Below are 144,179 nucleotides of genomic sequence, written 5' to 3' on the forward strand. Positions count from 1 at the left end.
GTTGGCAGGGTTAGGAAAAGGTGACAAAGAATATTGAAGTGCCCAGAGCTAGGACTGGGTAGCAGTTACTACCACTGGCTGTGAAGGAGTCATTCCTGAAACCTGCAGAAGAGAAGGTCTGCTCATGCTCATCAGTGACCTGTTGGGGAGAAATCCAGTCACTGCCAAACGATGTGCTGTGAGGATGACAGCCAAGGGGGGATGTATACTCAGCTATCTGTTCTCATAGTCAAATTTCCCTCAGGTGTCTCCTTTTGGCCAAACCCTGAGGGAGTTAGAGATTTGGGGAGAATCACCCACTGAAGAATCTTCTATCAATCAGTTTCCTGTGACATAAGAGAACAGTTTTCCTCCTCCACAAGACAACCAGCGCAGTCAGGTACCATTTCTTTTTTTCATTTTTAAAATTACTTATAGTTCACGTATAAGTGATTTCAAATACATTATCACCTTTAATAATTACATCACTCCAATAAGCAACAAAGATCTTTTCAACTTGAGCCATTTTTATAGAAGTGGGTTAAAACTAAAAATTTTGGACTTCTTAACAAATAAACTGCTTATTGATAACAAGTAATGGTCATTCCACAAAGTCTTGTCTTACCTGATCTCTGCTTCATAAAGTTGTTGCATTTCTTTAAAAAGTGCTTCCCGGGCAGGGCCTGTGGCTCAAAGGAGTGGGGCGCTGGCCCCATATGCCAGAGGTGGCGGGTTCAAACCCAGCCCCAGCCAAAAAAAAAAAAAAACTCTTCAGTGACTATTAGGGCGGCGCCTGTGGCTCAAAGGGGTAGAGCGTGCCGGTCCCATATGCCGGAGGTGGCGGATTCAAACCCAGCCCCGGCCAAAAACTGTGCAAAAAAAAAAAAAGAAATGCTTCCCAAGTGAAACTTTTCATCTTCTGATAGAAATTACTCATCAAAACCCAGACATTTTAGGACAAAATTCAAATTGGTGATCAGCCTCAGTTATCTCTTTAAGGAGCAAAATATAATGAGTGGATAAACTTAGGACATCAGTGAAGCATTGTTCCTAACATAAGAGAACAGTGTCCTGCCAGAAGCTGATAAATTCTTTAGGCCACGCCATGCAGGGAAACAAGAAATGGTAATATTTTAAAAGACTGCATTAAGAGAACTTGGCCCGCAAATAAAGCACAGGTGGAAAATCAAAGCATACTAGTCATAGTTTGGGCAAATCTCTGCCTCTGCCTCTACTTCCTCCAGCCCCAACCCAAGGTCTCTACTTCAGTGAATTATTTTGTTCAGTCTGCATTTCACTTTCCCTGACAGCATGATTAGATATTTTTTTAAATGTTTGCAGGCTTAGAGTAATGTACATATTCTCACCACGTAATTTGTAACTCTGTGTACTATGTAAATAGAGACAATATTTGGTAAGGGACTTGGAACAGAGTACAAGTTCAATGGAATTTTAAACTGACTCTTAAAAATATAACAGTGTTTTCAAAAAAAATGGTCATTAATTTTCTGCTCTGAGCTATGTTCTCACAACAGAATGTAAGGTGGGGCGGGGTGGGGATTCAATTGCTATTTTAGTGTGTTAGTCATACTAAAGCTAATCCCAGCCGCACTCCTGAATTATGTTTTTAAAAATACCATCTCTGCTTTCTTTCTTTTTGTGAAACTTTGAACTTTTAAATTACCTTTCAATTATTTGCATATCAAACGATACTGTATTTATTTGCATGCATTATTACCTACAGAATGGTATATTAGCCTTAAGCTGTCCTTGTTAATATTGTCCAAAATATTAATGGCTGGTTGCATTTGTCCTTTGAAAGAAACCAACAGCAAAGAATATCTATTGAGGGAGAGAGAGGGATATTGATTGTTCATCCTAATTTCAGAACTAACTTCTATGGTTTTAAAGAAAGTTAGGACATTGTTTTAGGATGTATGAGCAAAGCTTAGAGTGAAGAAATGGTTACCAAAAATAGCATCAGCACTGATACTCGTGGACTGTGTGACATCAGGCAAGCCACAGAATCCACCCAAATCGGAAAGGGTCTAGTTACCGGTAATGGAGGTACCATCAGCTAATAGTTAAGAGTGAAAACTCTGGCCTACGTGGTCATTGTCTTAAATCCTGGCTCCATCTCTCCTAACTGTGGTGAAGTTGCTGTGAAGAACAAGAGATGATGTAGAGACCCCATTAAGCCAGCACCTGGTCCATAGCAAACATTCAAAGGAGAGGAGAATTACAAACTTACTGTAAAGAATAAAGTGTAATAACACATGTGATGGCAATCTGAGGTAAAGTAAAAGTGCTGTATTAATGTAAGAGAGTGTTATCATTACTATTGTCTGTATCCTCTGGGAGAGTCCACATAAATAATGGGATAAGAGCTGGATTCTCAGAAATGTCACCTGAAGAATAAGAGAATGTTGGAACTAGCACAATACTGTCTGGATAGTCCCTAAATCATTGATTTTTTTTTTTTTTGTGTGTGTGTGTGTGTGTGTGAAGCCTGCATCCTGACGGCCAGTTTTCACCCAATCAATCCTTTTATTGTGAAGCCTCCACCCTAACAGTTAGTTTTTGCCTAATCAGTCCAAATGCTTCCTTTATTTATCCTATTTCAAGGATACTAAAACATGTTTTTCTAAAAGGAAAATCCACATATTCCCTGCTCCCTCAACAGGTTTTTGAATCACCTCTGCCTATCCCTTTCTACCATATGGACAATCTCTTTATTCTGTTCTACTCTTAACACTGATCAGGTCTCTTTGGAGTTGTTTTTCTCCATTAAATAACAGATACCTATCTTTTCCTGTAATCTTAAAACAGTGTTTTGAGAAACTTTAAACTTATAAAAGTAAATTCTGACTACTGACATGTTGTCTTGACCTCTTTTATTTTAAGACATTTTTTACCTACCATCCCTACATTTCTCCATGGCTAACACTGATTTTTAATAGTCTCAAAACTGAAGCCCAAAGTGTAATGAGGGATTTACTCTCCATAGACAATTCAAGGTCCATTGAAACATGTAAAATGGGATTGTCCTGTGTATTCCTCTCAGGCATTATAAAAGGCAGCAGCTTGTATTTGAATCTTGGATACTTATAAGACATGAAGGTGTGTTAAATCATTTGAACATTGCTGCGAGATTACCCTGAACATTGCTCTGTCTTTTTAAAAATCTCAATGAGATTTAAGTGTGGTATAAAATTGGGCACAGAATCAATGGAACAGACAAGAACCAAACCAGAAGGAATGATAGGCAAGGTAGGAAAAGAAATGGAAGATAATACAATCTCAATTTCAAGGTCTGTCTGAAAAGCTTAACTAGGACTAATAATATTTTACATGTGCTAAATGATCTGATGTTCTCCATCTGTTACTAGGCCCTGGAGACTGACTGGCCATTAAACACAGAATGATGACTGGCGTAGCAGGTGCAGTGAAGTGGGAAGTTGTGGAGCAAATAAAACAAGTCCATGGCATCTATAAGAAATTTTGACCCCCAGGAAATTTTAAAAGCTTCATGTGCTGTGGTATTCATGACGTATGTGTGAGGGATGATGGCAAATGCATTTCTCATGAAAGTACTTCAATTACTTGCATATTGTTATTTCTTTAGAATTCCCAGGTCTAATGGTATACAATTACTTAATGCTCAAAGAGAACTATGATTTGCTTTGACAAATTTCCCCTTAATGCAATTAAATGGCCCAAGTCAATGGGAATGTTGCCTGAGCTACGCCCTTTGCTAAAATAATTTTCTAAACATATTGCTGTGAGTCAACAGAGAATTCTTGCTGTAAGTCTTCCTTGAGATTCTTGAACATCTGTATTAAATTGAAGCTTCTTATTAGCACTTTTTAGGATTTCCGCATTCCTCTCCATGCTTCTCTTTCTTACACTTTCACATGCACTTCTGCTCATTCTTTGTGCTCTTGTTGCAGTTTGTTCTCTTTTCTATATTTTCCTGCCGCCCCTTCATCTTTCCATTTGTTGTAACCACTTCTGTTGGTGAGTCCAATAAGGTCTCTCTTTTTGTGGATGCAATTCCTCCTTCATAGGATTTTTAACGATCTCTCGATGACTAGTGAGAGACTTACAAAGGACAACTTTCTAAAGAACTGTTGGTGTTCTACTGAAGGGAATTCTGTCTCTATATGTTAAATACAAGGGCACTGTACAGAAAACATATATTTTTAAACTTTTCTTATTAATTATGTCTCTTCCTGTGTTCCCAATTCTCATGCTAGTCTAATGAGATTCCCTCTTCTATTGCAATTTCATTCAGTCCAACAGCAAATCTACTCAGCTGTACTGCCATCATATTTGAAATCCACCCACTTCTCCTGACCTCTGCCTTATCTCACAAATCCAAGCCAATGGCAGTTTTTATCAGAATGTGCTATAGTCTGTTCTGCACACAGCAGCCTGGATGATCCCTCAGAAACATAAATTAACTCATGTTACTCCCCTGCTCCAAAGCTTCCACCAGTTCCATGTCTCTTTCAAGACAAAAATGAGGGTCAGTAAGTTTCTACACTGTCTGATCTAGTCCACTTTAGCCCTGGGTCCTCTCTCTCTCCACTCACCCATCCTAGTCTCATCTTTCCCTGGCACGTGTTTGCCTTGCTCTTTCCTGCCTGTGTCAGTTTCTCCAGACCTTTTCATTGCCAACCATTCACTTCAGTTAGGTTTCTGCTCTTCTTTCATCTTCCCTAAGAGATCTTCCCTGACTAACAATGGGAAGGAACACTAAATGTCTCCCTCCGTTCCTTTGCGCTGCCTCGGTTGTTTCCATTAGTGCTCATTTCTGTCTCCTGTAGGATTGATGTCTTTGCTATTTAGGTTTTGGCTTCTTAGTTGTTACTATAAAAATAACTGGAATGTTAAAAGGAGAGCATGGGCTTTATAGGTTTGGCTCTCTACTTCTATGTACTGTGCTTACCAAGTGGCCCTGCACATAGTGGATACTTGGTGGCTGTGTTGAGTGGAGGAATGTAAGTTTTGAGGAGCTAGGAGTGCAGCCTTCGTTGACATGTCAGAAGTATCAGTAGCAATTTTAGTTGAGTAGATGCGTTTCTGCAACTAGAAAAAATAGAGCTGAAGGAGTAAATCATTCTACGGTGTGAAGCAGTGGCAGCTACAGCTGTGGCATGGTCCTACGGAGATCACATCAGAATCTATTCTCAGTTAAGCACTGGTGATGCTTTGACCATTCCAGATACATAAGAAAGAAGGCCTCAAGAGGCTAACACCATGCCAAATTTCTACCCTCGACCAGTTTTATATAAAGGCAGAAATGCTTCAAATGCCACTCATTCTCTAAAAGGAGACAGAATGTGGAGATGGATACTCCTCCCCCACCATATGGTAAAATATAGTGTCGTATCTAATTTTTAGATAGCACATGTTTCCCACGTAAGGTTAAGTTACAGGCCATGGGCTCCAGACACCTGGTTTGGATTGGTTAAAATTTCTAGCCAAGCAAAAGCAAAAAATTTTCTCCATTTTTTTTTTCTTGGCTTACATTCCATTCATCTCTGGTTTGGTTTTTGGCTCACTAAGTCCTACATGTATTAACTGTACTTTACTTAAAATATTTTCTCTAAGAAATAGAAAGTGGCTTTTTTATCTTTTCCAAATGGGATGGCATCTTTGGCTTAATCTTGGATGTCCTAATAATTCATTGGACTTTGTTATAAGTGAGCTGTATCAGAAATTATAGTCAAACTAATAAACTTCGGAGGTCCTATCACGCCACCAGTCATTCCAGTGAGAAACCGTGCAGACCCTCGGTGCTGCTGGAGTCCCAGCTCACCCAGGCATTAAGAACCTCTCTGACTGAGACAGAAGAGGATATGGAAATAAGGGAGAAAAGTTTTAGCCATTAACTTGAGGATTTTGAACTTTGATTTTTCCCCATATGCCTATCATAGAACACTTTACTTAGAAAATATAAATGTTCTCTCTGTTTGAGGTAATGGATAACTGTTTAATAATACCCTTAAGTGTATTAAAAAGAGATTAAAGTGATTAAAAGAGAAAAAGTGATTAAAAAGATGTGGAAATTATTTCATCTGTGTTTGAGGTAGTCTTAACTCTGGTCTCTAGTTATGGGACATTTTTAGCTTCATTAAGCTGCCATAGCCATACATAATCCATTCTATAAAACTATGTGATAGAATGTTTATTTCTATATTTCCAGCTAATACAACATGAGATCTTAAAACCATCCCTAGTTTTATAATTGGTAAGTACTCTTTATCAGACGTTCCTGGCATCTCTGGGTTCAAGAAGCAGAGGAGAGAACCACTTCCCAGGAAGTGGATTTGAGTTTACTCAGAGCCACGTAACTGTGCTCATCTGCAAATGCAGATAAAGCCATCTGTGGCTTCTTAATGAATTATGAAAATGAACCGATACCCTAAGCATGTTGCTACTTTTATTTTAGAACATTTTAGCTTAGAGAAAAGATTATGGGAAATATGGTACCTGCATCTGAGGACTGGGAAGAAGTTTGTGGTGAGTCTTTGAAAAGAGCTTTCCATAAACAAGCTACCTTCAGTAACAGTAAACCTCTTTAATCATCTCCTGGTGATATTGTCTAAGGGATTTCCACTCCGTCTGCGAAATCAGACCAAGTCCAGTTAAACTCTGAGTATTTATGAGTCTATGAAAGTTCTTCCCATAGCAAAATGTAAGAAACTCTGAATTCAAATTTTGAAAGACAAAAATTTAATATATTTTATCTTATTATACATTTTCCCTAAATTACAAAGTCAATAGCTGCAAATATATTCTGCTACAAAGCTTTCTGTAAGAAATATCTCTATATGAAAATACATCTCATTAACATTTCCTGTAAATAAATTACTTTGAATAATAACTTTTGAAAGGGCAAACATAAGGGAAATGATGTAGAAATTGGATTTTAAATGTAACTGCTACATAGGAAATGTTTGACTGAAATGTTCCGTTTTCATGTCACCAAGCTTACAGCAACCTGTTTATACAAACTTTAGCTCTTGGATAATTTAGCTTATAATTTTTGTTTTTGCAGGAAACATAAATCTTAATCATCCTAGTAAATGTGTGTGGGAAGCTAAAATTCTTTAATACAGTTACAGACTCAAATTCAGTTACTACTGGGAGAACTTAAATTGGAGACTGCAGATGGAGTTTAAAAGAAAATTAAGGGGTGACTTGTGATCTCTAAAAGTTTAAAGTAACAACTATAAGGTAAAGTTTTTTTTTTTCTTCAATGCTCTCGACATGATATTTAGAACTAAGATAAGTAAAAAAGCAGTAAATTGGTTTCAAAGAATTTAGGAACTGTGGTTTCTAAAGATTAGCGATATGTAGGTTTTACAAGTTATTCTATTTATATTTCTTAACCTCAATGTCTGAAGAAAACAGAAACTATGTCTTTGGCAATAAAACAGCTGTTGCAGAAAGAGTTTGGGATAAAAAGCTCATATGGTGCCATTGTTAGTCAGGAGCTTCTGGAATCAATGGAACCTCCCTACGCTGTCTACCTGGAGTGTCCATTTCATGAGAACTCTGTACACTAAAATTATTTTAGGACCTCAAAAGTATAAAATAAATATTTTGAGGATGGTAAGGCCAAGTGACCTCATACTGAATTCATCTGTGTGGTAAATATTATGATAAAAAATCCCATGGAGATCTTTCGTTTGTGTTGTAAAGCCTCTGGTTTCAAAGATGAAAAGTCAGCCCATGCTTCAGACATATGGTCTTTGTGTTGCAAAACCTGGTTAATTGACAAAGTTTTCCCCATTTTCCTGCTGTGCTTCAATGTAGAACATTATAGCTCAAGTCTCTTTACTGCTGAGTATGTAAAACTAATTATATTTACCAGTCTAATTTTATGAAAACATAGGCCATGGCAAAGTTTAAAAAAAAATGGCAATCTCTTCATTAGCTTTGTTTCCAACACTTACTGGGCATCTTTAATACATTGTCATTCATTTAGAATCTGAAGGTACTCTTTTTGTCTTATACCAGTTCTAATTAATTGATAGGCAAAATTAAACTTTTGAAAAATGTCAATAGCAGTTCATGGAAAAGCAAAGTTGTCTTGGTTGTGTTTCTTTCTTTCTTCTTTTCCAAAATCCTTGATAAAACACCTTTCATGATTTTGAAATTATTAAAAAAAAATGACTTTGACTACTTTTTTCTTATTTACCAAAGCCTTTAATTAGAATTAAGATTCCAAATTTAAAGATTATTTTGTACTGCAAATTGTGTTGTGTTTTTATGTCCTATTTAACAAATCAAATTATTTTAGTGCCTATTGTATGCCCAAGTATATAGGAAGCATTTTAACCATAACTTTGAATAGAAATATGGCTTTAGGTTATTTTTATAGGCAGTCACCAATCTGAAGGAAACTTTTCCTCTAGCACAACCTAAACTCTTGGAAAGTCCCGTGGTACTCATCAGTCATTTCCACTGTGTGCTTATTTTTAATAATTGTGTTTTCACAAATGTGTACATTATTTACATAAACAAGTTGCATAATGGAAACACAGTGGCTGTGTTGCCTTTGTCACCCCATGTAATCTACTCCGTTCTCTTTTTCTTTCTCTCTTGTTGTGATCTCCATTCTATCCCATTTCTTATATTAACCATCCTTTTGCATTCCAAGCCTCATTTTCCACCATGCTATAATGCATTAAATACACAAATTCACAGTCTGCTGTTGATGATTTTCCTCAGTGGTGATCAAATTTTCTGACACACATGGAGTCTGGCTTTGGAGGAATACGTTGCATCTTTCCATACTTTGCAAGACAGGCCCTTTGCACAGTCACATCGCTGGAAAATTTCCAGCCCGTGAGAGCCCTTCTTGCGCTGTTTAGTACAGACTTCTCCCTGATGAAGCACTGGTTTGCAGATTTTGGTCCAGAAGTGACGAGCACAACAAAATCCTTCCATGCAGTCTGATGATCGTAGGCAGGGGTCTCCTTCATGCCCTACAGAGAGGACGGTTGAAAGATATTAAAATGACACTGTAGGGGAAAACGTCTACTTTGTAAACAGAAGCACGTAAAATATTTTTACTTTTACTATCTTCTATGATGTTACTGTTTATAATGAAAAGTCTTAGATTCATACCAATTGGTTCTCCTTCTAATCTTATAAATCCACTACTGTCTATTTTCATTATTTGCCATCTGAGTAGGAAGTTTAATAAATAGCCAGGACTTTGCTTTATCTTTTCTTTACTTTGTGACCATATGCTTTTTGAATATTTCCCTGACTGTTATTTTTTTTGTTGTTGTTCCTACTATATGAGTGGGGGAAAAAAGTAAAAAGATTGCCTTCAAATTAATTCAGTACCTTCTTGGAAGGTCTAAACAAACATCTGATTCAAGAAGAAGGCTGAAATTGTCAGGCATTCCAAAGACCATGTATCATTAGAGTCTGACCAGGAAAACAGAAACTTTGAGTGTTCAGAACAGAAGATATTTAATACAGAGAATTGGTCACACAGGGGAAGGTGAGACAGCATAGAGATTAGTGGCCTTAAAATGCGTGTCCACACTTAGGGGGGAGGACCCAAGGGAGCAGGTGTCAGAATCTGGGGCTGGAATCACTAGCCTGCAACCCTAGCAGGCCTACAAGGCGGGAGCTAAAGCTGCAAGGAGACGTGGTGGTGGAAGTAAGAGAACATGTTGGCTTTTTCCTTCCTCTCCCACTTAATCTCTGGGAGACAACAGAGTCAGGAAGGGGCAATCAACCCATCTGAAGGCAGACAGCCTCAGGGGCAACCAAGAACTCATAGAAAATAGGGAAGCACAAATCTGAGTGTTTTATTCAAAACCCATTAAGCTAGCACATAACCTCCACATATCATGGTGGGTTGATATGTAATTTATATAGAGAAAAGGTTAGTAAATTTCTCTGTAAAGTGCCAGGTTTAAATACAGTAGAAACTCTGCAAATTGACAACCCAAGAAACTGTAACAAACTGGTCAACATAAGGAGCTAGACCTACTGCACTTATACACACATGTGGTACATGCTCCATCTATGAAAATTAGGTCAATTTAAAGAGGTGGTCAATGTAGGGAGGTGGTCACCTATGGTGTTTCTATTGTGTGTTAGGCTTTTGAGGCCCTACGATCTATGCCAAAATCCTCACCTGTTGTATTGCAAAAACAACTCTAGACAATGCCCAAATGAATGGGCAAGTCTGTGTTCCAAAAAAACATTGTTCACAAAAATGGGTGGCAGGACAAATTGGGCTCACCGATTATAGTGTGCCAACCTCTGGTCTAAAGGGTTCCTTATACCCCAGATGTAACAGCTCACTATGTAATCTGGACACAACTCACTAGCCATGCAGAATTCGATTTCTTTCTATCTGCCATCAGAAAATTGAATAGCCAGGTAAATAAAAATAATTAGCAAATTTGGAATTATCCTGTAACATAGTATCTGTTGGAATAAAGGAGGATACTTATGTAACAATAAATGCATGTGAATTTAGTGGAATAGAAATAGGAGATATGGGAAGGAATTTAGGACTTCAGAGAGGATAGAAAAAAGATAATTGAAGAGGAACTATATGTCAATCTCTTTAGCACTATCCATGTGACCATAAGTATTCTAGGCTAGACGAATAGGTCAGATAGTCTATGAAATCCTACCTCTTGTAAAATGTGAAAATGTGGAGAAATGGTGGTTTTGTGGTCAAACAAGCTGTGGAAATACAGTGTTTTAAAAAGGTAACCAGTTTTCCTTATTGCTAGACTTCTTAGCACCTCTAGGATGCCAATGTTCATTTTAAATTTGTAAAAATGGAGATATGCATTATTACAAAACTCTTGAACATAGGGTATTTTTGTTCACATACCATCTTGAAATAGTAGCACTCCAAAGAATGCAACTGGGAAATGCCTCCTTCAAAAATGAAGGTGTTTAGTGCATTGAAAATTTCACTACTAGTATTTAGGTTTCAATAGAATAATCTTATGCTGCCACATTTTATTATTAGTGTTTAGACTTCTCAAATACTTTGATACAAGGAAAGAGATTATATGGCAATACGTAACGCCATAATAAACCGATTCTTTTGGGAGATTAGTTTATGAACTGCATGTCATCTTCTTGTTTACTGAAATAAAGTTTCTAAATTTGAGAAGGTGAGAAAATGAGCCAAAGCTAATGATTTAATCGTGTCAGCAAACATTTTCTCATCTATGTTTTGGAATGCATTATCCTTTGATATCTGTGTCTGTATAGGAGGTTTCTTCTATTAATTAACTGCGTGTACAAAGGAAAGCCTGTTTAAAAAATGGCATGACTGATGAAAGTCATTCTCCAAGGAAGGTCATGACTGCAATTCTTACAATCTACTGCAGGACAATTTAAGATCTGCATGAAATTTCTAGAATCCTCAAAATAATAAAGTCTGTTAAAATGTTCTACTAAAATACCTTCCTTGTAATTTTTTTCTAAAACCAACAGAATTAATTACCTATAGTTTTCTGTTACCTCTTTATAAAACAAGAAACATACATAGAACTACAGATAGCCCCACCTTTTATATGTGCCATCTTGGTGTGTGGTCTTCCCAGATTCTGCCATCCCAAGTCCTGGTTGGAGTAGTGACCGTGGTTTCGATCTCTGTGCCGAGTGCCATCCAGAGCTGGGATGTGAGGAGTTAAAATGCTCTCAGTGACCGGGATGCAGATGCCTGGAGATGGTCATGTAAGCTGTTAGTCTTATGCAATTCTGTCAAGTGTAGAACTTATCCATGTAGTTTCCTGATGTGAAGTATGAGGCCATCTTCCCATCTGTCTGTTTATCTATCTTTAACTCATTATTTACTTATTTATTGAGACTGAGTATGGCACACTTTAGCCCTGAAGCCAGGCTTCCTTGAATTGAATCTTATTTCTCTCAAGATCAAATGACCTTGAGCAAAAATAGGAATAAAAATGGAATTAATTTCATTGCGTTATTATAAGTATATGAGAAATGCTTAGAATAATGACATAGTAAGGAATTAAATTTACGTTAGCTATCAGTACTTTAAAATCATGTAACCAGACATGTATCTTCTGGATCCAAGTTTCTTTTCTAATTAATAATATACTCCTAGTCTGCACCACAAACTTCTTTAATGATGTGAGGTCTCCTTTCCTTCACCTCATGGCTTTGGTTCGCATAGTAGATTTACGCTCAGAGGTCAGGACCAGTGTGGGGATATAAGCCTGATTATGTTGTTTTATATGACTAAGCATATATTTCTAATTACCCTCTGCAGTTATTTAATTTTTTATCATATGTTGTCTGCGATCCTTCATTTCATCAGTAATGTTGAATTGTCTGCCTATAAATTCATAGAGATTGGGTGAATCCAGGCTGGGAGATAGAATCCTGTGTTTTCATCTGGAGGAGCCAATCCCTCCACCCTGAGTGAGCTATAGAGCATCTTGGTATGAAACTGGAAGGGATATACTGCGTTACTAAATTGAATCAGGTTCCTTTCTTTGGTTCTTTTGCATGTATTCACTAATGTGTTTATCCAAATAGAACATCTAGCTGCTTATATGTAACATGTCAGCATGGCAATATCCTAGATCAGTCTGGAGAATCAGTCAAGAGAAAGTGATCAGAGTCCAGGAAAGCTAAAACTTGGGAGGTAATCCAGGGAACCTTACACCACCTAAACCAATCCTCAGGAGTGTGACTTCCAAGATAGCCTTCCTACATAAGAAAAGAACAGGCCCATGAATGCGTACTGAGCTTTTTTACCGTTATTGCAGCGGGTACCGGGGCAGCACATGCCGTCTCGGTGGCAGCGCTTCTTTTTCCTCCGGCACACCATGCAGGCTGAGGACCCTTGGTGGGGACTGTGGCAGTATCTCCCAACTTCACACTCCTTATCGCTACTGCAAGGGTAGGCCTGTCATCAAGTGAAACAACAGCAAAAGCAAAATGTTAATTAAACCCTGTTGCAGTTATGAGGATTCCTGGAGCGAGTCAAGATAAAAATTAATCACCATACGACCATCATGAACACTCTGAGCATAAACCTTCCATGTGACACTTATCCAGAGACTTGTATTGATTGTTGATGATCACAAAGATAAAATTGATGCTATTCATATATTTTCACTGACACAACTTGAAAGTTAGGATTTTGACTTTTTGTTGATTAGTAGAACCATCTCAGTGTCATTGGGGTCTTTTTAAAAAATTACTTATATATATATTTTTTCCCGAGACAGAGTCTCACTCTGTTGTCCTAGGCTAGAGTGTCATGGCATCATAGCTCTCAGCAACCTCAAACTCTTGGGTTCATGTGATCCTCTTCTCTCAGCCTCCTGAGTAGCTGGGACGACAGGTGCCCACCATGATGCTGGCTGGTTTTCTGTTTTTAGTAGAGATGGGGGCCTCACCCTTGCTCAGGCTGGCTTTGAACTCCTGAACTCAAGTAATCCATCCACCTGGACCTCCTAGATGCTAGCACTACAAGCATGAGCCACTGAACCCAGCCTTATTTTGCAGTCTTGGGCGAAGTTACAATCCTTATACTGCTGCTAATTTAAGCTCCATAGGCGATATTCATCCTACTCCATTTTTCGTCTCCTTTAAAGGCAGATGAGAAGAAGGTTAAATAAAACAACAAGGGCTGTGATAGAAGCCAAAACATATCTCTTGCCTAATTACGTCACAACTATTTTGAGAGTGACACCTTACAATTCCTGTCTGTAAACAGCCAGGAATAGAAACACTACCAGAATATTTGAGACAATTAACTGTTTGGGACTAATAGACCAAAGAGCAAGTTCTTTGTCCCAAACATGGTGACAAGTAGCAGTAGAGTTCTGAGTAGCCAGGAAGATCCAGCTACAACACTATGTTCTCAGGAAGCAAAAAAGCAGGCTCCTTATGTGCCAAAATAGCCCCACAGGGTACTGTGCCTTCAGCTTAGCCAGAAAGGACTTCTGTTCATACATTTCTCTACCAAGCAGTATGTTCAGAAGGCTACTTGGACACTGTCATATGTTCTTTCATGATATATATATGGCCCGCAGGCGGTATTCATCCTGAATATAGTGAAAGAATATATATGTGTATGTATATATATGTATATATATAAAAAATATGTTTTTGTTGTTTTTGTTTATGTACTCTTTGCTTCTTACAAGTTTTTAGAACTTTTAAAATGTTCCAGTTTCTCAACTGAGAGTTGAGAGGAAGATGTCACACCACGCATTAAACATAACTCATATTTGGGGGATATTTTTTTCTTCTGGGGATATTTTTCCCTCTGATTATCAGAGAAACACATGTTTTTTTAAATTGAGAAATGCAGCATATAAAAAGATTCTATGTACTCACTATTTAGTATGTAAGTGATATGAATATAAAAGTATGGGGTAAAACTTTGGTGACTGTCAAATAATTAGTGTACTTTGGGTGATTTTAGTATGAAATCAGGTTTGGTGGCCTAACTCTGCGTGCCTTCCTCACTCTTCCCTTCTTGCTCTTTCTCTCACTCTCTTTCACTCTCTTTTTCTTCCAGCATCTCTTCTCCCTCGGCCCAGCTTGTGCATATGTGTACACACATTCAGTCCTCATGTGGTTTCCATTTGAATCTGACATCTTCAGTTAGAAAAAGGAAATATGAAGTTTATGCATGAGTGTGAGGGGAAAATATACATATATATTTTAGCATTATTACAACTTCTTGTTTACCCTTAAAAGGTGATATCCTTAAAAGAAATACATAAAAAATCACCAACTTCAAATTGAAAGTGATTTTGAGGGATTACATAGTGGCAATATTTGATGTATACATTATAATTAGAGCCAGAATAAAGCCATAACATGAATTTGCATATTATTTTCCCACTCTGTAACTCCATCATTAGGCATAAAAGAATCTGCATGAGGTTGAATTACAAGAATTAGGCGCTTTCTCAAGAATCCAAGACTGATGAAAACAAAACAAATGTCACTTCCTGCCTTACCACACTCTTTCCCCCAAGCACTTTACCCCCTTCATATTTAAGCCCATTAATTTTAATTGAAATACGATTCACATGTTTCTGATTCATTTACATTTATTTCATCAAATTGTTTTGCAAGAAACATTTGATGTCTTACAAGTTTCTTTCCTTCAAAAATAGGACATTTTCTTTCAACGGAAATAAACAAGTCCCACATATACACATCTTGTGCTATTTACAACTCAAACAACAAATGCTCAAGAGATTCTGAATATAGAGTGATGGTTTTATCTCTAAAAAACAGTCTACGTGGTAGACTATGTTATTTATTAGTTGTTATTAATAGTTACTAATTTATAGTTTTTTGCTAAAAGTAGCAATTCACATATGGAGAAAATTGTGAAAAGTGCCTCCTCATCTCCCCATTCTCAGCTAATGAGAAATGGAAAATATTAAAATGACATATATTTGGAGCAGATGATATTAGAAAAAAAGTGGAATGCACAGTAGTCCTTTATTTAAGTCAGATCACAATAAAATTCTCATAATTCTTTTTTTTTTTTTTTGAGAGAGAGAGAGAGAGTCTCACTATGTCACCCTCAGTGGAGTGCTATGGCATCACAGCTCACAGCAACCTCAAACTCTTGGGCTCAAGCGATTCTCTTGCCTCAGCCTCCCAAGTAGCTGGGACTATAGGCACCCTCCACAACACCTGGCTATTTTTTTATTTCAGTTGTCATTGTTGTTTAGCTGACCTGGGCTGGGTTCGAACCTGCCAGCCTGGTGCCGTAACCACTGTGCTACAGCACTGAGCCTCCTAATTCACTTTTTAAAGAGGGATCCTTACTTTGTCCAGGACAGAATATGTATTAGAGATATGTAGTTTTATTATTAATATGTCACAATATACCTTTTAATGAACTTTTATTTAAAAAATGACACAGGCAGAGAAAATATACTTAAATAACTTTTTAAAGTATAGAAGCTTATGGATATGATCTTGCACTTGAAATAGAATCCTAAAACATAAATACTAAGATGCTTTCTTTGGAAATTAAAAAAAAAAATTTTAATAACTGAAATGCAAGGTTTTTTATTACACGGATTCTGGTATGCTCATCAAAGTCTTGGACCCAATAAGTAACCTTTATGTATGGATAAAATCAAGAAGAGGGGAAATAAATTGATTAAAGCAGGTTTTAGAGAAAGCAAGTGATATTTGGGAGCAACCCTTGCCTTCTGACATCAATGTGCCCCAGCTCCGAACTATTCAGAAATAAAGCCTCCCTTGGGATAACTGTTAGCAAGGAAACTTGGAACATGAGACAGTATGCATCTAACCCATTAATAATAATTCTCATATTTTAATAACCATAATGCATTATTTTTCAGTAAATACTTTTAAACAAAGCATTTTAACTCACGTATGAGGCCTCCACAGCTTGCCATTGAGTTTTTTTCCTACATTAACCCCTTTAAAGTGTCTTAGAATGATATGTAGGTCATTATAAAAGTTTTGAGATACACAAAAAGCAAGAAATGTAAGGTACATGCAGATAGAAACAAATGAAGCTCCTCCCAACAACACCAATAAGCTGAGAAGTTGGAATTTGCATAGGTGAGTCAAAAAAGACACTGTTGACTTTAATCTTAGAAGTGAAATAATGAACCATAACGCAGTTGGTCTCAAAACTTTTGTAGTAACCCATGTATCATAGGGAAAAGAGATGGAAACAAAAAGGAGAGACATGGTCAACAGCAGTTAGGTAGGACCATGAGGATGTGATGACTTTGGAAATGAAAGGGAATTCTATGCATTAACAAATGTGCTATTCAGAAACTTTCACATGGGAAATCTTTATTTTAAATTTAGTATGGCCCTCAAATGCTGTTGCATAGACCTCTCTGATGAGGCTTTTGTGACAAACAAAACGTAAGCTTAAGTACCTTAGTCTAAGTATCCATTTAGCAAAATCAATAATATACTTAACAGGTACTTATTTTAGAGGTGAATAAAAAGGCTAATTTTTATTTAACTTGATGTTGAAATTTTTAATAGTTTTGTTTAGGGGTCTTTATTTACTTGGACTTTAGATGAACAGACTAAATAACTTTTCTGGGTTTTTTGTCTGGTTTTTTGGAGCTATAGTAGTCTGTATGGAAAGACAGGAAATCCAGTGAATGAATTAGGGAGAGACCTTAGCATGCCTTTCCCATACTAAAAGGTCCCATAGTTGAATCAGAAATTCTGCTCTCTGAGCATCCATATATCCTTAGCTTTCACGTAGAATCATTCATTACTCAGCCTCAGTCACAATTAGGAGATGAATTAACTTGGGACACCTAATAATAGCAGATGATTGGCCATAAACTAAGTATGTGTGAGAACTAGCCATGATCAGGCCAAGAAAAAAAGATGTTTTGGCAAATCCCCTTTCTGGGCTAAAACCGGAGTGGTTTTCACTAATGGCAGTAATGGTTATCACTACAACCATGATGCAAACTAAACTAAACTAAAAAGAGTAATACATTGGCTTGACAATAAAGTCTATCAGAAATTAGCATTTCTTTTTAGTATAAACTGTTTTTAAAGTCCATTGTCTTTGTGATAATTCATAAAATTTTCACAATGTAGGGAAGGAAGGTTATGTAACTGCTGGAAATAAGTAATGCGTACTTAGTAGCAGAGGACCTATAGGTAATTGAGTTGGGCCTTGGCTTTCAGGCCTCACTGTAAGGTGTCAGGTCGAAGGGCATTTAATAGGGTGTAATGCACACTTAGTGACCTATGTGCTGCATTTGGAGTTCAGAAAAATAAACTTAGTCATGTCTCTTTCAAGAAATACCAACAGCATGTCCCGTGGCCTCTGTTAGTAAATACTAGAGGAAAACATTGACAACACTTCCTCATTTTATTTCTTGACAGCAGTCTTATGTTCATTTAACCTCAGTGTAAATCACAGTGATAAGCAAAAGGCCATTGTGAAAATAATGACAATTAAATAATATTCTAATGAAAAAAGAAAAATGTAATATAGTTATTCTATCTTATTTGAACTAATTAAGCCTTCTCCCCCAAATTAATCTCAAAACCGTGTGTGAAAAGGCCTATTAATTCTTCAAGACTTATATTTAGGGTAGAATTTATTCTTTTTTAAAAATAACTGTCCCTCTGTTAGGACATGCAAATGCAATAAGGAAGTAATCAGATCCCTAAGAATAATGAAATGAGAGAGACTGTTTTAGGTAGCTGGGCAGCTCTGGCTGTTGAAAAGACCTTTAGCCCCAAGTAAAACCTTAGTGTAACTCCCAGGTTTTCAAAATAATGATATTGTTCCTGTTTAATGATGAGAAGGAAGAAGGGAGAAGCATCACAAAGTGTTCATGTGGGACGGCCACCCATCCGGATTCATGCAAGACCGTCCTAGTTTTCTTGTTGTTGTTGTTTTAATCGGGACAGTCCTTTGTTTCCGCAAGCACTGTTTGTAACAATCTCAGATTGGAGCCAGAAATAAGTCATCAGTTGGGAAGGCAGGAGAAAGCCTGCAGGGGACAACCCAGCTGTGGAAATGAAAAACATTTCAGGCCAAGTGGATAGAGGGAGGTGCCAGCCCAGAGCTGGGGATAGGGACATTTCTGGGGTCTCTGAGAGTACAACAGAAAGTTGACAATTATATTTGGGAAACCAGATCAAACTGACTTGCTCTAAGTCCTTAGAGAGAAGATTAATTTCCTTTGTTACAACATTCTACAGAATAGATCTGTATTTCCAAAAACATTCAAGGTATGCTACCCTTAAGGTGGTCATGTCAAAATCATGCACTAAACTGGCAACTGCAGGAACTTCGGGGTCCTGTAACGCAATCTGGCTCTGTGCAGTCATACACTGTCCACCAAAGACTGTGCCATCTCATTTTTTTCTTTGTCTACTGTTACCTCTAGGGGAGAGGATGCATCTTCGAAGATTCCTGAACATAAGAAGAGGATTGAACTATATTAAATTTGAGGGGACGCGTCCAGCTATTTCATGATGTTCTCCATGAAGGCAGAGCTTCACTAAGACAAGTGGTTGAGTATTTATTTATTCCATATTCAATAAATATTTATTTAGCCTTTACTTATTGAATACCAACTGTCATCCAGACACAACTAATTCAGTGATCTGCAAATGTTTTGTCTGTTACCCCTAAAATAATTTTGAAAAACATATAACCTTTCACACATTTGACATTTAGAATTTTTCAGCATCTGTTTAAGATTATTTTATTAACATGATATATAATGTTAAATGTTTTATATGCTGTATATATCATATAGACAATGCCTGGTGTCTGTAAGATGTGGACCTAATATGATCTCCAGATAGACATGGGGCTGACCGGGAAACTGGTTCTCTGACAACAGTGTGACTCTAAGTAAAAAATTCACTGACAACAGCAATTATTTCCAGGAAGGTTACTCCTAGGACTTAAACACTGGGCTTAGGGGTGGGCTTGAGAATTTCTAAAACTATATAAAAAATAAAATAACACATAACAAACAGACCAGTGCACTTTGGGAGGAACACAGAGCCGGACTCAGAGCTGTCAACACACCCAGGATGGCTGGATTGTTTCATAGCCTCATGTGGTGTACACCTGTGTCTTGTTGGCAATGCATAACTTTGCGGAGTTTTTTTATATCTTGTATCCTGTGGATTTTTACAAAATGAATACTCTTCTTCCCCATATCAAGCATGATAAATAGATAAATGTGTGTTTTTATTATTCTCTTTTTTTGTATAGCATTAATGTCTTCTTTTTCAATGAAAATTACATTTTAAATTCAAAAATGCTGGTAACACTTTCAAATTGCTGATTAGAAAAAGACCTTTATGATTATAGTATTGGTTAAGATTGGTGAATATGTCTGTGCCCAAAATGCAAACACTCTGGAGTTTTCTTTTCGTATGAGTTTAAGTGACTATTGTTAACTTATAACATCATGGGTTTAGAAATGAGGGCATGAGATTCTTGTGAATATGGATTTGTATAAATATGTATATATCCATATACACATACAGACACTACGATATGTGTGTGTGTGTGTGTGTGTGTGTGTGTAAAATTATCTCAGGCTTTCTCAGGAAATATATCCAACATAGGTGTAACACAGTTTACCCACAGGAAGGTAGACAGGGTTATTGAGAACAGAGGAAAGAAGAATATTAATTTACATGTAAACCCTTTAAAGCACTTAATAATTTTCACTAGATGCATATATTCTCTACTAAAATTAATACACTGTAAAGAAGAACTACTTTATAAGATCAAAGTGAAATTTCTTACTTCTTGCTAATTTATGCCTTATGATACCATATTAAGAAAGCTTAGAAGAAAATTATTTTCCTAAAGTCTGGCCTTCTTCCAAGAGTATCAGGCATCCAGACTAGAGTTTCTCACGTAATTCAGGTAATGGATACATTAAAAGCCCAGACTTCCCCACTACACGATATATCAATGTAACAATATTGCACTTACATCCTTTAAATTTAAAATGAAATAAAATAAGAATAAAATTGTATTAATCTTAAAATGTAATAAGAATAAACGTTTTTTTGTTTTATATATTTTATACTCTATTAGAAAAATCAGACTACCAATGCAACATAGATATATACATTTTATATACATACGTGCGCGCGCACACACACACACACACACACACACAGAGTATGCCAAAAAATGTATACCTATTTTCTTTTTCTTTTCTTTTTTTTTTTGTAGTTTTTGGCCAGGGCTGGGTTTGAACCTGCCACCTTCAGCATATGGGGCCAGCGCCCTACTCCCTTGAGCCATAGGTGCTGCCCAAAATGTATACCTATTTTAAGAAAGGAAAGAACCTTATTAAAATTGTAATACTCAAGTCACATTTGACTTCTGCGATTATAAGAGATCTCAGGTACAAGATAATAAATGCCACTGGTATATACCGAGTATTACAATTTTAATGCAGTTTGTTCCTTTCTTTAAATGCATATACCTTTTTTGGCATCCTCTATACACATGTACAGATACGCACACATGCACATACAATGCATTGTTCCAACAGTTATTTAATTGGCTGATATTTATTGCCTTGGCTGATTTCATTTATTATAGAACTTTCAATCTGTAACTCTTCTCTAATCTTGTTTAATTCTTTTTCATTTCCACTAGGAATTAGGCCAGACAAGCAGTCAAATTGCCTCTGGCCACATTCTATTCTGAGGAAACAGCTGAGGAAAGCAGATAAAATTTTAAAGATTATATTTATGGTTGGGAATATAGATGAAAGCACAGCAAAACATAATCCTCAATATTTGTTCTACAGTGAAAGGACTTCCAATTTCTGTTTGAGAGAAGATATTTTAAGTCCCATGTAAATATTGCTTGAAAATTATTAAATGTTTCCAGTTGAGTTTAGAGTATGTAAACAAAAAGGCAAGAAGTGTTTTATTCCTCTGGGTGCGGAGAGGCAATGACTTGAGAGAAAGGTGGTCCAAACTGATTACCTATAGGGCTGAAGAAAGAAGTCTCCTCAGTAGCCGTCACCATGAAGATTAACTAAGAAACCTTTTCATTACAAAAGTAGGACAAGGAAGTGGTTCACGGTTCTACCGTAGACTTTGCCTAAGTAACTCATCTATTTCTGCCCCTGCCATTTGGAAGAAAATAAACAGTAGGTCTGGGAAGATTCTTGGACCAGAATGTTTGTGAAATGTCTACCTGAGATGTGGAAGGACTTAGATGCCAGGTATAGATGAAAGACTAACTCCTCGAACAAGCCGGCTGCTCTGCTAGTGAGAGAGAGGAATGGAAGTTCTCCCATAGGATCAGTTATTTCACCCTCCTGATTCTTCCCCTTCCCCACTAAAGTCCCTCTCTAGGTATCTCAACCCCGTATTTATATATGCTGTAAACTGGGTAAGGATCTGTGTCCCACGCTGGTGTTTCATTTTCATTTATTTGGAATGTTCCGTGGATAAGGCAGTTCTGACATATCAGTTTAGGTAAGGAAAACTCCCACTACACGTACATTGTCAATCTAATCATTTCTGGGTTTTAAAAATCAAAACAGATTACATTTGAAAGAGTCTGAATCAGTCTCAGTCTCAACTTAATGACAGGGTTAAAGCATCCTGGTAGAAGAGTTGCTTGAGTTCCTGACAGATGAAGTTTTACAATAGCCGACGCTACTCTTTTATTTCAGACATTTTCCAGACAATGGAGTCGAAAAGCCCAAGCTTAGGGTGTGTTCTTACTTTTTGTGTCTGATAATAATAAGATGACCACATGTTGTTTATTAAAATACTTTTCAAAATAATAATCAGCATCTCCATACACACATGGACTTGGTTCTCATCCTCCTGCCTCCACGAACCAGTTTAAATTCTTACTGTGTGGAAGAAAGAGGAGAGGGTCAACCCACGAGGGCAAAGGAAATTCATGTCTAGCGAACAACATCATAGAAAGACATCACTTATTGGCCTACCATCTACTTCGATCAAAATATTCTATTTAAATCCTTTGCTAGAAGATTGGAAGTGGAGGAAATTGTGAGCCAGATGATAGATACTTTGGTTTGTGCGACCCTGGTGTTTAAATCTCAGCCTCAGAAATGTGGTAGATCTTGTGATGACATACTCAATGTGTTAGTAATCCCCCAAAGAACACACTGAATATGCTGGTTCCCCACACCACCCACATCCAAGTACATCTGCTTTGGTGTGGTGACCAGCACATTCTCAGTAGTGCAAGAGAGGTCAGAAGATTTGTTACCAGATAAAAAAATGAAATCCTGTCTCTAGGTTTAAGTCATGTTTCCTCCATCTCATTGGTTCTTCTAGCCTGTGCAAAGAGTATGCTCCTCTGTATTTCTCCTGCATATTTTCTTTGCCCTTGTTGTGATTCAGTATCCCCAGATGTACTGGCACTGGACTTTTTTAACACCTCCATGTCTGGCCTCACAGTCAAGCTTTCTTTGCAGCTAACTTTAAAATATGAGATGAGGAAGGGAGAGTGGGAAAGAGAAGTGAGTGCAGCTAAGAAAGCCAGGATTCTCACAGGGATTAGGATAGCTCTGTCCTCTCTCAGCACAATTTGAGTGGTATTATGCTTAGCTGAAAAGCTGGGAAAAATTCATGAGCCAACTGGTTAGTGGAGTTATCATGTAAGTTTGTTAGAGTCAGTATGTAATTTTATATTTTTATTCAAAGTTTTAATCTCTTCATATGGGACAGTGAAATGAATCCAGAACTATTTGCTGAATGCTGTACATGTACAAAATCTGATCTGGTTTTGTTCCTTTGTTTGTTTGTTTTAACCAATAAAAAGGAAGCTATGTTACAAATAGGATGACCACAAAACATGTTTGTTTTACCATGGCATGTCCTTGCCCCCCCTTACCTTGTGTCCTACACTCCAGCTGCGCAGGGCTACTGCACAGACCTTAGCCACACTCCTTCGTGACTCCCTATTTGCAAACATTTTCCCTCTACATGAACACCCTACCTCCATTCACTTCATCATGAGAGTGACTCTAACTCATCATTCTGAGATCATGTCAACTAGCTTCCCCTTGGAGAAACCCTTTGGGCTGGCATCCCATCCCCAGCTAAGTTGGATGTCTAATTTAGCCTACACCCTGCTGACACCTCCTTCTTAACTGTACCATCGTGTACATCATCCTTTGCTGAATTCTTCCTTTGTCTTCTTTATACTGTTTGAGTAAGGGGACTGTCTTTCCTGTTTCCCCAGTGGCCACGTAATGCCTGGAATAATACAGCATTCCATGAGTTGCCTACTCGTGAATGAATGAGAAGACTTTGTTGCAACAGTGGTTGGACATTTGTAGCATTTCAATGACAAAAATGCTCCCAAAAGAACTCATCTACAAAGAGTAAAAAGAAAAAGATTTGAAAATTAGGAGATTTTGTAGATATTTTGATACCGATTTTTAAAAATCAGCTAAGTCCTAAATAAGTCATTTATAACCCACAATTACATATGGAAGAGCAACATATGTATTCAAGAAGAAAGGAAGTTGGCCATTGAGTAATTTTCTGGCCAGTAACGTGGCTGCAAGTATTGCATGTTGAACCATAATTTTCACATGTTAAGTGTTCTCATTTGTTTATATTTCTATAGCTGATCTTATTATTTATGTATAAGTCATCTAAAGTGAAAAGTAGGCTCTTGCATTTCTGAGTATATAGATGATCTCTGCCATGGCAATAATGATTCCTTGATAACTATTCAGAGCAGTAGCTATATTTGACCTCTTTATTAATCATCCTCTTGAAACAATCTATTAACAGGTGGGAGCTATGACAATAAGTTCTTCAGAAGATCATATGGTTCTGGTGACACTCTTTCTTAAATTTATTTCTAACTTGTCTTTGACATCTCTAAATATTTTTCTTGGTGGTGGATTATACCTGATATTGTTCCTAGTTAACCTCTAACACTATGATTTATACAAAGAAGCAAGACGGATAACTCATGATAGCCTTCTTTAAATATTTTGGTGAAACTAAGGGCATCAATTTCTTGGTACACCTTAGTCACAACAATATATCAACTGGCATATAACAACTGAAGTACATTTTTTAAATGCTCGCCTCATGGAATGCCACCACGAAGACATTTATCTGGTGTCTAACTTGTTTATGATCCTAACCAAGTGGAGTAACTCAAGGTTTTCACCAACCAGTTAAATTAGATTTTGCTGTCATGCCAATTTTCACCAAAAATGTGGACAATATTTCAATATTTCTAGGCCTGGAACCAAATTCATTCCAAGTAATCTCTACAATTCTTGTACGCAACTCTTCAACTTTCCTTATTATAGCCACACTTCTGGAATTTTAGAAAATTGACCTCATCCCAAGTTTAAGAACTTACAGAAATTTTTAAAAAGACTTCATTCCGCTTAAGCTGGGCTTATATTTGATATTTGTAGGAAGATGATATGAAACTATTACTTGGACAAAGAGGCAAGAAATAAGAGCTCTGTCTTCTATGTTACATTTCCTAAATTATATGTTTGCCACATATTTTGAGTCCAGGCTGAGATGTCACTGTGTATTTGCAAAGGTTAAGTCCTTATAGGACTCCTGTGTGATCTCTGTGGCCAGTCCAGAGACTATAGTAATTGGACTCCCTTGTTCTATACAGAAGAGGACAGACACAGCACACCTGGGCACAGCAGGTATCAGATAGGATGGATTACCATCTGACTATAACATTTCCTGGATTTAAATGAGACCCCCAGAACCTCATTCACACTAGCAATTCAGGTTGTTTCCATATTTATATTGAATGGGGTCACTTTTAGGACAAAACCCAGCACTGGACAGGCTCCTGTCTTAGGGCAGATCAAAACCATAAGGATCTGGTCATGTGCTGCTTTTCATATTCCCTCATGGAGAACAGCACTGTCTAATAGACGCTGATCAAATTCTGCCTTGATTTTAAGTAGGATGGTTTGAAAAAGCCAAGAACGGGCCTTTGGAATGTGACTGCTTATCCCATAATAATGAGAATTGGAGCTGTACTTTTATAAAGTGGTACATTGGAAACCATTTACAACTTGCAAATGATGCTTCCAAGAAACATTAGAATGCCTTTCTTATATAGAAACAATAAATACCAGCAAATTTGCTAAAAAATCCAGTCCTGTATTCTGGGAACCTCCTAGCAAGAAATCACAGAGCTTTAAAACATAGTTTCACAGAATGAACCAGTTAGAGGGGTCATCAGCCAGTTATTTATTATATAATAATAATTAATATTAATTTTTAACAGCAACTGTACATAGAGCCTTTTGTCTTCAAAGTAGTGAACTCCTTAAGTAGTAACAAATTACTTCTATCTGTGACAAACTGTCAACACATGTTTGGAGATCTCCAGACAAGAGCTTTATTTAATATCCATGTGTTTCATCCTGTTCATGTCTGCAGTGAGATCCTTCCATGGTTAGATAAATGTGTTTAGATGTACAGAGCTGGGGTAAGATTACAACACAAGCATGTCCTGATGTCTGTCTGGTTTGTTGCTGAGTCTTCAACCAATACCCAATCAAAGACCCCCCCAAAATGTGTTTTTAGTGATAGTGCAGTATGGTTTTTATGGAGGACAAGATTGGCCGAAAATAATACAAAAATTGTCTGGGAATTTGGGTGCATAACCTGGGTGTGGTGAGGATAAACATTTCATATTTCTCACTAGAGTTCAGTAACTCTACACATAAGCTCAGCCCAGCCGTGGATCCTTAAATTCACTGTCCCACCAGCCAAAAAGATTCCTCCTGTTAACAGATGCCACAGTTGCTAGAGCTTCTCTACAAACTGCACATATTTTCATGAGACCCTGAAAATAAGAGGCTCCTGGAAACTACAAATATTTTGCAGATGTACTTTTTTATAAAATGATTTCACATGTGCCTCGGCACTTTCTGTGTCATCTTACATGTGACTAAAAGCCAACCATTGTTCTTTATTACAAATTACAAATTTTAATTGTAGTCACGTATCCTTGGTAATTTCCAAAATTGCAAAAATTCAAAATTACATCTGTTGGATATTTAATAATATTAAGTGGTTATTCATTTTTAGTTTTTAAAATAGTATTGGAGCTGTTTTTAAAACTTCTTTTCTCTTAAAGAAACATCTAAAATATTTATAGGTAAAATAATACAACTTTTAGGCTTTTTAAAATTTACTCCCTGGGAAGAGGGGGTGAGTGGGAGATTGTGGATGAAACAAGATTATCCATAAATTAAAAATTATTAACATGTAGGTCAGGTGTGAAGGTTAGCTTTCAACTTTTGTATATGTTTGACATTTCCATTAAAAAACAAAACAGAACACTAAAGAATCGCTACAACATAGAACTTCAAAACTAAGCCTTCATAAGTAGTCCGTTCTAGACATAATCTCAGATCATCTGTCTACCCATAGAGGATAGGCGGCATCCTGGCGATATGGATTAGAAATTCCCTCTTCCTGATTCCATCACTACTCAGAAACTCTAAAAGGGCAACTTCTGTATCAGGCTGATAAGGCCTCTGATAGTGTAAGTAAACTTCTGAGCTTCCACAACATGGATTGCTCACACAAGCTGGATTATTCACAAACTACCGTATAGGGGTAGCTGTGAGTCAACCAGCCTTATGAATTGGTGGTCTAGCTTCTGCTCTTTAAATCCTTAGAGGGCCAATTACCCCAAAATCCAACAGGAAAAAATATCCATTCTAAGCTATTGCTATCCATTGACTATTTACCAAAGGCCTACTAATACAGGCTTTGTAGTGGGGGTAAAGGTGTTTAAGACATGGTCACTGCCCTCTAGAGACTTGGATAATATAGGGCAGAAACAAGCCATTTGCTTTTGTGGATAGTGAGAGCCCGGTGGTGACAGAACTCTCAGCCTGTCATTTAAGGAAGCAGAGAAGAATTCCATTATCTTGGAGGGGGCAAAAAAGGGGGAAGGAGAATTGATATGATCAGACGGAGTGAACATTTTTTAGATACATGAAATATCTTGACAGTTATACATTGATTGATTGATTGATCTTAGAATAACTGGAGTGTATATATGACCTGGAGGGGCAGCACCCGAAGGGAGTGTCCCTGGATACCAGCAACACAAACCACTTCTGCTGCAACCAGTGTTCCCCACTCTCCCCCAACCCTCCCAACTTCTCCCTGAGACAGCCACTTGAAAAGTATTGTGACGATAAAGTGTTTTCATTAAAATGCCACATTGTTTGGCAACATTTGCTAAGTGTCTGTCTAATGGAAATGATAGAGCTGTCTGTTTCTCAAAAAAAAAAAAAAAAAAAACTAATAAAAATAAATACATAAATAAAATAAAAGTCCCTGAAGATAGTTCCTCTCAGAACAGCCTTCCAATGAACTTACATCTGTACAGCACTTGCGGTTGGCAGAAAGCTTCAAATATTTTCTAACATCAGATTAGGAAGGTGAGGAGGGTAGGCATTTTTAAAAATGTATTGATGTCAAATTCACACAACATAAAATTAATCATTTCAAAGTGAACTCTTCAGTGGCATTTCACATATTCACAACGTTGTGTAACCACTGCCTCTAATTCAGTTCCAAAACATTCTCATTGCTCCCAAATTAAACTCCATACCCAGTACCCATTTCAGGTAGGCATTATTAACTTCTGTGTTACGGTCGCTGTTGGTGAATGTGAGAGCTGGAAACAGAACTTGGGTTTTCTAACTCTAAATTCTTTACCAAACTAGAGGGGTTCACACATTAGCTTGCATCAGTCACCTGGGGCACGTGTTAAACCACAAATTGCAGCATTACACCCTCAAAGTCTCTGAGTCGGTAGGTCTTTAGTGGGGCCTCAGAATCTGAATTTTTAATAAATTCTCAAGTGATGCTTATGGTGCTGATCATACCTTTGAGACCATCACTATTTATACTTTGTAAATAGCTGTGCTATGTTGAATTGCCCATTCCCCTTTGTGATTATAAGTTCTGCTCACTCAGTCAGAGATGGTTATATATTTAAGCAAAGTAGGCTTATAAGAGGTGCTTGCTTTTTCTGCCTTATCAGTTTCTTATATTAAATCACCATCAAAATGAAAAAAAGCAGGTGAAGGCATTTAATTTAAAAATTGCCATGTAGATTTGAATCATATTCCTTGCTGAGTATCAATCTTTTTATATGACTAGGCTAAGCTTCTTGTCCCTTCTAGCACATCTGAGCAAATGGCTAAATTTACAAGTTTGCAGATCAGAACTGGGAGTGTTTCCTACCATGGGTCTGACACAGTGCCTGGAATACATTGATCATTAACTGGTTGTTTAATGAATTAGTTTACTTAACATCAAAGGTAAGAGGGCCTTTTTGACATTTTTGGAGCACTCCAAGAATATAGAATCTATATGATTTATTGACCTATGACAGCTTTATTCATAGGTTGATCCTTAGCCAGGTCAGGGTTCATGCCAGTGTCCTAGTCCAATGGCACTAAAATATCTTCTTAACTCACTGACTGCAACGCCTGAGGCGTCCCCTCCTCTCTTGGATCTCTGCTTAAGTTCAGGCCAATGGTTTAGCATCAAGCCTGAACCATTTTCTTTACCATCCCGTTATGTGTGTGCATGTGTACAGATGATGGTCTGTGAAATAGCCAACACATATTCCAACATCTGCCCACCAGATCTGTGTGCACCCCCTTGGTCACTTAGCTTGAGGTTGGGTAAGGTGGAACAAGGCAGGAGAGTCAACGGTCGAGCTGTCAATGTCTTATTTCTAAAGTGCTAGGATCCTTTAATCTTATTTCTTCCTTTGATGTCGGAGATTTCCTTCTTTATGCAGTGACACTGGGACCAAATGCAACACCAGGAAACCATTTTCCAGTAAAGAGTGTGTGTTACAACACCTGTGGAGCCAGGTGACTTGAATTACTCACAGATTTCTGGATCTTGGCTCTGTGGGTGGGTGGCTATTTTTGCTCTTTTTTTTTTAAACCTTCAGATAAAAGATGATAGTTCTGGTCACACTGCTGTGATGTTTATTTATTTTCTCTTCATACATCAAATGAAAGCACAAAATCAGGGAGGGAAAATCCTCTCCTGTATATATAAGCAGGTGCTTGCATACTCATAGAATCTTCGTGCAAATGGCATTTGCATTCAAACAAGGCAAGGAACATTTTGTGGTCAACATTGCTGTCGACTGGGAGGCAGAATTTTGGGTTCAAGTCCTGACTCTCATCAATCAGCATGTAGATTTTGCACACTTAATATTTGCGGGTTTCTGATATCTCATACATAGAACGAAGGAAAATAGCTTTAAAAAGTAAGTTTTTGTTTTATTTTTAATAAGCTATCTCTTGCAATTAATGAAAAACTTACCATAGTCTCAGGAGCTGTTTGTCTTTTACATTGCAGAAATAGTGTATGATTTCCTTTTTTTTTTTATATTAGAACAAACTAGACAGCTAGACAGAACATTTGATAAATAAGGAAATAGCATCAGCATTGTTAACAGAGCCCAACTTTACAAAAAAATTCTAATAATAATTCCTGTTATTTGTTGCCTGGGTGCCATGCTCTGTGTTAAGTGCTTTATAAGCAATGACTCTTGGGTGAAGGCTCCTGGATAGGGTAAAACATATCATGTAATTCATAGCCTTCACTATTCAGTTACAAATCGGAATGTCAAAAAAGTCCCAGTAGATGCGCATGTTTTGCAAAAATCCTTATAGGAAGGAATGATCCTTTGGAGATCTTCAAAAATACCATTTTATTTCTTTTTCACAGCAGTCTTCCCATCTCTGTAAATGGAAAGTAGCTCTCACCCAAAACCTTAATGTCGTCCTGGATTCCTCTCCTTCATTCCTAACTTCAAGTATGTTATAAACCCAATCAGTTCTATCTTCCGAGTGTTTCTAGAATGCAGCCTTTTCCCATCATGTGCACTGCCCCCACTCTGCTCCAACACCTCCACCCTTGTGCATTCCCAGCATTCTCCTACCATTTAATTCTAAACATGTCAGCCCTTGTGGGCCTATTGAAATGGGAATCCTATTAGTCAATTCACTTGCTAAAAACTGTCCCTTGGCTTTGCATTTCACTCAGCAGGAACAGGAGTGGAGGTGGCCCATGGATTCTTTCTTACTGCTCAACTCTGACTCACCCTGTTCCAGCGGCACCTGCCCCTGGCTATTTCTTACTCCTATACCCCATCATCCTCACACAGAGGCTGAGACCAGCTGTTCTCCAACCCGTAAGGCTGCTCCCCAGAGAGCCACATGGGCACTCCTTCTCCCCCTCAAGTCTTTGTTCAAATGTCACCTTATTATTGAGGCCTCCTTGATAGCCCACTCTACCACTCCCTGGAGTCCTTGCCCATTTTATTTTTCATTATTTACAGCACTTCTTACCATCTGACATGCTATCTGTTTTAATTATTTGTTTGCTGTCTAACTCTGATCACTGAAGTATAAATACCATGTAGGTAAGAATTTTTTATTATTTGTGATTTTGTTTTATTTGTGACTGTATCTCCAATATCTAGAACTTGTCCAGCACATTGAAGATGCTTAGTAAGTGAATGAATGGATATATGTATTTCATAAACTTAGTTTTTCATATTCAGCATTAAAGACGTCCTTTTTCCTTCTGCTCTCTTCTAGAGTCCATGGCTTCTTGGTCTTTCAATTTTTTTTTCTCCTTTCTCTTATAAATGTTTGCCCCACTAACAGAATTAATTGTTTTCCTGACATTGGCTCATGAGAGTTTAGTTAGAAAGAGATACGTTCTGTTCATCTACTAGCAACTTTTCTTTCCCTTGCAAAAATTCCTTTCTGGAAAAAAAAAAACAAAAAAGAAAACTAACTGTCCTTATTATCTCTTTCATTGGTAAATTTCTTGAAACAGTAGTTTACACACATAGCCTCTTTTTCTGGCCACTAGTTTATTCCTTAATTTACCATTTAATGTGAAATCTTATTCTACCACTGTACAGAAGAAATTCATTACTCATCTCTGGTTGTATTTAATCTTCTAATAGCTAAATTGAAAGGGTTATTGAATTTATCATTCTATAAATTGACTGAGTATCATTCTCTACTCTATAGGAATTACCTTTACAGACAGCTCTTCCCCTTATCTGCTGTTGCACATCATCTTGGTTCTTAGCCTTGTTTTTTTTTTTGAAACAGCCTCAAGCTGTCACCCTTGGTGGAGTACCGTGGCATCACAGCTCATAGCAACCTCAAACTTTTGGGCTTAAGCGATTTTCTTGCATTAGCCTCCCAAGTAGCTGGGACTACTGGCACCCACCACAACACCCAGCTAATTTTTTGTTGCAATTGTCGTTGTTGTTTTAGCTCACCTCAGTGTATGTGGCTGGAGCTCTACCCACTGAGCTACGGGCACTACCAGTTTCTTACGCCTTTTCTAAATGAGTCTTTATCATTTTCTCCCCTTTCTAGAACAGTAATTATGAACAATTCTGGCCTCAGATTTCTTATTTTCCTATAGAATCTTTTTCTTCAGAATCCTATTTACTCATATAACTTTGAATATTTGGGCAGATGGCATTGTAAACAATAATGACTAAAACTTGTCCCTTGAGACTCCAGACATTTCCCAATTACTGCTGATGTTTTCTGGATCTCTCCTAATGTGTGACTATTCCTCAGGATCTTTCCTAACCACCTGGTCCTCAGAACTTTCCTATTGCTCTCTAAACATCCTCTGCAAAGCTGAAAATTTGGGATTTGAAAGGTTTTAAAGGAGACTTAAAAATCTTGTGGCTAAAGGAATAGGGGACAGTTGGTGTGGCATTGACTAAACAACAAACCAAAGGAATTTTAGATTTGAATGTGAGATTGGTAGTTAACGTGAAGTTTTACTCAACAGCTTTGAGATATGGCCTCACTTGGCTTCAGGGAGGAAATCATGACTTCCAGGGGCTGTCCATTTCTTTGAAAATCAATTGCTAAGCTGTTTTTCCCTATAAAAAGGAAAAGTCTAATTCCCTCTCCATTCCTGTCCAGTTTTTCTGGTTCTTAAATCTTCTCATAATGAGTCTTATGCTCTTATTAGTATAGAGGTCTCATTCAACTCTCTGTGTGTATATCTTCAACTACGAAAGTTCATCCTCTCCACTTTAGTTAATTCCCTCAAAAAAGGTTTTTGTCAGCCATTCTGTTATCACATAATATGAAAATAGGTGTGGAAGGACTTTTTTTAAACCATAAGAATTAGCAACTTAATAAACTGTTCAACTTAAAAGAAAGGAGTGTTAAGAACCTTCATTAGTTCTATTTACAACTTTCCATAAATAATCAGATTGTGTACCCTTCAAAATGACACGTGACAGCGATGACAAAATTTCTTACTTACATTAAAGTAATGTTATGATTTAAAATGAGTGCCACCTCAATGTCAATATGTATTCAATGCGTTCATGAATTCAAAACAACCTTCTCAAAGGTAAAAATAGACTCAAAGCCTTAAAATATAATGACAATATGTTAGATCTTATAAATAGAAATAAGAAATTAAAAGTTATTGGTCACCCACTTCTAGGGAAGTCTTGAGCATTTTCTAATCTTCAAACCCCTTACCATCAATGATCATGAGATTTAACTGAACCAGTAATCACATATGCCACTCTGGGAGGATTTGAAGAGATTTCAAAAGGGCTGTTTTTGTTAGTCTAAATTCTCCCAAATTTAATCTTTCCCTTATCTCAACACACGTTGGTCAATTTACTCATTTTTTAAATAATGCAAAACTTAAACACAGAGTCTTCATTTTATATTTTAGGATTTTTAAAGGAATCTTTTAAATATCTGATCTATTTCTCTGTCTTTTGCCAGTTACATCTAATTTCCTGCTTTAGCTTAGTTATTTCTTGGTGTTCCTCCTAGGTAACCACTTTTATTTTGTGGTATTCCCATTTGTGTTTCAACTCCTTGTTCATTTTTTTTTTCTGTAGACAACCAGCTGTTAAGCTTAAGAACACCAGATGTTAGTGTAAGATTTGAGATGTTGTTACCAGGGCAATCAGCACTGACTGCCAGCCCACCCCATCACTGTATGTAGCCACTACTCAAAAGGAGAGATTGGACTTCACCTTTCTCTATGGAAATAAAACAGAAAAAAAAATCATTTATACACAAACTCTGTTCATAAAGAGAGTGGGTTCTGTTTTACATAAAACAGAACCAGTGGTTCTTCCCAGTGGTTCTGTTTTACATAAAAAAGAAAGTGTTTCCTGGCCGCACCTGTGGCTCAAAGGAGTAGGGCACTGGCCCCATATACCAGAGGTGGCAAGTTCAAACCCAAGCCCAGCCAAAAAAAAAAAAAAAAAAAGGAAGTGTTTCACTTTAAAAAGAATAAAGAAGAAGAAGAAGGAGCAGAGAGGCAGAAAAGACTTTAACCAGTACCACTTGGAGGGTCAATTGCATTTTGACAGTTTTCAGAGTTATAGATCAGTCATTTCGCTCTGGAGATGAAAAGGGGAAAAGCTTTGAGGCATCCTAACTCTTTCTACCCTCCCTGAGAAGCTCAGAGGCTACTGAGCTATTTTTTTTTTTTCCTCTGTCCATGTGAGGCAATCTGTGAGATAGAGGCTGTTCCCCAAAGGAAATGGAACATGTCAGGCTCTCTCTGATATTCCAGAATCACAGTATCATAGCGTATAGAGCTTATGGTAATATAGCAGGACTCTTAACACTTTCAGGTAACAGAATCATATATTTTCATCTTCAAATCTCTCCTCATTTACTTTATGCTTCCAGTTTATTCACCTCAGGCTCTTGACCTCTAGTTTCTTATGGTACGAAAGTCCAGCCATGCAGCGTGGTGAGGAAAATCCAGGTCTTGAATGGAGTATGAGTGGAAGCTTTTGCCAATTACTGGTCCAGCCTCAGTGGCACTGTTTCTACAGGTGCATAAGTATAATAACAACTTCTATCCACTACACCATTGACCGGTCAAATGAGATAATATGTTATTTAAAATGCCTTGTAAAGTGTTATCATTTTCACTGATTTATGTGAAAAAACCAGAATAGAAAATAACCTAAATGATGGAACGTGGTCTCCTCTTCCGGATGTGACCATAATTAACCACTGTCCCAGCTAAAATTTCACAGGCAAAAGATTTAAAAGGAACACTATTATCTCAAAGTCCTAGGACTGCTATATGAATTTCAAAATTTTGAGTTATTGCTTTTTATTATTTATTGATTCATTAATAATATTATTACTATCTCTCCGTTTTCCATTTAAACTGTTAAAAAATCTATTTTATCTTAGAAAATAAAAGAGGAAAATGAAACGCCTATTGTAATTGCATTTTAATCAAGACCCAATATATTCTTTCATAAATCACTCCATTATTTCAAATGACAGCCTAATGAGATGTGAGAAATGTCTGTAGTTATGTGACAGAGAAAAGCAGGTCTCTGGAAGGTCATACAGAAACCACCACCAATGGTAAAAAATAAAAAAGACCATGTCTATAGGGACTGGAATGGAAACATTTCTGGACAATGTGGAGGGGTTTCCTCATTGTGGACCATGACCTCACAAGTTCATAATTAATAACACTCCTTTGCTTCAATTGCAGAACCTTGGGAAATTGTGCAATGAGGAAACTTCATATGTCTTCTCAATGGAAATTTATTTTATTCATAAATCAAATAATAATGAAAAAGACAGTGTGCTGGATAGATAGTGATAGTGATAGATATGAAAAAGATAGTGACAGATAATGAAAAAGATAGTGTGCTGGATTTTCATGTTAATTATCTTAAAAATAACAACTTACTGGAAATATAATGGGCTTTTATTTTCTCTTTTAATGTTAAACTTATACCCTCCCAAAAGCTAAAAGCTAAGTGCCCTTTTTCCTTACTCATGTTTTCCTATCTTTTAGAAGTTAGAAAGATACAGTATTTCTACAGCTTAAACTCTCTGAAAATAATGTAAGGTGAAGACCGTGTTTAAACAGACTCATCTGCTGGCTCCATTTAACCAGGCCAAAGCATCACATGAGGTTGGGGAATTACAGGACTGGCAAAAGAACCACCACCCACAGTTTGTCTGTTGGGTGGTTACTCTCATGTCTGTGGAATTACACCCAACACCCATCATGGCATACGTGAATCCCCACGGCCTGTCTTTCACATCTAACAATACAAAGGAAGAATCAGTTATTCCTCTTTCCCAACAAGGGCCAACAGATATGTGATATGCCATAAAAATCTTTAGCAAAATTTCTGCTAAACCTAGATACACAAAACGATTTTATTTGCTGTAATCTGAAATATAAAGAGAGCAAATGTAAACCATTTCTCAGTGGTAAGATATTTTATCAGAATATTGATAGAAAGTAAAATCCTATATTTAAGTTATGACATAGCCCATGGAAGATGTAAGGGAATCTTTCCCTTCTGTGGGGCCGGCTCTTCCATGCCCTCCTCCTGTACCCCAGCTCCAGAAATAGAGCACCATTCTTGCTCCCATGAATTCCTTTACATTTATTTATTAGAGCATTGATCACATTTTATTAGAGTTGTTTAAAATTTTCCTAAAGGCAACTAACATGTTTAGGTCATTTCCAGGTTTGGCCCATGTAAGAGGATTAGTAAATCATTATTGAACACATACAAGAATTCTGAACTATAAAGATAATTTAATCTAAGAATTAATAGATTATATTCCATATTTGTTGATGCGATACTCTACATAGCATCTTTTTAAAAAAGCAAGAATTCTTTAGAGAAATTTACCTTACCATGCTCATGGAAGTAAAAGAATTGAGAATTTATTCAGAAATGCTTGCATTGCAAAACTTTTTTTGCACCTATGATATAAATAATGATAACATATATTTAAAAAGTATATTAAATGCATAGATAATATTACAAGGTCTTGGAATAGACTGTTTTACTATCTTCATCTTTGTTGAGAGAATTACTAACAGGACACTGTTCCAAACTCAAGTATAAATACTTGTCACATTCATTTCTAAAAGGCTCAATCAAAAATAGATGCAAACCTGAAATCTATAAGAATATCCCTGAATTACACATTCCAAATAATTTACAAGATTTGCACCTGCATTCAGAAAAGGTTTAGTCTTCATTCATGAAGTCTCCCCCACCTTCACACATAAGAAGTAAATAATAATAATCCTACTGCCTGAATATATGGTAGATACTTTGAAGTAAGGCTAGAAGTGAGTTTAAATTCATGGTCACATGCCTAGCAATATATTCAAAGGATATGGTTGATCAAATCTTAATTAACCAAGAAGGGCAAAAATTATGCACTTGGGCACAGCTGCTTATGATTACCGGTACCCAGTTCAAACCAACTGCCCTCACTACTTGTAGTTTCAGTTTTTCTAGTATTCTCCTTATCCACCCCCCAAAAAATGATAAGAAAGGTTAATATAAGTATTTAAAAAACAAAAAGACATTAAGTAAAGACATATGTTTAAATCACTTTTTGGGATCATAACAAGCAGACAATATTCTGGAAAACAAAAAATATATGTTCGATTACTGTATTTAATTTTCTCAAATTACAAGGTATCTAAAAAAAGATTTTATTTGCCCATATGAGAAAATATTACAAACATACGAAAAGGTTTTTTTGGTGGATTAGAATTGAAATATTCCATGTCTTCATGACACAAAAGTTGATTTTAGTATGCCATTTTATGAAGGCCTGATTGCCTCCCATAACTTTATTTCCTGATTGATCTTATTCTTAGAAAATTATTCTTTCATGCCATTAAGAAATAGTTGGCATATTGTGCTCAATTCAAGGAAACTACTCCTTTCCCTTTCATGTAAATCTTTTCATTTATCTGTGATGTCCACTCAATTTTTTATGTCTATTATTTCAAATATTTTCTAAGACGATATAGACATCAAGTTGGACCCAGACTCCTCATTTGTAAAGTTCCCCTAAGTAACTTCATTTCTAGAACAGAATGATCGGACTTTAACGGGAATTTCAAAACTTTTAATTTTTTAAATATAGGATATAGGTGGAAAGGAATGAAATGAAAATCCAAAATACAAGCAAATTCATACTAATGGAAGTTTGCAAATGGGAAAGACATTGAGAAAAGTTAAGGTTGGCAAAAGTTGACTCCTCGTTTATTTACTTACTTATTCATTGATGTATTCATTAACGCGTTTATTAACCAAATACTTTTTGTCCTTTGTGAAACTTACCTGCCCTTTCTCCCATAGAATGTGTAAGGTACTCAATTAAAACTATCACAATAAAGCTTAAGTAACTTTTAAAATGTTCCTGCGTTTGTTCAGCATGTCTTCAATTTTTGAAACAGTTTGCTCACTGATATGAAAGCTAAACTGTAAGTGCAAACTTAGAAAAAAATGGATAAAACTAGTTATAAAGAAAGAAAAACTTGAATAAATAGATATCCATTTCAGACTAGTTATCTAAATATCCATTTTATAATCAATGATTTATGTCTCACTAAATAAATGGTCAAAATTGTCTGAAACTTTAGGATACCTCAGTTACATTCATATTGTTATAAAATGTGTAAACTTTCTTTTGCACTAGTTATAATTTATAATTAGAGGAAATGTGTATAATTAATTTAACACATTTGTTTTTTCCACGAAGTCAGTCTTAACAATAGTGAATAATTAAATTATAAAAGAACAATGAAGTGGCCTGATTTATATTCGTCCTATTTTCTTCTTTTCTACTAGTTTGTTCATTCCATTGTCATAACCCTACTCTATTTGAGGAAAATAATGTAATGATATGGTCACTATGTATTTATTATCATTATCATTATATATATTTAGAACAATCTAAGAACTTGATTTTTCTTTTCTCTTTTTTTCTGAATAATTTTTAACAAGTTGAAATAGGCTGATTTCTTTTAAATATTCATCTATTTATTAAAGGTTTAACCAATATTTTGGTAGAGTGTATATATTAAGTACTACTTTTGGCTCGACACTCTACGTAAATACTTTTGCCATCTTACTTTCCCTTTCTTTGGAAAATCAAAAACTGGCTAAATTTTCACGTGTTCTAAAATGGTAATCCCCAATTTATTAAATATTTTAGAAAAAAAGTGTTTTGGCCCTATTGTAAAGTTGGTACATTTCAACTTTTGTCTCTTTTACAAAGCTTTTAGAGTTGAAAAATATTCAATATTTAATTATAGTAGCCATGTCTTAACATTATGTTAGTTTTCCTAAATTTTTAATCTGGTTAAAACTTCTAAGACCTTGACATTTTCATAACAAAGCGATTATAGAATTGCAACAGAGTCAAACAATCATATAACAATAAATTTTAAAGTGTTTTGATCTTATGAAGAATTTAAACCCTTAAGTTCACAGCCACCAATAGCCTATACTGAATTAATGAAAAAAAAGTCTGGTAATAGTTTTTTGCAAGCATGATTTTATGGATTTTCTCTTTCTTGTACTTCTGGCATTAACAATTTAGTCACGATCATTTGTAAGTTAAATAGACAGTAATAAATACTTTATGCATATATGTGTATATTTGAAGTATGTTTCATAACTTTTTATCCTAAATTTTTTTCTCACATAATCCTGACCTTTCAAAAGTTAATTATATGGTTAAAAAATCTTACACTATCTAATTCCTAGCTCCACCACTTGTGAAACTGTGTGACTTTGGGCAAATTACTGCGCCTCTCTGTGCATGTGTAAAATCTTTGTAGAGCTTTTCTAAGAATGATGTAATATGACATATGTAAAGCACTGAGAACAATGTCTGTGCTTAATAACTTCTGTGTCCACCACTGCTATTCTTGTGCCTGTCATCAGCACAACACTTGAGAAAATAAATCTACAGATAATCCTTAAGTCTTAGCTTGTCAAACTACCATTTTTTTCCTCACCAAACACTGAGGTCTTGGAACTTGGCTAGGAAAACATGACATCTTTATTTTCACTAAACTCTAACTACATGTCCTTCAATTGTGAATGGACACAATGGATCACAGTAGTATTAGTAAAGATCTGTGAGGTTTGTCAACAATAGAAGTTATAGATATGTCCACATTACTTTGCAGTATTGCTAGATTTCAAAATATTGTTTTCATTCCCCACCATTTTAAAACTTATGATAGTTATTGGTGACATTTTTTCGGGTATATAAAAAAAAAATCCTTAAATTTATCTTAGACCACAAGAGACTCAAAAATGGCCAAAGCCATGCTGAGAAAAAAGAAAAAAATCAGAAATTATTACATTACTAATTTCAAATTGTACTACAAAGCTATAGTAACCAAAACAGCATGGTACTGCCATAAAAACAGAGATGTAGACCAATGGAAGAAAACAAAGAACCCAGAAATAAATCAACATTTCTAGCCAACTCATTTTCCAGAAAAGTATCAAGAACATACATTGGGGAAAGGACAGTGTCTTCAATAAATGGTACTGGGAAAACCAGATATCTAGATGCAAAATAATGAAACTAGGCTCCTACATCTCACATATGCAAAAATCATATCAAAATAGAATTAAGACTTAAATATAAGGCCTGACACTGTGAAACTACTAGAAGAAACATTAGGGAGATACTCTAGGACAGGTCAAGAGTTCTGAATAAAACCTAAACACAGGCAAAAATAGTAAAAATGAACAAATAGGATCACATCAAGGTAAATGGCTTCTTCGCAGCAATGGAAACAATCAACAAAGTGAAAAGAAAGCCACAAAATGGGAAAAAATACTATAGATGGTTAGTGGATACACTAAACTACAGTTAGTGCTTGATAGTACAAAAGGGAGGCTATAATTAATTAAATGTATAATTCAAAATAACCAAAAGAGTAGAATTGGAATGTTCCTAACACAAAGATAGGATAAAAACTTAAGGTTATAAATATCCCAATTATCTTGATTTGACCATTACATGTTGTATCATGTTGCCTGTGTCATAATATCACCTGTACCCCATAAGCAGAACTAGTATGTATCCACAATAATTAAAATTAAAAAAAATAAAATTGTGGTAGTTATTAAACCTACAACTAGACTTTGCTATTTAATATATAAATAAACTCATATATTGCTGTATTACAAATTTGGTTAATTGTACCTCAATATAAATGTTGTTCCTTTTAGTTCTATTATTATTATTTTCCTTTTGGCCTGGGCTGGGTTTGAACCTGCCACCCTCAGCATATAGGGCCAGCACCCTACTCCTTGAGCCACAGGCACTGCTCTAGTTCTATTATTTTATTTAAACTTTAATATGAGTAGGCAGAGGGATTCCTAAGCTTCACTGAGCCACCAAAGGGTATTATGTACTTGATCTTCTGTTCAAGTTCACAGATGCGTGAAGTGAGCTTTATTTACTCTCTTCTCTTTCTGACTCTCAGATGAATGAAACTATCTCTATGAAGCAAAGTGACTAAAAGGTAAGGAACGAGAAGAAGAAAAAATATAAATCTTTAAATAATTATGAAAAGATAAAATTACAAATTTTTATACATTATATAAGATTTAATTATCACAAGTATCAGAGTATTCTATACTGCTTAATTTAAATTAAGAATATGAATTGAATTGCCAACACATGACAAATAATTAAGAAAGTTGGAGACTAATGAACAATGAGGTATTTGTTTTTATGTGTCAACTTTATTAGACCAAAGTACTCCATTTTTTAATCAAATATTAATCTAGGTGTTGTGTGAAGGTTTTTTTTTTTTAGATGAGGTTATTATCTATAATCAGTTGACTTTAAGTGAGGACAACTACCCTGGATAATGGGAATTGGCCTTATCTAATTTGTTAGAAGGCCTTAAGGACAAAACCTGAAGTGAAACACTAACTCATTTTGAATTTCTAATCTAAGGACTTTGGACTTGCAAGCCTTTCCGTCATGTCAGCCAATTTCTTAAATAAAAAAAAAAAATATATATATATATATATATATATATATATACACATATAAATGTGTGTGTATACACATATATATGATATATACACACATCTTGACTCTGTCTCTCTGAAAATCGTGACTGATACAGTATTCATTATAACTCAACCTTTTTGATTCCAAATAAAATAAAGATAAAAGAAGAAATATATTTATCTATGTCCTTCCACATTTTTTGTACTCCTACATTATTCACACTTTGTCTCGTAAATTTTGTTTGTCAATATTTAAATACCATCTAAGATAGCAGTTCTGAAGACATAGAATTATGCTTTGCCTTATTTTGTTAGTATTCAGATAAGTAATACTTTATATTTGTCAAAATAGCTAAAATCAGTCATTGTGTTTAAACTATGACAACATAACCTTCTATGAGTCTAATGAGCAATTTCGAAAAATTTGTCTTGAATAGGTTTCCCCAAGAATTTCAAAGCCAAGGGTTCTGCAGGTCTTCTTATTTAGAAAACAATAAAAACCAAAGCATCCCTTCAAAAATAAGATTCAACACATGCACCTTACTTCACTTGTTTTTAATCTTTTATGTAATTCTTTCTGCTTTTATGCAAAGAGTATTAATTCCTCTAAGAAGTTATTGGTTTTATTTGAAGGTCAGTGAAAATCTAGTGAGACCTATAGTAAAAATAATTTAAGACAATGTAAAGGATTTTAAGGATGTGGTTTCAAATGAACTTAGGTTTGGATGTTCATACTAAGTCATGGTTAGTTCATTTATACTCATGTGGTGACTGGAATCATAAGTATGCTAGTCCCACACAATTGAGTACATGGTAACAAAAAGTTAGCAATTTAACACAATAATTTGCTGGCCAGTAGCTAATATACTACTCTGTTGATAAGTTGGCTTTCGTGATGTAATATTCCTTCACTGAAGCATAGTAAGAAACGTTTCTGACTTTAGGATCAGACTCCAAGAAAAGCTGGCCGTCCATTGATCCTTTCATATACCCTTCCACACAATGGAATTTGCGTGAGCATATGCATTATGGGCTGAAACTTGTAGCACACACTCTAAACTCCAGACATAATAGCTGCAACAGAGTATCAACATAGTCAACTTACTGAGGGTTTTCTTGTTCGTAGTCAGCTCTCCATCCCTCCTAAATTTTCAACCATTCTAGTTTTTCCAAGAACCTACCTGTATTTTTTACTTAAATTTCATCTGTTAAGACCTAAACAGAGTGTCTTGACCATTGTTCATTGCATAGTCATGTTTGAGACTGTATGGTAAGCCTCTGGGTCCTTGCCGTCTTTAAATAATATGCATGTTAATGAAGAGCCTGGAAGTTGTAATTCTCTGGATGCTGCCTCAGAGCCACCAGGCTTTTCAGCTGGAGGTTTCTGGTTAATAATACAGTACAAGTAAAAGGAAGGTCACCACAGGGAACTCTCTCCAAAGAATTATCTTCATTATAGTCCATTGTGTTGTGCAGGAGCCACATTTTTTTTTAAGTTTAAAGGAGAAACTACTTTATTTAAATTTTTACAATTAGTAACAGGAAAAAGAATGGGTAACAGTGAAGTTCCTGGGTGGATTCATTCTTTCTTTTAATGATTCATTCATTCATTCAACTAAGAAATATTGAGCACTCATCACAGGCTAGCCATTGCATTAGGCACTGGCTGCACAGTGGTGGGAGGAGACAAACACAGTGTTTGGTGGGATAGATAAAAATTAATACAATAAATACGACAAGGTAAATGTGGGTAAATGTGGCACAGTGCTGTGGAAGCCCATAGCAAAAGATCCTGATCTACATTTAGGGTCGGAGAAAGTTTTTCCCAAAGTGTCATGGAAGCTGAGATCTGAAGAATGCCTAGGCATTACCGAAGTAAATGGAGAGCCAAGCTGAGGAAAAATGCTGGAAAGTGTACAAGGGGCGTATCAAGTCCCTGCGGCTGGAAATCACGTGGTGAAGAAGAAGGCAGAGGACCAGAGAAAGGAGAGCAAGGTGGGGACGGTTGTGACAAGAGGCTGCTCAGCCACCATCCAGAGGTGTGTCTTTGTCCTGGAAGAAATGGGAAGTTACAGAAGAATTTTTAGGAATTATTAGGTGACATCCTAATAGCCATAGATGTGTCTTCCCAACTGAGGATTTTGTTAAACCTGGCACCTAGCGTACAATGGCTGGCACTTAATAGAGTTGATAGTATTTGTTAAAAGAAAGGAAGAAGAAAGGAAGGAGGAAGGAAGGAAGGAACGAAGGGAAGAAAATAGGGGAGGGAGATGGAAAGAAGGAGGGGAGGGGAGCTCAGGGAGTGAGACAGAGTAGAGGTGGAAGATTTGGGGGTGTCTAAGTCAAATAAGGCCACCTTCTACCACGGTGGCTCATCACACTTTCTCTAAGGCTTCCCACGTATCTCATTTTGGCTGTTGCCATTATTTTTGTAGATGGGGATAATAAACCCAGGATAATTAGGCAACTTTCTTAAGGTGTTACCAGTTCTCACACCATCCTGTCTCTAGTTTATTAGCATATGTGTGCATGTGCTTACACACACACATGCACACACCTCACACACAAACATGTATGTAAAAATATACTTACGTATGTGTTTTTTTTTTCTCTCCACTAGGAAGGTCTTAATTGTGATTAGATTTCAAGTAAAGGCAAAATAATGGGACCATGTTGTATTTAGTCTTCAAATTATTGCACATATTACGTTCACTTTGCATCAAAGTTACTGTAAAACAATGCTCCAAACAGATAGTAGAGATCTGACTTAGCCGTAAAATGAAATACAGCAGGAAGTAATTGATTCTTCATTTTACATGTGGCTTTCTGGGCAGTGTGGGTGTGAATGTGTTGGCAAGATTCCTGAGCGGCTGTCACACAGGGGGCTTTATAGACACTGGAAGAGCTTGCTCTGCTGGTAGTTTTTTCAGGTCAAAGGGAAAGGAGCTAATATTACTGACTCTTCACTAAAGAGAAGGCAAAAAGACACTCCCTACAGAGTCTGTTCTTCCTCCCTTCCCCACCCTGCCAATTTGGATCCCACATAAGCGCAACTGTTCAATTTAGAGACTCTCCCAGAGCAAAACAAAAGTACTGAAGAAGAAATTTTAGCATTTGGCCTAAAATAAACTCCAATTCTTTCTGGAATTAAGATAAATGCCAGGTTCCTGGTGGATGGAGCTGATTTTGTTCTTCTTTCCATTTTTACTTTAAATTTTGAGGAGCAGCTTCTTAGTCTTTGCTCAGAACTGAAGTGGGGCTTCGCTAGCTCTGCTGCTGCTCAGACTATCAGGCTCCAGTCAGGGGCCTCTCTCGCCTCACTCGGCTCTCATAGCTCCGGCTCGCTCCGGCTAACCTCTTCTCATTCATGACCATTTTCCTGCTCCCTTAGTCTGCTGAGCCTACTCTCTCAGCAGCACTAAGGCCTCTGTATCTAGATCTGTCACTTCCCATCGTTTCAGAGTCCTCTCTGAATCTACTCCCTAAGATTCTGAAACTTAAAAAACAATGTCTAAAACCAAAAAAGAAATCCAGCCCCATGCCAACTCCAGAATTGCAGAATTGCCCAAAAATGTTTTACTAAAAAAATCAATAATCGACTTGCACCAACTGTAGAATTTAAATGGAAATGGGGACAAGGATAGCGTCTTAAATAAAAAGAAAGGAGCAGAAATATGCTTTCCCCTTTGATGTGTTTACGCTCCTCTCTCTCTCCCTTTAGTACTTGGCTATATAAATTTGAAAGCTTTTGATATTTGCTTTCAGTGATTTCTTCAGGTCTGCTTTTTAAACTAATGAAATCAGAGAGGAAAAAAAATAGGATCGAGTGATGGCAGCAAAGGAAAGGGGTTGACAAAAGGAAGACCCACACCCCTCAAGAGAACAGAAATATCCCTGGGAGGTTAAATTGGTCAGAACTCCCCATTACCTTCATAATTCCAGTTTCTTCTCAGCTCAAGTCTGTGGGACCCCTGCCCCCAGGGGCAGAAGACCTGGAGAACTATGGAACTGGTTGGGAACTACAGGAGAGAGACTTCTAACATACAGTTTCAGGGATAGTATGGGTTGTATAAAACTTTATGAAAACCCAACCACTGTCACTGCTTTCTATCAGAACATGTATTCCGAGTTTGAATCAAACGTCAGTACACTCTAGCCAGGTAGCTTGGGTGTAAACCCCAGTTCTACGACTTATGAGATGCATGACCTTTAAAATTTATTTAACCTCAGTTATCACATTTATAAAATAGGACCAATGTTGCTATCTATTTCACAAGGCTATTGTGAAGATTGAAAGTATCAATTAATGTTAAGAAATAACATTTTCTGGCATTGTCTGGGATTGTTTATGTAAAAAGATATATAATAAACAAACATTTTAGAAACTTTCAGAATACATATATAATTGCAACCCAGCAATAATACATGCAATGGATCTAAAAGAGAGTAATGGTTACCTGTTTTTGCCATTATCACACTAAAGATTTAGTTGAGGATGTATGTGGAAATCTTAGCAAAATTCTTGATACTGCATGTACTAAACAATAGAAATTATTATTAATATTATCAATATTATTATCGTTACACAAACAACTTCTGTTCCTAGGACATGTCAATCAAGAGCATCTCTATTGGCAGTATTTATTGCTGTTACGGAACATCTCAAATGGTTGCCCCAATAAGTGCTTACCGTTTAAGGCAAAATTCAAACTTATTTCCCCTGCTGTGGTCTGGTTTGTGACCTGCTATAACTGTACAGTGCCTACTGAACTCACCAGATGTTAGCACTGTGACAAAACTGGCCTTGCCAACCATTGGAAAACTCTTCAATCCACACACTGCAGGTCAAGACATAAAACCCATATAGTGGCTACCTTGAACCTTGAGAAGGAGTAACTGGCAGCCACAATTAACATTTAACAGGTTTTTTTTTTTTTTTTTTAAAGAAATCTTGCAATTAAACTCAATCACTTTCTTAAGAAGGATCAGAAAGGGGAAGTCTCTAAAATGTCAGCACAACTATTTGAAAACACCAAAAAGGAATCAAATAACTTCTCTTGTTATGTTTTAAACTTTTAAAATACCCGATCAGGCTTTGTTTGATTTTTTTTTGTATTTGTTTTACTGAAGTAAACATTTGTTTGGGTGGCCGTCTTAGAATCTATTCCAGCACTGACATTGGTTGCGGTGTGCAAATGTTTCCTTGCTTGTGTTCTTCCTGGTTAAAGACATAGAAGCTGTGATTAATCACATGCACTTTGTCATTGGACTACTTTGGCTATGTGATTAGTCTGAGAGATATTGAATCCATGAGTCAGGATAAACCCAGACATTCACTTCCCAAGTGATACTGAGCTACTTCCTCCAGACATGCATTTTCTTTGTATTATGGATTTTTCCCTCCTATAAGAAAACCACGTTATTTTCCTCTTCATGCCTTTCATATTATTAAAATAATAGTAGCTACATAATTCAATTTAATGTATTTCAAAACTAATTATCAAACAGCTTATAGCTTCGCTCTGCTTAGTGCTGGTGGAGGAAAGAGCTACAGCTTCATGGCACTCTGATGGGACAGGGCAGAGAATTCCCTGCCTCCAAAATCATCAAAACCAAAGACATATACACAACTACCTTTAATGCAGGCCAGACCACATAAATGCTAAGCAAATGCTTTAAAGTCTTCTGGAAAATAATGTCTTCACTAAACAAAGTCACCCTACATCCAGAGCATGAATGATGCTGCTATTACTTATTCCTACTGTCTTCCATCTATTTTATAGTGTTCTTTGATCCAACCCTGCATTCCTCTTGTCTGAAAGTAATATTCTTGATATGTTTAATAATGAAACCCCTCCTTTGTTCCTAGATGCCTTGGCTGCTGATCAACAAAAGCCACTGAAAGACTTAATCCTCTAAGCTTGGCACCACATCAGTCTGGAAGTAGTTTACATGCAAAGTCCTTTGGAGTAAATACTCATTAGAGGTTCCGTTGGCTCATTTGGTCACCCACGTTTTGCAGTGGGTGGCCCAGTTGGCATCCTCATTATTTTATTTTCCACCCCTGAAAATAATCCAGATGTGGCAACCTGACACTACTTTCTTTGGTACTGTCAGGCAGTTGTGATGGAGCGTATGTTTAGTTGTGATGTGTGTTAATGAGTCCAGGTAAATAAGGGCCGCGGGCTGGTGATGTTATGATAACTTTTGTGCTAATTTTTCAGTGCACCTAATTGAAATACAATCTAATCACTTTAAGAATAATTTATTAGTAATTTCTTGTGCCTGAAACTTAGAGAATTGTGTCCTGGCCTCCCTTTCTCTCCACCCCCATCCTTTCCTCCACTCTTTCCCACCCACATCTTTATGCAAATGAACAAATCAATTGATAGAAGAAATTTTATTATGGTTATTCACAAATCCCAAAGCAAAATTCTTGTTTCTTCTAGAGAAATGTTTACTACCTAGCTTCTTGATTAGTACTTGAATCAAAGAAGCAGAGAGTATCTAGGCTGTTATCATTTTTCTGCATATAACAATGAAATTTTCAAGAAAAAAATCAACTAATATTTCATGCCTACTTATTAGTACAGAGTATTGTCAAAATAAAGGGACTGTGTCTTATTTTTACAGAACTTACATTCTTTTGATAAACTTAAAGAACTTACATTCTTTTGATAAATTTAATATAAGTAAGTTGTTACTTTTCTCCTCATCATTATTATGATAATTATATGTAAGATGTTTATAATAAATATCTAACAGATAGAATATTCGTTAGTATAAGTATGAAAATTATAACATATACAAATTTCCTAGCTGGCTTTTCCCCACAGATACCAATATGTGAGAAGCTACTGCATTCTTGTCATATGAATTACCCTTAATCTTCAGTAAGAAAACGCGCCAAGTTTTTTTCTAATTATAGAATTTATAAAACTCTGAAAATCTCTTGTTAATTGCTTGATGGGTGACAAGGGATGGAGAAGAAATGTGGCGCTGGAGGATGAGAGAATGTGGTTGTCTAACAGCTGCTGGATATTATATTGCTATATTTACATCTATTATTTCATTTACTACTCACAATAATCACGCAAGGTACACATGGCTTTGTCTGTGGGGCAAAAAACTAAATACAGGCTAGCTAACCAAGTTGAAATAAAGATACAGGTTTCAAAGCAAGTTCATCAGACTCAAAACACAGGCTTTTTAGGCACATTGTTTCCATTCCCTGACTTCTAATCAGACTACTTAATATCATTTTTTTTCGAAGACAGGAAGAGTGTAGGAAGCATCCTGTCATCTTGTGCAAAGTCATATTGAATCTTGGATTTTAAATGCCATTAAGATTTAATACCTGTGGGGAACAAACCCAGCAAGGTATCCTCCTGTGTACCATAAATAGGCCACTCCAGGGTAATTACACAGTCATGACTTGTCCTAGAAAGAGCCCCACAGTCACTGTTGGACAGCCGTGCTAACCATGCAGGCTTACACATGTTCTGGATCGCTCTGCTAAGTGTGGGACACACATGCGGATGCTGGGCTATTCCCAGCCTTCCTACCGACTTACTCAAACTCACTGTCCTCAGGCACAGATGCGGTTTCTGTCTTTATTCCTACATCATCATACCCAGGTGTGTGTTGGTTGGTTCAGCCATGATACTGAACCACATATGACTTTTATAAGTGGTCAAGTAGATTCATAAGGGAGTAATTCATAAAACCAGTCACTTAAATACTACTGCAAGTCTTAAATTACTCATCCACAAACCTGCACAGAAAACTTCATTTCGGGTGTATTTACAGTTTCTGCTACACCAATCACTCTATAGTCCAGAGAGCTTCCCCCCAGATATTCTATAAATAAAGTTTTAACTTTAAAAGGAGCTGTATAGCTAGATGTGTTTATTTTGTTCCACCATGTTTTTTTCTTTATCAATGTGGTAGTACATTCTGAGGCACTAGTATAACTAATTTCAACAATTACTAATTCTAGTCAATATGTGGTTATAGATCTATGCTGTATATGTATTTATGTATTTACATGTATTCAAATATACCTATAGGTGTGTATACATATATGCACACATATATACATATGAATATCCAAGTATAAATTTATGTCTTTTAAACTTAAACTCCCTAACATTTTTGCATGTTATATATTAACTCTGATATCCTGTGTACTATGTTTGCTTAAACAAATGGAACCCGATAGAAGACACATAATTTGACTTATTCCAGCATCACATTAGATGTCTTTTCTCTAAAGCATAACAAGGAATTCTGTGAGGATTTCTGTTTGATTGTATATTTATTAGTTGGTTTTTTGGTTTTTTGGGGGGGTTTTTTTTTGCAGTTTTTTTGGCTGGCGCTGGGTTTGAACCCGCCACCTCCAGCATATGGGGCTGGTGCCCTACTCCTTTGAGCCACAGGTGCTGCCCATGTATATTTATTAGTTTTACACACACACACATAATACAACTTTTCTATTCTGGATAACTTACTATCATTAAATAACATAAGACATGCTGACTTATTTGTAAGCTAGAGTTTATAGAACATGATTTTTTTTCATCATCAGGAAACTTATTAGGCAGGTTTTACCTGTCAAGGAATATGCAGGTACTGTGATACTCTTGCTACTTTCAGTAATGCTATCAATAATAACTAGGTGCTATATGACAGCACTTGGAAAATTCAAAGACCCATAAAGGATAACCCTAGCCATCATCAAGTCTATTATCTAACAATATTAGATTTGATCTCTACTAATTTTTTTTTTAAACTACCCGTGGTCTCATCCTTCCATCAGCAATATGAAATATGCATTGTCATTGTCTCCCCCACTCAAAGAGAGCAAGCCACATGAGCCAGGTTTCACTCTAGAGCAGGACTCAAACTTTTGAACATATTGCTCAAATGTAAAAAGCAAATGAGTGGAAAGAATTTGCTTATAATTTTGTCCATGTAGCATATCAAAGAATCCTTTTAAAACCCATTTAAAGTTGATTGACTCTGCTATTTAATGATCAGGGTTCACCCAATATTGGAAAAAAGGATGGACTCAGAGTAAAGCAAATTGTGTCTTAGGGATACTTAATGAAGTTGTCTAAATTGAAAAAAAAAAAACGAATTAAAAATAAAATCATTATGCAAATAAGTATTTCTAACTTTTAATGGGGAAAATAGGCATTTTATTATGAAATATTACATTTTATCCATTCTTCAGTTTAGCATCGTAAAAAGCAGCTACACAAATGAAAACATTCTCCCTTACTAGTTCAAACCTATACCTTTTTTTGAATTCCTTTGGAAGCTGTTGTGAGTATAAAGTCTACGTATAAATAGGCATCTCCCAAATAATATTCAGAAAGTGTTACTGTGTGCTTTGTCTCTTTGTATTTTGTTTTTTTTTTTAATTTTTTAAATTTTATTTCAGATTATTAGGGGGTACACATGTTTCAATTATATACTTTGTTTTTGTATTGATTAAGTCAGACTTATACACATAAGTGTGCCCTTCTAACTGATATAACTTGGACTCAATCTGTATTTTGAATCATTTTCTTCTTAGCTATAAAGTCAAACTGGTGTTTCTGTCATTCCCTGAAACAAAGCAGCTTCCTTATCTTTCCATGCTGAAGCTTCCTTAGGTGAGCCCTCTTCTCTTATTTCATTTTTCCACCCTTTGTCTCCTCTGTGCTCTTTGAGAGCCTCCCTAACTTTTTTTTTTTTTAATTAAATCATAGCTGTCTACATTAATGTGATCATGGGGCACCATACACTAGTTTCATAGACCGTTTGACACATTTTCATCCTAACTTTTAAGATTTACTGCAAAGTCCACTTCTCTCATGCTTTCCAAGGATGCATTCTATAATCAATCCAGAGAAAAGGGATTTTTCCTCTTCACTGAATCATTTTTTGATTTACTTTTATGTAAGATTCATCCTATTTATATATAACACTTATTAAATGTATTTATGTGTTAAAACATAATTTTATCAACTCTGCTAAATTATAAGTTCTTGGAAATCAGAAATTATGCAATTTTTTTCTTTGAGGATACAGCAGTGACGGTAATGCTTTAAGTGTTCATGCACTCTATAAATACTGGTGAATCAGTAAAATATTGTCAATGAATTTAACAATAATATCCCCAAATGACGTATTTTATAAATGTAATATTGCAATTGACATAATATTCCAAGATTTGAAGTTTTCAGTGTAGGACAATGATAAATCACATTTATTCCAATCTGTGAATATTTCACTTATTTACTTACTTTCTTTGTCTTTCACTAGACTAGAACTTCCAGAAAAGCAAAGACCTGTCCACTCTGTACTCCACTTTATTCTCAAGTACCCACTAAATATTTGTAGAGCTAAGGAAGGAAGGAGAGAGGAAAAAAGGAAAGAAGGGAGGAAAAGAGAGAAGACTGCAGGGAGGGAGCAAAGGAAGGAAGAAGAAAGGGAAGCAAGAGAAAAAGGGCAAGCTCTGTGTGCCTCTTAGTGCTCTCATTACCACTTCCACGAGGTGCCCTATTCCCTAGCTTCTGTCGCTACTAATACAGCAGAACAGAAATAGATTCAAATGAATCAGGGCTGCTGACCCTGGGGACATTTTATAACAGAGGACTGAAAACATTTTGCCTATCTTAATCTCTCTTTTGCTTGTTGATTATTGTGACAAATCATGAAAGTACATAACTTGACCAGTGAAATGCCAGTTTAGGTGTTTCATAAATGTATAATATATAAGATAATGTATTTATAATCTTATAAATATATAAGAAAATGTCAATGCACGTCTTCCATACTCATATTAGGCATCAAATCTCATAGCATAAAAGTGATGAATCTAAAGTTATAGAAAGACACTTCAATTTGCAGTGAGGATACTGTAGAATATGGTAAGCAGTGGCTTAAATGGGGGAGCAATGGAGCAGGGAGAGAGGGAGGGAGATACAGGTATCTTGAAGAAGGAAGAAGAAAAGGCATCATTTTAGGGAAATTAAAAAACTCAATGGAGGAAGCATAGTCTTTTTAATGAATGGTGCAGGCGCAGTTGGATGTACATAGACAAAACAAACAAACAAACAAACAAACAAACAAAAAAAACAGAAGGAAGGAAGGAAGGAGAAAGAAAAGAAAAGAAACTTGGCCTAAATCAAGCCTCACATCTAATGTAAAAATTAACTCAAAATGAATAAATGAATCACAGAGTTCAATGTCAGCATAAAACTATAAATCTTTTAGAAAAAATAGGAAAAGACTTTGGGATCTAGGTAAAGAGTTCTTTGACTTGACACCCACAGGACAATCCAAACAAAGAAAAAATGATAAATTTGACATTATTAAAAGTGAAAACTTTGCTTTGTTAAAGACCCTGTACAAAAAAAATTAAGAGCCATGTGACAGAGTGAGGGAAAATGTTTGCAAACCACAATCTGATAAAGGTCTAATAACTAATATATAAAATATTTAGTAAAAAGACAATCAAATTAGAAAGGCAAAAGGCGTGGAGGGACATTTCATCTCAGAAAATATATGGATGGAAACATGTGCCTGCAGAGAGAATCAGCATTATTAGTTATTAGGGAAATGCAAATTAAAACCACGTAAGGGTTCGGCGCTTGTGGCTCAAGTGGCTAAGGCGCCAGCCACATACACCTGAGCTGGCAGGTAGAATCCAGCCTGGGCCAACCAAACAACAATGATGGCTGCAATCAAAAAATAGCCGGGCGTTGTGGCAGGTGCCTGTAGTCCCAGCTACTTTGGAGGCGGAGGCAGGAGAATTGCTTGAGCCTAGGAGTTGGAGGTTGCTGTGAGCTGTGATGCCGCAGCACCCTACCCAGGGCAACAGCTTGAGGCTCTGCCTCAAAAATAAATAAATAAATAACAATAAAACCACATTGAGGCAGAAGTACACACCTATCAGAATGGCTAAATCAAAAAACAAAACAAACAGGTCCCAAATGCTAGGGAGCTGTTAACAGAATCGCTCACACCCTGCTGGGGAAAGGTAAAATGGCACTGGCACGCGCAGATTCACTTTAATACCTACGGTGCACTGCACACAGTGAATTATAAAATGGCATCACTTTTCATTTGCATTGACTCGTATTTATTTTCAGAAATCCCTGAGAAGTGCTGGCAGGCAGTATTTCTTGTCACTAAACGTTCACTGCCATGCGCTAGGAATTTCTCTTGAGACTGGTTATGGAAGCAAAGGGCACACTCTGGCTCTTCCTCATTTTGTATAAATATTTTGGCTTTTACTAATGATTTCCGACTAACAATTAAGACTAACTTTGAGTCTTAATTGTTTGAGGATTTGCTTTGACAGGGCTAATTGTTGATTTTAATGAAAGACATTGTCTACTGTGGAGTGAAAACAGAAGTTTAAAAACATACAGAGTCAATTCCTCTTAAGATCTTGGTGTCATGCAGACCATAAACAATTTCAGAACAATCGCTGAATAAGTGATGTCTTTATGTTCTTTAAAAACTTATGAATTTTAATGTAGATTGGCAGTCTTTTAGTATAGAATAGCAGTTTACCACAGAACAGATTCCTCTATAAACTAATAGTTCAGATAAGTGCTGTAGATTTTCTTTTTACATATAACAGGAGTGGACTTACTCTCTCTCTCTCTCCCTCACACATACACACACACACACACACACAGAGATATCCCATCATCGATGAACTCATGGCAGAAGAGGCTACAGTCTTCTTAATTTGAAGCAGATGGAATATGCTAAATATGGAGAGCCTGGGCTTCTAAAACCATCATTAACAATCAGAATCCTTGATTTATTATTCTATCTTATTTTCTGTATAGGGGGATTTATATCACATAGCTACTCTCCCCTATTGTTCCCAGACTGTCATGCACAAAATGTCAACAAAAGTATATTTCATTCATACTCTAAAATTAAATCCTTTATCCCACAATTAGCCATAATCATTACCACATACAACTACGATTTACCATAACTAAAATAGATGGTGTGGTATTTATTGTTGGCTTATGTTTGAAATGGAAAAGACAGATCTTTGAATTAAATAATTGCACACTAACTACTTGGAACATAATTGCTACTTATTTTGTTTTCCACATATCTCCACCTTGTTAGATAGTAAAATGTTCACAGGCCCTGTTCATAAAATTTTAAATAAAATTGACTACTATGAAAAATTTTTTATGCTTATTCATATATGCATGCAAAATATGCCTTTTGAGAACATAATCATTCTTAGTATGAAGAGTAAATAGGATTATGAGTTATTTCTAGTAATTTTCTAAAATTATCTTTATTAATAACTTATATGTACTGTCTCTATCTGTACCTTTGTCAATTACCTCATTTTAAGAGCATAATGACTCTGTAAGTCGGGAGTCTATAACATACTTCTATTTTTTTTGCTTGTCAACACCCATGTCCCCTTGGTAATGCCACACTGATGTTTTATTTGAGAACCTGGCCGCTGGCACTGACTGCTGTTTGATGGAGTTGTCATTGGCAGTGCCCTGCCCTCTGTCCCCTGCCCTCCCTACCAAGGAAAGGAGTGCAGGATCTCAAATAGCCACTCAGACTTTTTCTGGGGAAATTGCACCTTAAATTAGGAAGCATATGGATGCAATTTGAGTAGCTCTTCAATTCTAGCTATGGCACCCTAGTAATTCTCATAATTTCTTATTTTGTAGACCCCCTGGTGTTCCAGGGGCACAGACTATCCCGAGGTCCAATTCAGTCCTTCACTTGAGTCCTTTAGCTACCTCATCTTTTTATAATAAATTCCTTCTTAAGAAAATATTGGTTGTTTAAGAATTGATTTCTGTTGCTTGCACGTGAGAAACTAACTGCCATGAATGACGCTGCCATCTTCTTGCAGATGAGAAAATCAAGGTGAAGGAACTGGTTCACAGTCACATAGCACTTAGCTTACACAGCTGAACTCAGCTCAATCTGATTCCCAGCTCTGCATTTAAACACTGAGTATCCTTGCTTCTGTTTTCAAAGGAGTTCAGATGGGAGGATATCTAGGTGGTCACACGGCATTATTAGATCAGGCCAAAAATATACAGTATGTATAGGAGGAAGTGACCCTTGCTTTGTTACATTTAATCCAACAGTCGGTTTTACTATGCACCCAAAGGATTCCTTGCACTACATAAGGAGTACAAAACCATGACCAATTTTGCAGTGACCCTGGAGGTTCCTGTTACTCACTTTTTAGTGTTTAATGTCACGCAGCTGTGAACAATTCGGGAATTAACATGGGTTCAAGTACAGGGCCTACCTGCATTTACAAAAATATTTTTATTTCACACCCATTTAGCAAGGGAGGATAAGTGAAGTCCAGTGCCATGAGTGCTAACATGTGTGTAAACATCATTTTAAAACTCCCATGAAGAGCCACACTGTAAGTCAGAGTCAACTGCAGGAGGATCAAATTATGTCTAGATTGAAAATAAGAACAAGAGGCAGCACTGTGAAGTCTTCAGCCTGAGGTAGAGGACCTCCATCCATTTGTTATTTGGGTACAGTTTACACCTCTCCACTTTCATTTTTCCCCAGTGTCCTAAAGGGGAAACAAGATTATCTCATGGTCCAAGTGCACTAGGATTAAGGATCTTGGGTACAGTGGAGTAGAACTGGGGCTGAGTTGGGGCCAAGTTCAGCTGACTATAGGATGCCCAAACCAGCCCATATGAGTCCACCCAGTCTCCGCTCAACCACCCACAAGTGACCGGACAAGCAACCCGTAAAAGCAACTTTTCCATGTAAATGTTGTTAAGCTCTGGTCTTTCTTAGGTCTTTTTCAAAGTGGTTACCTCTAGGGTCAAGGGAGAGGAAGAATGTGGTCTGAGGCATTGACGTGGGAGGAAGAAGGCAGGCTAGAGACCACCTACCTTTTGAGGAAAATTTTAAGATCAATATCTAGTAAAATCAACAACTTTCCCCCATAAATTTTGTTTAAAACACCTTGGAGTAAGGAATATTTATGTATAGTGTGCTAGAAGGATCCTGGACTACAAAGTCAAACAAACCTGGTCTTGATTCTGGCTTCTATGTTTACCAGCTATGTGATTTGAGCAAGTAATTTCTCCACACCTCAATTTCCTGGTATGTAAAATTAGAGTACCTCGAAACATTTCTATTTATCAGTACTATTGGGAGAGTTGCCCCCAAATTATCTGGCATGTGATCGCTACTTAAAAATAGTAATTTGTCCTTCCATTTGGGGAGAATTTTCAGGATTATTCCGCTAGAGCACAGTATAAAATTCTATCAACGAGAGGCCAAATATGCTGCAGCTAACAGTGTCCCCTGAATGTATTCCCCCCAAAAGCCCATTTCTTTTCTCTTTAAAGACAAGGTGGTAATTTAGCCCATGAGAATTAAAAAGATTAGTCACAATATATGTCTTTGTTTAGGGTTTTGGTGGCTTAAGTTTGGGTCCCAGAAGGATAATGATGGCTTATTCAACCTCTGTATTTGAGGAGAGTATAATAAAGGGACCACTTACGGTAGGGAGGGCGAGATTTAGAGTGGGTCTGTCCAACAGTGAAAGACACATAGGAATTTAAAATTAAAAAAAAAAAATTTTAATTTTAAAAAAATTAAAAAAAATAAAATTTAAAAAAATAGGTAAAATTAATCTTAATAATTTGCATGCAATATATCCAAAATATTATTTTATTATGAATTAATATTTAAAAAGTAGTAAAATGTCTTCTTGTCTTTTCATATTAGGTCTTTAAAATCTGCTGCAGTACTATAGCCCATTTCTATTCAAATAGTAAATCCTGAAGTAAAATGTTGTCCTACCAGAATAATGAAGTTGTGTTTAACTTAAAAGTTTTATATTATTTTTGTTTTTAAATATACATTGTAATCAACTTTGACCAAATAAAACACAAAATTTAGCTCCTCAGTCACGTCATCATGATCGTTAGACCACAGGTCAATAGCTAGATGTATCTGGGGAGTACCATCTGGGATGGTGCAGGTTTAGAGAAACAAAAGAGATGGTTCAGTAGCCCAGGTGAGCAGGGGTGGAAACCATTGTCTCCTTTCAGCTTATGGGGAAAGGGTGTCTCCTTCCATACTTCTTCAGTGGAGATACACAACCAAGCTAGATGGCCAAGTGCAGAGGGAAGGAAAGTAATAAATGTCTGGAACTACACTCCTCTAGCGGTACACTGGAAATCTGGTAATCTGATCTTCCAAACTGAGAATCCTAGTTTGTAGCCTTTGTTCAATGACATGGTGTTTATTTCCCTATGATGGATAATATAAGCTCATAACAGGATGTCGGACTTGGAGAAAGATACGCAGAGTTGGCTGTCTCCAGAACACCATTTCATCTCCTCCTACGATTCAGTCTCCCGCTGGTGTCTCCTGTTGACCAAACTGAACTGGTAACCAGAGGCAAGGGAGCCCTACATACATTTCCTATAGTTCAGTTTTCTAGGGCACTGGGCAGGATGGAGAAGGCTCACAAAGGGCAACTGGAAAACATACTCAATGCTCAAAATAAAGAAGGCCTGTCCATGTTTTTTCTCTTTGACTTCTGCATATGTAGAAAAAAAGACAATTATAAGAAAGATGAAATCTGTAGCACAGATTTTTAAGGCAGATGTTAAATAGAGCAGGCATCTATTGTATAAAATATTGTATATTTTTTAGAAGAAATACTTTTGTTCTTTTAGGATCTCAAAACTTTTATGATGACCTACAGAGTTGTTTAACAAATTGGTTCACATGTATACTATGGCAATTACTACGTGGATAAAGTTAGTCTGGATTTTATAGTTTAAGTAAACTAAATAGACAGTTTTATTACTGGGATGATTAGGATAATAATCTCCACTTACTGAGATTTTATCATATATCAGGCTCCCTACTGTGGGAGAGGAGAAATCTATGGGGGGAGAAACAAAAAAATCTATGGAGGGAGAAACAAAGGAAGCCCTCCCAGCAACATTTACAAGCTGAGCAAATTGAAACTTGCACAGATGAATCAGAAAAGGACACTGTCAACTGGGTTTCTTGGAAGTGAAATAATGGACCATAGCCGTCTGTCTCATGTGAACTTCCATAGTGATCCATGTAACAGATATTGAGTAAATACGTTGGCTATCTGGACTGATTGGATTGCTGGATTAAACGGGTAACTCTCTGCCATTAGGAATCACAGAAGGAAGACATACAAATTCTCAGTGGCCACTGCTTTTGATAGCTAAAACAGGCAAAGCAGATTTCACAAGATCCAAAGGTAATCTCTGAAGTAACTTTGGTATGCCTTTATTTTTTTAAGTCTTTAAACAATTTTGAATATAATACATAAAGTTTTAGTTTCTACTTAAAGTAAAAGGTCTTCCTAAATTCATCGTTTTGATTATGAACATTGCAAATAATATTGAAGTTATTCACAATCCAGTGGTCGGAAGCTGTGGAAAAAATAATTTTAATTTTAGATGTTTCATGCAATACTGCTAATAATATCTATCCTGTTCGGGCTGGGAGAAAACTGGCAGGAGTCATGAGACGGGGGATTTATGTGAGTTAATGGAAATGTTGTGGCTGACCAACAAAGGAACTTCCCAGCCAAAATCAAAACAAAGATATTCTCTTGGAGAGAGGAAAAAGCCTGCAGCATAGTAATATCATGCATGGTAACCTTATCTAGTGGTCTAAGTACATGTAATTTGGTTTGAAGAACTTAGAGAGCACTTTGTGGTTTATGTCAACTGCCAGCTGACGCTGTATTTAGCAGCCTCTCCCCTATTAAGTTCACATACCATCCTTTCTTTTCACTAAGTAAGGCCATTTAGTTTTATCTCTGGGTTGTTATCAACCTGCCCAAGACCTCCTGATGATACAAGCCACACTTTCAGAGTTTGCATGCAATGCCCGTCTTCAAAGCTATTTTTGAAGACCAAAGTGTCTACGACACATCTAAAAGTTTGCTTATATTCACCTACGATAGTTTTCAGTCAGTTTATATAATTTGGGTCTAGGACTTAGACATATCTATCCTTTTTCTTCCAGAAAAATTCATTCAAAACAGTTCCATGCACACGCACACACACATACACACACGAACACACACAAGCTCACACATACACACACACACACACACACATACACACACGAACACACACAAGCTCACACATACACACACACACACACACACACACACACACACTAATGAGCCTCAGGACAAGTTCACAATTAAAGTTTATGATAATTCTAAATTATCTAGTTCAAAGGGTGAATTGTACCAGGTGAATCTGTTATCGAAGAATAAAATAATTGGGGGAGTGGAGACAAATTTTCTTCTGTCTTATAATTCCATGCCCTAACTTTGTGTAAATAATACAAGAGTAACCAGAGAAATAATTAACCCTAATTATGGCTACCAGTGGTCCATTCCCCTGCACCCCTTGAAGTTCTGGTGCTCCTCCATGAAGCATCCTAGGCACCAGACACTAGCAGGCTTACTGCAAGGGTTCCTGTTGGACCAACACATGGGGCACATGAGGCTAACTGTGCTTAAACAGGTTTAGGGATATGGTGAGACTCAGTCCTTCCTTCATTTTTCTAATAAATAAAGCTATTATTCCAACATAAAATCTTTCAAGACTGGCATGTTAGTTTATAAAAATATGGTTTCGTGGGTTATAGATAATAGTATTAATAGTATTAATTATATATGTAATACTAGAACTATTACCTATAATACTAATTTCCTATAATCCAATATGCCTTTTATGTTTCCAGAATTTAATAATAAGGGAGTCCCCAAAGTCACATAAGGGAAAATGGGAAATTGTAGCTAAATGTCCTTTTATTTACAAAATATTCATTATAAAATGTTACAAAATATTTACAAAATATACTCTATGTGTTGGCCATCTCTTTCTACACACACACACACACACACACACACACACACGCACACATATACACACACACAGTCTTTTCTTCCACTCATGACAAACACATTCCAAGATACCTGCTGTTATACAAGTCTGTGAATTTGTATGGATACTTTTTGGACACCTGCATTAAATATATTTTAATAAGGTTAGTAATATTTCTAGTGTCAATTTCTAAAGTAACATGTGTAAGAATTTACGTTAGAAATTAAAATAAATAAAATGTTTATTAATCCTTTTATTTCATTTCTCCTTAGCTATGAACACTATGGGAAGTATGTTGCGTCGGAAGCCATATAAGGCACAGCTCGGCCTTACTTCCTCTTCAAGTAAAAAAGTTTTACCTTTTCCCGGTAACTTTACCCGGCAACTAGCCAACCAATCACCTTATGCCCCATCTTGCTTATTCTAGCCAATCCCCAGTTGGCAACTCCTCTGAACCTCCCAACAAGACACACCCTCCTTCCTGGTAATGCTTATAAGGCACAAGTTTTTCCATAAAGTTTGAGACTTGATCAGAAAACTGTCTTGTCTCCCTTTCTCGTGCCCCTTGTTTGTTTTTCTCCTTTAGGTGGTTCCTACGTCCCCCGTTGCTGTCCCGCAGGTCGGGACAATGTTGCATAGAGAACTGAAATCCTTTTTCGTAAATTACTTCACAGAATTGAATGGTTTGGTGAAAAAATATATATAGATGGATGGATGGATAGATAGACAAATCTATGGATAGAGAATTTTAAGTTAAAATTGAAAATTTATCTCAGAAATTTTATCAATTCCCATTTGATGTGAATATTTTTTTCATTTACAGATTAGATAAATGTTTCAAAGGATGTTTTGTTCTTCATGAAATAAGATGCAGAGAATAAATTCGTTTTACTCTTTCTTGTTCACTTTTTGTTGCAGGAACTTTTAATAACAAATTCACCAATATGAATTACATAATCTTACATAATGTAGGAAGGAGAGCAAATCATTCCCCTGTACAGATAAGGGCATTGAGAACGAGACGCTGTGTGCCTTTGTAGTAGCTGTCTGCCAGAGGAATCAAAAAGAAATTTTCATATTTCTACTTAGCCACGTGAATATCTTTCTTTAGTACTTCATTCTATGACGATGACTTAAAATGGTAGGTCAAAGAAGGAAAAATAGTCCGAAAGAATTGAAAAAAAAAAACAAAAAAAAAAAACTAGCAACAAAAATACCTGCTTGGGAAGTCTTTCATTTGTAAGAGGAAGTAAAAGAGAATGTCTATTAACAACATATATTTTCACTCTTCAGAGTTACAGAATCTCTTAAATGATAACAGTGTCCAGATATAAAGCTGTCTGTACCTACCACAATTTGTAGATCAAATTTTTAAGAAGGATACTAATTGATTTATGAAAAACATAGAATATGTGTTTCAGAGGAAAAATGTACAGTCAGACATTTCTTGCTGTAAGTGTTCAGGTCAGGATCTTATTCTGTTTCTAGGAAAGGTAACTGGACACTTCTCTCAGACAACAGATTGTAAGGTTAGTATGCTACTAAGAAAGGCTCCTGAATGCAGTTCTTTTGAATCTGTAGAGTTCTGAGATAAACTATATGAAATCATATAGATTCTGAAGTTAACAGGTCTTGAAGGCCACAACTACCCCTTTGCCCCAAGACATCAAAGACAGGGGGATGCCTGGTGATTAGCCTCAGCCACAAAATTACAGCGCCATGGGATGGAGACAGGTTTTCACAGTTGCCTTGTTGACCTATTTTGCTACTCTAAAAACTAGAAGTACAAGGAAAAACAGCTGCCCCAGACTGGCTTTCTCTTTGTAAGGCAGTTGTGACAGGATGTAACTAGTAGGTTTGCTGCCTGCTGTTCTGAAAAATGTCTGTCTGACAACTAGTTTGGCCTTTCTCTGTGGGCCAAGGTTAACTCTGAAACCTAACTTTAACTTGACTAGAAGTAAATTACTATTATTTTAAAAATAAATCACCGATGAGAGGAAGCTTAGAAAGCTTGATTAACTAAACTGTCATGTATAAAGTATTTCCTCCAAATTAGCACACAATTACCTTTAGAACATTCCTGGTGAGTTTTCTAACTCTAATCAGTCAGTTTATTGTTAAGAAATCTCTCATGTTTAGAAATGTGTACTTTATGTAAAACTCAAGTTTGAATCTCTGTAATGCCCACCAATTCTTCTTCTAATTACAGAGAGTAACTATTCCCACCATAAAAACAAAGCAATGTAGGAACTCATCCTATATCCTAATATCCAGCACCAGGCCTGACATGTAAAAGGCTCTCAATAAACTTTTATTAGGTAAATAAGTGGAATGAATGAATGAATGAATCATTCATTCCACATCAACACTTAACGTATTGCTTAACATTCTTTTTTGGTTTAAAGTTTTAATTATTTTATTCATTTATCCTATAAAATAGTTTTCAGATTTTTTTTTTTTTTTTTTACCAGCCAGGATTTTCTGGAACACGTAGATCATACTAATCCATGTAGTGCAATCTGCAAAGGGATTCAGTTTCTCCCCCAACACAGGAGATCACCAACAGTGTCAATAAGATTATCTGGTGCCACGTAGGCACTGAAGAGATATATTTTTCAGTTTCCATAGAATTGACTCTTATCATGTCAACTGCAAAACTTATTTGCAATTTCATCCATAAAATGTTAATGGGGACAGACCATATTAAGTCCACAAACCAAAATATCCATCACAAAGTTCCTGGTAACGTAAGTATTGTATTTTCTTCTCAACCACTTCCAAGACTTCAGGTACGTTGAAATAAATATTCAGTTTTGCAATTATGCATGCATGTGTGATCAGTTACTTGGAAATGTTTTAACAGGCTTACACTAGTCATTCTCATTTTAAATAGCTTCTTCTTTTACTCTTTTATGATCTACCAAATTATAACTGACTAAATGTAGTTATTTAGTGAAAATGGACTCCATTAGAGTGGAATGTTACCCAACTATTGTTTTTTTCTGGAGGAAATAATGGGGAGCATATGTGGATGCTTTACATCAAGCTCCTGTTTCTAGAATTACAGCTTTAAAGCTGTCAGAACTGTTCAAGAACAAGACTGATCCGGACCTCATTAGCCATATGAGACACCCTTTCTGTGAACAGGTAAGGCAGGAGAACTAGGATGGCGAGCTTGAAATATACAAGGAAAGGGACTTTGTTATTCAACAAAATAAATGATTCATCTTTTTAAATCTGTGTTTAATGTGCTGGGTTTATCTAGTCCATTCTGTTTCAATCTCATAATGTGGCAGCCCTCAGTCTGGCTCCAAAATAAGTTATTTTGCTTCACCTTCTTCTAGAGGAAGAGTACATAAAGGGTATCCACATTTCTCTATCAGATTGTCATAAGCACTGTGGTTACTCAATCCCATAAAGGAATATTTGCACACTTTCCTTCCTTTACTTTAACAAGGACAAGTATTCCAAAACAATCTCTTCCATGATTGCATTTCTAATAAGCTCATGTAATTCAGTAGCTCTTATCAAAAAAGAATAGTGATGGGCGGCGCCTGTGGCTCAGTGAGCAGGGCATCGGCCCCATATACCGAGGGTGGCGGGTTCAAACCCGGCCCTGGCCAAACTGCAACAACAACAAAAAAATAGCCAGGTGTTGTGGTGGGCGCCTGTAGTCCCAGCTACTCAGGAGGCTGAGGCAGGAGAATCACCTAGGCCCAGGAGTTGGAGGTTGCTGTGAGCTGTGTGACACTATGGCACTCTACCGAGGGCGATAAAGTGAAACTCTGTCTCCACAAAAAAAAAAAAAAAAAAAAAAGAATAGTGATTTTAAAAATTATAACAATTTTAAATGAACATCTTCAGTGGATTTTCATGTAAAGGGAATTGTTCTTTAATGTCATAATAATAGTTTCCCAAAGTGTATGTTTCATTAATTTGTTCAGATTTTCTTAAAATAAGACATATCTGACTAGCTCTTGAGTTAATCAGAAAAATTGCCTCAGGTCTTTTTAGAAAAGAAAATCAGTTTATTTATGCTAATTACAGAAAACATAAAAGAGTACTTCCTATCCAGAACCATATTAGAAAGATTACATTTGAGGCAATACAATTCTAAATATTTTCAGAGTATCTCATAAATTGACCATAAGTATGTGATTATACAACTGATAAAAATAGGTCCCTGAAAATTATGTGAGAATTTTTCAGTGGAACAACCCAGACATTCAAAATGCAACTAACTCATTTAACTGATATGTATGAAAGGTAATCCATTAGAGTCATCCACTTCACTTTTTTTTTTTTACAAAAAAACAAAAGAATAAGCGTTGGCTTCAGGGAAAGAATACAAACTTTGAGATTAGAAAGACCTGGATTAATATGCTGACCCCACAGCTCAGTTTTGTGGAGCAAATTATTTACTTTCCTAATGGCCATGATCATCACAACTGCAACTGAAATATGCAAATCACCCGATGAACAGGCCTGGGTAATTGTAGGTTGTAGGGTTTTAAGAACGTATTAGCGGTAACTCTATAAAAACAATCTTTATAAAATTACATATATAGGTATGCACATGTGTCTTTTCTCTAATTCAATTTGTATTTCTTTAGTTAGAAAGGATAAAGCTATATAACAAAACATAGCTAACTAAAAAATCTTTTGAATTTTTTGGTATTTTTTTTCTCTTTTAATATTCTACAGACATACATGTAATGTAAATTTTAAGTATAAACCGGGCACACCATTTCAACTCTTTAAATAATTACGTTAGAAATAACTGTGCCTGTGAAAGGAAGGGGACTGTTTTGAAATCTTATCACTGTGAAAATGAATAAATGTGACAATGCAATATGTAATGTGAAAAGAAATAGAGGAGGAAGTGATAAGGGCATGCATAAGTAGAGGAGAGGAAAGTGTGTAAAGGAGTGATAAAATGTAATATAAACGTTAACAAGCCAGGATATTGAAAACAATACATACTTTTTATGAATAATCAATAGTAAAAACCTATTAAAGCCACTCATGGGACTTAGGATTTGTTGTAACTCTAATCTATTCTTATTTTAAGAAGCTTAGTTCTTGATTAATGGCATTTTTTTGCTTTTACAATGGATTCTTCTTTGCTAGTATTGTAGACTTAAAAAACCACAGTTCAATGGTTTTTAAGTGACCAGAGATTAGATTACAAGATTTCTGTTTAATGAAACAATACGGCACTTATTTCAGTTATAATAAAGAATGTTGTTCACGACATGTTGACAAAATTACTAAGAAAAATTTGCACCATCAATTTTGTGACACTAGACACTGAACTACTTTTAGCACCTGAAATATTACTCACAGCAGAGGCTTCTATTTAAACAGCAAAAGGGCAGTTTAAATCTGCATACTTCAACTTTCTTACAAACATTTGGTAACTATTTAGTATCATTTGGGTCTGTTACATTCTAATATTTTTTCATTTTACTGTTTTCCTATTCTTTATGTTAATCTAAGGGTCCCTACTCCAGATTTCCTAAATTGTGACACCTTTATAACATAGCATGTCCACATCAACAAAAGGACAAAAAAAGTGGAACAACTACTATGGTCCTTTATGTACCAGGCAAGATGCCAGACTCTCTGTGCATAATCTTGTAAAATCTTCATGCAATGTTTTAGTATCTGCATTTTGGGGATGAAAACACTGGAATTTGAATCAAGTCTCTTGTTCATAGCTGTAAAGGTACAAGTTTTGATCCCACTACCTTCAAAGCCCATCAGAGTTGAGGGCTGTAACTGTACTAACTGTTCTAACTGTAACTGGTTCTAAGCTCACAGCCCTGATGCTCCTTGAGAGGAGAAAATGCAGGGATGACTTCTCTGTGGATTATTTTCACCTCCACCATCTCAGGTAGATAGGATTTTTCTCTTTGCTGACAAATGAATGAAGAAAATAACTCTGGCTCTGAGCTTAGAAACACACAGCTTCAGTGAGACGAGGCCTTTCCACTTTCCAGTGCCATAAATTTGTACAACATACAGAGGAGCCTACAAAGCCAAGGAGTACCAAGAGTTGCCCAGAAGCTGGGCTGAAGCAAGGAAGGACCCTTCCTTAGAGTCTTCAGAGAAAACATGGTTCTGCGGGCATCTTAGTCCTCTCTAGAACTATGGGCGAATACATTGTCTGTGGTTTTAAATCACCTGGTTTATGGTACTTTGTTACAGCAACCCCAAGAAATTAAAAAAGATTTTACAATCCTAAAGCCTTTCCTCGTCTAAGAATTTTCAAAAAGAATAAGGTAATTCCCATATAATAGTATTCATACTTTCAGGATGAAAATAAGGAAATAGCTGTTTGAGGAGTTTAAATCAACCAGTACCAACTGTTGTAAGGATTAAATAAAACAATGTAGTTATAAGCTTTTAGCCCCAAACCTGAAGGTATCTGGTGCTCAGTAAAAAACAGTACATTCTTTGTCTCAGATTGTTTGCAAGTTTTACCATCTCTCATATCATTCAAAGTGTCTTGCTCAAAGAAGACAGTATGTTGTATGCATAAAAGAATGAATAATTATGCGTTACCCGAAAGAATGAAAGACTCCCTTTTCCCATAAGGAAAAGAATGCAACTCTGCATTAAAGATAATTTCTGGAATAATTAAGAAAAATAAACATTTTGAATTACCAACAGAAATAGATTATTGTCCTTTGGACTATGAAAGTCTTATCATTACATTACTTGACTTAGACTATTACAGAACTCAACCTTGGAAAACTTGTTGGTCTTTGCTGACAAGAAATACATCCACTCAATCAAAGTTAAGCAGGAAGTAAAATGTTACAGTCCATGAAAATCTTACTCCGAACTTAATTTTTTGCACTTGGTACATAATGACTTTTCCATCTTCCTTCAAAGAAAAGAAATCTTCAATTTCAAAACCATGTGTTAGAGAAAAAAAAATATCTGTGCTGAATTATATCCTTCTGAACTAGCTGTGAGACTATTTCCCTACAATGTCTGATTTCATAGTGTATGATATGCAAATTGTTAAAATCTTTTAAATCTACATTTTTATATTGTCGAACTCCTAAGTATGACTGTGTGCCTCTCTGATTAGTAGATCCACAGATTCTTTCTGCCTTTTACTTGCTTTTTCCATAAGCAGAAATTAAATGGCTTTACCGTGTTTGCCATTTGAGTTCTTTTATTTTGGATTTTTGTTTTATTTTCCTCAAAATGTGAGTGAAAAATATTTATCTGCTAGAAGCTTTCACATGCTTCTGCTTTGCTGACTCAATGACTTCTACTCCCAAAACAATTACTGAGTCAAAAACAAACTTGGTATGGCCTAAGAATGGTACAAAAAATTAAAAAATCAATCTCTAATAGTCTGTCTACTAGACCTGGGGTTCTGAGTCTACTCCCTGTCTAAATAGTATGACAGGTACCAGTGTGCTTGAATTTACCTGTGCTACTTATAAACTATGTGACCTGGGGCAAATCACTTGACTTTTCTGACCCTCACTTTCTTTTCTATAAAACGTGGAGAATGCCCATCTTTTGGCATTTTCATGGGCACTAATTTAGGTAACATATGTAAAATTATTAATATATCATCAGATAGTAATCACATTTCAAGGATAATTAACAGTACATAATTTATAGTGTCAACAACAGGATTAAGACTAGATTAAAAGGTTCTTCTCAGCTCAAGAGCCTTGCCGATAAAAAAAATGGTGGTGGGATTTGCTCTTTCTGAAGGAGTTGGAGGGGAATCTGCTTTACCTCTCCCTTAGTTTCTACTTGTCATCAATCTTTGGTGGCTTTTGTCTTTTAGCTCTCTGCCTTCATTTTCACACGGCATTCCCCTTACTGTGCCAGTCATCTTGAGAGACACTCAGAGAAAACTAGCTAAGAGAAGGGTCAGTATTTCATCCCTATATCCAAATCAGATGACAAATTTGCACATTGGGACCCCTACTGACCTCCACCAGACTTTCCTCTGGTATCACTCTGCCCAGGTGTAGTTCACTATCTTTTGGGACCTAACGTGCTCATGCTTCACTTCCCAGAAACTACAGACAACAGTGGACTCTGAAGTGCTCTCCCAGAGGACTGACAGGCCAAGTGATCCCCCAATCCTGTACTTTCCATTGCACTGAGTGCCCACCAAGGCTCAGCAGTACTGCCCTAGAGATTGCCTTTCTGTCTTAGAGATGGCTGTTTCATACCATTGATTCCTTAGCCAAGAACATACACCAGCTGCCTAAATCGGTACTTTCCTTTGAGAAAAAGACATCCATTTTTCAGTGGGGTAAAACTAACCTCTCTCGGGACTGGGTTTGGCATCATCACATTACCTGGGGCATTGCTAAAATCTAAAACATTAGGCTCCAACCCAGCTCTGCAAAACCAGAATTTGCATTGTAATAAACTCCCTGGGTAATTTATATTCACATTTAAGAAACATTGCTGGAGAGGTGTTGTAAATCTTGCATTTCAAACTGAACTACTAGACAAGGAAAACTCATCAGTATGAAGTTTATATTTCCTAATTGTTTTCTTTACTGCTTCTTAAAATGGAAGATGGTCAAAGCTAAAACTGATGAAACAGTGTGGTTCAACGTCATTTATAGTCATAATATTATGTGGATTGAAAGAGAGAAGAGAGGGAGAGAAAGAAAGTGAGAAGACAGAGCAAAAACAAGTAAGGTAGAATTCAGGAAAAAGAACAATTTAAATTAAGCTTGCCATTCCAGATCATGTAATCAGAGTCAGTGAGGGGTTGGGGACGTCAACGTGGTGTTGCATTACTCAGTCTCAGTCACAGAGTGTTCCACACTGTGGGCATCTCCCGTCACTGTAATTTAAATGATTAGAGATATGCATTTTTCATCTGCTAACTACTCCATCTGGTGTTCACTACAGGTCACAATTCTAGTGATCTATTCCAATATAGAAAAAAATTAAAAAGGAAAACAAAGTACCTTGGTTATTATTGGTAGACCTATGCTAGCATCACAATGACATCTTCCTAAGAAATGTTCAAAGACAATTTAGACCAAAGTTTCCATTAAGTTTCTATAACATCTGTTCTATCATTGATTACAAGTCATCTTAATTCACTGTACAAGCAGTTGCTACAAAAATACTACTAATGGAATTTTAAAATTTGCCACACTATCCAATTCTATAACTTTATAAATTTTGTAAAATGAATAGCACCTTTCTGGGTAAAAAACTTAATCATGACTTCAGAGACCAGTTCCAACATGTAAGAATATGCTGAAAATAAAAACCAAAGGGCTAGAAGGTAATCAAAGAGCTAGAATGTAGTAATGAGTTAGAAGGCAAATTTTGGTAGTACTTTAAGAGTTAGCAGGTAATGGTTTGGAGACTTGCTTTAAAATAACTAGAAAAAAAACAGATTTTTCCGTGTTATTAATGATAATCATGTTTTAAATATATAATTTTGGTAATGTATGTGGGGTATTACAACATGATGCAGAGTTAAGAATTTCAACATCTTATCGATAATTTCAAAGCAGATAATTTTGCTATATACCTAACTATATTCCGGGGAGTAAATCCTCCCTGGTCTCAGATCTTCTTTTCATGCTTAGCAGAATCTGGTTGTGAGAAAAGAGAATCCCTTTGACAAGCAATCTTTGGTAACCAAGAAGGCTTGTTTGTCTGGGTTGAATTTATAGAATCTGGTTGAGTCTTTAGCGACTCCAAGATCAAGTTAACTGCACATATTTGTCAAGTGTTAAATTCTTTATGGTTCATTTGATGGCTGAATTGAGTGCAGGTGGTTTCCACTTTTCTCTTTATTCTCTCCTCTCCCCTTCCCCACACTCACACTGCGTACTTCTCAATATGACTCAGGTGGAAGACAAGTGAAGCAGCACTTGAGAATCTCTGGCTTATGGCCTGGATTTACAAAAAGCAAATCATATGAAAATTAAGGAAATGAGTAGGTAAATAAAAACCTTTTGGTCAAAATATTGTTCTCAAATTTTGATTTGGGAAGTACATTATTTGGAAAGTTAACTGAAGTGAAATCTTAACCTTCCTTGATGATAAAATGAATGCATTTTAAAGGAGAGTGGTGAAGGGAATAGGAGTGTTAATATGACAAACATGTCAGATATTGTTAGACTAAGAACATTTTTCAAAGAAAGTGTTTTAGATGTTGTAAATAGAAGATATTCTTTATAACAGGGATTTAATTCAAATTTTCAAAGTTAATGGATAAAATAAATGGGTGCAGATAGATATCTTGAAAGAGCAGCTATCATAGCAAGTTTGCTTTTATCAATTAATGATTTTTTTCTCCAATAGCATGATCCTGAGTTCATAAAACTTGTGATTAGTTGGTGTCAATTTTTTAAGTTTATGTATAAATTGAGGCTCCTGGAATGGAATTTTAATATCCTCTCTGAGTCAACAGACTCAGGAGTAATGTAGGCTCTCTTTTCTCCAAAAGGTAAGGAAAGATTTAAGTTCTTCACTATCATTACTGAAGGAAGGTGCCTCTAGAAAACAGATTGTTTATTTGTAAGTATTGTATTTCCTTGCCAAAGTAGAGCATTTATTTCAGCACTCCTGAAAACAAAATGATTTCATTTATCTGTAGACTTGAAATGCCATTAAAATTTAAAAATAAATATATATTTTAAGTTGTAACACTACAAAATAAGGAGTAGTTTGAGTAAAAAACAAATATCTCAAATATCTTGGTATGATAACTCACAACTACAGATGATTTTTGAAGCCAAATATGCTTGTCCTTGGACATGCTCATGGATCTGAATGTGATTCCATATCAACAGTTCTGTTGTCATCTGCAAGCGAAGTGGATCTCAGTGTGGCTACACAGGGAGATCAGCTGAAGAGCTTTACAAATTAATGTCTGGATTTTACACCAAGAGATTTGATTTAATTTGTCTGAGATGTGGCCAGGGCATCAGGTGATTTAGCATGTAGCTAGACTTAGGAGCTAGTATAATAGTGGAGAAAGTCATGCTCTGTGATAAATACAGGATGACATACTTGATAGTGCTAGAACTTCAGGTAAATGTCAGGAGGTGATTACGATTGACTGTTATCGTACAGGTGTGCTGATTCCTTGGGAAACATCAATTCTCAGAATGAGAAAACTTCCTAAACTAGACCTTTATATCACCTTCTCATTCCTTTCCTGATGGAAACTTGTTTGATTCCACTCCAACACACTCTTCTGGTTAAGCCTTTCCTAAAACAGGGTCAAAAGAAAATAGAGAATCACAAATCACAACTATTAAGCCTAAGTAAACCACATAGGTAAAAGCAACATAGGATCATAGTTGGAGGTTGAGGGGGACCTTAAAGGATTTATAATTCAAGTATTTACTTGAATATATAGGATTCAAATAATATTTACCACACATCTACTGTTATTGGGCTAGATGCTGGGTATACAGTGTCTAGATAGATAGATGATAGATCCTTTTAGTTTGGGAATGAAGAGGAGTAATACAGATCAAAAATAGTCAGCATTAGTTAGAATAAGAAAAAATACAAGGTGCTATTGGAACACTTAGAAGGGAATCTTGTTTTGAGAAGTTGAAAGGTTTTTTGGAGGAAGTGATATAGGATTTTAGACTATAGCATGAATAAGAGTTATCCAAGTAAAAGTTGTAGTAGGAAAAAAAATAAAAACATCAGGTGCTAGGCAAAGATAAGCTGTCTTGGAATTCATGGGCTTGAAACCCTTACTAAGGAGTTAGATTTTATCTGAAGGGTAGTGACACTACCAGATTTACAGTTTTGAAAGCTCACTCCAGACACGATGTAGAAAAGCGCCCAGCTCCTTCTATGTTCCATACATGCCAAGGATACCTTGAATACTCAGGCACACAGAAACTTCAATTTCTTCATTAATGTCTAATTAGGCTTACGCTAGCTTCCAAGTTTTTAGTATTTGATGGTCTAAAAACTTGTAAGTCAAATAAAATTGCTTTAGTAGGAGTAATAATGAAGAGTTTCCTAGACTTGTTATTTTATCAGGCAGAAATTTTTAAGAGAAAAATGTTGATATAGAAAGGGGACAAATATATATAATCAAAACTAGATTATCTAGCAGAAATTTCAGTTCCTTTCTCTGTGATCAGAAAATTGTTATTTGGCAGTTTATGATAATAAATGGATAAAAAATGAACATCAGGGTTGTCATAATAGATCCAAGTACATTGTCTCAGTAACTGAAATGTTTTTATATAAGTATATTTTTTAACCTAAAGGGATAATAGATTATCTACTAAAGGATCTGTTCAAGAGATGTCGTCTCTATGCACAGAAAAAAAAAGTTCCCATGAATTTCAACACTAGAAAATTGTAACATGCCCTTCCTTAGTTCATGATTATTTTGTGAATTAAAAAATAAAATAAAAATCGTGGAGTTGAAGAAATGCAGATGAGGAAGGGCCTGGGTTAATCTCAACTGGCAGCAATCAGAGCCACAGAGAGGTAACAACAGAATGAGTGGGGAATGAGGTATCGGAGAATCTGAACTTTTTCTGAATTTATGAAATATTATTACAAACAAAAGTCTGGAGAAAAACCACTGAAGGGCTAGAAATCTGCAGCTGGTAGGATACAGGACAGAAGATGAGGTTTTATTTTCACATATGTAATAATTGCTGCACAAAGCCGGGTAGGAGTTTGCAGCTGAGAGTGGGAGAGCAAGGGAAAAATGGAATTTTATTTCAGAATAAATTTCCAAAATCATACTTTAGCACAGGAACTTGCAGCTGGGGGAGGGCAAAGGGACAGGAATATTTTTTGAGTAAGTCACTACAATAAAATACACAAGTTCTTGCTTTGACGCAGCATTGGAAGAGACATTCTTGAATCGGCATCAAAGTAGGATCAGGCATTTTGTTACACAAAAAAGCAATTTTTACTCCTTGGCTAAGGGGATTTTTCTTTAAATGAGTACTTGCTAACCAGTTTCTAAATCTCTGTAATTCTGTGGGAATTCTCCTTGAATTATAGAGAATAAGCATCTGGCCCCAGGTGACTATTGCTCAATTCCTCAGATTTGTACTTCAAAAGAATTTACTTTCCTTGAGGGATCCCAAAGCATTTTTCCATCTGTGAAGTTTACCATTACTTAGTAGCCTTAAATTAGTTGCTTTTTACCCTTAAAAAAAAATTAGGAGGCTTTTTCCATGAATGATTAAATTTACCTACCTGTAGGCTGCCTTCCTGACAGGTAGGACACAAGTTAATATGATGTCTAGACTCAGTGTGTGTCCTTTTACTTAAACTGCAATCAGGATTCTTGGTTAAAGCCCCCATTAAATTAAAACTAAAAAAAGGTCCTATAATTTCCTTTCAAAGTAGGTGGGACCCTTTATTAAGACAGCTAAGTATGAAAGTCATTAGTCATTAGTCAATAAATAATACTTTTATTCCTATTTCCTAGTTGAAATAGTCTGCTAAGGACATGTCAGTGGTCTCAGAGATGTCTGTCTATTTTTTGTATTCTTAGTTCTAGGATGAGATTTGTCTCCTAGGAAGTTCTCAATAAATATTAAGCAAATAAATGTGGGGGTCACACCTTATTAAAGGTGGCACCTCTGAGAAACTGGAATGTCAAATTATCAAACTAAAAGGAATAGATCAATTTGCCTTCCTAGCACTTCTTTAAATTCTGAAACTCCTGAAAATTTTTATTTACCTTTTTCTAACCACCGGAAAAGAAGCAACAAGAATTTATTTATTTATTTATTTCAAAATATTAAGGAAGTATCAGTATTTTTTGTTACCAGGCTATCTCGTAGAATGCTTAAGTCAGGCATTTGGCGTGCCTGTCACCAGAATAGTGTTCACTGTGCCCAACAGGTCAGCTTTCATCTCACACTTCTCCTCCCAACCTCCCCTCTATCATAGAGGTAGAGAAAGATAGATAAAGAAAAGGTGGCATAAACAGACCATGAAGTACTACTCAGCGATAAAAGTAAATGTAAAGATATCTCTGTAGGAACTTATGGAATGAAGACTATTATCCCAAGTTTCTCAAGAATAGAAAACCAAACACCACATATTCTCACTAACACGTGGGAGCTAAACAGTGGATACACGTGGGGACTAAGAGGCATAAAGGACATTGGAAACCAAGAACGGGAATTTACCTAAGGAAATTGTTGTCAAACTATAGTGTCTAAGGACCCTGTGAGTTTTAAAAACTATTGAGGGTCCAAAAGAGCTTTTATTTATGTTTGTTGTATCTATCCATAGTTACCATAGGAGAAATTAAAACTGAAAAACTATTTACTAGTTCATTTAAAAAACAACCCTATTATATGTTACTATGAATGACATACTTTTATTTTAAAAAGTATTTTCAAAAGCAAAATATAGTAAGAAATATGGCACAATTTTACATTCACACTTGAAAATATTATGAGGTTTTTCCTTAATGGACTTAAAATTTGACTTAATAGAACACAGGTGGATACTTTTATATGCTTCTGCAATTAATCTCTTGCAATATGTTGTTTTGGTCAAAAATAGATAAAATTGGTCTCACATAGATGAGAAATTTGAAAGGTGAAGAGTATTTAAGTAATTTTTCATATAATTGTGAATATTCTTCTTTAATAACTACACCCAAACTTGACAGATGGTAATTTCTTAAATCTTAGTTGAATATGGATTTTGAAGCCATATTAATGAATATTCTACACTCTGTGACGATAAAATCCTTTGTTCTATCTTATACTGTGATTTTGCAGCATCACTCATTGATAATTTAGAAAATGTTTTGGTTAATAAAATTAGACAGACCTTCAAAGCACAAATCTTATCATGCCAACAAATACAGTGAGTTAATTTTCCTAAAGCCACAGATTCACTTTTTTACTCATGAAACAATACTTGCTAAATGCTCCAGTGTACAGAATCACAACTTGTCTGTCAGTCATTCTTTTGAGTAACAAAAACAAAAAAAGTCATTACTGAAAAAAGCTGCTATTTCAGCTTGCAGCTCAACTATTGAATATTCATACTTTGGTATGCTGCAAAAGCAAAAGTGCTCATACATATTGCACTTTCATCACACAGAACTTTTAATATATGTGTAGTCAAAGGTTGAGATGTTACAAAATTAACATTTGATGCATTATCAAGAACATTTTAAAGGTAAAATGGTATATAGCTCAGTGTATATAATTTTGCTGTGAGTCTGCTGATGAAGAACACAACATAACAACTTGCTGCCCCTAAACCTCACTTCCTGCAATTGTACCTACCTTTGTTTTGTACCATCAGTATAAATGTCAACACAATGAGAAAAATTAAATAACGTCTTAGTATTATTAATGAAAAGAGTTTTGACTTTTAGACTTCTTGAAAGTATCCTAGACTGACCCAGAAGTCTGAGAACCAAACATTGAGAACCACTAGTACAAGGCAACTTTCAGTCTTGATCTTTTAGTAAATTGCTCTTCAGGAGAAACAGTATTATCTTTAAAACAGGAAGTTTGCTAACTAGACCCTGCTCCTATTATCTTTATAACAGGAAGTCACTAACTAGATGTAACTTAGCCTTTAAATAACAAAAACAATTTTAAACCTACTCTTCATGTGTAACACACACATACACACACATCCAAAACTAAACTGTTGAAAGATCTTCTATCCCATGTATACAATATTGCTGAAGGAAAAATTTAAATACAAATTTTAAAGAGATTTCAACCTGTGTTACACAGCTTAAGAATTATCAGCTACTTTATAAATAAAAATCCTAAGGAGCAGGGAGGTTTGATAACAGTCACAGTAGAACAATGCAATAACATTTTTTTTATAAACATGATTAAAATAAATTTCATCAGAATTTATGTCAGTTTCAGTGTGGAGACCTTAGAATTCTTTATTCTTCTCATTCATTATGAGTAATTTCATTTCTATCCAATGTCCTAGGAAGTCATAGCAATGGGATTGAGAATGGGTGGTTTTTGAAAGCTGCATGTGCTTTTCTAAAATGTTTTTAGGTTAGGTAGAAAATATTCAAAACACAATATGTTCAGAGATAGTAAATAAGCAAAGGCATATATAGATTCATTTTTCAGGGGACTATTCCAGAAGGTGAAGATGTGTGAGAGCAGGAAAGTGGGTTGTCATTGGTTGGGAGGAAATCATAAAAGCTTAAACCACATTCTTCAAGGACCAAGTTCTACTTTTTTACAACTTTCCCTAATACTGTTTATCATGCTGTTGTCAACATATGGCTTCCATAAAGTACCTTCAGATTGATAACACTGTTCAGAGGATGTGCTCGGAGATATTTGCCTCTCTCATCATCTGTGGATATCCCAACTGAACAGAAGATCCTCAAGTTATACAAAGATTCTCAGATCTTTCTTTTATATTACCTTTAAGTATTTTTTATTATTTAAATATCTTAAAATATATTTTATACATGCAAAATATATTTAAATATTTTTAGGTTATAAAACCCAACTGTGAAGCCATTATCTAACACAGGAATTAGAATAATAACAATAACTTGGTTTATTTAATATACCTCCCCATACTAACTCTCTTGACTTCCTCTAAAATGTAATACTATCCTCAATATTATTTATAAATTTTTGCATATTTGAGTAAATTTGTATTTAAAAAAATAGTGATATACTGAAAAAGAAAAAAAAGTGATCAATCCTAAAATTTGCATGAAAATACAAAGGACCTAGAATATACTAATCTGTTTTGAACAAAAAGAACAAAGCTGGAGGTATCACCCTCCCTGACTTCAAAATGTAGCAGAAAGCTACAGTAAACCAAAAAGCATGGTACTGGAAAAAACAGTCACATAGAGCAATAAAACAGAAGGGAAAGCACCCCACCTCTTGGAATGAATTCACACATTTACGGACAAACCATTTTCAACAAAGGTGCCAAGAACATACATTGGGGAAAGCTCAGTTTCTTCAATAAATAGTTCTGGGCAAACTGGATGTCTATATGCAGAAGAATGAGCCCAGACTTCTGTCTCTCACATATACAACAATCAACCCAAAACAAATTAAGGACTTAAACGTGAGAGATGAATGAAACTACAAAACTACTAGACAAAATATAAAGGAAATATTTCATGACATTGATCTAGCCAAGGTTTTTCTGATAAGACCTTAAAAGCAAAAATAGATAAATTGGATTTACATCAAACTGAAAAGCTTCTGCACAGTGAGGAAAAAATCAAACACAATGAAGAGAAAACCTACAGAATGGGAAAAAAAATCCTTTTAAATTATGCATCTGACAAGAGTTTAATATCTAGAATATGTAATCAACTCAACCCATTAATGAAAAACTTCAATTAAAAAAATGGGGAAAATAGCTGAATAATACTTCTCAAAGGAAGATATACAAATGGCCAGCAGATATTATGACAAAATGCTCAGCATCTCTATTCATCAGAGAAATGTAAATCAAAAACCACTATGATAAAAAATGTTCACATTAGAATTGCCTGAGCTCAGGAGTGAGACCCGAGACTCGCCTGAGTGAGAGTGAGACCTGACTGCTAAAGAAATTGAAAAACCCAGCTGGGCACTGCGGTGAGCACCTGTAATCCCAGCAGCTTCTGGAGCTGAGGCCACAGGACGCCCACAGCCTGAGGCTGAGGTTGCAGTAAGCTATGACACCTTTGCAGTCTGCTCAGGGCATAGGGCTGGACTCTGTCTCAACAATAATAACAACAAAAAAGCAAAAGAAACACACAAAAAAATGCACAAAAACAAAAAAAAAATTCAATATCATTGATCATCAGTAGAGTGCAAAGTAAAACCACAATGACATTGTCACCTACCTATCATAGTGGCCATTATTAAAAAATAAAAACTCAACTAAATTCAAGTAGGAGACTGGGGGGAAAAGGTTCAGTAAGTTCCCACCCAACGGGTACACTGCACACTTCCTGGGTGAAAGACACAACTATAATTTGGACTTCAACTTTACAAAAGAAAACAATGAAACCTAATCGTATGTACCCTCATATTAATCTGAAAATTTTTTAAAAATAAAAAAAAATAGATACTGGTGTGGATGCAGAGACAAATGAATGCTTATACATTGTTTGAGAGACTGCAAATTGTGCAACTTCTATGGAAAATAGTACGGAGAATCCCCCAAGAAATAAATGTAGACTTACCATTTGACTCAGCAATCCCAATACTGGGTATCTACCCAAAGAAAAGAAGTAATTTCATAAAAAAAGACACCTGAACTTGACTGTTTATTCCAGCACAATCCATAATAACAAAGATGTGGAATCAACCCAAGTACCCATCAATTCAAGGATGCATTAAAAAATACGGTGCATATATGTATACGCATACATACATATCACGGAGTACTACTCAGCCATAAAAAGGAATGAAATAATGTCCTTTGCAGCTATTTGGGTTGAACTTGAGGCTGTTATCCTAAGTGAATCATCTCAGGAATTGAAAGACAAACACCACATGTCTGCTCTAATAATTTGAAACTAACTGATGGGCACACAGAGAGAAGTGAAGATCAGTGGAAATCAAGAAGTGGGGAGTGGGGGAGCAGGGCAGGTAAAAAAAACCTAGCTATCAGGTACACTGAACAATATTTGGATGATGGGCACACTAATAACACTGACTAGTCACATTATATAAAACTATCCATGTAAAAAAATTTGTACTTAGTACTTCGAAATTATAAAAAACACTGTAAGATATCACCTTACACTACTAGAATAGCTATTGACAATAACAAAAAGATAAAAATTGTGTGCTGGCAAGAATGCTGAGGAAGGGAAACTCTGATACACTATTGATGAGAGTATAAATTAGTACAGCCATTATGAAAAACAGGGTAGAAATTCCTCAAAAAATTAAAAATAGAACTGCCATAGATACGACAATTTCACTCTGTATATATATCCAAAAAAATTGAAATCGATAGGTTGAAAAGATACCTATACTCTCACAATAATCACAGCACTGTTTACAATAACCAAGAAAGAGTATCAATATTAATACTCATCAGTGGATAAATGGATAAGGAAAATGTGGTATATATACATAATTGAACAGTATTTAGCTATATAAAGAATAAAACCCTATAATTTGTATCAGCATGGATAAACCAGGAGGGCACTATGTTAAGTGAAATAAGCTAGGCACAGAAAGACAAATGCTCCATGATCCCACTCACGTATAAAATCTAAAAATGTTGATTTCTTTTGTGTGTGTGTTTGTTTAGGATTCATCGAGGGTACTAAAAATTAGGTTATATTTATTACATTTGTTAGGTAAAAACCCTCTTGTAATTGTGTCCTGTCCCCAAGAGGTCTGCCATAGACCACGATCTCCCAACCCTTTCCCTCCTCCCCTCTCCCCACTCCCTCGTTCCCCTACTCCACCCCTAGTATTAGATCATCTACTGCCTTCATATTAGAATTGAGTATATTGGATTCTTGTTTCTCCATTCTTGTGATGCTTTACTAAGAAGAATGCGTTTCACCTCCATCCAAGTTAATACAAAAGTTGTAGTCTCCATTTTTTTTTAATAGCTGAATAGTATTCCATGGTATACATATACCACAGCTTGTTAATCCATTCCTGGGTAGGTGGGCATTTGGGTGATTTCCACATTTTGACATGAAAGTAGAGAATAGAACAGTCATTACCAGAGGTTGGAGAGGGGAGCAGGGAGAGGAAAGAGAGAGATTGGTCAATGGGTAAGAAGTTACAGTTAGGAAAAATAAGTTCTGGTGTTCTACAGCTAAGAATAATGTGCAATTCATTTCAAGATAGCTAAAAAAGAGAATCTTGACATTTATCACCACAGAGAAATGGTAAAGTTTGGAGATGATAGATATATTAACTGCCTTGATTCAAACACATGTATTATATTTATACATATTAAAACATCACCCTGTACCTCATAAACATGTATAATTATGTATCAATAATTATAAACAATTTTAAAAAGGTTATATATATATACACATATTGTATGCATACATATATGTATATAACCTATGATATAAGTGTACATATATCACCTATGACTATATATATGTTTGTGTGTATATATGTGTGTGTGTGTGCATATATTATATAAATATACATATTCCCTTTTCCCTAGACATTGTATTTCAAATTTTGGTTCATTCATGCTTACTTGCAGCTGTAGTTAATTTATTTATTTTCCATAACACTCCACAGCATTACTATACCCTAATTTATACACACATTCTCTTGTCAATGAACATTTGGGAGGTTTTCTGCCTTTGGATATCACAAGCAGTGCTGTTATGGTCCATTTCATGCATATCTTTCTGTGCACATGCTCAAACATTTCTCTGGGTTATTAATCTTAAGAGTAGAGTTGCTAGATGATAGTACATATGAGTGCTCAGAATTACAAGTTATGCCAAATGGTTGTCGTGATTACACCATCATGAACCGTATGTTAAGGTTCCACATATGTACTTGGTATCATCAACATTCTTAATTTTTTATAATCTCATGTTATGAAATAGAATCTCACTATCATAATTTGCGGTTTTTGCAACAAATAAGATTTAGGCTCGCTTCAAATATTTATGGCCACTACTTCACTCTCCTGCCAAATGCTTGTTTACATGTTTTACCTGTTTTTTTGGATTGTTTATCTCCCTGGCAATTCCTTATTGACTCACAGGGACTTGTTACATATAATCACTAGTCCAAGATTTGGATAGGCCATATGTGCTGGCTACATCTCCAAGTTACTTACCTGTTTTATACTTTCTGTCTGGTGCTTTGGATAAGCTAGCATTCTGACTTTTAAAACACTAATGCATTTGATTTTTTGCTCTACTATCATTTTTTTCCCTACATGGATACCCAATTTATTTTTCCAGCATCACTTTTCTAAATAGAACCTCCTTCCCTCAATGATCTATGGCTCTCCAGTCTGGTTAATTTGTCACACCAGAGTGTCAATTGGTATAGCTTTATATGTTTCATTTTTTAAACACAAATATTCATTTCTGTAAATGGGATCACAAGATGACCTGAAATTTAGGTGAAAGAGAATGCTTTTAGTAGCTAAAATCAAATTAGGCTTTCCTCAAATGTCTCTGTACCCATGGTAATAGAGAAAACATAGTCATAATATGCATGAAAATTAAAGAAGGATTCAATATGCCAAAAATTGGGATCTATGACAAATAATGGGATAGCAATATAGTAACAGCTCTTGTGTGGTATCATTTTTCCTCACCCTAAACAACAAATTGACTTTCCAGAGTTAAATTAGAGCAAAGTTATTTGAAAGTGTGAGTTTAGGGAGCTTGCTCATATCTTTCCATAAGACCATTAACGAACATCATGGGAAATCTAAGAAATCATTCTCTCTGTGCCTGCTTCCTACATGTGTACTATAACTTAAAGAAAGGCTATAAATGGAAGATATTAAGAAAACATAGCTAAAATATATAGATTTTGCTGTCATCTGGTCACAAAGAAAAGTTTGAGGGTACCCATTTTACTGAGAAAGGACAGGATTTGTAAAGCACTTTTAGTATTTACAGAGTATGGTTAAGAAATGCTGCTTTGGTAATTTTTCCTACCCTGGCAGTAGCAGACTTGATTCTTCAATTGATTTCTACAATGCCAATTTTTCAAATGTTCTAAATATAGACAAGTAGCTCAGCTCCTAGTCTATAAAATAAAGATGTGTCTCACATTTCTATGAAGTAATTTTCTTAGGAAAACCTGTTGCGGGGGCGGAGACAAGATGGCTGACTGAAGCCAGCTTTCCACAGAGGCTCCCATCCAGAAGGAGAGTTAAAGGACAGAAATTTAGCAAGTAACCTGGTGGATTTGAGCTGCACCAGGAGAGAAGGTTGAGGAATGCACATCAACCCTACTGAGGTGAGCTGCGACCCCAAGGATACAAACAAAAGGTACAAAATCCATCACCAAGTGGACAGGAGTCCCCTCCCCCATGGGAATGGCTTGGAGTGCCCCAGAAACAAATGAGCAGAGTTTAAAGTTCCTCCCACTACACTCCGCGGGACAGACCCTCTAAAAACTCGACCTACCTCCCCTACTAGGGTGCCACGGCATTCTCCTGCCAGACATAAAACTGTATAAAACTGTATATATTCTCTACCTGCAACTCTGAGCTCCCAGTACTCCCCTCCACTCTCACTCTGAGGTCTGGAGGCCTGTGCCCCAGGGGTCCAGATCCTTGGGAGATTTCTCAAGGGGTGTGGACAGTGCCTAAACTGCAGCCGGTCAGTGCTGACTCTGGGGCATGGGAGTGAGGAGAGGAAGGTCAGCTGAGAGGGAAACACACCAGAGCAGTGGTGTCCCAAGGCACAGAGCAGCAGCCATCTTTTAGCAACAATAGGGCTCACTCCCGGATATTCTGAAGCCACACCCCCTGTCTCCCTGGGCAACCAGAGGAGGCCGGACATCTCAGGTGGCAACCACCATGGAACAGATCTGGGATGGAAATACAGGCCCTGTGAGTAAAGGGTTTGCCTGAGGTGGTACTGGCCTGGGTGGAGTGCAGGGACTAGAAACGCACACACAGAGCCAGGAAGTTCCCAGGGTGGGGCTGACCCAGAGGACTGCTTTACTGAGCCTAAGACACACCTGGCCCTCAGGGGATCGTCAGCCTATAGACAAAGGAAGACAGGAGGCTAGAACTGACAGGTAACCAAATACAAACCTGCGGAAGCAAAGACAGGGCCTGAGGCGCAGGGTCTGGGAACTCAAAACAGCTTCTCTTCTGCAGGAGAATTTAGCAGGGACAGAAACAAATTCCCGCAAAGTTGTTCTGTTCTGTTCTGCCAGTAACATCAATCAGGGCGGGGCTGGAACTGGGTGAACACCCTCCAGCCTCCATCAAGCACCTGAGGTTGTCAGGCCTCACCTCCCACTGCTAGCTAGAGGCAGAGCACAGCAGCCTGGTTGAGCAGAATAGATTTCCTTGTGATTCAGGCAGGTGCAAATCCCTGGAGTATCTGTTCACTGCAGGCAACTGGGTCAAAGCCCTGCGGGATTATCAGTGATTGGGTGTGACAGAGGTGCAAGGTGGGGAAGGAGGCATCAACATTCCCAGACTGATCTATTTACTGGGTGGGTCCTCCTGACTCCATGGAGCACTGGAGCAAACCATATCAGAGTAGTCCAGAGTAGACCCCTGCGATCCAGTTGCCAGAGACCATTTAAACTCTCTCACCTGAGATAGGTGCTGACTGAGACAATTGATTTCGACCTTTGGACCTGAGCCAATCGCCCGAGTACTATTCAGGTGGTGCCCTGGGTATGTGTTTGTAGGAAGGTTTGATTTTCCTTTTCCAATTGTTGCCTGTGGGGGGCAGAGTAACATAATTGCTAGTATTGATACACAGCTGAGACTTCAACCCAGAGTAACTGTTTCACAAGGGTTGAACACAGACCAGCTGAAAACAAGACAGAACAACTTGGCCCCACCACACCAAACAGGTTCCTAGTTTCTCAGGCCATAGCACTGTACGGATCCTCAACAAAGCTCCAGAAAAAAATCAAATGGTGTAAAACAATCATGGGGCAGAATCAGCAGAAAAACTATGGTAACATGAATAACCAGAATAGATCAAACCCCCAAGGAAAGATATGGCAGATGTAACTGAAGATCCCATTCATGAACAACTGGCCCGAGATGTCAGAAATCGAATTAAGAATTTGGATTGCAAACAAGACTAATAAAATGGAGGAAAATTTGGAATTAGAAATTTGAGCAGAAATTCAGAAGTCAGAATTAGAAATTTGAGGAGAAATTCAAAAATTGTCTCAAGAATTAAACGAATTTAAAAAAATAATAATTAAATGAATTTAAAGACAAAACCACCAAAAATTTTGATGAACTAACGCAAGAATTTTCAGCCCTCAAAGATCTGAAAAATACAGTAGAATCCCTCAGTAACAGAGTGGAGCAAGCAGAAGAAAGGATTTCTGACATTGAAGACAAAGCCTTTGAAGAGAAATGGAGAGCAAAAACGGATCATTCTCTCAGACAGTTCTGGGATAATTTGAAGAAGGCTAATATCTGCCTCATTGGAATTCCTGAAAATGATGAAGTGGCCTCACTAGGCTCAGAGGCCCTTCTCCATGAAATTATAAAAGAGAATTTTCCAGACATGCCAAGAGATTCTAAAATTCAGATACCAGACAGTTTCAGAACCCCAGCATGACTCAATCCATATAAGACATCCCCCAGGCATATCATAATTAACTTCACTAAAGTTAATATGAAGGAGAAAATTCTGAAAGCAGCAAGACGTAAGAAATCCATTACCTACAAAGGGAAGAATATTAGAATGACTGCAGATCTCTCTGCTGAAACTTTTCAAGCCAGAAGAGGGTGGTCATCAACTTTTAATCTCCTAAAGCAAAATAACTTTCAACCCCGGATCCTGTATCCAGCTAAAGTGAGTTTCATTTACAATAGAGAAATTAAATACTTTAACAACATTCATATGTTGAAGAAATTTGCCATAACCAAACCAGCTCTTCAGGATATTCTCAGACCTATCCTCCATAATGACCAGTCCAATCCTCTACTGCTAAAGTAAACTCACTCAGAAACTTTTGATCAACTCAAACTTCCACAGTGGCAAAAGGATTAAAAATGTCCATTGGACTTTCGAAAAACTCAATACCCAAAATTTTACCAGACTTATCAATATTCTCCATTAATGTGAACAGCTTAAACTGCCCTCTAAAGAGGCACAGCTTAGCTGACTGGATACAAAAACTCAGGCCAGATGTTTGCTGCATACAAGAGTCACATCTTACCTTAAAAGATAAATATAGACTCAGAGTGAAAGGATGGTCATCCATATTTCAGGCAAATGGTAATCAGAAAAAAGCAGGTGTTGCACTTTTATTTGCAGATACAATAGGCTTTAAACCAACAAAAGTAAGGAAGCATAAGAAAGGTCACTTCATATTTGTTAAGGGTAATACCTAATATGATAACATTTCAATTATTAATATCTATGCACCCAACCAGAATGCACCTCAATTTATAAGAGAAACTCTAACAGACATGAGCAACTTGATTTCTTCCAGCTCCATAATAGTCGGAGATTTCAACACTCCTTTGGCAGTGTTGGATCGATCCTCCAATAAGAAACTGAGCAAAGAAATTTTAGATTTCAACCTAACCATCCAACATTTGGATTTAGCAGACATCTACAGAACATTTCATCCCAACAAAACCGAATACACATACTTCTCATCAGCCCACGGAACTTACTCCAAAATCGATCACATCTTAGGTCACAAGTCTAACCTCAGTAAATTTAAAGGAATAGAAATTATTCCATGCATCTTCTTGGACCACCATGGAATAAAAGTTGAGCTCAGTAACAACAGAAATTTGCATACTCATACAAAAACATGGAAGTTAAATAACCTTATGCTGAATGATAGCTGGGTGAGAGATGAGATTAAGAAGGAAATTGCCAAATTTTTGGAACATAATGACAATGAAGACACAAATTATCAGAACCTCTGGGATACTGCAAAGGCAGTTCTAAGAGGGAAATTTATAGCACTGTAAGCCTTCCTCAAGAGAATGGAAAGAGAGGAAGTTAACAACTTAATGGCACATCTCAAGCAACTGGAAAAGGAAGAACATTCCAAGCCCAAACTCAGTAGAAGAAAAGAAATAACCAAAATTAGAGCAGAATTAAATGAAATTGAAAACAAAAGAATAATACAACAGATCAATAAATCAAAAAGTTGGTTTTTTAAAAAGGTCAATAAAATAGATAAACCTTTGGCTAACCTAACCAGGAAAAAAAGAGTAAAATCTCTACTCTTATCAATTAGAAACGACAAACACTAAATAACAACAGACTCCTCAGAAATTCAAAAAATCCTGGGTGTTGCCTGTGGCTCAAGGAGTAGGGCGCTGGTCCCATATGCTGGAGGTGGTGGGTTCAAACCTAGCCCCGGCCAAAAACCAAAAAAAAAAAAAGAAATTAAAAAAATCCTTAATGAATATTATAAGAAACTTTATTCTCAGAAATATGAAAATCTGAAAGAAATTGACCAATACTTGGAAGCACGTTACTTTCCAAGACATAGCCAGAATCAAGTGGAAATGTTGAACAGGCCAATATCAAGTACTGAGATAGCATCAACCATACAAAACCTCCCTAAAAAGAAAAGCCTGGGACCAGATGGCTTCACGTCAGAATTCTACCAAACCTTTAAAAAGGAATTAGCACCTATATTACTCAACGTGTTCCAAAATGTCGAAAAAGACTACCCAACACGTCCTATGAAGCAAACATCACCTGATGCCCAAACCAGGAAAAGACCCAACAAGAAAAGAAAATTATAGACCGATATCACTAATGAATATAGATGCAAAAATATTCAACAAGATCCTAAGAAACAGAATACAGCAACACATCAAACAAATTATTCATCAGGACCAAGTCAGTTTTAACCCACGGTCTCAAGGCTGGTTCAATATACGTAAACCTATAAGTATAATTCAGCACATAAACAAATTAAAAACCAAAGACCATATGATTCAATTAATGCAGAAAAAGCTTTTGATAATATCCAGCATCCTTCATGATCAGAACACTTAAGAAAATTGGTATAGAAGGGACATTTCTTAAACTGATAGAGGCCATCTACAGCAAACCCACAGCCAATATCGTATTGAATGGAGTTAAATTGAAGTCACTCAGATCAGGAACCAGACAAGGCTACCCATTGTCTCCACTGCTCTTTAACATTGTAATGGAGGTTTTAGCCACTGCAATTAGGGAAGAGAAGGCAATCAAGGGTATCCATGTTGGGTCAAAAGAGATCAAAGTTTCGCTTTTTGCAGATGATATGATTGTATATCTGGAAAACATCAGGGATTCTACTACAAAACTCTTAGAAGTGATCAAGGAGTACGGCAGCGTCTCAGGTTACAAAACCAACATTCATAAATTGGTAGCCTTTATATATACCAACAATAGTCAAACTGAAAAAACAGTTATGGACTCTATTCCACTCACAGTAGTGCCAAAGAAGATGAAATATTTGGGAGTTTATCTAACAAAGGACGTGAAAGAACTCTATAAAGAGAACTATGAAACTCTAAGAAAAGAAATAGCTGAAAATGTTAACAAATGGAAAAACATACCATATTCATGGCTGGGAAGAATCAACATTGTTAAACTGTCCATGCTATCCAAAGCAATATACAATTTTAATACAGTCCCTATTAAAGCTACACTGTTGTACTTTAAAGATCTTGAAAAATTAATACTTCGTTTTATATGGAATCAGAAAAAACCTTAAATAGCCAAGGCATTACTCAGAAATAAAGCAGGAGGAATCATACTACCGGACCTCAGACTATACTATAAATCAATAGTGATCAAAACAGCATGGTACTGGCACAAAAACAGAGAAGTAGATGTCTGGAACAGAATAGAGAACCAAGAGATGAACCCAGCTACTTACCATTATTTGATCTTTAACAATCCAATTAAAAACATTCAGTGGGGAAAAGATTCCCTATTTAACAAATGGTGCTGGGTGAACTGGCTGGCAACCTGTAGAAGCCTGAAACTAGACCCACACCTTTCACCATTAACTAAGATAGACTGTCACTGGATTAAAGATTTAAACTGAAGACATGAAACAATAAAAATACTAGAAGAGAGTGCAGGGAAAACCCTTGAAGAAATCGGTCTGGGTGAATATTTTATGAGGAGGATCCCCTAGGCGATTGAAGCAGCTTCAAAAATACACTACTGGGACCTGATCAAACTGAAAAGCTTCTGCAGAGCCAAAAACACAGTAAGTAAAGCAAGCAAACAGCCCTCAGAATGGGAGAAGATATTTGCAGGTTGTGTTTCCAACAAAGGTTTAATAACCGGAATTCACAGAGAACTGAAACGTATAAGTAAAAAAAGAACAAGTGATCCCATTGCAGGATGAGCAAAGGACTTGAAGAAAAACTTCTCTGAAGAAGACAGGCGCACAGCCTACAGACATATAAAAAAATGCTCATTATCTTTAATCATCAGAGAAATTCAAATCAACACTACTTTGAGATATCTAACTCCAGGAAGATTAGCACATATCACAAAATCCCAAGACCAGAGATGTTGGCCTGGATGTGGAGAAAAGGGAACACTTCTACACTGCTGGTGGGAACACAAATTAATACATTCCTTTTGGAAAGATGTTTGGAGAAACTTAGTAATCTAAAAATAGATCTGCCATTCAATCCTATAATTCCTCTACTAGGCATACACCCAGAAAACCAAAAATCACATCATAACAAAGATATTTGTACCAGAATGTTTATTGCAGCCCAATTCTTAATTGCTAAGTTATGGAAAAAGCCCAAGTGCCCATTGATCCATGAATGTATTAATAAATTGTGATATATGTACACCATGGAATATTATGCAGCCTTAAAGAAAGATGGAGACTTTACCTGTTTCATGTTTACATGGATGGAGCTGGAACATATTCTTCTTAGAAAAGTATCTCAAGAATGGAAGAAAAAGTATCCAATGTACTCAGCCCTACTATGAAACTGATTTATGGCTTTCACATGAAAGCTATAACCCAGTTATAACCTAAGAATAGGGGGAAGGAGGGAAGGGAGGGGGGAGGTGGGGGGAGGGAGGGTGATTGGTGGGATTATACCTACGGTGCATCTTACAAGTGTATATGTGAAACTTAGTAAATGTAGAATGTAAATGTCTTAACACAATAACTAAGAAAATGCCAGGAAGGCTATGTTAACCAGTGTGATGAAAATGTGTCAAACGGTCTATAACACCTGTGTATGGTGCCCCATGATCACATTAAGGTACACCGCTATGATTTAATAAAAACAAAAACAAAAACCTGTTGCACCCTGTGTGTATTCTATTCAGCCTTATTTAAATTCCTAAGTTTTTTTTTGTGAGCTACTGGCTTTTTTCTATATTATTTATTTTCTATTTTTTCTACTTTAGCTATTTTTCTGTGAGATACTGTTATGCCTTTTAGCCTTTTGATGTATTTTGAAGAGAGAGCTAAGGGGCTTAGCTGAGGGGCTTTCCTGGTGGGCTGAATGTAGGCAGGACGTTATGGATGAATCCAAAGCTTTTGGTTGAGCAATTAGAAAGCTGGGTTTACCATCAAATGAGATAGAGGAAACCCTGGGAGCTGCAGGTTTAGAAAAGGGGGGGAAAGGGATTTGGGTATGGATAGTATCAAAAACCTATTAATGGAAATGTTAATTGGGCATTCAAGACAGGGCTTTTTCTTAGAGATATACATATGGGAGTCACTGGCATATAGTGGTATTTAGATCCAGGTGACCATTAAATCACAAAGAAAGTGACTATAGACAGCAAACTGAACGTCACAGTGATACCAGACTCCATGTTCAAGAAGTAAGAAAATTAGTTTGGGAGGATTATCCTAAGAAAACCTATGTTGTCTCTGTGGTGTCTCTACTTCCTTAAGTAGTTAATGTTATATCTGGTCTGTAATATAAACCAGAACCAAAATCAGCCTCATCATTCTATGGAATAAACCTTCACTTTTGAAAATCAGAATACCTCTTCAATGTTATATAATTCCCTTTAGATCAATGGGAATGGTTGTAGTATCCAGACATAGAAGAATAAAAATCACTTCTGGGGAACAAATTTTTAGTTTTCTCTTAAGCTGAGTATTTGCACCTGCTTATCTCAAGGCAGATGTTAATTGTGCAGGGATGAGTAGGCGTTAATGCATGAGACACCATTTTCAGCATTGTGCCTTTGTGAAAGAGATAAAATCAGATACAAAGCCAAGACACAAACTGAAGCTCTGTGCTACAATCTATTTACCCCATATTAATACATTTCCACTATTGCTTTTCCTATTTAGCTATACTCATTATAAGCAGTTGTTAGAAGCAGCTGTTACTAAGATGGAAAGGAATGGGAAACTTCTTAAATATTGCTTTCTTGAGAAAAAAATAAAAGAAAAGAACTTCAAAACATCTAGGATCTGCACTAAAATATTTTTGATCAGACGGAAATGATTATGTAAAAGATTGTGCAGTAGGAACAGCAACTGCACTTCTTTGTTGCCTACATTTTTGAAATCTCCTTTTACTTTCACAGTAGTTTTTTCAAATACTATGAAAAGTTTAATGAATTTGTCCAGTTTTCTTCATGTTTAAATGCTTGAACACTAATTCCCTTGGAATGCAGTTGCTCGTGATCTACCAATGATTAGAAAAGCTGCTCATTTTAGTACAATTTTTAGTTTAGTTTGTTTGATTACTGGAGCATTTTTTTCTCACGGTGGGACATTCCCACCCTTCTTAGAAGTACTCATAATTCGGAGAGGTGAAGGGAGGAAACATGAATGACAATACACAATATAAAGGAGGAAATCAAAACCAAAAAGTTGGCCCAGACTCTTAGAACAGACCATACACCCTTCATCTCCGTGCAGGCTGAGGCAGAGGGTTATGTTATCACCTTGGTTGGAGCTGTTATTGTTAGGCCGGTATATCCGTTGTCACTGAAAAATAGCATAGCCAAGTCATACTTCCCAATGGAGGCAAGCATGGTGTCAGAATTTCAAGAAGGTCCAAATCAGGACACCTGTGTGCCAGATCGGCCCAGCTGCATCTGTGGGCTGGCCAGGGCTGCTGGACGCCATCTGCTCAGCACATGCAATGCCAGTTTCCTTGCTGAAGATGGGTTTGAAGAATGGGATTGTTAAAAGGGAAAGCTCACAGCTCGACTGTAACATCCTTAGCCTTTCTCACATTTTAAAATAAACAATTTTAGGAAGAGGGGATTAAAGGCTTATGTCTAAGAGATGACAAGTAGGGTATATTGCTAACTCCAGAAGAATTGCCTCAGAAGTTCTCCTTTAGATCGGCATTTGGCTTTTCATTCTGGTGACTGATGAAGTATGACTATAACTCTCAGAAAGTTGCAGGTGTTAAGCACGTGCACATTCCAAAAATGCTCTGTGTTCCTGTTACTGAGCTTGTAACACTCAGACCGGCAAGGGAGTAGCTTTCTTCTCTATCCTTTCTAAAACACAATGAGATGTTTGGCCTCTACCTTGTCCAGATCAATGAAAATCAGGGCAGAGGAGACACTCAGGACAACACAAATTCTACTGAACAATTAGTATGAATTGCCCTTTTTCTCCTACTAAAACTGTTATCTAGAAAAACATAAACTAACACTTCTTTGCGATTTTCAGAACTGAGTCCTTGTCTAGCAATCTGCTACCATTTAGTAACTATTCACAATGATCAGTTATTTAAAATTTTGTTTCCTTCTGGTAGTGATTTTTGTTGTTGTTTTTGTCTGCTATTTTTGTTTCTAAGATTCATACCTCCTCCCCTGATGATTGTGGTAATTTTGGTTTTCCTCCTCAGAGGCCAGAATAAGAACCTCAACAATGTTTCCAGAGTTTATAGGCACAGGGCTCTAATAAAGTTGTTAACCTCCTAAAATGAAACAAAATAAAAATACAATGTGAAGAATACAGTCTCTTCACTTTCACACATACACGTACACACACACACAAAACTGAAGTGGTTTTCCCACTTAACTCCGCATGACAAAATCTTCCTATATTAAAATTGTAATAAAATAATTCTGACTTTGAAGCTGAAAACCATGATGGCAGATACTCACTGTTGAGCGTGCCTTGAACTCATTTGACTGCTTTTCTAGCATCTTCTTTCTGCCTGACTGCCTCTTCTCTAAACACTTTCTGAGTACGTTGCACATGGCAGAAGCTTATAGGGTATTGAGAAGATCAAGTAAGATACCACGAAATTCCTGGCATAAAGTAGTTAGTTATCTCTACCTTCTAAAAGAAAGACACTACATATTTCTCGGATATCAAACCGCACTAATCCTGGGTAAAAGATATTGCTGGGAATATACTGAAGAAGTACAGTGATACCACGTTCAAGTACAGGATACTATGTTCAGATTACATTATTCACAGAAAAGCAATGAGTATGATTTAGAAGTCGGCCTTATTATCCCACTTGATTTTGTTTGTGATTGAGTAACAAGGACCAGTCAGTCATGTTCTTCCTAGCCTTTCCATAAATCTTAGCCCCAGAACATCACTCCTTCAAATCCTTGTGTTACATCCCACTATGATGATTGTTATTGATACTTCACTGAGGGTGAGATTCTTAAATCTGATAGCACAGGTTTGAAATCAATGATTGTGCATTCCTTTGGCCACTCTCCCTTGGTTTCTTAAGATATTTTAAATAGTTTGTGAAGAGTCCAGAACATGACCATCAGGGCATCTACTCTAGTTAGTTCCAGAAACAGAATTACTGGTGAGGAGGGCTATGCTATTCTTTGTGATGTCTACTAGGCAGCAGCATTATAATTTCAGGGCTTACTTAATTTTGTAAGTTGCAGGCTACCAAAATATAGTTGTTCTTTTGTGTTGAAACTTGTATTTTTAACAAGAAAATTTACGGTACACACTCCAATCCAATTTGCAATCAATCACTGGGATGGGAGAAGACTTGAATGTTGGTCACTTGTGCCTTTAACAATGAGAACCAACAGAGACTAAAATTCATTTACAATGCATTGCAGCTGCTGTGGCCAAGACCCCCTTGAAAATGTAATTTCAAGAGGATTTTTCTTGTTAAAAAGCCATTTCCTCTAAAGAGTGTTGGGAAGATAGCAACAAGGCAAATAGGCAAACAAGGGCATTTACAAGGATTTCCAAAGAGTATTTTAGAAGCATTGTATTAATTTAAGCAATTGAGAAAACATTTTTACCGAGTTAAGAAGTTGTGTCTTTTCTCTGAAATTTTAACAGGATGTATTTGCATTAAAAAAAAAAACTTTTTAAATTTAAAAATAACTTTATTGTAAATTGGCAATTTAGAATTATGAAGTACAAAATGATGTTATGGCTTACGAATATAATGTAGAATAATTAAATCAATTCAGACACAGAAAGATACATGACGCATGTTCCCACTTATATGTAGAATCTGAAACAGTCAACTCATACAAATAACTTGACAGGCTGTGTGTGTGTGTCTGGGTATGAATTTTAACAAGTCGCACATGGAGTAACGTGTGTCACCAGATTGGACACTAGGGGATTGCACTGAGTATGGTTTCTTCCTGCTTCCTCTTTCAGAAAAAGGATGGGTTTGGGTGGAGAGCATACTGCTGGCCTACGCTCATTAAATGTTTCTGGAACACCATGATTCTTTCGGAAATAGTAACCATATTACATAAATTTTGACCAGATTCTTCCAATGGGGAAGACTTGAGCATAAGATAATATTACAGATTACTTTTTTAATTTTAAGATTTTATAAACCCAATGGAGTGGTTTATCACCTTAAAGCAATTGATACTGGAAAGTTTAAAATTATCACAATGTTTATTTCTTTTCTTTTTTTTTTGAGACAGAGTCTCACCACCTCACTCTCAGTAGAGTGCCCCAGGGTCACAGCTCACAGCAACCTCAGACTCTTGGGCGTAAGCGATTCTCTTGCCTCCACCTCCCAACTAGCTGGGACTACAGGCGCCCGCCACAGCGCCCGGCTATTTTTTGTTGTACTTGTCATTGTTGTTTGGCAGGTCCAGGCCGGGTTCTAACCCACCAGTCCCGGTATATGTGGCCAGTGCCCTAGCCACTGAGCTACAGGAGCTGAGCCACTCAATTTCTTGACTCAATGTTTTTTGGAAGTTTTACAAATTGTTTCAGAAACAATACCACATTTCTTTGACATCCTCACTTTCTGAGGTATATTTGATTTATAGAAACAAACAACCAAAAGTCACTCAGAGCCAAGTATTTTGTATGTGGTATATTAATATGTAGACTATTGTTTATGGTTCTAAAGTTATGGCCTAAAATAAATAAACATGTAAATTCCCTTTGAAACTAATTTCAAAAGACAGGCCTACATGGCAATGTCAAAGGAATATGTTTTCTGCAGTGACTAATATGCAAAAATAATATTTGAGTGTGTTTGCTTAAAAAATCTATGATAATATTTCCATCTTTACCAAGTATCTTCTTTAATATTAATATATTTCAACACACATTCTGTTGCTTTGCCCTATCTGTCGGAAGTTCTTCTCCACTTTATTAGACACTTTATTGGACATTTCCCCCACCAATCCGTACTGAGGTCAAGGCTGGTCTATACTCCAACTTAGTTATTTCTCCCCATACTCTTAATTCCTTACAAGGCTGCATCTTCCTACTAAAGTTTCTTTAGTGCTTTGTAAATTACAAAATTAGGATTGGACTTCCTCAGAGAGTAGTGAAGCCTTTGCAAAGAAACAAAATAAAATTTTAATTTCATCTAAAATATTTGGGGGGAAAAGACAGACTTCACTTCTTTACATTATCACCATAATACCTACATGATCAGACTTTTTCATGACTGTTTATGGAGATAATTTACTTGTATGTATGGGTCAGCCTAACCATCCATCAAGAGCACCAGGGTGTAATCTGTGAAGAATGACCACAATATCTTGGTACATTTTCTGTTAACGAGGAAGGAGTTTTGCATGGAGATTGATATCTAGGTTTGTTTTATTCACTTATAGCAGAAAGCAGAATGTTGCCATTCTTCGCATAAAGTTAGCTAAATAACTAAATCCTTAGAAATCTTTATGAAAAAGGAAAACTCATGAAGTTGTCAAACTCTATTATGATATTGGAAATAGAAGCATAAACTGGACAATTTCTCAGAGCCTCTTTCAACCATAACATTTCAACTAGATTTCTTAAGTACATTAGATTTGTTTTAATTGCTGCATATACCAAGGATCCACCAAAGAGTATGCCTCTAGCAAATGTTGATTGTGAATATAGCATTTAACACTTATGAAGTAAGCAATTAGCAAGTTGACTGACTTACCTGAAGAATTTGAATCATGTCTAAATTTTGAAATATACCAACAAAATGTTTCTAGCTTGTTTCTCTGGCCTCTAAATAGCACAGAAAATAAGTACACAGGCTCAAGTAAGACTGCTTGGCTTTAAATCCCAGCTCTGCTCCGTGTGAGGGACAAAGATAATTGATGATACTTCGTGCTATGTTGAGAAGTTTAGAATACATGCTTTAAAAAATGGACATAAATGGAGACCGGACTGATCAAATTTTTACATTAGAAAGTTCACATTAGAAGTAGGATGAAGGACATTTTGGAGAAATACAAAAACTTTTACCATATTTTGATAATCAATCGAGAAATAACAACGGTCTGAATTGAGACAGTAAAAATTGGAATGACAATGAAGTAGCAGAAATGATTCCTGTTTGGGAAGAGTAGAATTCTATAAATTAGAAAATAATTGCTTTGGAGGAGGGATAGAAAGCAGGAAGTCCTGATTGTTTCTAGCTGGAACAAACGGCTGGGTGGTGATGCTAATGATCTTTATATGGCGTAGAAGGGGGGAAATAAGGATAAGAGAAACATAGAATGTGTTTAGTTTTGGCACATGATAGATCTGAGTTGCCGGTCAGATGTCCGAGTTGGAAAGTAGACATATAGACTTTTTCTTAAGAATCTAATCATATAATATATGACCTGTAATCCTTTGCCTTGCTTTCCCTATTCTAGTTACCTACCTTGCAGATTTTTTTATAGATTATAATCATGTTTTCTTCATTTTACTAAGGAGTAATAATCATGTTTACAAAATTTATTATGTTTACCCATATACTAATTAAACTGGATGTAAAAAATTGCATTCAGAGCTGGCTAAAGTTAGTACTATTCATTTATTTTTAGAAACCAATTTTAGCTTTAAAAAAATTGCCGTGAAAATATGGGGAGAAACTAACAATGCATATTGCTAAGTGAAGGAAGGCAGTCTGAAAAGGCAGCCTCCGGTGTTCTTCCAACTCTGTGACAGCCTGGGTAAAGCGAGAGACGGGGAAAAGTTCAATAGTTAACAGGCTTTATGGAGGAGGAAAGGATGACTTGGTGGGACATGGAGGATTTTTAGGACAGTGAAACTATTCTGTGTGATGCATTTCACTGAATGTGTGTTGTTACCCATTCATCAGAATCTACAGGGCGGCGCCTGTGGCTCAGTCGGTAAGGCGCCGGCCCCACATACTGAGGGTGGCGGGTTCAAACCTGGCCCCGGCTGAACTGCAACCAAAAAAAAATAGCCGGGCATTGTGGCGGGTGCCTGTAGTCCCAGCTACTCGGGAGGCTGAGGCAAGAGAATCGCTTAAGCCCAGGAGTTGGAGGTTGCTGTGAGCTGTGTGATGCCATGGCACTCTACCGAGGGCAATAAAGCAAGATTCTGTCTCCACACACAAAAAAAAAATCTATAGCATGTACAATACACGAATGAACCCTAATGTAAACTAAGGGTTTAGTTAATAATAATGTATCAATATTGACTCATCAATTGTAACAAATTTATTGCACTAAGGCAAGTTGCAAATAATCGTGCAAACTGGCAAAGAGGGAGAGAATGCTTAGAAACTCACTGTATCTTCAATGCAATGTTTTTCTAAACCTAAAAATGCTCTAAAAATTAAAGTCAGTTAATAATTGTAAAGAAATCACTTCGGTTCTCTAAACACATTTTTTCTCTCATAGTCTCATGTGTATAATATTTACTATTCTGAAATTTTTGCACATGTAACATGAAAAATTAAAGTTTGTACTGTGTTCCATAGGAAACGCCTGCTTAGCAATACAATCATGTGTTTTCAACCACTTTGAAAAATACTCACTTTCCTGTTGAAAAGTTTCTGATAAAATGTTTGATAAAATGTATTTCCACGGTCCCAGTCTGTGTGGCTTGACACCAATACAACTTGCTTTCACAATTGGCTATATCCTCGAACTTTATTCATTCTGAACCTTGTCACCCTATAACGTGTTTAGTTTCAGAATGTTAAAAATACCTCGGTTTTTACTTCTGAGACCTTCGTCATCCTTCCCAAGATATTTCAAAAATAGTGTGTTTGTGCATGCATGTGTGTATACAAACATGGATCCACAGAGGGTGCCAAGAAATGTATACACATTTTAAAAGGGAAAAACATGTATTAAAATTGTAGTAACAAAAGATGAACACAACTCACGTTGAGCACCTACCTCTTGTAATTACAGAAGTAAATTTGAGTATGACAAATTTAGTGATTTTTTTTCTCTTTTTTAAATGTCTATACAATTTTTGGCCTGCTCTGTAAATGAATATATAAAATGTATGTGAATAGCGGCACATTTCTCAGGCACGGTAGGGGAAAAAAAGGTATGTGGTTCTTCCCCACAGGCAGGATATTCCAACAGCAGGTAAGAGAGTTATTTGTGGCATGCAAGAATAAAAACTTATGTTGCTATCAGAGATGTGAAACTATTACTACTGATGCTAAAATTTTTGAAGAAAACCAAGAAAAATAAGACAAATAGGCAAAAAAAAGGAAACAAGGCATAAAAATCTTCTGCTTTCGGTCTCTCTGCTGATTGTTTTTAAACAGTTATCTGTCTAAACAGACGCTGAATTCATGATTTTGGAGTCATAAGTTACACTTGAGTTTATTCTGTCTAATTCAGATTTGCCCTTCATAAAGTCAGGGCAGAAAGATCTTAAATTTGTTTTTCATAAAACAAACTCTAATGATGTTAATACAAATAAACAGTGTTTTATGGTTTGCAAAGAGAGAGAGAAAGACTTTTATGATAACCATTTTATGGATGAGAAAACTAAGACTGAAATATATTAGAAGATTTCTTGGAGGTGCAGTGTTGGGGTTCTCTGGGACCCCAACCTGAGGTGGTGGCCAACAGTGTTGGAAAAAACACAGGATTTTCATACAAATTTAGCAGATAAAAGCCGGAGAGCCTGAGGAGGCACACGCAGTCCATTGACACCCTTCTTCAGTCCTCCTCCCTTTTTTCTACAGTGCAGCCTATTTAAAAAAAAAAAAAAATACCCTAATAGGTTTTCATTTGAATTTATATCCAGTGCTCCTTCAGATTTACCTACTCCCCATTTTGGAAACTGTAGACACCTTTAGCAGTATGTTTTTGGAAATAAACTATGATGGTGTGGATGGCATACACCCAGAGGGAACAATACTAACGTGGGGTAACAGGTTCAGATTTAACATGCCGGAAACATTAAAAAATCAAATGCCCTGCGGTTACAGCTCACTTACTTCTGTAAGCATAGAAAAAGGAAGAGGTTAAACACATCCTGAAGAAAAGAGTTCCCTATCTATCCCTTCGAGGCCAGAGGATGACATGGGGTTGCAGAAAGAAAAGTGGAAGAGGTTTCAGAAGACAGCTGCTGATGTGTAGCTGTCCTCTCGAATTCCTCTCTGGGGCTGATTGTGCGAGAATGCCTTCCTGGAGTTCTGCTGAGCTCCACTGCCCGGAGTTTCTTGCCAGGCACAGGCAGCAGCCTAATGGGGCAGAGGTATTCAAACTGCAGGTTTTGATCCATCAGTTCAATGAATCATGACTGGCATTAAAAAAAAAAAAAAGTAGAAATTAACGATGGAATAACACAGAGCAGAACAGAAGGAAAGGCCTAAAACTGAAGAATGTCATGCTGCACTTCCCATCGTAAAAATATTGAGTGTGCGTGGGTGTGTGGGTGTGTGGGAGGGTGGCATAATGCATCATAATGTAAAATCCATTTATCTGCCAAAAAAGTTTTAGTCATTGGCCACTATCCTCAATGATGCTTGGACAAAGGTCCAGCAGTCTGCATTCCTAGCAGTCCACCACTGTTTTTGTCCCTTTTTTTGTGTACTCCGGCCATTCCAATGTACTCCGGCCATTCTAGCGAGGCTTCTTGCTAATCATGTCCTTATAAGTATCAGGACTGAAAAAGTGAGCAAAGACAATACCATCAAATCCACTTCCTTTCATTAATTTTATTTAAAACCCACTGACACGGTTGTCACCATGACATTGTAAGCTTTGATGATATATTTTGACATACACAAATTTAGAGCTGAAAAAGAGCTCTATGTACAATTCATCTCCCATCAGCTTTATAATGAACTCAAGACAACTGAATTTAATTCTTCCAGAGTTTTGTTTAACAGAAAGCATTGCTTTAGATTGTCGGAAAGGCAAGAATTTCTTTGTCACAGGCACTGACTCCATGTAGCACATCAGCAAATCGTGAAACATTTCCCAGTCTGGTTCCCTCGTGTGTACAAACGAGCAAGGGAAATTAGGTAATTCCCGACGTGTCTCCCAGGTCTAACAATGCTCTATTTCAGTTTACTGTAAGTTCTTGAAACTCTTAGATAACAGAAGCTTCTCTAGGTCTTTTGTAAAAGTCTATCTTGAAAAATAATCATTAAACACATCTGAAAAAATCTTCTTACTTGGTTATTAAATATTCAAGCATTTTTAAGAGTCTGTCAGGTTGAAAATAAATATTTGGGAGTTTTTCACACTGAAAATAAATACATAATCATTTATAAAACATCGAATAACAAAAAACCCTCTTTTGCGTATAGTTCAAGATGTCAAGATAAAAATGATATATTGTTTAAAATATGTATGTCCATGTATTATAATATGTAACATTTTGAGCGTAAATCATAGTTACTTGCACATTCTATGGGATCAGCATGATTCTGCTGGGCTACTCTGCTATCTTGCTTGCACATTCTAATCAGACCTGAGATCCTCTAATTATAGATATACCATTTAAAAAAAAATTAAAAGCCATTTAAATCCCAAGCATTCAAATAAGTAAGGTTAGAGAAACAAAAAGCCCCAGTCTTGATGAGAACCTACCTAGCATTCTTTCATCACTGGTGAGTGCAGACACAGACCACAGCATGGAAAGAATTGGGGCAATCACACTTGATTCTTCTAACCTGCATTATCTACAGGCTTTTTTGATAGATATTAGAAATTATAAAGGTTTGAATTCCTGACTCCTGATAATTTAGGCTTAGACATCAAAGGTTTAATTTTTGTCCTAGAGGTTCTTTGTTGTTGTTTCTGGTAGGATTTCCAAAGCAGCTGAGCATGAATGAGCCTTAAAATTTATAAAGATAAATGTAGATCTATGTGTGTATGGCAAATGATTTCACACGGGAAAATGATATCAGTAAAGGAGATAAAGTGGAACAAAAAGAATAGAGGACTGTGGAGAAAGCTGAGGACGTGAGTACTCATGTTTACTGGAAGATAGTTATAGAGGATTTAGTGAAGGAAATAAAGAGGAAGGAACAAGAAGAAAACAGAAATAGCTTATTATTAAAGATGCAAATGAAAACCATCATTTGAATGAAATTGTAATTTCAAGTGATTTTAAATAGTTTTTCCCTCTCCCCTCCCTTTTTTTTTTTTTTTTTTTATTAAACCATAGCTGTGCACATTAGTATGATCGTGGGGCACATATTCTTCTTAGTAAAGTGTCTCAAGAATGGAAGAAAAAAAAGTCCCCTCCCTTTTGGATGAAGGTTTATGGTGTGTTGGCAGATAGAAACACTCATTGGCAAACAGTTTGTATCTCATGCATTAAAAAAATTATCACGTGCTTTCCTGAGATGATTTTCACTCTCAATTTAACATTCTTAAAGTATTTCCCATTCGCTTGAATCATGAAAATTTAGCTTAAAATGAAAAAAAAAAATAGAAAGAAAGAAAGTTAAGGAAATGGGATAGAAAAAATGAGACCCGATGTCTGAGTCCTAGAAGAGATAGCTGACCTACCTCTGTGAGGGTCATCAGCCTTCCTAATTCACAGTGAACTATTTAAGCCTATATACCCGGTAGAATATATTGTCTTTGCAGGTGATATCTTACTTTGCAAAATATCAAATTAATACTCTTGACGGTAAACTCTCCCATGTTCAACTCTTATGGTTCCTGTGGCTGAATTAGAACGTCTACTTATTGTGATTATATTTTTAATGTTTAATGTACTCTTGTTTTTGCATCCTTTCTATAATTTCACCAATTACTCAACTGTGTGTTCATTTATTTTCTACCAGGTAACCGTAACTTACTATCCCTGTTGATGTCACCATTTAATATGAAAAATGTGACAGCATGTGTGTTTATTTTGTCTTGTTTCTTAGCCCTGAGGCAATTAAGTTCATTAGTTTCCTTCATGCCAATCATATGTGTTAGTTTAGTTATCTCCCTGACCAACTTGGTGCAGAAGATTAAGCAGCCACTTCTTATTGGGTAAAAGCACTTAACTTTACTTATTTCTATAATGTCAGTGGTAGTAATGACATCACACAATAACTAAGTACACTTGTCAAGGTTTTTCATATATGTTATCTCATGTGATCCTCACTATTGCCTGGTAAGTTAAGTACTATTATTACTATTATGGTTGCTATTATTATTATTATCCCAGTGTTACAGATATTTTAAAAAAGACTTAGATTGTCATTTGCAAAGACATTAAGCAAGTCAGTTGCGAACTGGAATTTAAAACTTGTCAGGAAACTGAAGTGCTAAAATACTGATACGGGTGATCTGATTCTGTGTAAGGGTATTAGGAGGGGCCAAAGCTAAGAAAAAAGCAGAAGCAAACACAGGCTCTAAGCCTAGACAATTCTCCCCTATCTGATCATAGTATAAATGATACCAGCTGAACCAACTTTAAGCCATTACTGAGAAGCCATTAATAAGGCAGGTGCCTCCCTGCTGTCTATAGCAAGATGGGTCCAGGGGAGTGTGTGCCTTGTTGGTATGAGACTAGAAGAGAAATAGGCATTATGCACCAAAATGCCCTTCTATTTAGGGCAATATAATTTAATGGGAAAGAGTAGAAGAATGGGGTGTGTATATGCATGTGTAGGAGTGTGTGTGTGTGTTTTCCTTGCTGACAGTGAAGCCCCACGGTAGAGGAGCAAGTAGAGGCAGAGATGAAAATAATTTACAGCTATGATGCCTGCCTTTGTATCCATGAAGCACTAACATACTTTGGGCTGCTCAGTGTAGCAGTTGGCAAGAATAGAGGGTTTGAGTTCTATTGTGGCTTTTAATGAAGCCAGGGTTATACCCGTGTCATTAGAAAATATAATAGGGAATACTAAAAGGAAGTGCATGTTCACACTTAAATACAGAGTAAGCATAGCATATTGTAGCAACATAGTCCAGTGGTTAAGCATATGGGTTCCAACAATTAGATTGCTTAGGTTTGGACTTTACCTTTCATCGCTTACCACTGTATGACTTGTACAAATTGTATAACCTTTCTGATTGTTGTTAGGAAAATCAATGTCTTTATTATTTATCAAATGTTTCATCATTTGCTTTATAAGAATGATATTAGCATTTATTTTAAAGGGCTGACTAGAGGATCAAAAGAGTTAATGAGAGTGGAGCATTTGCCTCCGTTCCTGGCACAGAGTGAAGAATCAATCAGTAGTACCACTCTCTATAATTTAATGTGGGCCATAAGTGCTTGCAAGCCAGTGTAGGGAAGTAACATGTCCGAGGATCACTTCTTCCAGTTTCCTGACAAAAGAATGTTCTCATCGCACATGAAAAAGCATAATGTAGAGACTAATGACTGTTAGGGAAGATTTGGACAGATCTACCACTTTGAGAAGTCCCTGAGTTGTGAGGCTTTGATTTGTTCTGGGTTTTAATGGAATTATGCACTCAGTGATATTTTAAAATTTAATTTTAGATTTGTTTTCTTTTTGTTTTAGATTGTTTTGTTAAAATTAGGTACTACATCAAAAGAATATTTGATATATATTTGTCCCTTCGCTATGACTATAGGGGAGAGATAAGAGACTTTGGAAAAAAATTACTTTTGTGTTTTTTCTGACTTTATTTCTGCATTTATTATTTGGAGCACGTAAGCATATCTAAACTAATATTATGATCCCACATACATCATCTATTGTATCAGTTCTGTGTCTGTGGAATAAGTAGTAATTCTGTTATTGGTGCTATACAAACTAAAGTGGGTTAAAATACAATTCAGATATGGTATTGAAATCTCTCTGCCTTAAAAGTTCTCTAATTCATTATAACATTACAAAGAAAATTAAAAAAAAACACCTAAATATTATATTAACTGACCTCCTTGAGAAAATGATTTATATTTTTTCCCACAAGACCAACAATTACAGAAAAATATCTTATTCTGTTCTCATCCCGGCACAAGTGGACCGAGGAAAAAGTGGAAATTGACCTCTACTTACCTTAAATAGTAATACTAAATTTTTGTGAAGTATTAACAAAAATTGTTTAATCTTTCTATGTAATCTTAAAGCAATGCTACACAATAAAAAAATCAACCTATTAATTATCATTAATCTTATTTTCTTTTGTTTTTTTGCCTCTGACTTAAAAAAAAAAGATGGGCAGAGTTTCTTTGAAAAACAGGCTCAGGAAGACACTAATATATCACATACATCTTTCCAATGATCATATAAATAACTAGAAGTAGTTTTATCTTCTTTTCATAGATAAGTGAGTAGAGGTATAATGAAATAAAAAAACAACTCTCATGAGCAGCCAGAAAAATCACAGGCAGAAATAAAATTGTAATTCATGTTGGTGTTACTGCAGTAACAAAGAATGAGCAGCTGAAAGAGAATGAGTGTGAAGTAGTAAATATATTAAGGATTATACATTTTCTCTAAAACTTAACCAATTATTTTAAGTACATTTAAAACTATTATGTTAGAAAAAAAAAAAAGAAAAAGCACCAATATTCTCTTGGAGCAGAATAACCAGTTACCCTTCAATGATATCACCTTATCCCCATGAAAAAGATTTGAAACATCTTGGAAAGGAGAAAAGGGGACAAAAATGTATATCAGAGGGGAATTCTAAAGAAGACTAAAACAGGGTCAGAGTCACAGCTGGAGTGAGTTTAAGTAACCTTGTCCTCTTGCTCTCTCTAGTTTAGCATAAAAACAAAATGATAGATGCATAAGCTTAGATTATCATTAAAATATTTTTCTTGCTGTTCATGAAGTAACTTCCATTTGTATCAACTATCAATTCTCTATAATTCCAAGTGAAAGACTGGGAACCTTAATGTAGATTGTTTCAAGATCTTTTACATTATTTTAGAAAATTTGATCTTAAAAATGACTTGCTTATGTACTGAGAGGCTACCATAGTATTGACTCTCTAGCAGGAGAAGGTTGGGCTGAGGTTCAAAAAAAGTCATGGATAGTTTCACAAAGTGAAGAGGTCGCCTACAGAAAACAGAGCGTGTAGTATTTTTCGGTGTGCACTTCCGTGAATGTTTGTGCGTACGAATAGATATAGCATTTTTTATTAAAGGAAAATGCGATCTACAAATAGTAGTGCCCTCTAACCAACTTCTCCAAGTTTGTGTTTCAATAAATGTCAAAAATTCTTTTCCCACAACATAACTTCATCCAAACCACTGTCCTGCAAGTGTTCAAGTTATATTAGAAAATCATGAAATCGAAATTTACCTTAAACCCAGTTTCTTTTTAGAAACACATTCCAGTAAGCTTATCTACGTTTAAAATATAACTTATTTGTCATTGTTCTACTTGTCGCCTTTATAGAATTTCGGAATGCTACCCATGGAATTGAAATTAAATTCATATGCTAGTCTCAAAAGGACAAAGAAAGGCATGAAAAGATAAATCATTACAGGCACAAATCCAAAAGGGTTTTCATTCACGAACCAAAAATTGTGAATTGCAAAGTCGTTTTTTTAATTGTGTGAACTTTTAAATTTGTTTTGAAGGATTTCTTGAAAATGAATACCTGAAACTCCAGAGATGATATAAAAACAAAATATTTGACCAAATATTTTGATATTTAATAAAAACATATTTATCCAGATGATACTGAAGATTTTGTTTGCAATAATTTTTAATTTAGAACATTTGAAATAGTCTCCTTGGGGATTTAAATATATAAATATGGAAGTATATAAATATTCAAATATTTATATAGAGAGTGACAAAAAATGTATACACATTTTAAGGCAGGAGAAAAACTGTTCTGAAATTGTAATACTCAAGTCATGTTGGACTTCTGCATTTATAAGACATACTAGATACAATATATAAGATAACAAACATTATCAGCATAAACTGAGTATTAGAATTTCAATGTAATTTTTTCCTTTCTTAAAATGTGTATGCTTTTTTTGGCACCCTCTGTATGTTATTAACAGTCCCATAACTTAATAACCCCATATTCGCATATAGTACATACACGTACTACTTTTTCAAACTTGTTAGCAATACCTGCAAACAGAAAGGCCAATCAAAATACTGCGTTGAACAATTCAGCAAAATTATTTTTGCTAATTCTGTACCAATTACTTGAATGCCACCATTCCCAGTTTTCTATGTCAGTTTCCATCATAACCCATCTTTAAAAGCAAACTTAAAAATGAGAATTTTAACATCTCTGTAGAACAGTGCACTTTCTCTCTGAGCCTTTTAAATCTTTCCTGAAATTCAAGAACATGTTTTCTGATGGTGATATGATGAATAATACACCTTGAATATGGAATAAGTAGAGTTCCTATAAATGAGAACATTTCTCTGCATGTGAAATTAAGCAAACTTCAAGACAACCTGGGAACACATTTAGTCTCATTTTAACTTTTATAGGTTAATGAGTTATTAAATCTCTTTGAAAACTTCTGAAATGGTAATAAAATTTTATTTTAATTCTCTATCCTGAAAAATTAAAATGGGATTATTCAATCTCCTTTTAAGAAAAAGAAGACCAAAACTAAGCTCCTGATTTACCTACTTGAAGTTTCATCCCATAGTTTCTTGCTTCTATATCCTTGAAAGACATATATTTCAACACCATCAATCATGGATAGAGGTTATGGAGGAAAATCAAACTTATTAGGCCTCAGTATAATGCTATCTAATTATCTAGTATGTCCATCTGGCACTTTACTTTCAGTCTTTGCAATCATATTTTACTATTATGATGGATAATATTTCAGCTCAGCTGCATTTAAATTCTAAAGATCTTCTCTATATAAAGTAGTAATATCTTCCCTTGAATAGCATTTCTAATTTCCATTCCATTTCTGAAATTAAGAATATTAAGAACTTTGGTAGCAGCCACATAACCAGTAGAATAAGATGAAGATAAAAAGACCTGTAAGTATTCATAGAATTCCTTTTTTACTTTAAAGAGAAGATATTTTCCATTGGTGTCTTCATAACAAATGAGATGCAGCATATACAGAATAATATTTCCCCTTCGCCCCATTATCCTCCTGCTCGTCAACCCAACATTTGTTTTGTTTTACTGTTATCTCTAGTATGTTACAAATGTCTCACAATCTATCAACAAATTTTAAAGATCTGATATCCCAATTAAGTAAATGTAATGAAATATATTCCATAGAACTCCATTATGGAGGGGATATCAGAAATTAAACTTATTTGTAAAATAAATAAATTCTCAAATTGCGGTGATGCAAGTGGCAAACTTTTTAAGATGCGCAACAGGATAGATACCTGGAGAGCAAAGTAAGCATATTATATACCCATTTATACACAGATATATTATCAAAGCATACAGAATGAGCTAGGTTCAGAGATGTGGCCCTCAGCCTACTCTGTGTCACAATATGGCTAGTGGCATTGCTTAAATAACTGATTATTGAGAGAAGAACATCAAGTGTCTTGGACCAATGTTGTCACAGAAACAAAAAGTGCTTAACAAAGATCCCCCAAATATACATGGATTAAAATGAAAGGAATCTCAAAGGTCCTTGGGTCTGTCCCTCTCTTCTTCTTGGAACTGCACACACATTAAGCTCTCTTACACTGAGAATGTGGAATTTGAAGTCCTACGATTTGGATGGAGAGCATCGTCTAAGCCTCGTCCCATCTCATGATGGACTTCCTAAGACTGTTCCTCTAAGTCCATTACTTTGAAAAACGTCAGGACTTCTCCCAGGGAAAGGACAGGAATGAGAGTGCCCATGTAAGTGTGGACGTACTTGCATGTGTGTGAAGGTACGCAATGATTGCGCAGGCGTGAGTGTATGCTTTCTTACTTTCCTTGAGACCTTCAAAATACTAGATTGCAGCCTTTGTAATCCTTTGAGAGGATAGCTGAAATACTTGACATTTCAAAGCTCCAGGAAGTATTCTGGAACTGCAAAACTGCAAAACAAGTGTTAACCCCCATGAGAGGGCGGTAGGGGGCTAAGCTCATGCCAGAGTCCTCTCCGGTTCGTCCAGGACTGGCCCTCACTGTCGGTCTTCCCCAGGCCGCCTTCTCTGTGGCCAGGGGCACCGGGAGCTCTCTGAGAGGCGCAGCTTCAGGCTCTTTAGAGAGAAAACGGGAAAACCCGGCTGTGCAGGGCCTGGGCCGCCGCAGGGGGCTGACACGCGCTGTGTGGGGTGAGTGCGCCACTGGCAAACTGGCTTTCAGTTTTAGCTTCGCACAAAAGGAGCAGAAGGGGGAGCTGTCGTTATACCCAGTGCCCACAGAGCCCCCTCTCCTGGCCACGGCGCGCCAGCCACAGCTGGTGCCGAGTGTGCGAGCTCGTGTCGCTCTGTGTGTGTCTATTTGTGTAACTGTTTGCGAGTGACTGTCAATCTGTGTGACAGAGACAGCGACGCTGGTGGAAAGTTCCCGCTCATAAAAAAGTCCTTGCTTTATCTGGGGCGCCTACTCTGCTGTGATCGTCACCTCATCATTTTGCTTCCTCCTGGATGGGTGGTTTACAATTCTCCGTGAGTGAGATAATGCGCGTCTCCTGGAGTCGTTCTCTGCGACCTTACTTCTTTGAAGGAAGACAAGCGGTTGAGGGGAAAGGAGGCCCTGAAAAAGGAATAAATTCCCCTCCAAGCTGTAAAATGTAGTAGTTGAGCGCCCAGGACCAGGACTCTGGGCTGCTCCCACTTACTGTGTGCCTTGGGCAAATCGCTAATCGTTAGGTGCCTTAATTACTTCATGCCCAGAATGGGAAAGCCACAGCGCTTGGCTTACAGAGTTGTGAAGACTAAACGAATGAACATGTAAAAAGCTTAGAATCGTGCCTGTCACTTAATAGTTGCTATGTGTTAGCTGCTCTTGACATTTTCATCAGTTGCATCACTGTTGCAGATGGAAAGACCATTCCGGCCACTGTCCCCACGGGAACGCACCAAGTCTTGATGCGTGTCCACGTCTCAAAGCAAAGGTGAGACAGAACCCCAACCCGCCCCCTCGGCGCAGTGCTGGACCAGCAGACACCCAGACATCCCGCCCGAGCAGACCAGGCTGCGGCGACCCTCCCCAGCCGCTTGCGCGCCACACCTGGGGCTGCTCTCCAAACGTTGCCGGGCGCAAAAGCAAACCGGGAGCGCAAGAGCGCTGGTCCCTACTGCACCTAGCTGGGGAGTGTGTTGGGGACCCGGTGGAGGGGGAGATCCTACCTGCCCCAGGTTTTTTCCCTTCTTACTGCCGCTGAAAGCCAGTCCTTGGTATACGCCCGCAGATCGATTGGCGGCCTGGGCAGGCATTTCCCCGCCCAGAGAGGACTTGATGGAGTTGAGTTTGGCCCGCGCGCTGCCGATCTGTGAGCTCTCCACCATCAGCACCGCGGCCAGTAGGAGTAGGCAGCGGGACGAATCCTTGCCCCGCATCAACGCGGCCATCTCCCTGCGAGGAGTCCCTGGGGTGGCGCAAGGCACTGCCGGGTGCGAATGCGAGGGGAGGGAGGACCCCAATACAGGGCTCCACACTCTGGGTGCGTGGGCACGCAGACTCTGTTCCCCCAACCCTTCCTGGTTCTGAGACCCGGAAGCTAGTGAACTCAGTCTTATGCTTCAGGCCAAAAGCTTGAGCGACCCAAGTGAGACCCGCTTCTCCACCAGGGCAGGAAGTTCTGCAATAACTGGAAGCAATCAAAGGCGAGGAGCCTTCTCGCCAAGGAGGCGTGACCCAAGGTGCAAGAAGACCCAGCCCCGCGGACCGCGCCGCTTCGGTTCCTCCTAGCCGGGCACTGGAGCAGTCCCGCCGAGATCTCCGCGGTTCAATCCTTCTCTTAATGGGTTGGGAAGTTCGCACCGATGTCTTCTCTTCGGACTTGGTTGCTTTTCTCACCTTTCTTTTTCTACCCTCTTCGATACGACTCAACAATTGCAGGACGCTAACCGCTCCTTGTCGAGGTTAGCAGGGCTAGGATGGGGGACCAAAAGCTGCCTCTGGATGGAACTCCTGAGATCTGAGGCGAGCTGAGGTCCCCCACGCTTGCAATCACAGTTGCCCCAAAGCGTCACACGGGACAGCCAACCGCTGCCAGCGACGCAGCGATGCCCTGGGAGCGACTTGCGCTCGGCGCGAGCTCCCTCTCTCTTTCTGCTCCCCCCACCCCGCCCTCCTCGCTTTTTATAGCTTCCCACAGTGGGGTTTTTCCCTCCGCCCCAATTCAAGAGTGACAAAGAGTGAAAACGTTTCTCTCAGCCCCACGCTCCTGCCCCCTCCTCTCTTTCCCCTGCCCCTGCTCCTTCCCCGGCTTCCCCTCTGGTTTCTCCGTCTCTTCGCCCTCCCCCTCCTCTACCCAACAAGACACGGAAAAGCGAGATTCACCCCCAGAGGAACACCGGCGCTCCTAATTCCTGACAGCACCTCCAGCGGGTGAAGTGACCTTTCGAAACTGGGGGGAGAGGGGCGTAAATGTGGAAGACAGAGAGGCAAGATGCTCCAACGCGCGGCGGCCGGCACCCCTCCGCAGCCCGGACTGCGCCCGCAGAGCTGGGGCAGCCCCTCTTGGAGGCGGAGAGAAGGGAGAGTCTGCGTTAGGACTGTGCTCTGCGTGAACTCGGACTTGGGGTGAGCCGAGTGTGCCACGCAGGCGTCACGTAGGTGCGCCAGGAGTTGCCCAGTGGATGGGGATGGAGGCTTTGGAAGTAGCGAGGAGGACCAAAGAAGGGGAATGTAAGCCTCTTCCCCGGAGGCACCGGGTCTTTTTCGTCTCCTCCTCCGCTCCAGCCCGGTCACCTACAGAGCGTGTGTCCGCGTCTTTGGGAGGTTAGGAGGAAGGGGGACACCCCGGGTACGTATGCTCCAGGTCTGGACCTCACGCTGGAGTGAGCGTCTCTACAGCGCCGCGCAACTGCCCTCTTTGCAAAGAGCAGGTCCCAGACTGGAATGAATGGGGCAGCGAGCCTTTGAGGTCCTGCCTCCCTCGGCTTCCTGCTTCCTAGCCCCTGGAAATGACAGGGGAAGTCTTTCCTGTTCGGTGTGGGAGGCTTCCCAGGTCTGTTTCCCTTCTGTGAAGGTCACAGCCGCTGACCCCGGGAGGGACCGGGACGCGCGGGCGCTTGGGGGCGCCAGTGGCAGCGGCTCGGCGGGGCGGGGAGGCGCTTCCAGACTCCGGCTGTTGGCGCCGGCGCCCGCGCTGGTTTGGGTGAGGTTTGACCGCCCAGCGCTGACTTCCAAAGTAAGGGGCTGCTCAAAGTTGTTGCACTTCCTCTCGGGCACTAACGTCCCACAGCAGAGAAATCGAAGCATTGAGCTACATCGTGGAGTAGTGACCGCTAGCAGCGAGAGGATACTACCAGGGCTGTCAGTAGAAATTTTGGACCTACGTTCCTCCTATTTCACACCCGATTCTGGCAAACAACAGCACACCTGGGAGCACAAGTTTAGCTTGTCGCTAAGCGAGAACGTTACTGACTCCTTATTTTCCTTCAGACAACGCCAAGTTCTGCAGCGTGTATTTGGAGCTGGGGTCTCCAAGACAGCTACAGTTTTATATATTTCTCTGTCCTGATCTGCCAGTCTGTCTGGCTTGAAATTCCTCCTTTTCACTAAGTTGTTTTTAAGACACAACCAAACAGGTATTAAAACTTGATAAATTCTCTGGTGTGTTTTATCGTTGGATTTCTTTGTGCTTCCTTAGGGGAGAGCTTTTCACTTTTTTTTTTCCCCCGAAATAGGGGCTCACTATATTGCCCAGGCTGGTCTCTAGCCCTTGGCTTCAAGTCCCCCTCTAGTGTCCTCCACCCAAAGTACCGGCATTAGAGGTGTGAGCCACCACAATTGGCCAGAAGTTTTCACATTTTAATGGGCTTTTTTTTCCCACTTTAAAAATATATGCTGAAGAATATCAACATGGATAACCCTTGAGGGCATTATGCCAAGTGAAATAATCATAGAAAGTCAAATATGACATGATTCTACTTATAGGAAGCATTTATAATAAAGAGGTCAAATCTATAGACTCAAAGAGTGGAATGGTGGTGACCAGGGCCTGGAAGGAAGGGAGAATGAGGAGTTAGTACATTAATAGGCATAAATTTTTTAGTTAAGCAAGATTAATAAACTCCAGCTTGTCTGTACAACATTGTATTTATAGTCAATAATAATATATTACACACTTAATTTATTAGTAGGGTAGAGCACATGTTAAGTGTTCTTACTATAATGAAGTTATTTAAATCTTTCCTAACATCATTACTTCTGAGTCTATGTTAACAATATTGATTTTCTCACCTTCCCTCTATGGCTGAACTTGACCTAACCAATTGAATCTGAATGTAATTGACAAGATTCCACTAGGGCCCTGAAAAAGAAAACAAAAAATGCAAGTAATTTTCCCAGAAGATAAGGTACATTTTTAAAAAGCTACTTAGTTAATGAAAGATGGAAGCAATAAAACACATACTCTTAAGTACATGATAGAAAAATAAAATTATTGCAGATCAAAGAAAAGGAAGCGACAATCAAAAATAAAGTGATCTAGTAATCATCAGGTTATTCTGTTACTAACTTAATTTGTCCATAATTTCATTCGATTTTTTCCAGTTACTCAGTAAATTAATAGTCACTTGGAATCACAGTACCTTTAATTAATTCAAGGCAGTGCTAAATATGTGGAAACAGAGGGAATATCTAATTTCACTGAAACTGCTAATGAAATCATTTTTAATATATGTGCACTCGACCACTTAGTTTTTAAGTTATCAAGAAACCTGAGTTTGAATAAACTCAAATTTAGTTTTTTATTGCTGTTCTTTCTGAGATTCATAAAATGAATTTTGGTTGTTAGTGTTAAGATTATATGGGCAGATTTCTATATAAGAAAGATCAAATAATATCTTCTAAAACAGCAACTGCTTACATATTACAGCTAAAGCTATGGAGGCCTTGTTCTCTCATACCAACCAATATATTTTTAAATTTTTAATTAAATAACAACATTTCAAAGTTACTAATGAACAAATATTTTAATTAATAAAATTAAATTCTCAATTCTTGGTTAATTGCCTTTTAGATAATATCAAAACGTATAAGTATGATTTTTGTTTTAAATCTTGAATATATTTCCCTCCACTGGTTAATGTCGGAGCTGGCTAGCACTGGGGCCAAGACCACGCAAACTGGTACCCTTTTTAACATAAGGCAAGATACATTTAAAACCTTCTCAGCATTACATCCAAATTCCCTGAATTTCAGTTTTCTCCTATTAGGATAATTTAGGGAGGCTGTTCATTCAAGAAGCTCAGAGATGCAAGTTGCAACCCAAAGTTATGTCTGTTACAGTCCAAACTTTTCATTCACTTTAGCCACGTGTAGATACTGCCTAAGAGCAGACCACTAATTATAATAATGTATCTAATATCTATCACTCACTTATAAAGCACTTTTTGTGTATGATAATATACAAACATGTATATGATAATAATGATAGACATATCATTAATGTATGTGTATGATAATATATTATCATATATATTATATATCATATTATAATATCATCATATATATTATAATAATGTATTATATATGATATGTATCATATAAATTATAATAATGTTATCATACACATACAAATATGTGTATGATAATAATGTCATTAATGTATGTGTATGATAGTATTATATCATATATAATATTATCATATATATTATATATTATATATACTAATGATATAAACATATCATTAATGTATGTATATGATAATATAATATTATCATATATAATATTATATATATAAACATATATCATATTATAATATTATCATATATATTATAAAATGTTATCATACACATATAAATATGTGTATGAGAATAATGTGTATGATATCTGTCACTCACTTATAAAGCACATAACAGATATGATCGTGTTATTTCCTGATTTAATGTTAAAATGTCTCTAAGAAACCATTTAAGTAATACCTCTAGATAAATCCATATAGGTGGGAGCTGGAAATTGCAACCCATCATGGTATCATTCTCTGACAACAAGAATTCTTGTTAACTGTTAGTAATGGGATTTAACAAATTATGTAATCATGTCTTCCTTTGGGTAAACAGCCCAGTAGTGGGATTACTGGATCAAATGCCGGGTCTACCTTTAGTTCTTTGAGGTATCTCCACATTACTTTCCAGAGAGGTTGTACTGGTTTGCAGTCCTACCAACACCAACAATGAGTGTTCCTTTCTTTCTGCATCCATGCCAACATCTGCTGTTTTGGGACTTTTTGATATGAGTCACTCTCACTGGAGGTAAGTAATAGCTTATTGTGGTTTTATTTGCATTTCCCTGATGATTAGAGATATTGAGCATTTTTCATATATATGCTGGTCATTAGGCTATCTTCTTTTGAAAAGTTCTGTTCCTGCTTTTTGCCCACTTTTTAATGGGGTTGTTTGATTTTTTTTCTTGCTTATTTGCTTGAGTTCTTTGTGGATTCTGGTTATCTGCACAATTCACAATTGCAAAGATGTGGAAACAACCCATGTGCCCATTGGTACATGAGTGATCGAATAAAATACAGTATATACCATGGGGTACTACTTAGTCATAAAGAATGCTGAACTTGTGGGTGGCACGTGTGGCTCAAAAGAGTAGGGTGCCAGCCCCATATACCATAGGTGGTGGGTTCAAACCCAGCCCTGGCCAAAAACTGCAAAAAAAAAAAAAAAAAAAAAATGCTGAACTTGTCATAAAAAATACTGCTTGTATCAACTATACGGAACTGGAGACCATTCTTCTAAGTGAAGTATCACAAGAATGGAAAAACTAACACTACACTATTTGCCATTAAATTGGAACTAGTGGATCAGCGTTGACCTGCGCAATGTGGAAATTACACTCATGGGAACTGGAAATCAAGCAGGTGGGAAGTAGGAGGAGAAGGGTCAATTCGCTCCTAATGGGTACAATGCACACTATGTAGCTAATGGGAACACTTATAAATTTGACTCAAATGCTACAAAACAATTTATATAACCAAAACAATTGTATCCCCATAACATTCTGAAATTAGAAAAAGAAAATTTAAAAAATTAACAATTCTACACAGTTATTAGTCTGAAAGCCTGAGAGATTTTTTCATGCAGCAGAGGGCAGTAACGCACACTTATGGTAAGAAAGATGAGCGAGAGATTACTACAAATTCATGTTTTTCTGGAGAAAATAGTATAAAGGCCTTTCCTATAGCAGTATTATGGAATGGAGGAGAATGAATAAAATCACCCATTTCTTCCATTAAAGGTTATATAACTTGAATATTAGATCATCAAGATTTTATATGTACAAGGGCCATCTACCTGCGTCAGGATCCATGCAGAGGTTGTCCAAGTGGCATTGTAAAAGATTTTCCAAACTACTCAGAAAGAAAAGCAGGTACACAATGCTGTAAACGGTCCAATGAATATGTAAAATGCAGCAGAAATTAACAATACCTACTTAATCTCATTTATTACCTCTTTGTGCCCTTTCTCTGGCTACCTGAAAATAAAATGCAACAAAATCTAAGATTTTTTTTTTTTTTTTTTGAGACAGAGTCTCATTCTGTCATCTAGATTAGTATGCCATGGTATCAGCCTAGCTCACAGCAACCCAACACTCCCAGGCTCAAGTGATCCTCTTGCTTCATCCTCCAGAGTAACTGAGACTTCAGGTGCTCACCATAATGCCTGGCTAATTTTTTCTTAGTAAATGTAGAATGTAAATGTCTTAACACAATTACTAAGAAAATGCCAGGAAGGCTATGTTAACCAGTGTGATGAAAATGTGTCAAACGGTCTATAAAACCAGTGTATGGTGCCCTTTGATCGCATTAATGTACACAGCTATGATTTAATAATAAAAAAAATAATAATTTTTTCTATTTTTAGTAGAGATGGGGTCTCACTTTTGCTCCAGTTGGCCTTAAACAACTAAGCTCAAGCAGTCCCCTGGCCTTAACCTCCCAGAGTGCTAAGATTACAGGTGTGAGCCACCACGCTGAGCCTAAATCTAAAATTTTCATACTTATCCTCCTTTAATTCACGTGACTGCTCACCACCCTAATAATGTTTGCAACTTTTTGTCCTGGTTCTTTCAAAAACTACTTCAACAGCTCTTTCACTCCTCACTTGCTTCATTCTGAACTTACTGAGTGTTTCACTGCTTGAGATAAAGTAAAGCAGCCTCAATACAATGGGTAGAGGAGGGTAGACAGAGGAGTGTTATTAAAAAAGTCCCACAGGTAAAAATTGAAGGTAGAATTTGGGTATGCATGATGGTGTAGTTTTTCTACCTCCTGCAGCGCTATGCAAAACCAGATAAAGGTAGGAGCATAACAAAACCAAAATTATACACCCATGTGCATAGACACACGCATATTTATAATAAAATCAGTTGAAAAGATGAGTAAGCACAATCCCCAGGGCTTACAAGGCCCATAATATCAGTTTCTATGAAAGCAGAAATTTGAGGGAAAGCAATGGAGTTCTGCAAATAAGGAAATCCTCAAATTTCCAACAAGTCCTCACTGGAAAGAACACAGCGAATCTGAGAATAGAAAAAAATCAGAATGGAATGTGTTCCATGGGATAATCAAGAACCATGGCCGTTCAGCAAGGACAACCTACTGTGAATAGAATCCAAACTAAGCAGTTCAGGGACAGAAGAAAAAAAGAAAAAATTCTAAATAATTAAAGGAGTGAGGAAGCAGATCTCAAAAATATGAAGTGTCACAAAATCGAAAGACATACACTACATGTACTCAATCCTAAATTGGAACTAGTTGATCAACACATATAAACACAGATGGAAGTAAAACTCAACAGAAATTAAGTATGTGTGGGTAAATTCACTCCTAACTGGTACAGTTCACACATTCTGGTGAAGGACACACTTACAACTTTGACTTAAAATATACGAAGGTAAATCATGTTACCAAAATGTGTGTACCCCCATAATATTCTGAAATTTAAAAAAATCACTTCATAAAAACAATAGAAGGAGGGCTACCAAGAACAATGAAGCTAGAAGTAATTCTGGCCCAACCCTCACCCCAATGACAAAGACAAGCTTACTTGACTTAGAGTTGGGAAACCAGAAAATATATTGGCCCAATCATATATAAATTTAATGTGAATAAACAGAAAATAAGTGTTAAAATAGCATCAGCACAAGCAAGCCATAAAGAAATGACCAGAAAACACATATTAACAGTAACATAATATTTCAAAACATGCTAAACAAATTAAGAAAAATATTGAAAATATAAAAGAACATCAAAGATCAGAATTCTAAAAGCTCTAATCATATGTTCCATGAGAAGAAAAAAATATTTCAAAAGTGCTATAACAAGAAAAACAATTTCAGAAATGAAAGTTAAACAGGAAATAGGACAAATATAAGACAGAAAGGAAGAAAACTAGAAAAATCAAAGAGAATTTTTAAAAAGAAATTAAAAAATTTTTTAGATAATAAATGTAGAGGATAGGAAAAGAAGACAAAACATACTTATAATAGTTTTCCCCAAATAAGAAACAGAATAAATCAAATACTAAAAACAATAATATAAGAAAATGTTCTAAAGTCACAAGAACAAAAGCAAAAAGATTTGAAACTACATATATATTTACTCAGAGGAAAGTCAAACCAGGATGGACACCCTTATAACATATTGTGGTTAAACTACTGAACTTCAAAAGGAATTCTTTTGCCAGTAACCAAAGAAATCATGTCACTTACATGGAACATTTCAACAGGCATGTTTTATATCAGAAGATAATTAAGTAACTAAGCAAACTTTAAGATGCTCAAGGAAAGAAAATGCAAACCATGGGTATTGAATCCTGCCAAACTAATTTTCATGTAAAAGATTTTAGAGAAAATAGTTTGAGAATGCAGGTAATATTATTACATAAGCCCTTACTTGGAAATTTACTATAAAACATGATTCAGACATTGAAGACCGAAATAAGTAATAATATTAAATATGCAATTACTTTGTAGAACTAAGACCATATCATGTTCTTCAGGGGGAGATTGACCATATTATCTAACAGCTATATACAGTGACAAGAAAGAGAATAAAAGGGCAATCTTCTTGTGAATATTGTTGTGAAGAAATCTTAAATAAAGTAGTAGTGAAGAAAATCTAACAATCCTTTAAACAATACAACATGACTAAGTAGGATTTATTTAAAAATATAAGTTTAGAAAATTAATTAATATTTTCCATTAGGATAACATAGCTATGGACAAAAAATCATATGTTCACCTCCTTAGATGTATAAAAAACATTTGGCAGCAGTCAACTGATGCCATTCATGTTAAATAATTACTCAGTTAAATGGGAATTTATTAATGCATATGTGATATGTGTGTGCCTCATTACAAAGTTAGGATCTTCACTTAATAGAGAATCACTTGATGCTTAAATGAGAACATGAGGTTTACAAAAAACATTTTATAGCCAATTATTTCAATATACTCTGTATAACAACTCTGCTTACAAAGAAGCAAAAAGAAATCTAACAGAAATTCTGCCTTTTAACTCCGTCCCCATCCCTGCATTTTAACTTGCTATTTCCATTCATATCTGTTCATACCATATGTATTTCATGAAGGTCTGATAGGTATTTTTGAGTAGGTTTGTCTTTTACCCTGTTTCCCCGAAAATAAGACAGTGTCTTATTTTAAGGTCTTAGCGCTCCCAAAGATGCGCTAGGTCTTATTTTCAGGGGACGTCTTATCTTTCCTATGAGTAGGTCTTATTTTCGGAGGATGTCTTATTTTGGGGAAAACAGGGTAGTCTTTCTACTCAAGTGTAGAAGACATAATAAGTGTATTATGTGCTGCAATTACAATAGTGGAATGTTTATATTTGTGTACTTACTGCTACTAGTGAGTTGTGTACCTTCAGATGCCTTCTTGTTGTTTATTAACATTCCTTTCTTTCAGATTATAGAACTCTTTTCACATTCTTGTAGGGCAGGTCTGATGTTGATGAAATCCCACAATCTCTTAATTTCTCCTTTATGTTTGCAGAATATTTTTGGTAGATATAATATTCTAGGTTGAGATTTTTTCCCTTCAGCACTTTGAATATGCCCTGCCACTCTCTCCTGGCCAGTAAGTTTTCCACTGATGTAGGATAGCTCCTTTACATGTTTTTTTTTGTTTGTTTTTTGTTTTTTTCTTTTTTCTTGGTTCCCTTGTGAACTTTGGGAGCTTGATTTTTCAATACCTTGAGGTTGTCTTGTTTGGGTTAAATCTCCTCGGTGTTCTATAACCTTTTTGTACCTGAATACCGATCTCTTTCTTTTGGTTTGGCAAGTTCTCTGTTAGTATTTTTTTTAATATGCTTCCTATCCCAGTCTCTTTCTCTACCTCCTCTTTAAGGTCAATAACTCTTAGATTTTACCTTTTTGGGTATTTTCCATATCTTTAGGCATGCTTCATTCTTTTTAATCCTTTTTAAAATCCCTCTTCTGATTATATATTTTCAGAATAGCCTATCTTCAAGCTCTCTATTTTTTTCTGCTTGGTCAATTGTGCTATTAAGAGACTCCGATGAATTTCTCAGTTTGTCTAGTGAATTCTCAAGCTCAGAATTTCTATTTTATTATTATTATTATTATTATTATTTCAATCTCTTTGTTAAATTTCTCTGATAGGCTTCTAAATCCTTTCTATATACTGCTTTGAAGTTCATTAAGCTTCTTCAGGACAGCTATTTTAAATCCTTTGTCTGAGACGTCACATATCTCTATCACTCCAGGATTGGTCACTGCTAACTTATTTAGTTTGGTGAGGTCATATTTTCCTGGGTGTCCTTCATGCTTGTAGATGTTTGTTGATATCTGGGCATTGAAGCATCAGCCATTTATTTTAATCTTTGCAGTCTGAACTCATCTGAACCTGACATTCTTTAGAAAGTTTTCCAGATTTTTCAAAGGAAATTGAGTGTTGTGATCCAAGTCTTTGGTTACTATAGTCATATCATCACTGGTGGTGCCCTAAGCCCAGGCATGCTGTGACTCTTGCAGAGTCCTGGTATACCACCCTGGTGGGCGTGATTAAGACATGGGACAATTCCCTGGATAACCAAGCAAAGCCTCTCACTCTCTTCCCCCACTCTCTTTGCTGGGCTGCTGGAGTTGGGGGAGGAGTGATATGGGCCCCCCTTGTCACCACCACTGCCAGATCACACCTGAAGCCATCTCAGCCCCACTCAAGACCCATGGTGACTGTTGCCTGGCTTCCTCTAATATTTATTCAAAGCCCAAGGGCTCTTTATTCAGCAAGAGGTGAGTCCTTTTCAGGACAGCATATTTCTGGCTCAGGGTGAGTCAAGAAATGCCTTCCAGAAAATAAGGCCTGGACTCAGGAGCTTCAGGAGTCTTTTATCAAAATGAAAGAAGATGGCCCGAGCTGCACTGCTGTATGTGGTGGGGGCAGGGGTGAAAGAAGACTCCCAGAGCTGCACTGCCTATAAACAGAGGTGTGACACAGACACTGACTTGGCTGCTACTGCTGGTGTCTCCTGGGTTATACGTACCCACATCCACTGACTTTGAGGCAGCATAGCCATAGGAATTGCCCAAGTACTGCAGCCTTTGTGACAAGACTGCCTTAATGAACCTATTCCAGACCCCAGGCTGCTTTATGTCAGTGGATGGTGGAGCCAGCTGGAACTCAGATTTCAGGCAAAAGAATTTTCTTCTGGCTAGGCTGGTCAAAGTGCTCCCTCTGTGCGCACCAACAGAATTCTGCCCACTGCTGTGTTCCCATGCACCAGGGTGGCCCCAGATTTCAATGCAAAGCCCCACAAGAGAAACTTCACTTTCTTTCATCCAGTCACACAGATTCAAGTGTGGGGGGAGGAGAAAGAATGAAAAGGGAGAGGGGAGCAGAGTGGAGGATTGGTAAACTCTCACCCAGTGGGTACAATGTCAGGGTATACAGCACACCCTGCAAGTGAAGGGCTCACCTTCATCTTGAACTTTACCTTAGAAATGCAAACAATGTAACCTAATCATTTCTACTCTTATATTAATCTGAAATACAAACAAACAAACAAAAATGGATATGAGAGGCCAGGTGTTGTGGCTTACTCCTAGCACTCTGGGAGAGGTCAAGGCAGGATTGCTTGAGCTCAGGAGTTTAAGACCAGCTTAGAGATAGGATGGAGACCCTATCTCAACTAAAAATAAAAAATTTAGCCGAGTGTTGTGGTGGGCACCTACAGTCCCAGCTACTTGAGAGGCTAAGGCAGGAGGATCTCTTGAGCCCAGGCATTTGAGCTTGCACTGAACTATAATGATGCCATTATACTCTACCTAGGGTAACAGAACACACCTCTGTCCCCCCTCAAAAAAATAAAAATACAAAAGGATATGAGCAAAGAGGGAACAATTAATTTTCTACCATAGAAATTAATAAAAAATTATTTATGTTATATATTCTGATTACCATAGTTATACTTACACATTCTTTCTCATTGAGGAATCAGGATAAAATCATGAGATAGCATTAAAAGATAATGACTTAATTGTTAATTCATACTGTAGGAACACTTTTGAATGGTTCATGTTTTGTATACAGAGGAGTTTGGTTTTATTAAAGAGTAAACTCAAACAGAAGTATCTCAATAGATTCATTATACATGTAAAACTACTTTCTCCATTGTATCTTATAAATTTTAAAATTAACAGTATTACTTCTATAGCATGTTTGTGTCTGTGTATGCATATTTTATACATATATAATATTCAAGTCTAAATAAAGATTTTAGAAACAAACAAAACATTACACTCACCTTGATAACTGTTAAGTAATGTTGGTTTTATTGGACAGTTGAGGGGAAAAAGGAAAATGAAAAAAATATTAACCACTAACCCATAAAATCAACCAAAAATTCAAAATAGTTTATGATGTTACAATGAATATAATTGTTCAAGACATCATAAAATAATTTGAAACATTCCCATTACAGTAGATAATATATATCTTAAAAAACTACAACCATACAAAAGTTAAAGTATTTTATTTAGCTTTAAGAAATATTTATGGCCTAATATATAAAAAATTTTTGGAAGAATCTGAAGCAAAAATTGAAGCTTTCTAAGATCTGATATTTTTTCTGAAGTGTGATATATTGAAATAATCTCCACTAAAGTGTTGATGAAGCAATTTGGGAAATAACATTAGTTCAGAAGATGAAAGAGGCAGAGACCACAGACATATGAAAGAGTTAATAACATTAGCATATCAACAGTGTAAAATAGTGTTCCATACTTGTTATGTATATAACTATTTAAGGTTCCTATACTGCTTTGCATTTCAAACTTAAAAGGTGATTGTGACTATATTTTACTAATAAATCTGGCAATTCAATTTGAACATAAAAGTATTTTTCTTATGCTTAAAGTAGAAAACTTGTTGAGAAATTGATTAAAGGAGCTTTGCTCCTTTACCTGCGATCTTTGATTTGTTTAATCTCTTTAAGGGTAAAATGATCAAGGTTTTCAAAGCTAACACTGAGAGATGAGAGTTGACTCATCTCTACAATTTTAAGTCAGAAAATTTAGAAACCTTAGAAGAAACCCTTATCCACCCATCCCTCCCTACCTATGAAGGAGATATTAAAACAGTCATTGTGGGAAACAATGTAGGATATATTTGGATTTGAGGAAGGGGATATAGTCTTCCTAATGAGAGAGGCATATTGCTTATAGGACTAGAAAAATGTTGGGAGTCATTTTTATTTACATTAATGAACAAAGTGTGAAATCACAATTAAACAAAAATGTCAGAATTTTATAATGGTGGTCTCTTCCATTATATATGTATCTCTTCCAAGATACAACATTTTGAATGACTGAATAATAAATTCAACTTTTGGAGGGCTAAGAAAAGCTTGCAACAAAAGATGTTATTTGAGCCAATGTTTACATAGGTAATAATGACCAGGAGGAAGGTAACAGAGGCCTAGGGAACCTCAGACATACTGAGCTGCATGTGTGAATGGAGGAAGTTTAAGACTAATGAGAAGTTCTGAAAGGGTAAAGCACAGAATCTAGTGTAATCAAAGCGTACAAGGCTGTAAAAGCAGCAATTCCAGAACAATCTTTCAGGTATGTGTGAGACAGGTCTATTGACTTATTTGAAAGTTTCAGCTATGTCTAGTGATGTTCCTCTGAGACATTTATCTTCTTAAACCTGGACAATTTCAAGAATATCCTTACTCAAATACATTCTTTACCACACACTAGAAAAGATTTTGCTGTTCAAAATATGCATCTACATGGCCGGCTCTCCTACCGAAACCAGTGCAGTAGGTCTGCCTCTTTCACTTTGGTAAACATAAAGCATACCTTCGGTGCTAAATAAATGTGTATTCAAAAAATAAAGAAACAAACACTAAGTATAACTTTCTACATATGTATAGCTAGCCTTGCATTCATAAGAAAATTTGTCACCAAAACATATATAGCCATTATGTAAAAGTTTTATGTTTAACAAGGAAAGAACATAATTCCTGGTTTAATGTGTTTTCGTTATGTATTTGCCTAAAAATAACAGGACATTGGCCTTTGAATTAAGAGAACTCTAAGACTAGCTAAGTATGTGACCCTGGGCAAGTCACTTAGTCTCATCTTTAAAATGACAACTAACAGTAAGGCCCCTGTAAACTCTGTATTATGATTTTATAAACTAATATAAAGATCACATCACATAAACAGCAAAAACACTAATATGAGGTCATTTTATGTGAAATATAATTTTAAATATTTTACAAACATTCATCTCATTAGTTTGCTACTATATAGAAAATAATTCAAGATCACATAATAAAGTTAATTTCTATTCATTTTGCCCTAACTACAGGTAGAAAATAATTTTACTGTTATCATCAATGTGTGGTCATATCATTCTATCTAAATCCATACCTATGACTTGCTCAGTATTTATCTTGCTTTATTATCTCCCTTCTCAGTACAGGAAAAACTTAGTATTAACATTATGAAAAGTTTATAAGGTAAAAAATTAAAGTGCAAAATTTAAAAATAAGGAATAGAGATAAACAGAACTCAGAATTCACTTATTAATTCATATATTTTCATCTTTACTTTTCTCCTCCCCAAATTTAAGGTAGTTAACAAAAACATAGTACCTAATAGTCCATAGAGCTCCTTTCTATGTTTGTTGAACTTATTTATCAGAGAAGCAATAGAGTGAATATAAAACCTTTAAAGATCAGACTAATTCTTTAGGGACAATTAAACCTAGGATATTTGTATAATAGCTTAGGTAGAAGTCATCAGGTAGTTGAATGGAACTTATGTGCAGCCAACAGGAAAACTTTAACCGAAAAGCCAGAACAGACAAGAAACTTTTCACCAAAAGCTTAAGGCTGCATGTGGAGCATTGTTAGGAGTCCAGAGAGTGAAAAACACAATGTTGTCTTTTAAAGTTAGGAAATATGAACTCATTAGGAAGACAATTTTTCAAGATTATGGCTTAGCAAAGTAATTATCAGTTGCGAAATGGAATGTAGACATGTTTTTGAAATGTGCTAACTGAAAGTAACAGGAATGACCTAGAACTGAACAATTCGGTTCAATAAATAATTGTCACACATATATTGGGACAGCAGTTCAGGATACGAAGATGTAAGGCACAGTCATTACCTTGAGGCAGCCCATGGTTTCAAAGTCTCAGAAAGGAGACAGGTATGCAAAGAAGTAGGTCACAGCTCAGTCTGGGGAAGCGAAAGATTAACTGCGTGTGCAGACTGCAGAGCTTCTGCAGAAAATGAATAATTTTGAGTAATTGCATCTAGAGAAATCTGAGGGAGGGAAGGGGTAGAAAAAAGATTTCCCAAAGGAAAAAAAGCAGAAATGAACAGTTCAACCAAAATTTTACTTTCTCTTACTTCACTTTCTATATTCTTGAAAAGACAAGACTTGATTGGAAAAAATACAAAATAAAAAAATAAAAAATTAAAGGATCATCACAGCAGGGTTTGATTTTACTCCTTGGCAAGAAATAAAGAAGTACAAGGGGCCAGAAATCATGGTAATTAGAGGAGGAGGTCCAGAATCCAGGCAATTGTAATAACCAAAGAGAAAGACTTTTAAATCAACTTTAAATTGAATTTAGAATCACTATGAAGCATTATTTTCCTCCATATCTTCCAAAATGATCCAAATCTTACAAATACCACTCACAGACTTTATCATGCACATTTGTTTCTAGTAGAGAGAAAAACTGTTTATTTAAGCTGTCTCACTTTTGATACATGGTCAGGGACATGACCCATATCGCTTTAAATATTCAAAATTCACTTTCAGATCACAATCAGTATAACCTAATTTTTGTACTCTCAATGAATCACAAACAATTCAAAAAACTATTTTCAGAATCATTCATCAAAGACTATCCATCCACATGCTCTCCTACCCTGTGCCTTAGCTTTGGAAATAGGTTATTTCTCAACATGAGTAAGTTTATAAGCACTCTAGAAAAAACACATTATATGATTGTAGAACAAATGCAAAGTAAAATCTACTTTTTATAGGTAATCTGTGTGTTCACGCTAAAAAGAGTATATATATACTATATATATATATATAGTGCTCACTAAAGGAACTGAAAATAAGGAAAAAAGCATTTTAGGATAGTATTGTTACGAGAAAATTATTTTATTTTATTTTAATTTTAGACAGTGTCTCATTCTGGTGCCCCAGGCTAGAGTCCTGTGGTATAAGCCTAACTCATAGCAAAGTCAAACTCCTGGGCTCAAGTGATCCTCCTACCTCAGCCTGCTGAGTACCTGGGACTAAAGGCACCTGCCCCAATGCCTGGCTAATTTTTCTATTTTTTTAGTAGAAACAGGGTCTCACTGTGGCTCATGCTGAACTTCTGAGCTCAAGCATTTTCCCTGCCTTGGCCTTCCATAGTGTTAAGATTACAGACATGAGCACCCTGCCTGGCCTTGTGAGAGTATTTTAAATACGATAAATGTCAATCTTATGTCTTTGCTAGGCTACCAATTATGGGGTGTCTATTTTTTCCCAGGCTTTTTCGTTAAGTTCTGCATGTCCATTTTCTTCCTTAGTCTCCATCACAAGCTTGCTAGTAACTGATATTATCCAATTCACATAGGAGGATGAGCTTGGAACCCTAGGGATACTTGTCTTTAGCAGCTCCCCATAATTATAGGATTAAATGTAATGTTGGGGAAAAGATATGGGGAACTTTTCAGACAGAATAGTCTGAATGATGTATAGAAGCAGGACGATGAAAAAATTTTAAGTTAAATTCTGCCATTTAAAAAAAATCCCAACAAAGTGTCTCAAGAATGGATGAAAAAGTATCCAATGTACTCAGCCCTACTATGAAATCAATTTATAGTTTTCATATGAAAGCTATAACCCAACTATAGCCCAAGAAGAAGAGGAAAGAGGAGACGGGAGGATGGGCGAAGGGAGGGTGATTGGTGGGACCACACCTACGGTGTATTTTACAAGGGTACATGTGAAATTTACTACGTGTAGAGTATAAATTTTTTTTTATTGTTGGGGATTCATTGAGGGTACAATAAGCCAGGTTACACTGCTTGCAATTGTTAGGTAAAGTCCCTCTTGCAATCATGTCTTGCCCCCATACACAATAACTAAGCAAATGCGGTGAAGGCTATGTTAACCAGTTTGATGAAAATATTTCAAATGGCATATAAAGTCAGCACATTGTACCCCACGATTGCATTAATGTACACAGCTATGATTTAATAAGAAAAAAAAATTCTGCCATTTTTTATGCACAGGAAGAAAGCAAGCACTTACTTCTAACTATAGTCAGGTTACCCAATACCCTGCTTTCCTCCTTTTGGGGTCTGACCTACATAATTTTCAGAATGTATGTGTGGCCAAAGTCAGGCACCAGTTCCTTTCATAGACTGAGGAAGTCCAAAGAACAAGAATTAGTGATAAGCTATAGGCGTGGGTCATACCTAAAGAGCCCAACGCCCAGCAACTCATGGAGTTATTTAGTTTCATCTATGTAAGTACAAATATTTGACCTGTCCGTGCTGCAGGAATAAAACATGCCATGAATAAGTGAAACATTTCTCTTCCTGCTATTTTTTAAGAATTACAAGAAATTCCATAAAACAGCTTGCTTCCTCCCAAGAAAAGAAGAAACATACATTTATTTTGATGGACTATCTCTTTCCCAAATACTTGTCATAAATTAGTCACTGCTTTCCTAATGCAGCTCTAAATTCTCCAAACCAGAAAAGACAGTTTTATTTGCTATCCCCCAAGTACTTTCCCTGTTAGTATCAAGTCCCCCAGGTGGTGTCTTTCATGACAACACTGTATTTCAATGAACCTCTCTAAATTTCTGCTTAAACTCCAGGATTTCATGGAATGGAATTTGAAATTATTTTGCATGTAGTTATTACATTCTTAATATTATAGGGAGATGGATATTTTTGCACAACAGAAATAATCTCAAAACAGACAATAAATTTAATAGTAAAAATCTCAGTATTTTCTAATTTCATATGTTTGAATTCTCTTTTAGGAAGGATTCTTTAAACATTTTATGATGTGCATATTTGCTCAGTGGCTGTATCATAGCCAGTGAGGGTTATCCAAGGCTCAACAACTGGCAAAATAGTCAGCACTGGCAATTTTTGATTGTCTTTATGGAGACCGAATAATAAATGAAAAGAAGGAAAAAAATAAAACATTTTATGATGTTATAAATTATTTTATAAAATATGCACTCACCTCTTCCAAGCAATCTATATTTTTCTATTTACATTTTAACTTAGATTGTCTTTTTTTTAAATTTTATTTTGGATTGTCTTAAATAAACATAAAATTCTAAGTGGTGGAGTCGGGATTGAAAGAGTGGCAGGATGGACTCCAAATTTTATGACTTTTATACCAATTATGTTGCCCATCTTGGAAGTTCTCATTGTTGCCTATGCTGTGCATCTAAAATGCTTGGAGCTCCATCAGCGGAACCTATTTAGGAGGAAGCAACGGGCACCATTTGCATTAACGCCAACTCTCCATGGCATTGAACACTTAGACTTCTGCAACGTTCTTTAGGCCTAAATGTTTCCAGGCTAACCACATTAATAAGTGAACTAACAAGTGCAATGTTCCCTTTTCTTAAACAGTGCCTCATAGAAAAAGTCTATCGACATGTATTTGCTGGATTAATACGTGAATGAATACATAAAATAATTTTAAAAACAAGATTGTTTAGATTCTTGGATGAAATATATATTCATTGTCAAACATGTCTTCTTACAAGTGGATTTGTACAGACCACTGTTGTTTAAATCATAATGAAATAGCATTCACTTCAATAAAATGATAATTTTTAATTTCATTGGACAGAAGCATAAACATAGCAAATATAAAACAATGAAAACATTAAAAGAATTCAGTGGCTGTCAACAAAATTATTATTGATTGCTATGTAATTACTGTTTTATTTTTTCAGTATTCAACCATAGAATACATGTCCTCCTCTACTATCTATGTAGCTTGAAATAATTTTTTAAATACAATTTATTCATTATCCTTAGTTTTGCTTATTTTTAAAAGTCATACAGCCATTTGGAAAGAAGTGTGCTTTAATTTTTAGAATACATCTAGTTATAAAATCTTTCCACATTCAATATTCCACATTCCACTTACTGTCAGTTTCCCAACTTATTATCAGTTCAGTGAAAGTTTGAAGGAGATGTGGTCCTATTAAAAGCTTGAAGGTGATAAAGTGTAAAAATAATATGTTATGTTTAAATGGTCAATAGCCTGTTTACAAGTATCTATACTGACAGATGGCTCCTTTCAATTAAATTGGAGCTAAGTTATAATACATTATCCCCAACGTAGTCTGGCTCCTCATGCCCTGTGGCCCTAGTCAAGGTGCAGAGCTGCCGCCACACTTTAGTTGACCCTTTTCTAAATTACAGACTCCTTTACTTTCTATGGTCTTAATCTCTGTCAAAATTCGTATGTTGAAACTTAATCCTCATTGTGAGAGTATTCAGAGGACTTTTGGGAAGCTATCTAGTCATGAGGGCTCTGCAATCATGAATAAATTAGTGCCATAAAAAAATACATGAAGGAAGTAGTGTAGGCACCTTTTGCCCTCCCGTCCCTTCCTTCATGTGAGGGCACAATACTCAGCATCTCCGGAAGACATGAAGAAGAGACTGGATGCCTCACCACACACCAAGCCTGCCAGCTCCTTGACCTTGGACTTCTCAGCCTCCAGAACTGTGAGGAATACATTTCTATTCTTTACAAATTACCCAGTCTAAGGTATTTTGTTAGAGCAGCGCTAATGGACTCAGACACTATTCCTACAGCTAGGTAGAACTTACACTTTCATTTCTGATTTTTAAACTGATAAAATCAAAGTCCTTTCTTTATATTTTCATAGGCTTATTAAAGAAAAACAATTTTGCTCTTTTCTTCTCTTCCTTCTCCCTGTTCTTCTTTTGAAATAATGCTAAGAAAGTGTACCAAGGATTGCTTTATATTAGTGATATGTTCAAAAGAGTATTCTGCTTATCTGTAGAACAAAGACAAAAAATTTCAACTAATATTTTTTCTTTTTATACATTTTATACAAAACAGAGATGCATAATCTCAAGACTAGTGTGAACATAAAAGCCTGTGTTGTTGATTTAAAACTCTACATTCCATTTTTTCCCATTTACAGCCGCTAATCAATTAGTGGAAGGTGACAATTAACATCTAACATTTGGGAGCAGTCAAATAAAACTGCTAAAGAAGTAATAGGAGAAAATTTAAGTGTAGGGTGTGAATCACGTGAGAGATTTGGACCCCAGTGTTTAGAGGACAGTATCAGAATTAGTCAAAAGCAACCAATAAACATGATATGTATTACCTCTAAGTATCACACAACTCTTCCTTGCAATCCAATTATGCATTTAAATCTTCGACTTATATGCAATGGAAAGGGGGCAAGTCGCTAGAATGTGAGTTAGATATGTAAACTGCATAAACATTTCAGTGAAGTATGTCCTTTCTAAATGACTCCTGAGTGATATTTCAAGATATATATATATAATTACAGGGGAAGAAATGAGAGAAATCATTTTACATTTTTTTTCAAGCTCCAAAAACTGTTAAGTAAAGATCCCGTCTCTTTGATGGACCTCAAACTTTCCTTATAGTTGAAAATACCCTGTAACAGAGTGTCTGTAAAGCAAAAATGTACATAGCATGCTTTTTTCAAGCCCACATGTAAGAAATAAAGATATCAAATGAACTGAAGTTTCTGCATTATAGTTTAAAATAACATCCTGTGTGATTTCTATATGCTGTTCTGTTAGCTCAATTTCAGATTTTCTAAACACTGGCTTTGCTTTCAAAGAGTAATGCCCTAGTTCCTGTACTGCATACATAGAGACTGGTTCTAAAGCTAGGGGGAAAGTTAAGCATGTGTGGCTTTTGGCTTCAGAATTAACCATGCTTTAGTGATCTACTGCGTTAAACTGTTTCTTATTAATATATCATCCATCTACCCCCTTTCACCCTCTCTCTTCCCCACACACAAATCTGACACATTCCAATAATCAATACCAAATGTGCATTCTGAAAGTTTCACTTTTTTTCTTTGCTAAAATCCCACCCTGAATTTCATTGTGATACAATGAAACCATCAAAATTTAGTGTTTAGAGTGTAGTATATAAAATAAGTGAATGTATCCTGAAAGTGTGGTTGATACTTTTGAAATAATATTTATTGGCTTTACTTTTCTATCTAAATAGAATTTAGAATGAATAGAATGAAGATTTCTCCTGGATAAACAGGAAGAAAATATATACTCATATAGATAATTAGAGAAATCATATAAAATGTATAAATTTTTTCCTCTTAAGAGCTATTTTTCACTGTGGATACGAATTTGAAAATGTCTGCTTTAAAAATAAATGTTTTTTTCTTAAAGCCACCTTTTCAGACATTTTTCTTTTTTAGTTATTCTAAATTATAACTATAAATTATAAATCCCATTTAGATCATATGACATCTACAGGGTGTCCACAGAGTTCGTGTGCAAACGCCAGGTATTATAGTCCAATAACAAAATGTAGATCTTTGCTCTTCATTAACCTAGAGTCAAGAATACCTAGTGCTCTCTCCACATATGCAGGAGATTTGTTGAAATAGGATTTCCCCCCACCCAGCCCTCCTGTACCCAAATTCACACCTTCAAGATCTGACTATTAAGCCTGGGAATTTGCCACCATGTGCTTACATTGGCAGCCCTGTACAGACACATCCATAAGGTTTCATAGCCTCAGTATATCAGGGTCATACAGTTGTGTTCTTGTGGATGTGTGGCAGTGTCTTCCTGACTGGCATTCTTTATTGTTGTTGCATGTTTTTGTGTGCCATTGTGAGAATGGCAGAGCTTGAATTAGAACAAATATTAAATTTCTTGTTAAATTTGGAAAGAGTGGAAGTGAAACCAGGAACATGTTAGTCCAAGTTTACAGAGATAATACCATGAAGAAAAAGATCGGAGTACAGAGGGATAAAATGTTTTCCTGAAGGGAGAGAAAGCAACACTGATGAAGAGAGGTCAGGGCAGCCAGTAATGAGCAGATCTCATGAAAACAGTAAACATTTGTCAAATTGTGTGTCAAAACCTTTGGCTGACTGTGAGAAGCATGGCAGCCCAAGTAAACACCAAGAAACAGATAAGAAAATCTTAACTGAAAATCTTGGCATGAGAAAAGTGTGCGCAAAAACTGGTCCCAAAGGAGCTCACTGTTAAACAAAGACAAAGGATAGTTGAAGTTTGGCAAGACCTTTTGGAGAGGCAAGACGATATTTTGGGCCATGGGATCACTGGTGATGAAACACAGGTGCACCGATATGACCCTGAAAGAAAGTATCAAAGTGCACAGTAGAAGTCAGCCAATTCTCCACAACCAATAAAGTATTGTCAATCCAAAGCAAAAGTCAAAATGATGTTTTTAGATCAGAGAGATTGTACATTACGAATTTGTACCAGACAGTTAACCAAGTTTACAATTTGTAAATGCTGAAAAAACTGTGTGAAAAAGTTAGACGAAAATGACTTGAACTTTTTGCCAACAACTCATGGCTCTTGTATCACAACAATGCACCAGCTCACACAGCACTGTCTGTGAGGAAGCTTTTAGCCAGTAAACAAATACCTGTATTGAAACACCCTCCATACTCACCTGATCTGGCTCCCAGTGCCATTTTTTCTTTACTCACAGATAAAAGAAACATTGAAAGGAGGACATTTTGATGACATTCAAGACATAAAGGGCAATATGACAACAGCTCTGACAGCCATTCCAGAAATAATTCCAAAATCTCTTTGGAGGGTAGATTGCACACTGGCATTGGTGCACAGCTTCCCAAGGTGAGTACTTCCAGAGTGACTGTAGTGTATTCAGCCAGGAGGTATGTAGCACTTTTCCTGGGATAAGTTTGTGAATTTAACTGCCAGACCTCACACATCCAGAACTCAATTTTTTACCCCTTCCTTTGCTACCAACAAGTCCTACTCTTATATTTCTTTTCTTTTCTACCATTTATCATTTAAGTATATTATTTTATACCCCCTATCTTTTAATTCTAAGCTGAAAATTCTAATTGTGCTCTTTGGTTATCTGCTATTTTGCAATGAATTATATTCTTGTGTTCATTATAATTTTAGATTATGACTTCATGGTTCTATGAGATTTTATCTTTAGACTTACCTACCATCTGGGTTAAGGGTATATCCCTCCAGGGAAGTTTTGTTTTTGCTTTCGCCAGGTGCTCTAAACATATAAGTATCTCGAGACCACTTTTTATGTTAATTTCAGGATCCTGCAGGAAATTAAAACACCTAGCCCATTTGTGGATGAGTCATAGATAAGTATTGTCAAGAGGGATTTTTTTTCTTCCAGAGTTTAAGCTATGATGGTCAAGTTTTCTTATTTTTTTACCTTTGCAGGTGGGAAGACTTCTATCTTTAATCAGCCTTCCCAATCTAATGTTATTCTACCAGTTTTGATTCCCAGCTGTGTAGGGAGGCCACATCTGCTTCCCTTGCAGGGTCATTTATGCCTCAGCCCCCAGTTGGCAACACTGGCATCGTGACTCCAACACCCCATTCCTGAAAAGCCACCGTCCCACTTATATCTCCAACTTCAATCCTCAGTGTTTCTGTAACCTGCTTTAAAAAATTGCAGAATGGTAGGGGGTACAGATGTTTTGTTTACACATTTTGTTTTTGTGCAGACTGAGTCAAGATTATGCGTGTGTGTGCCCTTCACCCTGATAGTGCACAGTGGACTGAATAGGTGTGAATTCACCTTTGCCTTCCTCCCTGTCCCCCAGCTTGATTTTCACTGAGATTTATTTCCATATGTGCACTTAAGCGTTGATTAGTTCCAATTTGGTATCAAGAACATGTATTTGTTTCTTCATTCTTGTGATGTTTCACTTAGAAGAACGGTTTCCAGTTCCCTCCAGGTTGACAAAAATAATATTAGATCACAATTTTTTTTTAAATGGCTGAGTAGTACTCCATGGTATTCATATACCATATTTTGTTAATCTATTCAGGTATTGGTGGGCACTTGTGTTGTTTCCACATCTTTGTGATTATGACTTGTGTTACTATAAACATTTGAGTGCAGGTTTACTTTTTATCAAATGATCTTTTTTTCCTTTGAGTATATATCCAGTAATGGAATTGCTGGATCAAATGGTAGGTTTACTTTAAGTTCTTTGAAGTATTTCCATACATTTTTCTGGTCTATCAAACAAGTCTAAGTGTAGTAGCAAGAAGATCTCTCAGGGTAATTACTAGAGCATCTAGTTGTACATAGAAGTGCATTTATATTTTAAAACTTTTTAACGTTAAATACTGTTATGTAGTTTTGATTGTAGAAAATTCGGGGAGAAATAAACTTACATAGTTGACCAACTAACTTTCAATAAAGGTAGCACAGTAGTTCAATTGGGAAAAAATATTTAAAAAAAAAAAAAAAAAAACGGTGCTAAAATGTTGGTTACCTATATGGGAAAAAATGACTATATATACCTCACAACATACATTGAAATAAACTTGAAATGATCTTAAATGTAATATTACAGCTAAAATTATAGAACTTCTGGAAGAACCCACAGGAGAAAATTTTCACCCTCAGGTTATGTAAAGATTCTTTAGTGAAGAAACTGAATTTGGAGACATTAAAAAAATTAATAAATTGCCTGTACCAAAATTAAAATCTGCTTCTTTTGAAACAGATCATCAAGAAGATCAATGCTGGAAGAAACAGAAAATGATAACAATCACTTTGGAAAACTGCTGGTTAGTTTTGTATAAATTTGAACATATGCTTACCTATTAACCCATAACCATAACTCAGTTAACCCATTGAGTAAATACTCTGTGGTATTTACTCAAAATAAATGAAATCGTATGTCCCCCAAAGACATGTATACAAATTCACTTAACAGCTCTGTTCATAAAGCCAAAAGCTGAAAACAATTCAAATATCTATTAGAGGTAAATGCACCAACAAATCCATAGACAGATACATTGAGTAACAAAAGGAACAAAGGATTGCTGCTTTAAATATGAATAACTCTCAAAAGAATGAATGCTTGCTACCAAAAAAGATACAAACACAAGAGTGCGTGATTTCATTCTTATGAATTTTTAAATCTAGCAAAGCTAACATAACATTACAGAAATCAAATCAGTGGTTGCCTAGAGTCAAGTTTGGTCAAGAGGTTGACTACAAAAAGGGCACAGGGACTTCGTGGGGTGATGGAAATGGTTCATGTCTTGATTGTAGCTGTGGCTACATGGGTGCAAACATCTCTTAAAACTCATTGCACTGTAAATTTTAAATGAATGCATTTTATTGCATTTAATTATACCTCAGTCTGTTTGTCTGATAGGAAATATATAAAAGATAAAATCTTTTTTATTATATTTCTGAGATTCAGACAAACAGACTGAAAATAATATCTACACTGAATTGATATTTTCTTTACCTTATCATCTTATCTTACCATATTTTATTTTATTGAGACAGAGTCTTACTCTGTTATCCTGGGTAGAGTGCCATGGGGTCATAGTTCATGGAAGCCTCAAATTCTTGGGCTTGAGCAATCCTCTTGCCTCAGCCGTCCAAGTACCTGGGACTATAGGCATGTACCACTACACCTGGCTAGTTTTTCTATTTTTAGTGGAGATGGGGTCTTGCTCTTGTGCAGGCTGGTCTCAAACTCCTGAGCTCAGGCAATCCACCAGGCTCAGCCTCCCAGAGTGCTAGGATTACAGGAAACACTGAATTGATTTAAAAACTCTTTAAGTCAGTTATTTCTTATAGAAAAACATAAATTATTACAAAATATATGATGGGCTCTACACTAAAATGACGTTAATATTATCAGGTGAGTAATAGTTTATAAGTTATACTGGCAAAAAATGAAATAATTTCTTCTTTTTAAAGAAAACTAAAAATTAAGAAAGATGTCGAATATCAGTAGAATAATAGACTATAGTCAAACACCTTTTTATTACAATAGATGATACCATCCTATTTGATAATGAGGTTTTATTACTCATAATGTAAAGCCTGTTAAGAAATACAAAAATCTTAGTGCTTAAGTCATGTTGAAAATGACATACAATGTATACAAAGGGGATGGTAGTGTTTGAAAACCTCAAAAATTAATTCGTAGAAGAAATTATTTCCCAATGGCATATATTGTACAATAGATTCAGGCTGGACCATGGTTGATGTGAAAGTTGTATATATGGCCAACTTAAAAAACTGATATTTTCCCAATACACTATATTATACATAGCAACAATTGCTTGGAGAAGAATCATTGTGAAAGAATCCACAAAATAATGAAGGTTATTATCAGGGCTACTAATCAAATTAAGAATAATTCCGTGAATAATAGATTATTTTATAAACTTTGTAGGTACTAAAAAACAATTTATTATTATATTCCACCTATGACATTAGGCGCACTTGTAAAGAAATATTTTTACAGATCTTTATAACAAATTCAGCACCATTTTGGTTTTTTACTCAATTGGTTAAAATTTAATATCAAATTTGTAGTTATGAATTTGTTTGACATGTCTTTAAAATGTATTGAAAATTAAATGATATTCTTCTTAAGGAACAGGGAAGATGAAATCAATTTCATTGATATGGAAATGGTTGGGTTTTTCAACAAATTTGCATTATTTGTGAATAATACCATTCTCTGAGAATTTACACAATTGCAATCTGCTCATCACTATAAAAATAGAAAAACATGAATTATTCAATATGAATTTACACTATTAGACAATCAGTACTTTTGAAATAGACATGGCATATGTTTGTCATTATTTGTGAAAGAGTTCATTCAGCTAAGAAGTGACCACAGCCAAAGCATGAATTAATCAGTTAATTCACAGTTTCTTTTTTTTTCTAGGCATCTACATTTTTTTTTAATTATTGTTAAATCATAGCTGTGTACATTGGTGCAATCAAGGGGTCCAAATGTGCTGGTTTCATATGCAATCTGAAATATTCTCATCAAACTGTTCAACGTAGCCTTCATGGCATTTTCTTAGTTATTGCATGTAGACATTTGTATTCTGCATTTAGTAAGTTTCATGTGTACCCATTTTTTTTAATTAAATCATAGCTGTGTACATTGATATGATCGTGGTGCATCATTCACTAGCTTCACAGACCGTTTGACACACTTTCATCACACTGGTTAACATAGCCTTTCTGGCATTCTTTCAGTTACTGTGCCAAGACACCTACATTCCACATTTACCAAGTTTCACATATACCCCTGCAAGATGCACCACTGGTGTAATCCCACCAATCCCCTTACCTCCAACCACCTCCCCCCTCCCTCCCCTCCCTTTCCCCCTTCCCCCTATTCTTAGGTTGTAACTGGGTTATAGCTTTCATGTGAAAACCTAAATTAGTTTCATAGTAGGGCTGAGTACATTGGGTACTTTTTCTCTTTCCAAAAGGAATGTATTAACTTGCATTCCCACCAGCAGTGCAAAAGTGTTCCCTTTTCTCCACATCTGCGCCAACATAACTGGTCTTGGGATTTTGTGTTATAGGCTGGTCTCACTGGAGTTAGATGATATCTCAAAATAGTTTTGATTTGCATTTCTCAGATGATTAAAGATGATGAGCATTTTTTCATATGTCTGAAGGCTGCGTCTGTCTTCTTCAGAGAAGTTTCTCTTCAAATCCTTTGCCCAGCCTGCGATGGGATCCCTTGTTCTTTTCTTGCTAATGCATTTGAGTTCTTATGGATTCTGCTTATTAAACCTTTGTCGGAGACATAACCTGCAAATATTTTCTCCCATTCTGAGGGCTGTTTGCTTGCTTTACTTACTGTGTTCTTGGCTGTGCAGAACTTTTTAGTTTGATCAAGTCCCAGTAGTGTATTTTTAAGCTGCTTCAATTGCCCGGGGGGTCCTCCTCATAAAATAATCACCCAGACCGATTTCTTCAAGGGTTTTCCCTGCACTCTCCTCTAGTATTTTTATAGTTTTATGTCTTAAGTTTAAATCTTTAATCCAGTGAGAGTCTATCTTAGTTAATGGTGAAAGGTGTGGGTCCAGTTTCAGTCTTCTGCAGGTTGCCAGCCAGTTCACCCAGCACCATTTGTTAAATAGGGAATCTTTTCCCCACTGAATGTTTTTAATTGGCTTGTCAAAGATTAAACAATGGTAAGTAGCTGGATTTATCTCTTGGTTTTCTATTCTGTTCCAGACATCTACTTCTCTGTTTTTGTGCCAGTACCATGCTGTTTTGATCACTATCGATTTATAGTATAGTCTGAGGTCTGGTAGTGTGATTCCTCCTGCTTTGTTTTTATTTCTGAGTAATGTCTTGGCTATTCAAGGTTTTTTCTGATTCCATATAAAATGAAGTTTTATTTATTCAAAATCGTTAAGTATGACAGTGGAGCTTTAATAGGGTTTGTATTGAAATTATATATTGCTTTGGGTAGTATGGACATTTTAACAATGTTGATTCTTCCCAGCCATGAGCATGGTATATTTTTCCATTTGTTAACATTTTCAGCTATTTCATTTCTTAGAGTTTCATAGTTCTCTGTATAGAGATCTTTCACGTCCTTTGTTAGATAAATTCCCAAATATTTCATCTTCTTTGGCACTACTGTGAATGGGATAGAGTCCTTAACTGTTTTTTCAACTTGACTATTGTTGGTATATATAAAGGCTACAAATTTATGAATGTTGATTTTGTAATGTGACATGCTGCTATATTCCTTGATCACTTCTAAGAGTTTTGTAGTAGAGTCCCTAGTGTTTTCCAGATATACAATCATATCATCTGCGAAGAGCGAAAGTTTGATCTGTTCTGACCCTATATGGATACCCTTGATCGCCTTTTCTTCCCTAATTGTGGTGGCTAAAACTTCCATTACAATGTTAAAAAGCAATGGAGACAATGGGCAGCCTTGTCTGGTTCCTGATCTGAGTGGAAATGATTTCAATTTAACTCTATTTAATATGATACTGGCTGTGGGTTTGCTGTAGATGGCCTCTATCAGTTTAAGAAATGTCCCTTCTATACCAATTTTCTTAAGTGTTCTGATCATGAAGGGATGCTGGATATTATCAAAAGCTTTTTCTGCATCAATTGAGAGAATCATATGGTCTTTGTTTTTTAATTTATTTATGTGCTGGATTACATTTATAGATTTACAAATATTGAACCAGCCTTGAGACCCTGAAATAAATCCGACTTGGTCATTATGTATAATTTGTTTGATGTGTTGCTGGATTCTGTTTGTTAGGATCTTGTTGAATATTTTTGCATCTATATTCATTTGTGATGTTGGTCTATAATTTTCTTTTCTTGTTGGGTCTTTTCCTGATTTGGGGATCAGGATGATGTTTGCTTCATAGAACATGTTGGGTAGTTTTCCTTCTTTTTCTACCTTTTGGAACAGGTTGAGTAATATAGGTACTAATTCCTCTTTAAAGGTTTGATAGAATCCTGACATGAAACCATCTGCTCCAGGGCTGGTTTTCTTTTTAGGGAGGTTTTGTATGGTTGATGCTATTTCCGAACTTGATATGGGTCTGTTCAACATTTCCACTTGATTCTGGCTAAGTCTTGGAAGGTGACATGCTTCCAAGAATCGGTCGATCTCCTTCAGATTTTCATATTTCTGAGAATAAAGTTTCTTGTAATATTCATTAAGGATTTTTTGGATTTCTGAGGAGTCTGTTGTTATTTCGTCTTTGTTGTTTCTGATTGATGAGATTAGAGATTTTACTCTTTTTTTCCTGATTAGGTTGGCCAAAGGTTTATCTATTTTATTGACCTTTTCGAAAAACCAGGTTTTTGATTTATTGATCAGTTGTATTATTCTTTTGTTTTCAATTTCATTTAATTCTGCTCTAATTTTGGTTATTTCTTTTCTTCTACTGGGTTTGGGGTTGGAATGTTCTTCCTTTTCAGTTGCTTGAGATGTGCCATTAAGTTGTTAACTTCCTCTCTTTCCGTTCTCTTGAGGAAGGCTTGCAGTGCTATAAATTTCCCTCCTAGAACTGCCTTTGCGGTGTCCCAGAGGTTTTGATAGTTCTTGTGTTCATTGTCATTTTGTTCCAAAAAATTGGTGATTTCTTTCTTAATCTCATCTCTGACCCAGCTATCATTCAGCATAAGGTTATTTAACTTCCATGTTTTTGTATGAGTATGCAGATTCCTGTTGTTACTCAGCTCAAGTTTTATTCCATGGTGGTCTGAGAAGATGCATGGAATAATTTCTATTCCTTTAAATTTACTGAGGTTAGACTCGTGACCTAAGATGTGATCGATTTTGGAGTAAGTTCCATGGGTTGATGAGAAGTTTTGTTGGCATGAAATGTTCCGTAGATGTCTGCTAAATCCAAATGTTGGATGGTTAGATTTAAATCTAAGATTTCTTTGCTCAGCTTCTTGTTGGAGGATCGATCCAACACTGCCAAAGGAGTGTTGAAATCTCTGACTATTATGGAGCTGAAGAAATCAAGTTGCTCATGTCTGTTAGAGTTTCTCTTATAAATTGAGGTGCATTCTGGTTGGGTGCATAGATATTAATAATTGACATCTCATCATATTGAGTATTACCCTTAACAAATGTGAAGTGACCATTCTTGTCCTTCCTTACTTTTGTTGGTTTAAAGCCTATTGTATCCGCAAATAAAATTGCAACACCTGCTTTTTTCTGATTACCATTTGCCTGAAATATGGATGACCATCCTTTCACCCTGAGTCTGTATTTGTCTTTTAAGTTAAGATGTGACTCTTGTATGCAACAAATATCTGGCCTGAGTTTTTGTATCCAGTCAGCTAACCTATGCCTCTTTAGAGGACAGTTTAAGCCATTCACATTAATGGAGAATATTGATAAAATTTCTGGTGAAATTTTGGGTATGAAGTTTTTCAAAAGTCCAGTGGACATTTTAATCCTTTCGCCAGTGTGGAAATTGGAGTTTGATCCAAAGTTTCTGAGTGAGTTTACTTTTGTGGCATAGGATTGGGTTGGTCATTATGGAGGATAGGTCTGAGAATATCCTGAATAGCTGGTTTGGTTATGGCAAATTTCTTCAACATATGAATGTCATTAAAGTATTTAATTTCTCCATCATAAATGAAACTCAGTTTAGCTGGATACAAGATCCGGGGTTGAAAGTTATTTTGCTTTAGGAGATTAAAAGTCGATGACCACCCTCTTCTGGCTTGAAAAGTTTCAGCAGAGAGATCTACAGTCATTCTAATATTCTTCCCTTTGAAGGTAATGGTTTTCTTTCTCCTGGCAGCTTTGAGAATTTTCTCCTTCATATTAACTTTAGTGAAGTTAATTATGATATGCCTGTGGGATGTCTTATTGGGATTGAGTCGTGCTGGGGTTCTGAAGCTGTCTGCTATCTGAATCTCAGAATCTCTAGGCATGTCTGGAAAATTCTCTTTCATAATTTCATGCAGAAGGGCCTCTGTGCCCAGCAAGGCCACTTCATCTGTTTCAGGAACTCCAATGATTTGGATATTGACCTTCTTCGAATTATCCCAGAGCTCTCGGAAAGAATGATCCATTTTTGCTCTCCATTTCTCTTCCTCTTTCAGAGTTTGGGAGCGTTCAAAGGCTTTGTCTTCAATGTCAGTAATCCTTTCTTCTGCTTGCTCCATTCTGTTGCTGAGGGATTCTACTGTATTTTTCATATCTTTGAGGGCTGCAAATTGTTGCTTCAGTGTGTCTAAGTCTTTGGTGGTTTTGTCTTTAAATTCGTTAAATTCTTGAGACAACTTTTGAATTTCTCCTCAAATTCCTAATTCCACTTTGTTAATCTTGTCTGCAATCCAAATTCTGAATTCGGTTTCTGACATCTCAGCCAATTGTTTATGAATGGGATCTTCAATTACATCTGCCATATCTTTCCTTGGGGGTGGGGGTGGGTGATCTATTCTGGTTATTCATGTTACCAGAGTTTTTCCACTGATTCTGCCTCATGGTTGTTTTACTCCCTTTGATTTTTTCCCCTGGAGTTTTGTCGAGGGCCTGTACAGTGTTGTGGCCTGAGAAACTGGGGCCCTGTCTGGTGTGGTGGGGCTAAGTGGTTCTGTCTTGTTTTCAGCTGGTTTCTGTTCCACCCTAGTGAAACAGATACTCTGGATTGAAGTCTCAGCTGTGGAGAAATACCAGCAATTAAGTCACCCCACCCCCTACTGGCAAACAATTGGAAAAGAAAAATCAAACCTTTCTACCACCGTGCACCCAAGGCACCACCTGATTTGTCCTCAGGCGATTGGTTCAGTTCAAAAAGTCCAAATCAATTGTCTCAGTCTGCACCTGTCTTGGGTGAGAGAGTTTAAGAGGTCTCTGGGAACTGGATTACAGGGGTCTGGTGACTATTCTGGTGTGGCTTGCTCCTGTGCTGCGTGGAGTCAGCAGGAGCCACCCAGCCAATAGATCAGTCTGGGAAGGTTGGTGCCTCCTTCCCTACCTTGCACTACTGTCACACCCAGTCACTGATAGCCCTGCAGTTGGCTGACCCAGTTGCCTGTAGTGAATCAGTACTCCAGTTTGCACCTGCCTGAATCACAAGGAAGTCTTGCCAGGCCGCTGCGCTCTGCCTCTCTCTAGCAGGAGGAGGTGAGGCCTGACAACCTCGGGTGCTTGATGAAGGTTGGGGGGTTTTCACTCAGGTCCAGTCTCGCCCCTGATTAATGTTACTGACAGAACAGAACAGAACAACTTTGCGGTTCCCCTGCAGAAGAGAAGCAGAATTGAGTTCCAAATCAGTTTGTCTTTGCTCTTGTATTGTCTATAGGCTGACGATACCCTGAGGGCCAGGTGCATCTTAGGTTCAGTAAAGCAGACCTCTGGGTCAGCCCCGCCCTGGGAGTTTCCCCGGTTTGGAAGTTGGTGTTGCCTCAGGCAAACCCTATACTCACAGTCTGGTTGCCCAGGGAAACATGGGGTGTGGCTTCAGAATATTCGGTAGTGAGCCATATTGCTAGCAAAAGAGGGCTGCTGCTTTATGCCTCAGGCAACTGCTGCTCCGGTGCAGCTCCCTTCCGGCCAACCGTCCTCTCTCCTCTCCCACGCCCCAGAGTCTGCACATACCGGCTACAGCTCCGGCACTGTCTATACCCCTCGAGCAATCACCCAAGAGTCTGGACTCCTGGGGGACAGGCCTCCAGACCTTGGAGTGAGAGCGGAGGGGAGTGCTGGGAGCCCATGGTTGCAGGCAGAGAACACACACAGTTTTACACAGTTTTCTGCCTGGCCGTATTTTCACCAAAAGATGTCTGTCGCACTGTGCCTCAGGGAACCACTGTTCCGGTGCAATCCCCTCTCCGCAGATCATCCTCTCCTCACTCCCGTGCCCCAGAGCCGGCACCAACCAGCTGCAGTCCAGGCACCGTCCACACCCCTTGAGAAATCACCCAAGACTCTGAACTCCTGGGGGACTAGCCTCCAGACCTCAGTGTGAGTGGAGGGGAGCGCTGGGAGCTCAGAATTCCAGGTAGAGACTATATACAGTTTTATACATTATGCCATGGCACCCTACTAAGGGAGATAGGTCCAGTTTTTAGAGGGTCTCTCCTGTGGAGTGTAGTGGGAGGACCTTTGAACTCTGCCCGGTTGTTTGTGGAGCACTCTGAGCCGTTCTCATGGGGGAGGAAACTCCCATCCGCTTGGTGATGGATTTTGTACCTTTTGTTTGTATCCTTCTGGTCGCAGCTCACCTCAGCAGGGTTGACGTGTGTTCTTCAACCTTCTCTCTTAGTGCAGCTCAAATCCACCAGGTTTCTTGCTGAATTTTTGTCCTTTAACTCTCCTTCTGGACGCGAGCCTCTGTGGAAAGCTGGCTTCAGTCAGCCATCTTGTCTCCTCCCTCCCACAGTTTCAGCATATAGTTAGTCCACCTGTGCTCACACCTTTGAAAAGAACCTAAATGAATCATGGCAATCATCTAGTTGCCAAGTGACAATTTTTTAGTGAGCTATGTAATCATTCTATAGTACAGTCATCTCATCTGAAAAATGGAAATTGTAATAATGCATGTTATAGAAATTTGTTTTCGAGATTTAATAATTTAACATTCACTACCTGGAACTCTTTATATGTAATCTCTAATTAAAAATATATTGTAAATCACTTTAAATGATTTATTACTTTAATGAGTTATAAGGACCATGTAGGAAAACTCTTGTTGATTCTTACCACAACTCTCTGGGAGGTTTCATCTGGGATCCTGATTCAACCCAACATGCCCTTGGCCACACTTTGATCCATCAGCTCCTGTAGCAGTGACAGGCAGCCCAAGACTTCTGTGAATTCCTCTGAGGAGTATGTTCTTTCTCCCTTCCTAAAACCTTATGGTTTGGGTCATATGACTAAAAACACATGTACTGATGATTCTTGTTTTACCCTGAAAGTCAGTTAATTTTCCATAGGAGTATTTTATCACGTGAATTCTCTAAACATTGCACTTTCCAAATTTCATGTTTCTCAATACTATGTGACATAACTCATTCACAACACTCCCTCCCCAAGAGGAAATAAATGCAAACACAGGATTTATAATCACCAAGGTTAATGAGAGTTTTTAGGGGGGTTTTTTGGTCTGGGGGAACCTACTTTAGGAAAAAAATCCATTAAATATAGAGCCTCTCTTTCCTAATGCTACTTGGACATCGTTAAATACACAATCTTTGAGTACCTGAGTTCCATCATTCCATAAGGAGCTGTAAAAGCACATTTCAGCAGACAGGCCAGAGAGTATTTTCTTTCAGCTCTCAGATGTGAGTTCTGCTGTTGTTAATATTTGGTTTAAATCCTAGACATTTTAATATTGAATTCTTTGTTAAGAAGTAAGTTTACAGTTAGTTCCTTG

At 36.7% G+C, this 144,179-nt stretch overlaps 1 protein-coding gene across 1 annotated transcript; it reads right to left on the bottom strand.

Moving 5' to 3' along the window:
* Nucleotides 1-6,703: 6,703 nt before the first annotated feature.
* DKK2 (dickkopf WNT signaling pathway inhibitor 2) lies at nucleotides 6,704-109,750 on the bottom strand. Its single transcript, XM_053595036.1, has 4 exons — nucleotides 108,865-109,750; nucleotides 12,775-12,925; nucleotides 11,555-11,710; nucleotides 6,704-8,981 (listed from the first exon to the last, which is right to left on the bottom strand). Exons 1-4 carry the CDS (start codon nucleotides 109,084-109,086, stop codon nucleotides 8,731-8,733), a joined length of 780 nt encoding a protein of 259 aa, XP_053451011.1. The 5' UTR covers nucleotides 109,087-109,750; the 3' UTR covers nucleotides 6,704-8,730.
* Between the last annotated feature and the right edge of the window lie 34,429 nt (nucleotides 109,751-144,179).

This window comes from Nycticebus coucang, chromosome 1, assembly GCF_027406575.1.
Source record: "Nycticebus coucang isolate mNycCou1 chromosome 1, mNycCou1.pri, whole genome shotgun sequence".
Taxonomy (NCBI): Eukaryota; Metazoa; Chordata; class Mammalia; order Primates; family Lorisidae; genus Nycticebus; species Nycticebus coucang.

Bases quoted from the DNA above. Each gene is read 5' to 3' on its own strand.
- DKK2 (XM_053595036.1), bottom strand. From the start codon at position 109,086: ATGGCCGCGTTGATGCGGGGCAAGGATTCGTCCCGCTGCCTACTCCTA. The intron at 12,926-108,864 runs GTAGGATCTCCC...ACTTGATGACAG, and splicing joins AGGGAAAAAACCTGGGGCAG to GCCTACCCTTGCAGTAGCGA. The intron at 11,711-12,774 runs GTAAAAAAGCTC...GACCATCTCCAG, and splicing joins CGGTACCCGCTGCAATAACG to GCATCTGCATCCCGGTCACT.